This window comes from Cygnus atratus, chromosome 4, assembly GCF_013377495.2.
Source record: "Cygnus atratus isolate AKBS03 ecotype Queensland, Australia chromosome 4, CAtr_DNAZoo_HiC_assembly, whole genome shotgun sequence".
NCBI lineage: Eukaryota > Metazoa > Chordata > Aves > Anseriformes > Anatidae > Cygnus > Cygnus atratus.
Genome location: NC_066365.1, coordinates 59,103,882 through 59,248,060, shown reverse-complemented (window position 1 = coordinate 59,248,060; position 144,179 = coordinate 59,103,882). Strand labels below are relative to the sequence as shown.

General features: G+C 41.6%; 1 protein-coding gene across 1 annotated transcript; it reads right to left on the bottom strand.

The window, feature by feature from the left end:
- Positions 1 to 29,973: 29,973 nt before the first annotated feature.
- On the bottom strand, positions 29,974 to 94,805 carry PPARGC1A (PPARG coactivator 1 alpha). The gene is made up of 13 exons (XM_035552892.2): positions 94,758 to 94,805; positions 89,498 to 89,677; positions 61,347 to 61,541; positions 60,276 to 60,398; positions 59,189 to 59,393; positions 55,137 to 55,182; positions 54,955 to 55,028; positions 45,832 to 46,744; positions 45,167 to 45,271; positions 44,912 to 45,032; positions 35,793 to 35,914; positions 35,287 to 35,438; positions 29,974 to 32,392 (listed from the first exon to the last, which is right to left on the bottom strand). Exons 1-13 carry the CDS (start codon positions 94,803 to 94,805, stop codon positions 32,289 to 32,291), a joined length of 2,388 nt encoding a protein of 795 aa, XP_035408785.1. The 3' UTR covers positions 29,974 to 32,288.
- Between the last annotated feature and the right edge of the window lie 49,374 nt (positions 94,806 to 144,179).

Below are 144,179 nucleotides of genomic sequence, written 5' to 3'. Positions count from 1 at the left end.
GTTTGATTAGTTTTTGGGTTTTTTCTTTCCATTACCGTAATTGTATGATAATTAACTCCTCTAATTGTCCTTTTTTTGGAAAATGTACATAATTTGCAATTTTAGGATTAGCAATTTTTTTCCTGGGAAAAACTCTTAAATTACATGGCATTCCACCATGTCAATCAATTAGCTGTTTCTGCAGAGCTTATATTCCTCATTTTTCAGCCCAGAATAATGGGTACTTAAACTTTTCCACTAGTAGAAAGTACAACAGAATAGAGAGACAGTGCTTGATTGATTGGAATTGCCATGCAGCAATGAACATTTAATGCAATATAGCAATGGATGTTAACTTAAAAGAGAGGAATATAACTCCTTGAAAGAAAATCATATTTACTGAGACGTTAAGCATAAAAAAGACTGTGTGACAGAACTGGAAATATTGATAAATGCAAAAATAAATAAATACTTCAGTGTAAAATGTAGGGCATTATCTATGGTATCAATTCCCTTTGGTATTTTGGTAACATTTTGTACTGTCAAACACATATTGTACATTCCAGACGTTCAGTCACACTAAGTGTATCTCTGCACTTTAATCATTCTTCTTAGGAAGGGACAGAACATGAAACTTCACTGAGCAGTATGATCTCAGAGACAGAGCGGTGGTCTCCGGGTGAATAAGCCAGCCGAAATCACAAACTAACACAGAGCAATGCTCTACTGGAGGAATTCATGCATAAACTCCATTTGTCCCTTGGAAATAAAGGGGTCAAAAAAGAGAAGAAAAGGTCGTATCCAGTTTACTCAACATATATCCTTATGAGCTCACACTGAGATGTACTTAAGAACCGAAATCTAAAAACATGGTCTTATGACAAACTCAGAGAAATATAGTCAGAATTAGGAAAGCTTTCATGCCTTGCTCTTTTGTTTCCTATGTTGATAAGTTTCTGTTTGGGGTAAAAATTCTGTTCATACCATAGTTCTGGGAAATTGTCATCCAGAATGTTAGGTAAAGTTCTGGACACCCATGGCTGAGAGAATGAAGGCATATAACAAAACATGCAGGGAAGGGTGACTGGCATCATCAAGGAAGAGTGAGAAGACTGGGAGAGTTCATCCTCTTCAGCTTGCCAAAGTCAGGGCTTTATTTTGTGATAAAGCAATGGCAAATGCTATAAAATCACATGGAGTTATTAATTAAAAATATAAATGAAGCTTTAAACATATGCATTCATAAATGGCTGCATCAATCCATCAAGAAAAGAGTTAAAGATTTTAAGCAGTCTCTTTTATTCCACGAAGAGCAGTTTCACCTGCTGTTAGTAGGAGTCAAATTTACTACCATGGAAAGCATAAAGAGCAAGGCTGTGAGCAGAGGCTGATATTCATATTCATTTGGGGATTTTTAGTGCAAAATTCAGATAAAAAATATGAATAAATGCAAATTTCACCTGGTGTGCATTTATCCAGGGGTGAAATTTCACGCGTAAGACCCCTCCTCTTCTGCTCACTAAAAAATACATGAAGCTTTAGTCTGGCAGACCTAACATGCTTCTCCAGCTCAAGGATTTGAGCAGACATTGGAGTTTTTTTATAACAAGCTGCCTGCAAGTGATCGTAGCATGTGATGCTAAACTGCATGGGTCCAGGAGCAGCACCACCAGCTGTATCATCCGTGCACGGTGTGGTGCTAATCCCGACCACCCCAGCGCTCCTCTGAGAGGCAGAGCCAGCAAGCCACTTTCGCAAGCAGGCTATGAACTTGAACAAAAATACATGAGCAAGAAAATATTTCAAATTCTTGTTACGTAAGGATCACTGAGCCCCAGTTCTGGCCAGCTATGTTGGAGATATGGCAGTAGTTATGCTTTCGCAATACTGCAGATTACACAGGGTGCAGCTCATTGAAATAGGGTGAGATGATCTCACAGTTCACTACCAGCAGACCCATTCTTCTGTTTCAGTGCTCCTGGTTGTGTGTTCCCCCACCATTCACCATCAGAGCTTGTCTGAACTGACTCAGCTCACTGGCTCAAAAGAAAACTAAGTCAGCAAAAATGTAGGTAGCTGCTTGTTTAGGCAGTAGATAAATCAGCCCAGTAGAAGGGCCAAAAGATGTCTGAAATAGTGCAAGGAAGAGGGCAGAATGGAGGCAGAGTGCATGAGAGGGAAAAGGAGACACGAGAAGAAAGGGGAGAGCTCCTTTGCAGCACCAAGCTGTTAGGCTCTGTCTGTAAGTATCACTTGCAAACCATGCAATTGATTTACCTTAGACTATTAATTTCAGTATTGAAAGAAATGCCTGGTTCTCTGAAAATCTACCACAATATTAGGTGGAATTCAAACAATCTTTTGGTCCTTGGTTAAATTTTCAGGATTATTTTAAAACAGCCTATAAATTCTGCACATGTAAAGAGTTCGGGACTTCAAACTCAGCAGATCTGAAAGCTGGACAGCTGCAATACAGTTCATTGCTGTATACTACCAAGGGAGAAACAAATTCCACTTTTAGTTCACCTTGTGCAAGAAGTGAAGTCATTACAAAGATGAAAGAATTGGTCTTTACTAAAAATAGTATGTAAATGAGGCCATAGTTTCTACAAGCTTATCTTTTCCCTTCACACTCATAGCCATGGTCAGAACAAACACGTTGCCTGAAAATAGACATGGCATAGACACAACTGTCATTTGTGTTCTCTGCACTTGTGAGGAGAAAACAAACAAACAAACAAAAAACCCACAACCGAACAAAAAGATACAAATTATATAATTTGTACAAAAAATACAATTTACATACAAAAATTATTTAAATGGAAGATAAAACACATCTGCAGCTACAGAGAGTCTCTTACTTTGCAGAGCAAGGTCAAAATAAACATTCTGAAGACAAAAAATTATTTCAGCTATGACAAGAAATTCCCTGTCCTCCAGTGTTTTGTGTCAAAATACTCATGATAAATGTGTACATGGCATCTTATCCTTTCTTCTCCCCTTCTACTTGAGAAGGAATAGCCAGCAACACGGAGTTTTGCAACTTCAGCACATTTTAGCTTCTGATTGTCCATGTTTTAAAAATGATTGAGAAAATAAAGAATATTTTTAGAGGAAATCAGTGTCAGGATGGAGAATAATTGTATTTAACTTCATCTTGATTATACAAATTAGAATGGTCTTGTTACAAACATCTACTAATAAAACTGGGTTTGGCATAGAAATATTGACATACTGTTGTCTATAGTTCTGGTAGCAGCACCATTATAACAAGAGACTAGGACACAATGCAAAAATGAAAAAGAGCATTCAGCATAGAGAAAGTCTGTTGTGTTGGTTGGCTGCTGAATAGCTTCTTCAGAGATTGACAGAACAAGATGGGGCTTTTAAATGGGACAAAGACTTAATTCAATAGAGAAGTAATACAATACAAAAATGGAATTCTATTCATTTTCATGCAAGCTATTAAGTGGGTGAAAAATGATTCTTTTTAACTTTAATTTACAGCTTTACATAGAAATTTTGATTTTGCAGTGTTTATGCAATTTGCTACCATAATCTACTTTTTCTTTGAGATTCAGAATTTTACCTATTTCATTTAGAGAGCAAATAAACTGACTGAAATGGCGCTCTATTTTCTGCACTAGCTTTATCTATTCTCCTCCATTATTCTTCTTGAGCTCAGTTGAGTCAAGAAATGAGTCATGGTTGTGTCATATGGCTCAGCTACTTCTGAGCTACCTCATTTCCAGAAAGAAACACAAACTGCCCTTGACGTTCATAAGCCAAAGGGAATAGTGAAATATGGAGAAACCCTCTATCCCACCAATGTTTCACTGGGAATACCTCCTGAAAAAGCAGTATATGCCTAAACTGAAGAACTTCATTTTTCTCCAGGGTTTCCTATTCCTCATGGGACTTTTTTTTTAATTTGTTTTCCGATATCTTGGATCATTTCTTCCAACACTTTGTCCATTTCCATTCTCTGAATTCTGACTTTAATTATTTATAGCAGATTCTATATATACTAACGAAACCGTTGAATTTTGTCCCAATAACAACAGCAAAGTCAGATCTTCTGCAAAGCAAACCACTCTAAATTCACTTCCTTCAATTGTCAGCAGTGCCGATACATATAACGCTGAGCTAGATTAGGAGAAGGGATTGAATAAGTAGGAGGAAGAAATATACAGGAAATTATATATTTCTAGGACTGGGAAGCAGGCAATTTCAATTTTCAGTGAAAGCATTAGGACAGAAATGGATATTATCACTGGAATAAACGTAGTACATAGGCCCTCGCAAGGTTTCAGGTCTTTGTGAGACAGATCTGCATGATTAAATAGAGGACTTCAGTGATTTTCCAGGTGTAAACTTATGCCCTTCACACTTACATCCAAGCTTACATCATTATCAAAAGAGATAAAGCAGCTGCAAAGGAAACAGGATTAACCATGAAAGTCATTAGATTTTAAATTACTGAAGAAAATAAACATCCGCACAGTCACCCAGAATATCTGCCTTTTCTTTAAAAACTGTTAACACAGAAAACTTATCAGCAAGTTTAATACTTTCCTCCATCATGCCTGGAGTAAATACTAAGTACAAAACCTATGCCTATGGCTCTGATTCAGACACTCATGCATATATATGCACAGATGTCACCATGTCATTGCATTCAGTCTGGAGGAGAAGCCTGGGAGCCTGTTCCAGGGGAAAAAGGAGGTATGTCAGGTTGCCCTTGAGCTTAACGGAGCAGCAGTCACCAGCAACCCTTGCAGTGGTACGTTTCTCACCATCAGTCTTACCTCACCACCAGTACCTCACTGTATGACATGAGTCATGAAGATGCACATCCAACACATGTCTGTCCTGCACCCACACATCGAATAGCCTGATACATCTGAGTTCATCATTTGCATTATCTGATAGGCAGTCTCATGTCCCAGGATTCAAATTAAGAGGTATAAAAGAAGCACAAGTGAGAGAGTCCAGCATATTCCTGTGTCCACATAGCATATGAGGGTGCTCTCTTGTTTCTGATTTCAGGTGAGTCAGTCTTTTTCTGCATGGACGTTCCCTGAACTCAGGAGCATAACATTCATTCTTTCACAGCCACTCCTATATTAGTAAAATGTTACTATATTTCCACTTTTATTTCTGTCCCCTGTGGACTTTCAGTTCCCTGTAAGCATACGAAAACATTAAGAATAAAAAAGCTTAGTTCTTATATATCATTTTCCATGTTTAAGCACAGAAACTAATGATGCTCTAAGTCCCTACAACAGCTCTTTTTGGAGAGTAGTAAGGCGAGAACACCTTATTGGAGAACCAAGAAGGTGTGAAATGACATTTAGTTAAGAGACTGTATTGTACATTAAAGAGACATAAAATGCCAGTTTCCAGCTAAAAGCAGAACCTAAACCAAAATCCGAAGTTTTAGGGGAGCAAACAGCACTAATTTGATATGGGTAAGTGTAACTATAAAATTAATCTACAGGGTACTTTTATCAATAGTACAGTTAACTCACTAGTTGGAATATAGCAACAGACACACAAAAGACCCAACATTTATATTGTGGACTTTGCCAAGAAATAAACTCTAACATTTTCTATGAAGACCATCCAGTCACTTCATGAGATTCCACCAAGCTGCTGTGACCTACAAGTTGGGTCACTGCACTTTTAAGCTCTCCTTTGCACCAGGGCTGCCTCCAGCCATCATTTTCAGGTCTACTTCATTTAGTACTCTTGTTAAATATAACATTATGTGTTTCTTGTTTAACCCATAAATAGGAAACAGAGATCCTAAAAAGTTTAAAAACATCCTTTCCCAGACCTCCACTCTTGAGGGCAATTTCACTAGCAGTCTTGCTACTCAAAGCAAATAGACAGGACTCACTAAGTGATCTTTTTTTATTTCGCACAAAGAGATCTACATGAAACATCTCCATTTCCATTTTCTTCCCAGTATCCAAAAACTGTCACTGACTTTTTGAGTTCCAGGTCCCCCCTGCTCAGCTGCATTACCCAGCACATAATCTATTCCTGTGTGCCTACCTGCTTGGCAAACTTGTCTTTACTTAGCCCTGCATTTACACATTTCTTGGTCTTTTTGTTTTCTTCCAGGGGCTTTCCAGTCCTTAAAACTCCAGGTTTTCATCCACTGACAAGCTAGAGAAAGTTTATTTTCCCATGATTAATTCATTCCATAATTTTGGTTGGAGAAGACCAACTGTTTTTAATGACCCTCTTATTCAGACCCAGTATTCTGCCTCTCAAGGCTAAGGAGTAGGTAGACAGAGTATTTAAAGCAGCAGCATAAACATGTAGTGAGACCGCAGACCCGAGCAGAATTCCTAAATGGTGCACAGACAAATTCCTAGATGAACCTAACATTATTAATCAGAATGGTCATTCAGAAACCTGAACTGTTCTGCAGTCCTAGACATTCAATTGTTTTCTCTCACTGGATTTCTGTTCATTGACAACAATGATGATTAATGACAGCCTGGCCAATAGTGTATTTACACTCCAGAAAACGAAGTGCTACAGCATTTAGCAAAACAGAACAAAACAAAAACATGGACATATGGGTTGTTAAAATGGTATTTTATTCAACAATACTGAAACTTTAACAAGAAGTGCATCCTCTGATTGTAATGGATAGTCAGATGGTTGAAACAATTAATCTGGGTTTCCTGTATAAAAATGAAAGAGCTTGGTGCAGCAGAAATCATTAGGATTTACAATAAGTAGAACCTTCTCTGTTCCAGAATTCAAACGATGAAGGTTTTTCATGCTGCTAAAATAGCATGGGTTGTTAATACCTCTAAAGATAGTCATCAGCCTTCGCACTACATTCTGAGCTAAAACATGCATTTCCCGTTTAGTTTGAGACAAAGTTTCATGAGTTTCTATTTTTCTGGTAACTTAAGATAACTCTTCTGGAACTCAATTTAATTTTGACATCCTATTCATCTTCCTGCTTATTTCCCATCACTGACCCTGATCTTATTAAAAAACCTCTGAGAATGTCAGCAACTGCAGTTTTTTTTATTTTTGACAAGTTACTCTGGAATGTGTTTAATGCCTTAAAATTGTCATTGATTGAAACTAGCAATTCTAAATGAGCAATTGAAAACTAATTTCCCTCTTTTTTTTTTTTTCCTATTTCTCCCCAGCCGCATGTTTGGCACTCCTAGGCTGATTTCAAGATGGACAGACCAATGACCATTAAGAACATACTTTTCATCATCCTAGTGCCCGATTCAGCTTCTTTCAGGTTATAAAATCAATGGATTCCTTATAAACCACATGTGGGTAATTGGGACAAATGAAAAAAATGATCATTGCTTCTGTTGTACTGAATATGTTTGTGTAATACACAAACATATATGTTTGTAATACACAAACATATAGATGTTTGTGTGTGTGTGTGTGTGTGTGTCCTATATATATAATGTATGATATAAAGTCTAGTGAAGGGTGTTAGGACAGACTGAGCTGGAAGGACATATCGGATATATCTAGACAGTGCTATTTCCCTTGGTAAAGTCTTCCACATTCTAGTGATATGCAGCTTGAACTTGTCCTGAGTATCCTCGTAGTAATAATTCTGGATGTTTTTTTTCCATTAATTTTCCCGGTTGCTCTCCGAATACATGTAAAATTTGGCATATTCCACTGACCTCCTGTGACAATCAAGTGCACAGTTTAACTGTTCACATTTTTCTGAAATTCCTTCTCTTTTTGTGTTTGAGACATCTTACAGTTAGATTTGATGTTCTTCTGATGTATTGATGATGATACTCAGTGAATAATAACTTTCTATCTCTCTTCTTTCTGCTCATGTTTTCATCATGTCCCTCACATCTGTCCCTCAGTTATGTTTTTTCCAAGCTGAAGTGTTCTTCTCTAGTTAGTCATTTTTCATACAGAAGCTGGTCCTCTGATCATCCTTCCTCTTTCCAGCCTGTTTTAATATTACAATATACTTTTCAAGACTGAAGAGATAGAACAGCCTGTATTATTGAAGCTATGGTCAGAATAGGTTTAAATAATCATATATTGAAGTTTACTGCTGCTATTGTCTTCCTAGTGCTTCCTACCATTCATCTTATTTGCTTGACTCATCTTATTTGCTTGACCAGTACAGAGTGTGGAGCTAACATTATGAATATGACGTGTAGATCTTTTTTCTAAACACGTTAAATTGCATTTATCAACTTCAAATATATCTGCCTTTTTATTGTTTCGTACAATCCATTGGCAATAGTCTGCATACATTTGGGGCTTACTTAAGTTGAATAGCTTAGCATCCTCAGCAAATTCAAGAAAAATTTCTAGACCTTTTATGCTATCCTGCACTTCATAAACCTTAACTATTTTCCCTTTTTTTTTGCCATGTTCACCTGTGAATTCCCCTTGTTTCTTATTTTTCTTTGTTTCTCAGTCTCTGGAAGGACTTACGAAAGGCCTGTGCATATAAAGATGGTTTTAGGAAAGCCGAAGCTCACCTGGAGCTGCTGTTTACAGCAGACAACTACAGTAAAAAGAAGAGATTTTGCTGTCTTAGTTAAAATAGTAAAAGGCTAAATAAGAAAAAAAAAAGTTTCACTTTCTGAAATATTTTGGATTTAGATTTTGTTGTTCAAGCAAGGTTTTTGAATATAGGTACATCACAGACACTGTCAGACTTGCTTATCAATAACAACATTTTGAACTTGATTTTCTAGTAGTATAAAGAGCTGCTTTTCTCCTCTGGGACTCCTGGCTATCCGTTGCATTAAACAATCATTCATTACACCAAAAAAACTTAACCTTGGCATCATATTGTGTCTGAGACATCTTAATTTGCATCTTAATTTGCAGCTGAATTATCCTATCATGGTAGAGTCTTTGATCTTACTGTGTGTCACCATGAGGCATTAGAACTAATCTGAATAGGTGGCTGACAGCAACAGGCAACTCTGTCATTTCAGTTGGTAGGTATAGAATTACCATCTGTATAGAATCCTTGGTATCTGTTATACTTAAATCATTCATAAAATTTAATACTCAGAATACTGTTACATGTTGCACCATTACTCCCCCTCCAGGAAACGCTTTATCTTCCCAGAGTTTCTTCTCTAGTGTTGCATCTTACTGATGCATCTTTCTTCCATCAAGTCTATGATACAGCAAATCCTTGTTTAAATCCACTTACTCCTGTTTTCCTAACTTAATTTTTTAGACTTCCAGAGTTTCTAAAGCAGTACCAGTACTTAATCTAGTTGCCACTTTTCTGAGTTCTTCCTAAATAGGAACTATTTTGCTCACTCTGAATTTCCTTAAGTTTTGTCAGCTTCTGTTCTACCTTTTATAATACAGCATCTCTATGATTTCAGCTGAAAGGATATATCATCCTGAAACTTATGATCTTCTACAGATTTTAGCATTCCTTTAGTCTTTATTTTAAAAACTAAAAATTAGATGAATTTTAAATGCTATTTTCCTGTTTCCATTTTGTTTTTAATAATGTCATTATTGCTTCCAAAATCCTAGTTATTCAGTGGCTATGTGCAGAACGACAGTATCACTTAGTAAAGGTGAGCCCATATGCTAAAATGCTTCCCAACTAGAAAATAAGCAACAGCTAACTTAGAAAAACAGCTGCTGAGGAGCTGCCATGTAGTTTCTGTTTTCCCTCATGCAAAGAGTCATATGTTGCAAAAAGGAGGCTGTGGAGAAGAAATTTTCAAAATGGTGGAGAAAAAGAAAAAAAAAAAAAGAAAAAAGAAAGAAAAGAAAAATGAAGTAAATAGGTAATAAATAATGGTAAAGTTCAAACAACCTCCTTTTAAATAGTTAAAACTTTTCAAATTTACTTTTTTTCTTAGATATCTGGGAAGGGGGAGAGTGTTTCATCTGAAATGCTTGGAGAAATGTGATCTGGAGTATTGCAGTTTTCTGGTTCTCTTGCCTTACAGAAACCCAACTGAAAAAAAGACATGACTATATAATTCCTGAACTTCAATAAAGGTTTGATTCTAGTTTGCTTCTTACAATGTGCAAGAAATGCTTTTGTCTGGACTGCTGTTTTGTTGTTGTTGTTGTTGTTTTCTATTCCAGATATCCACCTTTGAACAGAGTATTTCAGATCTGCATGAATTCCTACATTCTCTTCATAATTTGTACAGACTTTTCACATCATATTAGGCAGCAAATGCAAAGCATCAGAGAGAAGATCTTATTAGGAGCTAAACTTTAATCCTTTGTAAAGAGTTAACTGCAGAGCTGTGTGTATTATTTTGACAGATACATGCACTATGCCTCAAAGCCACAGTTTCTTGAAAAGTAGCAACATAAATCCATCTATCTGCCTACTTCCCATATTATTTACAGCTTAATACAATAGCCAGATGCATTCTGTGAAGTTGGACCGTGCTGTAGGCAAGGTTTATTACTACAGACATAGCACACAGCCATAGCCTAAGCTATCTTTCAGCTAGGGAAGCTTCAGCAGAAAATACATGTGTGGGTTTCAAGAAAACAGAGAATCTGGGGATGTATTTTGGCAGTAAGCTGGCATTGATGCAACTAGACTGCAGCTAGATTGCTAGACAGACTCTGCAGTTAAAGCTAGACTGGATGGGTCATATCTTAGTGTCAGTGCAGATAAGCACTAAGAAATGAATAAAAAATATGGAGAAAGAAACATTAGCTTGTCTGGTACCTCTTAATCTACACTCTTTTCTCTCCTTTCCTTTCCTTTCCTTTCCTTTCCTTTCCTTTCCTTTCCTTTCCTTTCCTTTCCTTTCCTTTCCTTTCCTTTCCTTTCCTTTCCTTTTCCTTTTCCTTTTCCTTTTCCTTTTCCTTTTCCTTTTCCTTTTCCTTTTCCTTTTCCTTTTCCTTTTCCTTTTCCTTTTCCTTTTCCTTTTCCTTTCCTTTTTCCTTTCCTTTTTCCTTTCCTTTTTCCTTTCCTTTCCTTGCATTGATTTTCAGAAACAGCTAAGGACTGGCTTGTAGTCCACTAATAATATCTGCCAACAAGCACTGACAAAAATTGCTTGTACAGACCACTGGCTAAATAACAGTGTGCTAATGGTTTGCTCATTCAATCAGGAATTAGCCCAAGGTCTGTAGCTTCATCTTTAGACAACACTTTCCATTCTTTATGTTTATTTTTATGTATATCTTCTTCAAAGATGGTAAAGGCAGCTTTTCCAGCTATTTTATTTCCCCATTATCCTATTGGAATAAACCTTTCAGCACGGGCAGCAGATATCTATGTCCTTGGAGTGACACATAGCACCAGAAACTTCCTCAGTAATGGCACAAGATGCTAAAAGAAAACCATTCTCAAAGAGAAACATATCATATCACTAAATATATAAAAGGAGGGGCTGTGAAGACACATCACCTGAAATATATTAAATGTTGTCATATGATGAGCATTAAGGAGAGAAGGTGGGGGGGGGGGGGGGGAAGAACAGAATGCCTCCTCAGCTACCATGTACCAGCCATCCCAATGATTCAGTGCTTGGACCTTTCTTTTAAACATTTTGTATGTGAACAGATCAGTCCTTTGGTGTTTTGTTGTTCTGGTGGTGGTGGTGGTGTTTTGTTGTTGTTGTTGTTGTTTTTTTAGGTTTTTTTTTTTTGGTTGGTTGGTTTGGTTGGTTTGTTTCTTGTGAGTAAAGCCAAATGATGTTGCAGCTAAAAGAGTTGAATCATACGAAGACAATCGAGTGCAATCTTAGAAGAAAACTGGAATACTGAGGAGCTCAAAGCAGCTAAAAATTATTTATTTAATAACATATATATATTTTTTAAAATATTCACTTGTGCCCAAATGGGGTAATATTTTACGCAGATAAATTCTTTGTTGAGTGAATGCCTTAATAAAACTGAACCACCTGACTCTTGTGTTTCTTCCCAGGCTTGATTTATACCATTACTGTCAGTTGAAATGCTAACATCAAGGACTTTAAAGGTGGATGGACGACCAAGGCAGGGACCTCTCTAAGGATTGGTGACCTTTCCTCCAACCCTTCTCTTTTCCGGTATTACCAAGAGCACAGATAAGAGCATAACTCTGTTTTGTGCAAGAAAATTTTGTGAATCGTATCCAAAGCAAGTCTGATACTACTTGAGAGTAGCTATATAGCCAGAATTTATATAACCAGATCCAAGGCTAAAATCCATGGATGGGAAAGTGAGCACATACAAAATTCCTCAAAGGTCATCTGAAATGCTATTATGTGAAGTGGATGAGTGACAGAAGCTAGCTGCTCTGATTTTCATGCATTTTTCCAAATATGAATATTTATCCCTAAGTGTTCTATTCTAAGCCCATAAGGTCTCTTAGGTCATAAGTCATGACTTTACTTTTGGCAGGAGGGAGGAGAAAGGAAAAAAGAAATGCATGAAATACATTATAGGATCTATTAAAACATGTTTATGAACTCTAATTAATAATTTTTATTCTGAATGTTGGAAGTAAACACTTTTTAAAATGCCATTAAACCTGCCATTGCAGAACCTAATTCTGGTCTGAAGTCCTACCATTGGATTCCTGTTTAACACCATGAAGTTACTCTATAATTTACACCAGAGTGTGAGTGCAACTACCCCTTTATTCTTTATTCCTCCCCCTCCCTACAGGGACTGTTTCTTTTCTGATACTTGCATAATAAAGCAAATCAGTATGTCCATTTGCGTACGTATCATGGGTGACCTGTTTATCAAGAAATGAAAGCACATTTCCTTCCAATTTCTGTTTTTCTTGTGATTGATATTAATTAGGTTTTCTGCAAAGCATGGCTTATCTTGAACTGAACCCAAAGCAGATGAATATGTTGCTGTGCAGTAAGATTTTCTTTTCTTGAAATGAAGAATGGGATGAAGATGCTTATCTGAGATCAAACAGGCTTCAGGTAGAGTTTACATCAGCAGCACTTTGAAATTCATTGTTACAGTATAGTTGGTATCAATAAGGAATGAGAATGGTATACCCTGTATTGTGACTGCATTTATTAACTTATTTCCAGCAGCTAAAAAAGAAGAGCTGCTGTATACCCCCGATTGTAGTCTATTCTTCCTAAGATGAAAGAGGCTAGTATAGTTCATAATGAAAATTATTGAAATCCCTGAGAAGAGCTAAAAAAGCCACCATCAAAAATAAAAGCTTGCCAATTTCCTCTGAGGTCTAATGTTAGTATACAAAGTTGAACAGAAGTTTGCAGGGCAAGGTCTAGTCACCCCCCTCCAGCTGCCCACCATGCCCGTATGTCACAGTGGAGTGCCATGTGAGGATGTCCCATCCAGCTGAAGCTGCAGAGGCAGCCCACTTGCACCAGCTCAGGTTCAAAAAGCAGTGCAGCCCTGCCCATGCCGCCTTCTGCCAAGCTGCCGTGACCTGTTTCTCAAAGTGCAGCACCACTCTGAGTCTTCCAGTGCTTGACAGAGCCTGTTTATACCTAATAATATAGTAAAGACTTGCTCTGATCCTTACATTTTAGGAAATCGCTAGGTGCGGATGCTAAATCTCTCTTTTCCATAGTACTAGCCAATATCCTCTGCTGGTGTATTGTGAATGAGATCCAGTGACTCAATTTAATTCTATCTTTACACCACACTGATGTAGGCTCATTTTTTCCTTCGGCTTCCCTATAATCCCCTGCTTAGCAGCTCTGCAGCTCCCTTCGCCCCTTGCTGAGCTCTCTGCGGCTCGCACAGCCCATCCAACTATCACCCTCTCCTCCCCATGCTACCGTGCAAACCTTGATATTCTCAAATCGCCTCTCTGCTACAGCTTCACCACTAAGGCACTCATTCTACTGGCAAAAGAGTTTACACTACTCTGTTTTGTAGGAGTGCAGCTTATCCCAGTAGTGACATGTTTAAATCCCAGGACAGCTAAACCCTTCAACACTGTGGTCATGTATGACATGTAACTAGATAGATGCAGCAAGCGTTTCTCCTGCTCCAGAATTCAGAGGGGACACCTTTTGCCAGCTTCCAGCATCATTTCTCTTCTTCATCTTTTCTTTTTTTGTCCCTTTCCCTTTTTAGCAGTGTCCACTTGTTCCCTGTACCAGTACTTTCACCATCATTCTGCCAGTTATGGTAGTTACTTGCTCCCTAATACAAGAGAAAAAATGCAAATCAGGTCTGCCATCTTGTTTTTACTATAAGAGAACAAAGCTTTTCCTATCCCTTATTTTTCTTGTACTGGAGAAATCCTGAAATAAAGAAACAATATGGTGGTTTGGATTTTTTTCTGTTTGTTTGTTTGTTGTTTGTTGTTTTGTTTTGCCACAGAGTCCCAGAAAGGGCCATCCCACTTTACAGCTGAAAGAAGTGATTTAGTCTCCATGCTAAATCAGTCTCTAACTTCTAAGCAGAGACAGCCAATTGTGCCTAATTGTGTGTGGTAGTTCGACGATATGGACTACTGTTCATTGGAGATTGAGCTGCTCATTTCAGTTAGGACCACAAATTGAACTCAAACCAAGGTCCCAAAGAATAAAGCATGGTGTTTTATACATTAAGTCATTCCTCCTTTCTTACTTGGCCCGTGAAATGAATCAGGGAAAGATTATTTTCTGGGTAAATTGGTAGTAAAACCCTGATGCAGACAGTTCCATGATTTGATTGCAGCCTGACTTCCACTTATTGAATATCACATCAAGCAGTGGTTCAAGGGTTTCATATGACAGCTTTAAAATCCACAAAGTTTTTAAAGGTACTTACTACATTGTGATCAGGTCACAGATCTAAATGTCAGTATTGTATGCCTGATTTGCACATTTCAAAACGATTTAGTAATTTTTTCATTTTATCTGCATGCATGAAGTGATTTGGAATACAGAAACAATTTGGAATCATATTTAGTTTGTAACAGTTCAATTAACTTAAGTGCTGAAACATGCTTCTTTCTTAGTAACTAGTTTAATTGGTTACTATTGCAAGAACATGCTTTGAAAGAATGCCTAAAAGGCCAGGGGCAAACCAAAGCCCACTCTGAGGAATCCATGCTCCTGCATAGACATGTGTGAAAAAAAAAAATAAATAGCCAAGAACCTTTGGGTCACAGTATAGTGTATGACTGCCAGTGGAAAAAAGGACACGTATACTTAACAAGAAATAGACTGCACAACAACTGCTTTTCTGTGACTAGTGTAACCTCTAGTTCCCTTTGACTAAATTTTATTACCATTCATTAAGCAAGAATGTGAGAGCACAACAAGGTTAGAAAATCTTAATGATGCTTTATACACTTAAAGCTTGATCTGAGTGGTAGGTACAAAGATAAAGGGAAAAAAATATAGGAATGATTTAGAGGATATTGACATGTGACAATGGTAGAAATGTTTGTCTAATTAATTTAAGGAAGCACCTGCTTTTCTTTTGAAAGTGACTTTTATTTTTCTGGAGCCATTTTTTTTTGTTGATGTTTTATTTTATTATTTTATTTTATTTTATTTTAATTTTTCTAAACGCACTTGCACTTCGAGGCTTTTTTTTCTTAGGCTTAGAAATAAAAAGGATATGTCTCTTCAGAGATAGTAAATCATCATGCACAGTAATTCTGTTCTGTCACAGATGAATGAGGAAAAAATTTGCATGGATTTTTGAGCCTCTATATGACTGTAAAGGAGTGTTTGGGAATTTGGTGAGATCTTTTCATTTTAGTTAGCTTTCTTTCACAAATGCCTACCATAGCACAGTGCAATGACATAATTAAGGCCAATGCCAGATTCTGCACTGGAGAGGACTTGGGACTGTATTTATATAGTCTGAATACTCTAGGCCACTTTTTTTTTTTTTTTTTTTTCTGCAATATTGCAGCTGCAGTCTGGTCTAAGCACCGACACTGTGCCTACACTGCTGAATGCTGAAGGTATGAGGAAGAAGCCAAGACATTCGTCTCTGAGACACCAGGAAGGAAATTTGAGAAGAGCAGTATTTTCAGTGGTTCTCTGCTTATTGAAACTACATTCCTTTGCTTCTTTAGGAAGGAGCAAGCTATTGGGTCTAATTTATTCAGCACAAAGAGGGCTCGTACAAATATTTATGAAATAAATGAGCAAATGTTCTTCACCTCAGGTAACGATAAAAGTACCTACTGTTAGGGACTGAAGTGTGGTACAACCAAAGAGCAGGTCTCATTGCATCTAATTTCATCTGTCCAAATTTCAGGTCTTTAAATTAGCCTCTGTGTTCCCTACATAGTTAATGAAGAGAAATTGGCACCTCAAGAGGCAACCAATCGCTCCTAATGACTGTACAAGCTGCATGGGGTAAGGAGGTCGGGAAATGGCACAAGAAGTCCACTGACTGGGGGGGTGAGTCCAGGTATCCAGACTGGACTAAGTAACTAGTGCTTGAGCAGCTAAGGACGGGTAAAATGCAGCCAAATCCCTGGGAGTGTATAGCTGTTCATTCCTTCAAATGAGAAAGAAAATATACTTGGATAAATAAGGAAACAAGATTGTTCTCATAACCAGAAGTTTCGTATACCCCATGCTTTCAGATAGTATGTTAATAGATGACAATGATGTAATGTTATAAAGATATAATATATAATAATAAATGACACAGGGTAAACTCATATTTCTGGAAAATAGGCTTGGAAAAACAGGTTTATGTCAAATGTGTTCTTAATTCACTACTAAGACCAATAAATTTGATATATGGGAATTACAGTTGCTTAATTCTAGAAAATGAATGAAGTAACTTCATTTTGAACAGGTATTAACTGTAGCTGTTTTTACAGTCTTAACTGAAATTGCAGTAACATAACTTTAAATATTGCTTTAAAGATCATGCCACTTTTCACTCATTAAAGAAAAATGTTTCAAGATCATAGCTGATTTTCAATTTCCCTACTCCAGTTTTCCAGTTTTACCTCACCAAAAAAAAACAGAAAATTGTTGTCGTTGTTTTAATGAAAAAAGTTTTCACTGAGAAGAGACAGATTTAAGAAATCAGTTAATGGGCTGCCTTTACACATCCACTTTGTCCAGGAGACTGGGAGAAGCTGGGCTTCTTACGGAGAGATCTTCAGGTAACTGAAAGCCCAGATATAGCCAAATGCACAAACTCAGTGGAAATTCTTACCCATCAGAGGCATCAGTTCAATTTGAAGCTTAAGGCATGAAATGAATCCAGGAGTCTGATGCAGAAGCCGTGCCCTAAATTTGATGAGACTGCAAAATCTTCTGCATGTTCTTCGGGAGAAAGACCCATACCTGCTCAACCAGGGGTCTGCTTTATGGGATGAGTCAAAAGAGAAGAGTAAGGTGAGGGGTGAATAGATCTTAGGACACCAAAGAGGCAGATTGTCACGCAGGAAATAGAAGAATGAAGGAGAAAATGAAGAAGAAATGGCCAGAGGGAATGCTGCAGAAATTTTCAACCCATGGTCTGGGAACCCCTCAGATTATTGTCAAAGGACAATTAAGGAAAATAAGTGTACTTGTATGGGTTTGGCTTTAATGATATTGGTGTCCACAACGCCACTGAAGGGGAGGGACTTAGGGACCGAAAGTTGACTGAAAAACCTGGTATTAGTCAGCCGTGGTTCCAACAGCCTCTTTTCCCCCATAGCCAAACCCTAGTTTTGATTTTGCTCCTTGGCCTAATATTTGGCCCTTGTTTGCTTATGTAAATGAGATTGTTTAGTACAAATTAGCATTATTGAAAAACAATTGACATCCAAATTAGCTTGCTGCCTCTCATTTTACACCAAACCAGCTGGGCTTTTTTAGATAAACCCTGAATCAACTTAGCTGCAGTGTTTATGACTAAATGGCTTCATTTTTTTGGCAAAGTCACTTTCTTTCTCCAATTGCATAATGCCAGCAGCAATTCATATCTATCAGACCATCCTCAAGGGTCGACTGGGGTTGTTCCTGTGAACGCAGGAACAGCTTCTGAATGCAACTCCTTCCAGAGTTTGTTCTCCATGTTCAAGTTAAGAATATTTTCAGGGAACAGATATATAAATACATGCATACACACATGTGTATGCTGATATATACACGTGCATATATATATATATATATATCCCCCCTGTCTATACCATTAGAAAAGAGTAGTTTTATTTTTTAATTATTTAATTGTTAGTTGCCTCCATTTGTCTACCTACATTTTATCAAAATACTGTTGAAAGCGAACACAGTCTAATAAGGAGAAGTACAAAGGGAGGGAAAGGAAAACAATATACAACTGCAGAAGGATGCAAAAAATTAATCCACCAGAGAGTTTTAATTTCAGGTATCCAGCTGAATGGGCTGGATGGAGGCCCTACTCTGACCCATTACATGATTGCTACAAAGTTAAATGAGAAGGCAGGGAAAGCCCTTTGTTACATATACCCTAGGAAAGTAGGTAAAAATATATATATATAAAAATTATGTCATTTCTAAGTAATATGATGAAAATGGTGAAAATGTAACACTGAAGACTTCTGATGAACATTTTATCCTCAAAGAACACTTAATTCACAAAGAACATCTCTCTAACAAAGTAACCAAAGGCCTGGAGAAAGAATAAGAGCGTTTGCAAAGACTTTGTAGTATCACCAGACAAGTAAATATGAAGACTGTAAAGCATGAACATTTTGGAACAAACTTGTCTTTGGGATCTCAGATAAAGCACTTTCCAAGAGCCTGTTATTCCAGTGATTTCATCAAAAGCTAAAGGAAAGCTAGTGCAATGCTGAAGTGATAAAAACACAACAAAGAGATTGTAAAACCATTGAAGGATACAGCAGGGGTATCTCTGAATCTTTAAATACTTTTTTCCTTAATAACAGGCATTCAGCAGTACTGGACAACTATTTCCTTTTAGAGATCTGAATAGAAAAAAAATATTAAATGGGAGAGGTAGATAGATCTTAATAAACAAATAGGATAAAACTACATATTTTATAAACAAAGTAAAATATAATCAAAAGGAATGATGTTTTCTACTTACCCCTCAAGAGCCATGGTAGTAGCACTCAAAAAGAGAGCAGGTTTATTTAATGCTGAGCCTGTATGTACTACAAAACATAGACTTTACAGTCATTGTTGGTATGGGCGTCATGGGCACTCCTGCAGAAGCCAAAGTGCTGCCATCATTTTCTGCAAAGCTGTAGTGATTTGAGATGATCTGGGAAGGTTGTACTGAGAAACCACCTGGTGCTATTGTGTCTAACATAAACTATTTTGGTTTAGAGATGCTAGTGATAAGTACTAAAGAAGAGTGCTGCAATAAATAAACAAACAAATGCATTCTTAGATATAGGAGCTGGAAGAAATCCTTACAGTGTCATCACTGTGAACTGAATGTGTTGAAAGAGACTTTCCTGGTTTATGATCAGGGATAGGAAATGACACATAAAATACTGCAGCCAAGTATGAATTTAATCATAGAAAGAACATACGGAAACAGGAATAAAATTAAAATAAAATAAAATAAAAAGTAATAAAATAAATAAAACAAAATCCCTGTTCAATTGCCAGATATTGCCCCCCTGAAAGAAAAAAAAATGGAGGAAGGGGTTCATAGGAGTTCATTAGCTAAAAATATTTATTGCCAGTTATCATATCTTGGAGTGGTTGATACATCTTCCCAGATTTAAGGAAATGACAATTTCCATCAAGTTGAAGTGTTCCCTGATTGTACCTGCACACTGCCAGCCTTGGAGTCTTTGAATCTCCTGGCTTGTTCCCACACCTGCATTTTGGGAAGGAGCCAAGGCAGTGTGGAAGTACTCTGGTGCCTACAGTCTTGGGGACACAGGGTACGCAGGGTACCTGCAGAGCAATTTCAGTAGATGCTAATTCAGCATGAGTGAAATACAGGTACTGCTGCTTTCCATCTTTTAACTGTTTGTGGGCTAATCAGGTTTAACTCAAAGGGCCTGAGTTTGCTCATTACCAACAGCTTGTAGAGCACATAGATATAAATGACATAAAAACATTACATTACAAATTTATAAACAAGAGCTTAACAAATATTTATTTATTTTTAAAGCAGCCTTGAATTCACTTACTATGACTGCAAATATACAGAAAACAAGTTTGAGACAAATGATTAGAAACGCTGAAATTACCAGGAGTTATGCAGTTACTGCATATGTCCTGACCTAAACAATACTGTGAATGCTCACAGGCTGCCATGACTTCAAAGCAAAAGGCATTCCCTTTGATTCCATTTGTTATGGTGACCCAGGCAGGAAGACCCATCTCAACAATGTCAGCCAGGGTGCAGGTGGAATCAGGGTTCCTTGCTGGCCTGCAGAAGTAATTCTTCTGCTATGTATGGATGTAGACATAGCCTACAGCCTTGTTTGGATGGCGAGCTATAATTAGAGTTTATGTTTTATTGTATCTGATGAGTTTCTGAATGGCAAAGCTCAGATGAGGAGTCTACATGCATATGTGTATATATATATATAATATAATATTTATATATGTAATATCATATATATACATATATATATATAAGAGGTATTGATATCTATATATGCATATATAAACATGCTTAACTGGTATATATATGCAAGTGTATGCATATGCTGGCTGAAGAATAGGCATGCCGGCAAGTTAGTGAAGATTAAACATACCTTAAAAGGTTAAATGACAAACAACCCTAATGGCTCTGATAAAGGAACCAAAGATCCATATGACTTTCACTTGGACCAGAAGAATAGTTTCCGTGGCGTTACCTAAACCTGTGTCAGTAAAATGGAACAATGAAAAGATTGCACACTGTTTCTCTCTGCACACAGGAAATAAACAGTTCCAAGGGCCAGATACTGCCCTTGGCAGTATAAAGTAATAAAGGCAGACATAACCAGGAGAAAGAAAAAAACATTTCCTATTCATCCAAGAAAAGCCACTCTAACAAGACTTGACAATCCACTTTCCCATATTCAGAAGTACTTGAACTGACATAGGAGTTCTGTAGCAAAGGACATAAACTCCAGAACTGACCATACCCCCCCTTTTCACTATATTCTCATGATCATCAGAAGCTGTAACTGATCCTTCCAGAGATTCAATACTAACTAGCATAATAACAGAGAGATTTCCATGTTCCCTTTTACTCTATATTTTGCACAGATCATATTATTCCCCTCTCCAGTTAAACCTAATTTTCTTCTTGTCTATAGCATTTGGAGTACCGAATGCCCTCACTTCATGTCTTGAAGAGCTGTCCAAAGCATGATGTGGAATAGGAAAAAAAAACAAACAAACAAAAAACCCATCCTAAATCTAAATAAGAATAATGAAATCCCATAATTAACATTTCTATCAGAGACTGAGAATGGCATCTGTGTGTTAGATGCAATAAACACAAATAAGTCAGAATAATCTCCGGTCTTGTACTAAGATGCAAATCATCTATTTATTACTTTGAGTATAAATGTTCCATTTCTATTTGCACAATGATTAAGAGTAGCTTACAGAAAATAAATCTGTTTCTTAATAGTGCAAAGAATGAGAAGGATGGAGAATAAATGGGAGTTTAAGGGGATGCTAAAGTTCTCCCACGAGCCTGGGTGAGATTTATGTGCAATGTGAATAAAAAATGTATATGACAGCACAGGATTCACTTTATTGTTGGTTCCTATTCCATTTGTCTAGCCCAACTGTATTCGTTGCCTCCCAGACATGTACTGAGTCTGGCATTGTTGATCAAGCGAGGGAATAAACTGCCAGTCAGCAGCTATTTGTGGCAGCTTAACCTCGCCCGATCTCATCAGACCCAACATTGTAGAGCAAGACCAGTGCCATGAGATTCGGAGTAAAAGCATAAATAGCTATCTGCAAAGCTGCTTCTGCTAGGAAGAGGCATCCTAGAAGGCTCACTATGGAGTTGTCCTATTATTGCTATGCCTTTTCCATTGTTAGATGAACATGTAGGCTATTCAATTATACATCAGCTTTCATACAGTTTTTCAACAGCTTTTCAACAGCTTAGTAACATCACAAGCAAGAACTGATGGGATTGTGATCTGTGCCAGATAAGCCCCTCCATGCAGCCTCAGAGCTATGAGACTTCATGCTTGATGGTTCATGCCCATTCACTGTCCACTTCCATTAAGGCTCCCATAAAAATCTCACTACCATTGCCCAGCTCAAAATATGCAAAGGTCTGAATCTGAGTCTGCTGACGCCTTATTATTAGATGGACAACTTCTGGATGGGTGGGAAATAATACTAAAAATATTGAGCCATCAAAATGGAGGATTCCAGTGTTGTTTTTTCAGTTTCATTCCCCAAGGGCCTCCCGCCTGTGTTGTTTCTTCCATGCTTTCACTCTGTCCTCCTGGCTTCCCTTTCCCAGTAACTTCTGATCATCTTGGTCCATCTCAGCTAAATGTGAAAGAGGGGTAGAAGCCTTCAGCATATTGCAACCTAACATGCTTCATTTTATTTTGTGAAAAAATGGAAGAGACAGAGGCAGAGACACTCTCTGTTATTGCCGCTGCGGAGTGAAAGGCTGCAGAGCCACCTCAGCAAGATTATTACAAACCAGAGAAGCCACACGGGAGAGTGCTGCAGTAAATCAGCCCTGGTATGATCTACCATTCAAGGAACTATTTGTGGAAGAAAAATTATATTTGTTAGCTGTAGAATTATGCCAGCTGCTGGCTCAATGTACTACAGCCATTAGGCTAATGGTGTCCCCTGATGGTGTTATGGCCCCTGACTCCCCCCCCCCATGCCCACCCTCCCACCACGGTGCCTCCCTGGCTCTTGCAGGCCGCTGGCACCCCACAAAGTGTCTCATGGTTGCCTTGTGCTTGCTGAAAGGGCGCATAGCGCTCTGTCATGGTTTGCATAGCTGTCATGTATCAGAGGGCAAAGTGGTGGCTGAGGCCATGACATTACTAGCGGGCAAAGCTGAGGGCTTGGGGAAAGGTCAGGAGAAATATCTGCCACGCTGGTAGTAGGGTGGTGCCATTAGCTGGTCTTACCCCCAGCAGCCTTCTCTAGCTGTACATAATACTACTAATAATACTTCTCTAGCTAGTACATAATTAGAGGCTGGTGATGATCGTAGGAGGCAGTTTATTGCCTCATATGTAGAGTAGCAACCCATACCACATAAGCAAAGTCCACCTCATTTATAGGAAAATATGAAGTTTTACAGGGGACCAATCTTCTACCAGAGTTATGCTGACGTATAAATAGTACCAAAAAGTTTTGTCCTTAAGACAGTGAATAGTTTGAACAAAATATGTCAAGGAGTTCCCAGACAATGAGACAGGAAACAGTACCATAGGAGTGTCCAAAATGTGGTTCTCAAACTACACCTGTCCTCACCTGGTCAAATGGGGCTCCCGTGCCCAAACCATCTTACCAGACCGAATCAGCACAATCCTTTCATGGGGCTGCGAGGTCACAACATAAGGAAAGAAAACATTGGCTGCTGCAGCCAGCATTGACAGGTTGTTGTGGGATGTGGAGACTTGTCCAGGCCTTCCTGTCCTCTCCAGAGCAAGAGAAGGCCCGCTGTCTCCCAGGCCCCTTGACACATCTCCAGCAGCTCAAACTTCTGCAGCTCAGAGGTTGAACAGGTTGGCCATCAGGGTCTTAGTGGCACACAAGCAGGTTTAAAGCACTACACCGATCCTGCCTGGTGAGTCAGATGCCTCCTGCCGAGAACAGGCAGGCCTGGATATCGCTGCTCCACTATTAATACTGCCAGTGGTGGTCCCACCACTGCTGGGATAGTCTTGGCTTTTTTTTTTTTTTTTTGGGGGGGGGGGCAGGAATAAAGAATGACTAGATCTCTTTCCTCTGTTATGGCTCTGAAAAGTTATGGCTGTAGGTTTTAGAACGGTACTTCTAAATGCCCTTCTTCCTTTGACCACATAATGAAGTGCAAATGCGTTGTGGGAGCTGGATTCCCTGCTCACCCTTCCCAGGTCAGGTAGGTATGAGCACACGCAGGTATGGTCACCACATCCTGCAGGCAAACCCCTCCTCTCGCAGTAAGGAGTTGCCTCCCACCTTCCCACTAAGAGTTTGGACACGCTTCAGCAAAGTATCCCACTCACACAGCCATCACATGGTGGGAGCTGAGTCCCTCCCAGAGTTTGCCAGCACTCCGCAATGGGAAATGGTGCAAAGCCACATCTCAATGTTGCTAGAGCAGCCGTCATATTATTTTCATCCAAAATGTCAGCATTGCAGAAGGAGCAATGGCAGTACTGCAGCAATGCAGTGAAGTTTTGTACCCTCTGGCAAACAGGACACATAAATAAATGGGTTTCTATCTAAATTCCATTGTGTGCAGATTTGTACCAAAGAATTGTTGTGATGTGCATCATTATGTCTCATTATGTGATTGCAAGTAACCTTTTGTGTAGCAGACACAATCCACGTAACATGCTGTGTGACCAGTTTACAAAACCAGGCTCCTTCAGAAGGGCGAGTAATTAATCATTATTCAGCGATAGCACTCACCACTCCACTACTTGCTGGCAGGAGTGTATAACTGAGGGCACGCTTAGCTACTACAATACATTATTCATGCAATAGAAAACTACAGTTATCTGAGGTATTGTTACAATAAATGGTTAAAAAAAGAAAAGAAAGCACTCCATAAGTTTTCAAGTGTGTGGCAGGTTTTTTTTTTTTTTTAAATTTACTGCCAACACATTGCATGAATAAGCGTAGTCCTGAGTTGCAAATGCACTAGGAAAGAATTAGTGTAAGGCACCAATGTGCGTTTTTCATAATGCCAAAGTCAATAATCCGAGGACAACGAGAAGATCTCTCGAATGCCTTCCCTTGAAGGTATAGCACAGTAACTTTATGGCCGTAATAATTTTATTACTTTATCAAGCACTAATTTAATAGAGAATGAAATGCACATTGTCAAAAATAAATTGTAGCAAATATTTTATTCGATTAAGAGTTGTAATAGTAATTTACATATTGTGCTCGTTAGGACATGGTTTCCTCCATACTTAGTTTAGGCTTCCATTTACACTACATCTATCATGACGCAAATTAGGCACATGAGATTATTTACATTTGATCACTGTCCACTATTTACACACACCGGGGTTAATGCAAAAGGCTGATGAGGGTTTAGTTCAGCCTCTGATTTTAGAGAGGCTGGAATTTTACCCCAGCTTTCTGTTCAGCTGCCTTTATCACAGTGCTTTGCAGTTCCTCTCAACCAGCAAATACAGTAAGAAAACAGTCCGTATACACAAACACTTCTATCATATTGTACTTCACCGTGTATGCCTTCCAAAAAGATAAATTTCGTTTCAGGTCTCACCATGTACAAAAGCTGTGCATATAACTATTCTAACCAAAGACATGAGTGAAATTTTTTTTATAATTGTTTTTATGGTAGTCTTTTTTCCCCATTAATGGCTCTTGAATCTGGAAGGGTATCTTAACTCATCAGGTGCAGTCATGTCGTTAAGGTGATATATATATTTAAACACAGAATCAGAAATTTCTTTGTAAAACTCTGATTTCAGAATCATAGGTTCCTTTCATGTTGAAAGGAAGCTGCAATCATTCAAAGGACACTCAAAAGCTAACCATGCTTTGAGGAATATATTTCCCGCTTCAGAAGAAATATTTGTAACTTTACAAAAATTTGTCATTGGAAAAAAAAACAACCTTTCATTTTGTGTTGGGTTCATAGACTGCTATGATTTTGGGTTGAGGCTGTTTGACTGAAAAAGCATCGGTCTAGGGATAAATACTGATGAAGTGCAACATTTACAATTTATATATGTATTCGATTCAGATGCAGTTTTTATAATTGCATCATGCAGACACCAGCCATTCAGAAGAGCACATCATGCATCAAAAGATTAGTTTAATTTGTCCTTTTTTTTTTTTCCAGAACAGTCTGAGGAGAGAACAGTGACAGGAAGTGCAAAGAGTTTCCTCTTGCTGAGGATTTCATTTTCTCCTTTGCTGAGAAGCCTAGTTTCCTTTGTCCCAAAGTATTAGCAAATATACCAGTTCCCAATGAAGACAGGCTGCCCTATGTCTATCAATAGAATCTATATAGAATCTTTTCCCTTAGGGATTAATTCAACTTTTGATTCAATCTTTCTGAGCTTTAAATTATGATGTTACAAACCTCCAAGGAACTACTGTACTATTTGTGACCTTCTTTATTACTTTCTGCTGTTTGATAAAGTAGAGAAAATTGATTTATAGTTTAGTTTGCTTGTGAACATGGAATATCAATGGTGAGAGTGGGATTTGTGAAAAAGCAAGAGAAGTTATATTGGTTAAAGTTTAATGTAGCAGTTTATTAATTAATGGTGAAGGACAATAGAATAACTGCAGTTTAATCTTGAATGAGATTAAGGAAGTGGAATGTGAAATAATACTTAGGAAGTCATCTTGCTGGAGTTGTATTTAAATTTTTCAAAACTTTCTCTCCAAGGAAGAATTTTGTCCACAGTTTCCATTTTTCTTCTCTAAACCTTCACCCATTTATCACCTGTTGGGTGTTTTTTTGTTTTCTGAAAGCATTAAAGGTTAAAGGTTGTAGGCAAGGCTGAAGTTTTCCAAATAGAGCCTAAAATTAGGCTTTGGTGTCTGTTTTTGGATTCTTAGGCCCCAATCCAGGAGTCTATTTTTATTCAAAGCAGCAGAGCACTTGACTTCAATGGATCTAAAAACACTCATGCTTAAGTGCTTTGCTGAATCAGGATGGACTTAAGCACAAATGTAAATGCTGTGCTGAATTGGGGCTCTAAATATGTGGCTTGATTTTAAAAGTGCTGAGAGCTGGCAGGTCTAATTGAAGTCAATGGGAGCAGCGAGATTCTCAGCATTTTTGAAAATCAGGCCACTCACTGAGGTGCCTGAATTTGATTTCAGGTGTTCAGCTTGCAGTGTTCACTGTGGGAGAAAATGTTAACCCAGGGGAACAGGCAATGGAAGGGATGATTTCTTAATAAATGAGATCCTGATTTTATGCAATAAACCTTAATATAAAATGAGGGGATGGGGGGGGGGGGGGGAAGGGGAAGAAATATTTTTCTGGAAATCTAATTCAGTAGTTTTTGCAAGCATCAAAGTGCATTGCAAAAATATGAAATGAATAAACAAATCAAATTAAAAAGCTGAAAAATATAAGGCTGAATTCATGCCTTGTGTAACTGCAGCAACATTGATGAAGTGCATCAGGAATGGATGTGACCCACTTCATTTTGAGCATTAATTTGATCAGGAATAGTGAGGAAACAACACAAATCCCGTCTAGAAAAGAACTTCACTCTGAAAGCACTATGAGCACCAAGCATAAGATTTCAGATCTGTAAATAGTAAAAATGCAAACTGTAAGCATCACAGCTTCCCCTCACTGCTGTGGGAGTTAGTGAAGCTCATGCGAGTGCATGATAGATTTACTCCTTTTGTAGTCTTTGAGGAAGAGGCAGTTAAGAGAACATAGGAAAGAAAATGCAATGGAGGGGACAGGAAGAGCGGTGGGGAACGTTTAGGGTCAGCAGTAAATCATGGTGAGGAAGAGCCTGCTCTCCCCAAAGGCGCCTTGCTCCCAGCCTCGCACTCCAATGCAAGGGGCTGGTTTCATCAAGACCACAGCTAGGAGCTTCATGGCATGCTTTGCAAGTGAAAAGTACAGAGTATAAAATGAACAGCAATGTTAGGAACAGACATGAGGTGGAGGCTAGTCCTCTTGAGAAAGGCAATTTTTAGAAACGAATTTAGTGGTCCCAAAACCTAGAGAAAACCTCTAGCTAAAGACCACCAGCTGCGTAGGCTGTGCTAGCTGACATCATACTGTAGATGCCCCTCTGTGGCGCACTGTCAAGGTGGAGATACTCATGGCCAAAGTACAGCAGGGTCAGCTCTGTCATAGTGCGGTGTTGATACTAAAGGCCTACAGGGTATGCCGACAGCGATAAGTTGGCTACCTGTGAATAAGCCCGTGCAAAACTAACAAAAACAATTCCCCTTCCTTTTTATCCACATGTAAATGAAAGGGCTGTGAATACCATTTGTGCCTCTCCACAGAGCTCCTGCCAGCCCAGTGACAATGCCGGTGTGGAAGGCCGCCATGCCGCATGCTGTCCTGTCCAGGAAGGATACCCGACCTGTCTGATCCTCCCAGCCCGTCTGCTGAGACAGAGATGCTGCTGAATGTCATGATGGCATTTTTTCTTAGCAACGGTATTTAACATTTCAGGATGGAAGACACCAGCCATTTTGGACTTGTCAGTCCCTGACGGCACAGGTTGGACCCAAACATGGCCATGGAGAAACACCCTTGCATTCCCCACCCTCTGGTAACTCGAGCCAGTAACTCTTAACACACCACTGAGCATTTTTCAAAAGTTTTCCCACAAAGTTTCTGTTAGCCCCTCAACAGCCTCATGTACTCGTGGCCAAAAGGCAGGTAGCACCTTTCTACTATTAAATTATTAAAACTAGTGGGTCCGTCCCCTGCCCAAAGTGCAGTGATGCGGGCGTGACCTGGGCTATTTGAAATCAGCTTTGACCATTAGGAAGAGTACTAGAACACCCAGTCCACGACCAGTTGCAGGGGGGACTTTCACTTTTGATAAAAAAGAGAAACAGAAGTGGATTTGAAACATTCGTTTCCCTTTATTTGCTCAGTGAGGCTGATGTGTACTGCACATTAAAAAAAAAAATTATCACAGGAATTTTCATACAATGAATTAAACCACAAAATTACATGTAGAATTGGCAGGTGGAAAATAGCCCAGCGTGGGCTTAACTAATAGCTCGCTTTCCCTGTTCAGCATAGTCCAACCAATAGCTTTACACGTTCACCTACTGTACAGATTTTACAGTAGCTCCATCAGGTCAGTGGTTCACATTATTGAAAATGTCTGTCACATAGGTACAAATTTAGAATCATCACATCATATTACATGGCTATTCTAGGTCATTTATAGATCAGATCTTATACTACAGTGATTGAAGTTCTCATTACAGCTATCAAAAAGGACACATAATCATTACCTACTGTAAGCTTATATCTTAAGGGATCAGAAGAAGGTGTGTTTTCTTTTTTCCTTTTTTTTTTTTTTTCAACTGACCCAAGTATTATACCCCAGAGGCACAAACTTTCTTCTTGATGCTGCTTTTGGTGATGGCAGCCCAACTGCTTTTCAGAGCAGTTCAGCACAGATATTTTTCCTCAATTTTAGGCTCCCTCTGTTTGGATTTGGATCATTTTACCTTATGTAGGAATTACTTTGTTATAGCTCCAGAAAAGACCATAGTTTCTAAGTACCAGTTCTGTTACCTGTATTGCAGATGTGGTACTTACCACAGCATGAAAGCAACAGTACAATCTTCATCTAAAAGACATACAGAGCTATGCTGCAATTTGCCTCCAGTGACAATGTGGCACATGTGCTAATTTGAAATGTTCTGGGGGAGGAGAGAAAAGGAAACACTGAGTTTATATTTTGATGGGTTACCTACTACAGTGTCTACAAAGGATACAAATAGCTTTATTCAGCAATCCTAGCTCTACATTAATTTCATATGTAATCTGTAAATCCACAGAGGAAAGCCATCTTCAAGATAAGAATGCTTGCCAGGCCAGTGAAAAAAAAAAAAAAATGACTCATGACATTATGCCTGCTTGATGGAAAATAAACAGCCCACCCCCTCCTCCCACCCCAAAAAATCCCCACCAATTTATTCATGTCAGCAATGTAGGGCAAAAGAGAATGTATTTTAAATTTAATCACATAAATTTGAAGGCAAAATAGGTAATGCGTCTGGTCCTTGAACACATAATATGATATACTAAATATTGATTTCTTAAAAATAATTTATTGCTTTTAATATTTTTCTTTACAACAGAAGATACTCAAAATCCAGAAAGGAAAATTGTAAACTTTTAGTTTGGCATTCACACAAAGTTAAAATACCTGCATTTTTAACCTACAGAGCAACAACGAGAATTATGCAGATTAAAGAATGTTACAGTTGTAACACAGAACCTCTGAAAAAGTTCTTTTCTTTTTTTCTTTTTTCTTTTTTATTGCTATCTATCTACTGAGAAATAAGAAGCCAAAAAATCAAGCAAGCATCCGACAGGACAGACAGTGGAATCTCTCAGAACACAATATGCTGGTGATAAAATGAATGCAGCCATCAAAATCAACTGCACTGGCATGGGGGTGGAATCAGTTTTCTAAGATTGGGAGTGGGAAAGGAGATTAAATAGTTAGGTGTGCCATACCTTTAAGAGGAGTCATGAATGCCAAACAGTAATAGAATACCAAATCTATACATTCGCAAGCAAATTCCAAACTTTGCTGATTCAGTCTAGAGACTCCACGTTCAGATGAAATTCTGATGCTCAGAATAGTAGTAGTTTACTGTTGTGTTTTCTTTTTTTTTTCTTTCCTGAAGTTTATATTTAATTTAGCAGAAGCAATGTCATCAGCAACAATGTCATGGGCACATCTGAGGCCATGCTAGTGCATAGTAAAAAAGAAGAAGAAGAAGAAAAAAAAAAAAAAACAAAAAACCACTGCTTCTGCAAAAGCTGAATTTCCAGACAAAGCACTTACTCCAAACTGACAACCATCATGCATCCTAGGTATAAAATTTCCACTGGCCTTTTATTATTTTAGTCATCTCATAATTTATAATAAATAGGATAATCTTAACTGATAAATATGTCTCTTTAGTAAACAAAGGAATGAAGGATCAGTATTTATACAGGATGCATAACTGTAAAAAATATAGATAAATACCATCATTAAACTCTGCCAATGAAAAGATTACTGGCTTCGACAACAGTGTTTAGACACAGAATTACTGTAAAAATCATACTGTACTTAGTACCTCAGCATATTTTTATCAAATTAAAATCACAAAAATTAAAACAAAATAGCATTTTAAAAAGATTTTTGACCTCTAGTTCCAAAACTACTGTTGATACATAAAATAAAAACATTTCTTAACGATTACCCATTTGAGAGACTTTACATAAAATTATGGTATCTCCTAGAAAAATTTAGATGAGAAAATTTCATTTCCCTAACAAATTCAGTGTATAAAACTGCAAAAGAAAATCAAGCAATGAGAAAAATGTGGAAAAATACTGCAGAAGTGGTTAATACCTTTTGGGCTAGGATAAGTGTTGACAAAGTTCTTATATAAGCTCACCAAAGGAGGGATGAATGTGTGTAAAGCATTTTTGCACTCAGACACACGCACACACGCACACCCTCACCCACACGCTTTTCTCTTTTTTTTACAATCAAATATATATAAGCGTTAAGTTCAGCTTTCTACATATGTTAGTGTACAATAATTGTTTCACCTCATATAATTACATTTGAGTATTCTTGATTAAGAAAAATTCAGCAGTTTTTGAAAAGAAGGCTGCATTTACAGTGCATAGCTGTAACAAAAAAAACCATTGTCATACAGTATGTACATAAATAAAAATACTCCATTTAACATCTGTAAATACTCAACTACTTTAAAGAATGTAGCAAATAAACTATCTGTGCACACACCCAGATAGTTATATCCAACTCTCATTAATAATGTAACACCACGTCCGCTCATTAGAATAAATCGCTGAACAAGCTGCACATTTGACCATTAACAAGGCTTTGAAAACTTTGCTGTGGAAGATCAACGTTGTAGACATTTACATGGGTGTCAGAATTAAAAGATGAAACTTCAAAATGTTAGGGAAGCTTTAGCCTTTCATTTTCTCTTCTGCAAGGAAAAAAAAAGAAGAAAAAAACAGAAAAGAGAAGAAAAGAAAAATCTTAAAACAAAACTAAAACACATTGCAGACTTCTGGGACCTGTGGTTTCTTCTGGATTGTCATATTATCACTGTGTTGTGAGAAGAAGCTTCATTTAAAAAAAAAATGCAGTGTCTGATTCTCAGACATCAGCAGCCATAGTTCTCAAATTTGTTTTCTTCTAATTTGTTTTTTTTTGTTAAAATGCACTATGTACACATTTTGAAGTTCTATATTGTAAGTGTATCTCTGTGGAACTGCTGCCATGACATGTGGTTTGCCCTCAACTGCACGAGGACCGCTGGGCTCCCCCGCCACCGGTCACCCGCGAAAGCAAAGCTGACACCCATGGACATGCGTGTGCTTGCTGGATAGCCATTCCGCCTCCTCACTCCTCGAGCAGCTGTGTTCATGTAAACCATGGTTTTGAACAGAGAGTGTAAAGTAGGAGAAATTCCTAAGTATGACTTTTTAATTGTCCATTATTGAAGGACGTGATGTCCGTGAGGTATTCGCCATCCCTCCGTTTTCCTCTGGTGTGATGCATGTTACCTGCGCAGGCTCCGCTGTGCCTCTTTAAGTAAACTATCAAAATCCATGGAGTCATACTTGCTTTTAGTGGAAGCAGGATCAAAATCATCTGAGTTTGAATCTGAAACCAAAGAGATGCAAGTTCAGTTAAGAGGCATGAAACACTGGCAAGCACTTACATTATTTTTTTGTACGGCAGCACGAACAAAGCACTGCAGAAACCATCTATTTGCCATTAGACCTTTGTGGAAACAGGATGCTTAAAGACCAGAAACAGCCATCAGAGAAGCTTTAGGTATGGACAGAGCTTTCTGATAAGAATCAAGGCCTAAAAAAGTAGTACATCTCCTAAGCAGGGTGAGAGAACTATAAAGAGTTTCTTCAAGAACTGAACACTGCTACGCTGCTACTTAGAGGTCTCTCAGTAGTCTCAGAATGGTTGAGGTTGGAAGGGACCTCTGGAGATCATCAGTCCAAAACTAGTCCAGGTAATCTTGACAGGTGCTTTACCAAAAACTCCACCATGGTTTTGCAAGACGCAATACCCCTAACTTACTTCTCCCAAGAGAGATGATAGCAGTGGCTGTGCAGAAAGCCAGCACAGGCTGCGGGGTGGCACGCAAGGGACACTGCTGCTCCTGGCTGACCTGCTGCAGGGCCCAATGCATATCACTACACCTCCCTCAATCTCTTTTCACTTCTGCTCTGATTGTTTGGTTTGCTTGTTCAGCAAACCAAACAACTGAGGGCAAAGTCTCCACACTGCTGTACAAGCAATCTCAGGTGGCATCCTCAGATCTTTGTAACATGAGTGTAACAGCAAGCACAGTGGTTCAGACCCTGTGGAATGTGTGTTTTAGGTGGGATCTATAATACTTGCTCCAGTGTTGATAGTTGTTCAGACAGACATCAGTCTGTTTCTCGAGCAGAGGAGGGATGGTACCTTTGTGACCATATAGTTCCACTACAGCAATTATTGATGTGACTGCAAGCACTGAATTTCCTTTTGGAGTCATTCCCGCTCAACACTGGCTCTCCCTGGTACCTATGTCACAGTTCCTTTATGAGAGTGCCCTTTTCTTGCCATTTCTTGTGTTGAATTAATCAGAACTCCCCATCTACCACTATAGGACGCACTGTGAATTAAATGTTCATTACAAGTTCTGTTAAGACAATATCTTCTCACAGAGGAGAGGTGTTAAACTTCTGACTACTATTTTCAAGTGTTTTCTTTCTTCTATACTCAACCCAAGGCTGATTAATTCTCTCCATCCTCGTACTAGCTCATGAATTTTAAAGTTCATCCTGCCTATGTAGCTCCATCAGATACTCTGTGAAATACAGAGAATGCAGTCTGAAGTAGAGAAGCTCAAGCTGTCAGCAGGACAAAGTGAAAATACTCTGCTCAGAGATTCTCTGGGAATCCCGCTCACTCTGGAAAGATCTGCCAGGGAATACTCCCAGTGATGAATAATGTTCCAAAAGGGTTCCCTTCAGACAACTTATTTTAAACCCCAGATTTTCTGAGGTACAGAGACTACCCTGGCTTCCGCTACTGAAGATAAGTCAAATCAAGTCAAGACTTCAATCTGTTTTTACTGTTTTTATCAGCCTGCATTTTGACAAACGTCTTGCTACCTTTTATATTTTCAGCATCAACCTTGTATCTCTTCACTAGTCAATTGCCTTTTCTTAGCTTTACATTATCTGTTTAGCCACTGAAGTGAATTATAGCATATTCATTGTGAACAATGTGTATCATCTTTATCATTTATTCTGAAAAGACATCAATTGGTTTGAAAAAATATATTTGTATTCACTTCCTGCATTGCACAAAGCCAAGGGCAGCAGATACAAGATTTCATTAGTACTGTGTTACAGGGTTATGCAGAGATTTTAATGACTGTGGTCATTTATTCATAAAAAACACAGTATCTGATTAATATAGATTCAACGGCAAATTGTCCCTTGCTCTTTTCTGAATAAAATAGCATCTCCCACACTTTTAGACTATTTATATAGGTATCAGGAAAGCTTTAACATTTAATGAACACTTTACAAGGTAATTAAATAAGAAGTAAGTTTACAATATAATTTCACAGAGGATGTTTTGGAAGTCTGCATGGTCTCTTTGTGCACATACATAACAACAGTTTTCCTCTAAGAATCTGAACACCTCCAAATATCCTTTCAAGGGGAAGCATCACACCCAGAGCATAGGGCAGAACCATACATTTATGCCCAAACAGAACTGGGGAAGATCCAGATGAGTTATCACTGCTGGTGTGCACACTTGGGACTGGAGACTGGTGTGCACACTGCCCCCCACCAATGGGACACCAAACACCAAGGGACATGCCAAGCTCTCCACTGGCTGAACCCTCTCACATCATGACTGGAAGTCCCTGAAAAGAGACACATTCATAGATAGATGCTTATGGACAATGTGGGAGCCACCAGCTGAGATCTGTGGCCTTTGCTATACTATGGGTCAAATTTGGTCATGAACCCTTCAAGCTTTCAAACCTAAGGAACTATGAACCACGTTTAAGGAGTGTCTCTGGCAAACTCTACAGCACAATTCACAGCAAAGTTAAGAATCATAGTGAATTTTTGGGAGATGAGGCATCTACTTGATGCTGTTTAGGGTTCATTTAAATAAATCAAGTATTAGACCTAAGAAGCCATTGTACAGCAAAGGAACCAGCAAGTTTCTGCGGTGCTATCATTTCAGTTCAGCAAAGTACTATTGAATACCAGGCATTTGTTTTGATAATGATGGAAATGAGCTTTAAAAAAAATTTCACAGTCTGAAATATCTGGAAAAAGTCAACTCAACGTAGAGTTCAGACTAGTAAACTTTTAAACTTCTTGCAGGAACCAACAAAACCACCTGCTTTAAACTCCTCACACCATTTAAATACAAGCAGCAAACAAAAACCAAGCAAACCTTAATTTCTCCTGAACTACGAGGTACCAGTTATGTACTTTAATTCACTAGAACAAAATACCTACCTAGGTCTGCATAGTTAGACTTGCAAAATTGCTTGCGTCCGCAAAAGTACAGCTCAAAGTCAGGTTCATTTGACCTGCGTAAAGTGTATCCATTCTCAAGAGCAGCAAAGGCATCACAAGTGTAGCGGTAGGTGATGAAACCATAGCTGTCTCTGTAATTGAAAAATACAGTTGTGAACGAAAGCTAAGAAGAGTTAACACACATTAGCGTAACCCCTTCCTGAAAGCAAGAACTTGCAGGAGATCCAGCAATGGAAATGCCAGAAGTACAACATCCATTTATCAGCATGATTGTCCTGTCAGGCAGCTAAATACTTATTTCTGGGACAGGAAATCTCAACTAGCAAGATTAATAAATAAGGATGAAAGAAAATAAATAAGGTTTTGAACTCAGCATGTCATCTGTCACAGTACTTACACTGGTAACTCCCATACCAGTAATCTTACTGCCATAATTCTTTACATATGGCAGCTCCCAAACAAGAAGTAATCTCAAAAGTTCTTACCCATCATCCTGCAAATTTACTGTGCACTCCTCGATTTCACCAAAAACTTCAAACCGGTCCCTCAGTTCTGTTCGGGTTGTGTCAGGTCTGATTTTACTCACATAAATCACACGACGTTCTTCCTGTTGATAAAGAGCAACAGGGAACACATATTTTTACCGAATGTGTAATACAGATGAACCTATACATACATGCATACATATACACACATGAATGTGAAAAGGATGCATAATTATAGTAAAAGTCACTTGTGGAAGACCTACTGCATCCTGCTAGTGAGTGAAATAGTTCTCTCCTGGAAAGCATTTGAAGTATTTAAACGATGCCAGCTTTGCCAGGTGGCGCTCTCCTGACAGGTTTTGCTGTGTTCTGCTACACACCGATAGACCACTCCCTTCTTATTACATCTTCTTCCCTTCCAGTCTTCTCACCCCTTGCCCTTTAAGACTGCAAACTTCAGAACCAGGGACTCCCCTCCTCTTGCAATATGTACAACACTGGGCAAAATCCATCTTGGTTGTGGAGTACTATGAAGTAACACAATAACTGCATAAATGTCCCGTGAACATTGGCAAAATGGGTTATAAACATAACATTATAAACTTAGAGGACTCGTTAGCTGCCTCATCCTGCAATTGGCAGTTCCATACCTTAAATAGAGGGAAAACTGCTAGAGTCCAGAAGATGACTTTTATTAAAATAAATATTGGGGAGGAGAAGGGAGAAAAATAAAATGTGTCCTGTGGCCACCATTACCTTTCTTAGGAAAAAGAACATGACTGAATTCCCTGGTTTTACAGGTTTTCATGTTCCTTTGCATGTTCCTTTGACGCTGGGAGCAAAACAACACAGATACTTTCGAAACAATCAAGTTGTGATCGTATCGTTCCTTCTAGAGTGAAAATGCTCAGCAGAATGACAGAGACTAGGAAACCCTGGAAGAGTCACTTTGTCAATATTTGGATTAGCACTTTACCAAGGACAAAGCCATTCAGTGAGTTGCAAGAAAAAAAAAAAAGGAAAAGAAAAAAAAAGGCAAAAGGAGATCTTCAAACCACTGACCTTAAGGTAATCAGGGCAAAGAAGAATTGGCTACAGATGGGCTGGGTGCTCAGCCCTCCTTGTCTCTGATTGCCTCTGGCCTGAAGAACCCTGTCACTGTTGGCCTTCTGCTCATTCCCTGCACTCACCCACACGTTTGTCCCGTAAGTTGTTCCACCACCAAATTCTCAGCTGGTGTAAAGCTGTCAGTTAGTGGAGCAATGTCAGTTTAAACCATCAACTCAGGCACCTGAGACTTGCATAGAATTTAGGTGCCGAATTCCAAAGGAGCTATACTGACTGCTGAGTATTCAGGACTATCTTAACCTGGAGGTGCCTAAAGGCTAATGGCACCTCAACTCTGCAATGCTAAAGGCTCCAGGGACCTAAATTTAGACTTGCATTCCTGCTCAGAAACATCCTAGCCTGAAGAGAAAGGTAGCTTTCAGTGTTACAGTTCAGATATAGCACAAAATGTATGTTTTCCAAGAGTCCCCACAGAGGCATAAGGTACCAGTCATTCTTGGGAGACAGTTAATAGTCACACCTAAGACAGCAAGACAGGTCAGACCAAAATACATGTGGAAAGACATATGGTCCTGATGCCTCTTCTTTACTCGTTCGAACACACATTTGAGATAAAGGGACCATCGGAACTGTTCTTAGTTATGGGCATATGAAACCTTGGCTCCCTCTTCCCAGGACAGCACTCTTTACCCAGAACCTGTTTAATGCAAAATAAATAAATTTATGCAGCTGGAAGACGAAACTAATATACCTTCCTCTCAAGAGAAACTCCTCTCTAGCATACCAAGTCAACTATTTTTGCTTACTCTTTTCCTGGCCCCACAAATCTTAGGGGCCTGAATCCAGTCCATCTAAGCTCTGGTGAAATGAAAGATAAGGGATCAAAGCCCTAGCAAACAGATCCAAGAATGAAATGCATCCACTTCTTGGACAAAAGCCCTACCAACTAAGGTATGTCACAAAAAGTGACCACTGCAACCGTGTAGGTCTGTTATAGCTCCCTGATCAGCCCAGTGGAGACCCTGACTGCTCTACCAACGTATGTATATGCTCTCCTTAACCAGTGTGATCAGGGAAGTATCTGATTTGGGTGCTTGAAACTACAGCTTTTATTGAATATACAAGGAACCAAGGTGACAGGCTTAATAGTCCTCAATCGCCCTGCTGGGACAGACACTTCCATTTTAAAATGCTATGCCCTCTAAAGTTCATGGTCTAAAAGCTGCTCTTGCTCTTTGCCATAGCACTACAATCTGGAAAAGTTAGCATGGCTAAAAGAAGGGCAAGTGTGCTCACAGGTGACCATAAATTTATGAAGGAGGGGTACTTTACAGACGGCTGCTGCTTTTTAGCTCTGTCTGTACCCTGTCCAAGTCCAGAGCCCTGACTCTCCTGACAGGAGAATGAACTAGGGAATGCAGACAGCAAGCAACAGAAATGTGCATTTCTTCCATTTTCCCCACTCTAATTCTGCTTAGTTTCAGTATGGTTGGGTGCCATAAACTTCAAAACCAGGAAAATCTGCATATGCACAGTAATTACTTTTTCAGACTGTTTTACCAAATCAAGGATTTAACCGCATTGAAACACTTGATAAGAAACAATTCCATTGATACTTGCTATTGAACCTAAATGACTGACCAGATGGAGCAGAACATAACATAGCAGACTGTCTAATATACTTTAGCTGAGATAATACATCTCGACTGAAAAAACATAATGTTTCACTCACTGACATGGAGATTGTTATATTACAGTGTGATGGAAATAACTATTGCACGCTCTTCCATAAGACTGTGCATGCCTGTGCAATTTTTCCTTCTTGTATCCCTCTAATAACTTTTATATATCTAATATCCCTTTAAGACAACTGTAATAAAACAAAAGTGAACAATTAAAAAAAAAGCCTGTTAAACTATCATTAAGGGAATAAGTTAAACCCGCAAAATTAAGGAAATTCAAATTTAAAGCTGAAATGCACCATATGTTCTCCAGTGTGCACACATGAGGAGATGTTCGTTCAAGTATTTTTTTAAGCAGAGAGCCATGATGGTATAAGACATTGGAAAACACAGGCTCCGTACAGCACTGTCTTTGTCTTGGTTAATTTCAGTTTATTTAAAGCAATTATGAAAAAAAAAGTATTTGTATTCACAGAGACACCTGACTTTTATTCTCATTAATAATAAGAGCTATAGAAGCCTAACAAGATTACAACATACCTCTAAATGTTAAAGACCTTTATTTTATCATAAGTTACGTGTATACGTCTGTATGTGCATATTAAGTATGCTTTTTACTGCACTTGTTAGAGGAGATGATATATGACTTGGGAATCTAGAGGGCTGCAGAGAAAAGCTTTTGTTTTCAATTTAATGTGGGCAGAGGGAACCCGCAGGAAACTCCACATGACAGCGTTCATATTTCCCTCCCAAAAGTGCAGATGATTTATTTTGCGACATAAGCTTTAAGCGTATGTAGTTCCTGCAGTACCTGCTTTGCCAGATAAATAAAGTAAAAAAGAAGAGCCTGGCCAGCTCCCCCAAGCCCAATATGTCTGTCTTCTTCTGCTCTATCTAAAGCTCCTTCTTCTTAATTTTGCTCTTTCTTCCTGGCAGTAAGAACACTTGAATAGGCAGATGTGGCAGAGAGTCTCAGACTGAAACGCAGTGTTTCAAGTCTAAAATGAAAATACTGAAGCATTAGCATGCCTAAACTGGAGAAAACTACCAGGATATAGTAGTTTTAAGGATACAAATCCCCCAAAACATTCTCTGATGCTAAGGATCTTTTTGTCTTGCAAAAGCTTCCTCCAAAACTCTATTTTATTTTCCCTTCCTCATTCTTAATCTTTAATTTCACAAAAGCCCAGACCAACAGACGTATTAGTATTCACATGTTTTTTTATACCAGGCTTCTTCACCCAACATTTGTTTCCTTTGCATGCCTCTCCTTGCCGCACCCTGGGGTGCTGCTAAGCAGGCTCTGTGGGAACTGCAGGCAACCACTCCAGAGGTGACACCACACTGTGCTGCTGTCCTCGTTCTCCCTGCCACCTTTTGTCTGCACATTCCTGGTGCATACCAGGTTTTCCAAGAGCCAGATAACACTCTGTGTGAAGCTGAGAGAAAAAAATCTGGGGTTATTCTGAAGCTGAGGTCTGCCACAGGCTTGTCAAAGGCTCTGCTGCTTCCTCCAGCATGAGTGCCTGGCTGGGTGCAAGCCCCCTGCCCGTGTTGCCTTCCATGCCCGGTGCCTTGTCTCCTCTTTCAGTACAAAGCAATGAAGACGTTCATCCTTAGAGATGGAGGCCAAAAAACATTTTGAAAGTGCAATGGGAGTGGCTGGGCAGAGTTTAAAAAAGAAATGCTACGAATGGAAGAGCCAATAAAACTTTTGACATGCTAAGAAGAAAAAATTGCTTTAGATTACGTATTAAAGAAGAATTGAGGACTATGTATGACCTGTGTACAAGTATGAATGGCAAAAGGAGGACTCACAAAAAATTGGAAAAGAAAGAAAGAACACTGCACAATATTCTCAAATATTGCTGTGTGGCTGAGGACTGAAAAAGTTCAGCCACTCTCCATGGTGACTGCTCAAAAAATAGTGATAAATCAGTAAAACTCAAGATTTAGATAATTCATCTGATACATTTTCAGCAACTCATACAGCAAAGGTAGAATATCTGTGATCAGAGCCATCAAGATGAGCAACTACAAAAAGATCCAAACTAAATTACCAATGTGCATTGGCTCCTTCATTAGTGGGAACTGACTCCATTAGAGGCTGAGTCTGGTTTTAGACTTCAGAGAACCCATGCACTCATTTAGGAAACCACCTTTCTCCTGCTTTCCTGTTGTAGAGCAATTTATTTTCTTTGAAACCATGCGTTTCCTTCCACTGCAGTGGCCTCACAGAGCATTTATCTTCCTGCATCTGTAAGCTCTCTGGGACAGGGACTCTTGATACTTGCCTCCTGTAGGCTGTCAGCACTTAGAAATTAAAAACAGTAGTGCTAATAGTAATTTCCTATACAGGTATAAAAGTGGATTTTGTAATACCTCCTGGCAGCAGCCAGTCCCTGCAGTAAATAAAGCTATAGGGAGGATGGGACAGTAAGTCAGTAGCATGGCCATAGTGGCAGAGCAGCACAGATTCAACACGCCAGGCTGCTGGTCAGTCTAACCTTCCAGCCCTGATGCACCACTTCAATGTGGAACCAAAAACTCCTTTAACCAAAGGGCTTCAGTGCCCCAGGAGTACTCTGGGTGTGCTCCACCAGCCTTGCAGCTCTGCTGTGCTTTCAGGCTCACTGAGCTCTGCTCCCAGTGCTTGCAGACCCTACACCACTGAGCTGTTGCAGTCCTTTGGTGAGTTACAGCACTCACTGTAACCTCTCCCGAAACTGCTACTAACCCACTAACTCCACTCAAGCATCGCTGCCTGCTTGTCAGACTCCAGAATTGAAATGTGCTAACTGTATTTCTGAAGCCATGCCTTGGAAAATATTTGCTGCATGGTCTAATGAGCTGCTGCAGCAAAAGCCTGCATACCTCAGAAATGTCCTGGAGTATACAGGAAGAAAAAAGCAGTCCTCAGTCTTCTTGGCAAATCACTGTGATCTGCCTTGGATACGGGTTGGATCCCAATTTCTACAAAGCCCTGCGTAGCCTGTCCTGTCCCGCAGTTGTTTCTGGGGTTTCATGATGAATGAATGTGTCTCTGCCATGACCTGGTTAGCACTATTAAGTGAGTCTTGGTGGCAGACCAGCCTTCCCTTCAGTGAGCACCCGTTCCACAATGAAATGGGGATCCAAATGAATGGGGACCCAGTGAAACAAATGACATCAACATCAAACTAGATTATGCTAAAATCTGTTCCATTAGCATCACAACCAAAAATATAAATAAACGAATGAATGACAAAAGTATTCTGACTTTCTAACTCAGAAATCACTTGAGACATACTGAAGAAATGACATATTTTTCAGACGTGACTGCTCAAAATTAAGACCCTAGTCCACAGAAAAGACACTGAATCTCCAATCACTGGGAAAGGGAGGATAGAGAAGAAAAGAAAGAAGAGAAAAATATCACAGAACCTTTTGAAGTCATATAGCTGCAAGTCTAGATATGACTTCAGGAATCCAGTCAGGGAAATGGTAGCCCTGGCTTTCAGCTGATCTGAAGCGACTGCAGCAAATGTGTTGTGTGCACGACTGAACGGGCAGCCATTTAAACACGCCTTTGCCTGGTAGCACGAACACAGGCTTCTAAAACAAGCCTCTTCTGCAGTCTGCCAACATGCCTTCGCATCTGCCAAAATACAAGCTGCTTGCACAATCAGAGGGCACTGCTACACATATGGTTTTGACAGATTAAAATATGTGATTTTTTTTCTCATTTCTTTTTCCTCGGTTTCACACTCTTGTTGTCACATTGAGACTAATTCTAGATATTGAACCAATAAGACCTGATGGCTTTTAGTTCAGTCATGATTTCTGTTCCCTTCACTTTGCGCATCTTTTCTACAACTAACTCCTGAGATCTTAGCATGGTGCTTCCCATGAAGAAAAGCCACCTGCCCTGGGTAACAACACCTGAGGCATTAGTACTGACCAAACCTTGGGGTGCTCCATTAACAGTATTTGAAGGTATGTGGTCTTGAATCAGTTCTTGCAGCATGAGGATGAGCTAGAAAGAAAGGAAAAAAATCTCCAATGCAGAATTTATGGAAATCTGAACTTATCGAACTGTAGAAAGAGTTCAAGGAAAGAGAGAAGAGATTCTTGCAGCTGAACAGTAAATGAGATGAACACCTCAAGAAAGAAAAGAGTGGCACAGAAGAGACCCATTACCAAAAGGAGTAAGAAAGGGGACAGAGAATGCTAGACAAAAATATCACATTTGTTAAATTAGTACACATTTTATCACTGATTTCATGGGATCAAGTCTTCCCTTTCTCTGATGCCTCCTAACCCACACTTATTTGCACAGGGAATAAACTGGCATGATTCAATACAGATTTTCAAAGTAAAAGTGCTGATAGACTTTGGAGAAAGGAGTCAGTACAACTTCATCTCCATCTCATGCAGCTCTTACACAGCTGACTGGATTTCAAGTTTTTCCTGTGTTCTATTTATTGATATTTTATAAATATATGATTTGCCACCCCACTAGACCATTTCAGTTCTAATTTATTTATGTTTATTAATACACAATTTCATTAATGAAGTTAATTAACATGACAATGCTCACTTTAGAAGAGAAAATAAATTCATCCTTGGTTTAGAAGAGCCTAAAATTCTTGACATAGAGGAAGTTATGGTGCAGCATATCTATAGCTTTAAAGTTTCTTTTCTTTCCTACCTTTTTCTTGATTAGCTAATAGCCAAACATTTGCTGTTTTAAACTAAATCAAATTTTCTACTTTTCAGCATGATTCAGGTTTATTTATACCAGTAAGGTACAGTAATTGAAAAGTAGTGAGATACATCCATGACAGAGGTCTACTTGAATATCTAATTTGTCTTAGATCTAAGAGAGAACAGCCAGTGTAAGTTACTATTGCTGGGAGTTAGTGTTCATCTCTAAGCAGATGGAAGCTAGTTATTTTAAAAATAACAGCAACAATTGACTGAAATATAGCCCTTTCTGAAGCCATGCAAAATCCTTCCATTGCCTTCCCTGAGTTTTAGATCAGAACATGTTATGGCACTATATTTCATGCTTTACAAAATAAAGGTATCGCACACATTTTGTAGATAGGACACCTGATGCAGAGAAAAGCGAAATTTGATCAAGCGCACTAAGACCAACAGTAGCAGAGACAAAACTCACAAACTAAAGGTGCCTATTCCCTCCCAGAACTTCTTGTTGCCATAGACTACACCTGTCTCTGTCAACCTCTACATACTCCCAGCTCTGTTGGTGTATTCGGAGAAATGCTGCAGAGTGTGTGACATATCACCTTCTTACTACAAAGTCCACTAAAGGCATTGGAAAGAGACTATTCATTTTGGTGAGCTTTGGATAGAATACAAAGACGAAATGTGGAACCAAAGACGAAGTATCCCAGTCTGCACCAGTTCATGCAGGAGTAAGAGGATGGCAAGAGCAGCAGTGAAGAGAGCTCACCAAAAGGGCTTAACAAGGGGAATTCAGACTTACAGCAGCTCCCAATTTATCAAAACCATCATGCAGTTGCCAATAGGGAACTAAAAAGGGGCAAAATCCACCTGTCCATTTAGTAGCCTTTCTTCTGTCATACTGCTACAACAGCCATGGGAGTTGCTGATGCTCCCATGGGTATTTCCTTTGCCTCAGGTATTTTCAGTCATTTCGCATAGAACATTGATGAACAAAATAATTAACATATATTCATTATGAAAGGGCCAGTATTAAGTGACATTTTAAAATTGTGTCACGTATTCAGACTATTTATTTTGGTAAAAATAATTTAGAAATAACTGTGTCATAGACAGAAAAGAAAAATTAAATCATGCCTTTGGACCTCAGTTTCAAATTCTGTTATTTATACCCTCTGTATAGACAATTACAGCTACTACAAATGTTGAGCGATCAGTATGTAAGCTGACTGACTCTTTATATTGCTTCCACAAAGAACACAAAGAAACAGAAATCTAGAAACTAGACATTGACTACTGGCACTCTGGTAAGTGACATATAGTATAAGCTGCAGGTTCACTCATAGATCAGTATAAGGAATAGGCTGGGTCACATTTAATTCTTTGTTGTCTGGGATGAAACCTTTTTCTAGAAAATCCTTTTTTTTTCCTGATGAGTAACTTGGAGAGTTGCAATTTACAGAACCTGAAAAAATTAGTAGTGTACAAGCAAAACACAAACTGTTATGAAAACACATATTTGCCTAAAGTTCAGAATGCTAGGAAATACACATATGCATATTTTTGTATTTTGTTTCATTATAAAGAAGAAAGAAAATAAAGTCTCAGTTCTAGCTTTAGAAATCTACAAAAAGATACAGAAACCTATTTCAAAATGAAAGTTATCTTCACAGTGCTTACAATTGCTTTCTGCCTCTGTCTCTCTCTTTGTTTGGCCCTTTCAGATTCCCGTTTTTCATACTCTTTGCGGTATTCTTCCCTCTTCAGCTTTTCATGCTGATATTCCTCATAGCTGTCATATCTAGGAAACATAACTTAGTCATTAAATCAAGCACCTGCATTTGTTAATGTAAATTTAGTAATGCAATTTCTGGAATGCTTCATTATCTCTTGACAACACTGAAAAGCAAACAAAATGTGCACAAAATGCACTACCTGGGTCTGCGACTGTACGGTGATCTGGATCGCGATCTTGCACGTAAGGGAGAACTTCTGTATGCTCGGTGTCTGCAGTGGCTGGACTCATAACAGTGACAAGATCTGCAGGAAGAAAAACATTTACTTCTGTCATTCACTTTGAATCTATTTACACCATTTTCTCCTCAGCTACCTCTTACCTGAACTTACAATTTCTTCTATGCTACGAGTGAAAATTTCCAGTGACATTTTGTGATCTCCTAGTCAACTAAGGGGCCTCAAGTGATTTTGTCCCCTTCTGTAATGTTCCTTATTGAGGCTAACGCAGAGCAGAGTCAGCCACTGTCAACTTCATCTGATAGGGACTGCAGCTAGATTGCCACCGGGCAGCCTGCAGATAATGGGGAAGGTTAGTTGTGTACATCTCTCACCAATTGCTCTGCCTCTGACCTGACTGGCTCCACTCAGAAAGGGTAAATTTGGCAAATTCAAAGGATAATGGCAACAAGTGTTTCTGTAGCAATCCTGTAACCTTCAGAGTTAATCAGCTCAACGGCAATAAAAAGAGTTGCACTGGATTAAGTTATTTCTTTTTCTAAATTTCTTTCCTTCAAGTCACTCTGTTTTTGCTGTTTTCCTTCTTACTACCTACAATGATGATATATGAATTTGCTGCACCATACCTTGAAGAGGATCTACTACAGGGCGACCTTGATCTCGATCGGGAATATGGAGAACGGGAACAAGACCTGCGTTGAGGAAAGGACCTTGATCTAGAGTGTGTCCTTTGGGATCTTTGAGAAAATAAGGATTTGGGTGGAGACACTGAATCTCTGCATGGAGAGTTAAAAGAAGAGCAAGAAGGTGATACATCAAATAATGAATAGGCTTGTGTCCCATCCCAAGGGTAGCATAGTTTATCACTTTCATCTTCACTGTCATCAAAGAGACCATCCATTGCTAGTCCTGAATTTATAAACATAGGTAGTTTGGAAAATTGTTCATTACTGTAATCACTGTCCCTTAGTTCACTGGTCTTATCTGCTTCTTCATCAAAAACAGCTTGGCTGGGGTGACCAAAATGCTTATTCAGTTCAGCCCGAATTTCCTGGTCTTGGAGCTGTTTTCTGTTATTACCGAGGGATCCCTGCTTACTTGTCTGTAAAGTCTCTTTCTTGAAATACTGGTCTTGTTCTAAAGAAGAACAAATCTGACACTGCCACCCAGGTGAAGAACCCTTAAATTCTAGTTGTCTGGAGTCCTGAAGTTCCTGGGATATTTTAATGTGTATTTCCGACTTTGAATTCACAGATTGACAGTAGTCATGGTCACCAAACAGCCGCAAACTGGGCCGTTTTGTCTTTCTCTCCTCATGTCCACTGGACGGTACTGTAGTCTTGCTAAGCTGTGCATACAGCTCAGACTGTTCTGGACCCTTCTTGATCGGGTTGTTTCCTTGTGAACCGGAAGACTCACTGTAGCGGGGCTTTTTTGAAGGTGGTACAACAGTCTTGCATGATGACTTCGGCTTAGGTGAAGTCCTAAAAGGATTATCCTGGTTGGCTTTATGAGGAGGGGTTGTAGGTGGAGTTAGGCCTAAGGGAAAAAATAAAAAGGAAGAATGGAATATTTCTAAGCACACAAAGTTCATTAACAAGGCACACACATTACAATAGGTTAAAAAGCAAGACCCATTCTATGTCAACTTAATACAATACAACTATTACCGGGAGCAAGAGTATATATATAGGGTTTGAGACACCAAAGTTCTGTGACAACAATAGCAACAATACTAATGCATCGCCATTAATCTTCAACATTATTTCTGCCCCTCCCCTTCCTCCATTACATCCGCCTCTTTCTCTGTAGATTCTGACAGAAAAGATCAAGAGATAAATATCAAAAGACTTTTTTGATAAAAATCAAAACGATTTTGATATAAAAATGAAAAGTCAAAAGACTGGCACTGTCAAAAACCTACAGAAATTAGCAGACAAAAACCTGAATAAAAGGAAGTCCAAGAAAAATAAATGAGCGCTACCAAAGCAACCTCTGTGGTACACAGAACTCGAATGCAAGGAAGTACAGCAACTCTACAACTCGACTGCAATGACTCTTTGTCTCCACAGTTCATTAACTTAGTAAACCAATGCTAATGTATGTATAATACATTCTTGTAAGCATAACTAATACATTTTGCATGAAATGTGGTTCTGCAACTGAAACCGAAGTGAACAATAGGGCTACTACAACTGTAATGAACCATTGCACTTACAACTAAATATTAGTGAAAGTCACGAAGTAGGGAGTAGAAGTGAAACAGATAAGTATTTCAAGACTAACAACATCGCTAACTACCATGATTTTTCACATAACTACAGTACATTACTTCACTATGGTGAAATGAAATTGCAGGAAGGTCAACAGCCCACTCTAGTAAAACCTAGGAACCAAAGCAACATCTTCCAATTATTTTTCTAAGGGTAGAATATGTCTCAACATTTCCTGTAGAAATCATAAAAATTTTTTAGACTTTGTAAAGGATAACCCAGGACACCTGTGTAAAGTAACAGCTAACTCCAGCCACTGTTCAGGAAATTGTTATTACTCTTCAGAAAGGTACCTTTTGTGCTACATTTTAAAAACTTGCTTCTGTCTGATTGACAGAATTGCAATTCTGTCATTATATCTGTCCTAATGTAATTTAGAATTACATATGCTTAAAATTAAATGAATACATAAGTATTTTCCTGAGTTAGGAACTGAGATTAGGGAGTTGTCCTAGATTATCCAGTTCATCCTTAGACACTCCAGGGCACGGTGCTGTCCAAGATTTCTTTTTCTAAGCCAGGCAATGAGCTTTCCATACTTCCTTAGCAAGAATGAAAAGAGAGTGTAGACAATTCCAGGAAATGTGTATTTCAAACATGGCTACAGAGTTTTGTTTTGTATTTTTAACCATACAGTGGAGCTCAGCAGATCAATGCAAATGGAACATGTTTTATAGTATTTTGCAGTAAAGAAGAAAAGTGTCCATCAATGCATAGTGCTCCCTACGGATCATAAATGGAGACTGGGAGTCCCATTGCATCAGCTGCAATGAATTTGTTCCAGAAAAAAGAAGATAGGAGTACTAAGACATGAATACTTTATGTGAGAAAGAAGACTGATTTTGTCTGAACACTTGGAAAAAAGGGTTATGAGCCACCCATGGCTACGTGAAGACTAATGCCACCAAAGTCAGAGAAACTGAAGCAAAGATGCTGTAACTCTAGTTACTCCAAATGCAAGTTTGAAACTGAAAGTTTCATGCAAAGTCATCAACTATTTCCTCTAATTTGATTCCTCAGTTTTCATTTCCTTCCCAAAAATTCACTTGAGTCAGCAGTATAGATTCCACACCTTATCTACCTTATTAATAAATATTTTTTACTACCAAATTAATTTTTGGCAAAATGAGAACAGTCCTCTTCAAAATCCATCAAAAATCGCTCCTGGATTAAAAATTCAGGGTCATATTCAACAAAGATTTGAGTAAGCAAGGAATGTTTTCTAAATAAAAACCTAGAACTGGTACTTTTAGTTATGCAATTATACAGCCCATGAGAAGTCCTGGGGTTACTGACTGAATTTTCAGATGCAGTTTTAAAGAAAGAATGAAATAGGAGAATATTAATTCCAGCCCCTCTTTGTTGCTTTCTTACAAAATTCAACCACTCCACAGTGAACATCTGCACACTTAAAAATTTTGGGACAAGAAGCCCCAGAGATAATCCAATATCCAAAATAAAATATTGTTTCCATTCCCACTTCTTTAAAGCTAGCCCTGGCAGAAAGCAAGCTATACACAGAGCACAACGATCTCCAGAAGCCCAATGAGAGTCCAACAGTCTTTAGAGGGGGAAAAACAACAACAAAACCTTCCAAAAGTACAGAGTGAGCCAAATTTACTGGCACTTCTTTTGCTGGCAAAACTGTGCTGGGGACATCCTAAGAAAGGACTTCCTCGTGGCATTTTGGCTCTTTTCCTGGTTTTCAGCAGAAGCAGGAAGTGCCCAAGCAAGTATGAACAGCTAGAAGCTGGAAAAGGTTCATTTAACTTTTGAACGAACTTCCACAGGGGGATGGAGGGGGAAGTGAAGTTTTGAATTAGCCCTTGTTTAAGTCAGTGCTACAGAGCCTACCTTCAGCATGTCCCGTGATCAGTGTCCAAAATGTGAACTTTGAGCAAATGACGTGGCGGCACACTTGCTCATCAGTGTCACTTTTGCTCATCTGTACACTAATCACTGGTAATCTTCACTTCAGGCTGTGGTCCTAAATCAAGTGCTACAATATTCTATAACCTTTGGATTATTTCATACACGCTGATTTCTCCACGAAAGTGTGCATTGTAGTATTGACAGTACAAGGTATATTCTGTGCTCTCTCTTGAACTTAGCAGGTTTTGACAGATTTATGGAAGGACAGATGGCCATTACAGGCTGAAGGCTGACAAGAGGCAGTTCAGAGCATTGTTAACACACTTGCACAAACTCTCAGCAGTGCAGCACTGTGCAGAATGTAATTCAGACTATAGCTTTTTTATTGCTGCCTATTTTCTTTTGTCAAAAGAGCCTGCTGTGCACAGCAACAAATGGCTGCCATTACCCAGAATGTAATGGGTGTCAGACAAATCACGTAACACAAACAATCAAGAGTATGTAGGTCATATTTCAACACAGCACAACCTTAGCAATATTTATGATTACTGCATTGAAATGTGCTCTATAATAAACAAGTACCTCTACATCACTCACACTTATGTACTTCTGCACAGCAAATCTGTTAGAAGTGGTACATACTCTACAATCATCCCCCTTAAACAGTCTTTTTTCTTTTTAAAGTAAAAGGCAAGTATTTTTTCATGACATGCTATAAAACCATTTTCTTTGTAGGGACTTTTCTTTAATTGAATGGCTTCGGTAAATGGTACGTTTGCACTTTGCCTTGCTCTGTCTATATACGATGAACCCGCTCAGTGATTTTGTGCTTGAAAATAGCGTCTATCAATTTGTGAACACTGCTGCCAAACCAGCACCGTCCTCCCCGTGCCTGTACAACAAAAGTTGTTTGCACGTATGCCAACTCTGCCACCTTGGCCGAGCGACTTCTTTCACGAAAGTCTCAGGGGGAGTGCAAATACTTGTGATGCATACCAAAACCACGCTGAAAAAAAACACCTTACTAACTCATTTAGTTCAGCTAGGTCGATAATCAGAAATTAGGGGAGTGCATTTGCATAAAATGTGACATCTTGACTTTTTAGGACTCATTTGCAATACTGTTTTAGAAAGACACCAATCTTTCTACAACTCTACTGTAACTGTTAGCATTTAAACATTTGATGATGTTTGTTGTGCTTCGGTGGGGGGATGAGAATTAGTGTCTTCTGGGGAACGCAGCCATTCAACCTTTCTACATGTGCACTGGGCTTTTGCAAGGCATTGAAAATAAATTCTTTTATACCTTTAAAGTTTGAAAATGGATTGTCAAGGGAAGCGCTGTTTAAGGCCACTTAAAACACTGAACACAAGGTAACAGCTCAATTCAGTAAAAAAAAAAAAATCAGAGGAGCTTTTGTGTGGCACAAGATTGCAGAAGCTAGGAAAATATAATAAAATTAAATAGCCATCATATAATAAAAAACTACATGCTTGTTGAGTATTCAGTTTAATCTTGTTGTCAGTGCTGCAGAGAATAAATACAGACCCTTGAAAATATCTAATAATTTACTAGATTTTATTTCCCCAGACGAGTCTCTGCATCTCTCATTTCATCAGAAATCATTCTGAGGTCAAACAAGTTCTTATATGATAGATCTTAAGTATTTGTTCTGACAACTAAGAGGTAACAGATCTAGAGACACAGACACACAGATTTCTAGGTTGGAAGAGACCTCAAGATCATCGAGTCCAACCTCCGACCTAACACTAAGTACTCCACTAAACCATATCACTAAGCTCTACATCTAAACGTCTTTTAAAGACCTCCAGGGATGGCGACTCCACCACCTCCCTGGGCAGCCCGTTCCAATGCTTAATAACCCTTTCGGTAAAGAAGTACTTCCTAACATCCAACCTAAAACTCCCCTAGAGGTGGGCAAATAACAGGGTTTAAGTATCCACAAGGATGCTCATGAATTCCAAATCACTATTCAAGCTGATTGTGTTCATATAGCCTTTTCCACCATCTTTTTGGAGAGAAAAAAATTTGTACCCAAGAAAGACCAGAGTTTTATGTTCAGGTAAATTACAAGGATCTGTGTGCAAATGAGAGACTTCTCACTAAGTCACCTGTTGCTTAGTGAGAGGGTGGAAATAGCCTTCCAGTTATCGATTGCTGCTTGTATGGCATTAAAACCTTAAGCATGTAAACCCACCTCATGCATTTATATGATGGCTTTGAGTATTTAGGAGTGAAAGTTTAAAAAGGCATTGAGAGAACTGAGATGGCTGAACTTCAAACGCTTAGAAGACATGCCATCTAACTTCTGGCATTTAGAAGTTCAGTGGGCAGCCCCCATTTCTCAAGGGAAACACAGTCAACTCCGGAGGGTGAATCATCCTCCTAGTGCCTGTGTCTGCAGGTGCCCCCTCAACCTGACTGATACCAAAGAGAAAAGAGGTCCTCCAGTAACACTTAAATGTCCCATGTTCTGGGAAGACATCACAGAGGTTCCAGTCTCTTAGCAAAGTGTTTGCAATGCAGCTAGCTGTGGAAAAAAAAAGGGAGAAGAACCTCTCCTGAGCCTCTGACTCACAGTAAGGCTCACCATACACAGAAATTTTACCCACTACATTCTCATAATCTCCATGTCATGATGTTCTGATCCATTTTCCACAGAATAACACTAGAAACCAGCTGAAGGGGTTGTGATTTCAGATAGCAATGGACTTATTCCTCTATCATAGGCCATTTAAAGTGCATTCAAAGAATTCTTACATTCTTACACATGGTTTCTTTTGAAAGCACTAGGAAATATTTGTTCCCTGTAATTTGACAAATACATGTTTTGACAGTTTTAGGGAGGACAAAGTTACATTCACGAGTACTAACAAATCCATTCTAAAGCAAGATATAGCTCTGGCAAGAGAACAGCTTCAGTTTGACTTCAGATATGTGAATCCAAAATGTATGTGTGACGAAGATTGATGGCTTGTGCGGGAAATGTTTTTATTTATTTATTTTTCTACTCTATAGTTAATTCATCAGTGAGGGAACCAATGTTGTTTTCAGCAGAGAGATCAAGGGAGCTGCTATTTATATTAAAATACTTCGTGCTTCGATAGTGCGAGCAGCACTACTAATGGTCTTTTCAATTCGGCAGTGAGATCAAGGCAACTCCTATTTAAATTATAATAAATAGTGCTTGTACAGTGCAAGCTGCCCTGTATAAGGACAATGAGCAATGTGGTTATCTGGATATAATTTGGAGTTGCCAGGGTCTCACTAAAGAACTCCAAGGTATTATTAATCACTACTGCCACTGTTCTGTTTGTTTGTTTGTTTGTTGTTGTTGTTTTGGGTTGTTTTTTTTTTTTTTTTTTTTTTTTTACTGAAGTGGGTCCCAACTGTGCTGTGATTTACTCACACACACTGTCAGCTCTTCAGTACTAGAGCTTGTTTCTCTTATGTACTTGTCTGCTTCCAGCACAAGTAGACTCATGACACGAGACACTACCGCAATACAAATAAATGACTTAGAGAGTAAGACACTCACAACCACTCATCTTTTTATAGATTTATATACATATATGAATATAAAAATAAAATCTATGTATATGCGAAGGCAGACATTAATACAGCTGTCAAGTGATGAAATGCAATCTCCTGAAACTTCCTCACCAGGTATTGTGAAGAACAGAGGCAGTGCAACATGAAGTTCAACAGCCACTGTGCTCTATACTGCTTGTGAACACTACCCAAGCTCCCTGCCCACATGTGCTCCACCAGCTCTTGTTCTCCTTGACTATCATCAGTTAACTTTCTAGCTAGATTGTGTCTATTTCCAGAAGGAATAATTTCATATTTTCATAGTACAATGTTCCTGTTCACATACTCATCCAGTTGTGCTGTTTCACAGCTTCTGATGCATTTTTTAATGTGCTAGTTCTCCTGGTTGTATTATCTAAAACAGCCACAAAGTTGTTTCATTGCCTCCTCTGTGCGCAGCAGACAGAGTGGAATGAATTCACTAACACCAGGACCATTCCTGTTGCCGTTATTAAGCCAGTACTAGAGGACTGTCAAGGGGTCAGATTGGCTCTCAATTTCTGTCCAGTCAGGTGCGCAGGCTGCTGCCTTTCTGGCTGGAAGAAAGCACTGCTCCCTTCAGTGACTTGTGCCGCTGCATGAACCCTCGGCTGTCGCTACCTCATCTGCCCCTTCCACTTGGTAGCACTAAGCACTGACTCACCACTGTGCTTAGAAACAGGCATCCTCGTGCAGATTTGCTCTCCAGTAATGATAAAAGCAGCTTCTCCATGCTTCAGGCCTGTTGGCATTGAATGGGATTATCCTGCTGCATACAGTGAATTTTGCCATTTTTGTATCAGTTTTGCAAAAGGAAGGTGTGTTGTGAGGATGCTTTGGTTTTTCATGGGAGCAATGAGTAAGACTGCAGATTTACAGGACGCGTCAGAGGAAAATGTGCATATTTTAATGCTGAACTAATGAGAAAGTTTCTGAAAAAGTGACAATGGTTGTAGGGAGGTGAAAGCAACAGCCCAAAGTACATACACAAACCTAGAGCTTGGGCCTGCTCTTGTGTAAAGCTGCCACTAACTGAGGGGGGCCTCAAGCTGATGTACAGTACCTGAAGATCTATCTTGCAATGCCCCCCAAAATGTCAGAGGTCACATAATTTGCAATCCACTGTTACCCCTTGGCATGCTCCAGTGAGAAATGCACTCCTTTGCAGTATTATGAAACCGAGAAAGAAAACAATCTTGGCAGTAGCTCTGGTGGAGCTCAACATGTGCTCTTGTGCTCAGTTCTGGACACTTCAGGAAAACAGAGACAAAACAGGTCAGAGGAAAGCAATAAAACATATCTGAGGTCTGAGGGAATTGACGTTTGTGGTATGAGCAGATGAATTAAGTGAGTGTAACAGGTGAGGCATCAACTGAAGCTGTACATGATAAAAAGTCTACACATCTTCGAAAGACACAAACACCAAGGATATGAAAGGAAGAGGAGGATAGAAGAGAGGTGGTGTAAGGTGTGCTAATGGGAGATATAAAGAGAAATTAAGAACATAAAATGAGTATTAATTTTTTTAAAAAATTACCTTTAAGCTATGGAATAGTTTTTCAGTGGTAAAGGAGAAAGCTGTTATTTGTGACATTAATCTAGAATTGACAAAGCACTCAAACATGCAGTCACGTACAGCCCTAGACCGGCCTGGAGACAGACTGGATGACATAACTTTTCCATCTGTAACATCTATTACACTCTGCTGTGGGGTTTGTCTTTGAAAGATGGTGCTCGGCAGTACACAAATCTATGGGGAAATGGGGAAGTACAACAGATAAATGGTTTCATTCATATTTTTCCAGAAATTATGCTCTCTTGTGTGGGTTTAGAGCCATATTTTCAAATACATTCCTTCTCAGGTAACTGGATAAAAAGCCAATGCTAAACTGCATTGAAATTAATCTGCTGGAGACCTCTGTAAGATCTCAGTATACGTGTTGTATATTAAAAAGAACAAACACACAAACAAACCACGCTTAAAGGAAAAGCTAACCCTCCCCATTTCTCACCTGCAGTTCCAGAGAGTTCCACACTTAAGGTTTGTTCAATAGTCTTGTTCTCAAATGGGGAACCCTTGGGATCACTGGAAGACAGGGCACATTTATAAAAACAAGCTGAAATGGAGTTGCTGTAGCCAAAATGTATTAACACCCCCTCCCTTTTATAAATGTTTGCACTTTTTAGTACTTACTTTGGTGACTCGGGCGTCAACGGAAGTGATAAACTTGTTGGTTTGGCTAAAGGGAAAGAATAAAATGATTATGGAATATTTAAGCACTCTATAACATAAACTAAAAAAGATGTCTTTTATTTTGGTACTGAAATCCCCTATTAGTCAGTCAGGGCTGAGCTCTGATAGTTCAATAGCCATTTCTGTGTATCTTAGATAAGTAAAGAGACTCATCCTGATTCCTTATCACCCGTACCAAAAGGGCACCTAAATTTCAGCAATGATTTACATCAATTACTGTACCTTGGAAATACAGCACACAGCCCAAATGCCAAGAACCTTTCAGAAGGAGAGCAGTACACGTAAAAAATCATGAATAAATCTACAGGACGCACTATGAAAATGTTATTTTCTCTTAGATTTAATTTAGACTACAGTCCACTTTTTATTTGGAAACAAGAGCAGCAGAATAACTACAAAGTAACAGAATGTTATGAATATTCAGTTAATTTTACTTCTACTATGTACAATTTTATATATAGCACTGAGAATAGGTTGTTTCTGAGGCCAGAGTCCAACTTGCTATAGTCCAAATTACCCTGCAAACTATGACAGGCCATGGATACAGTCACAGATGGTTAAAAATGGGGCTGACGCTCTCAGCACTACAATCCCTATATAAGCAAAAGCAAAGCTCCAGCCATAAAAACACAAGTCTTTGTAGCTTTTATTCATGCAAGCTTGTATTTTCTCAAAGCAGGCCAAGAACCAGGATATTTTAATACAACTAAGATTCTTTTAATTGCCAGAAAAATGTTTAAAAATTGAAAATAATATTACTTGCAAATTTTACTTTTCAAAAGTTAGATTGATGCTTAAACACAGAGAGCATTGTACCAAGAAAAACAGCAGGGGATCTCTTCTGCAAATTAATTACTTAAGACAAAATGTTCCCCTTGAACACTCCTGCACTGCAGATCTTTTGTCCAGAGTGTCACTACTGCGTATTTCGTATTCATTCCAGGCTTGGAGCTCCCATCAACATTAAAGGATTTTATATGCAAATTGATTACTTTTATAAGCTCTAGAGCATTCCTGGAGTAATATTACATTTTTTAAAAATTAATTCAATTCTCAAGAGCTGCATATTGTTTCTCCTCCTCCCCTTATGAAAGTTAGAAATGGAAACTCAGGTGTTCACCTTAGGTTCACCTTCCTCAGAAGTCACTGCCAAAGTGAGGAAATGCACCAAAATGGGTTATTTGTCTGATCCAGCACCGCCACTGACTCATGCATAAAAAAGGATTCTAGAAGACTGAACGTAAGGTGACATATCTTAGTGTGTATTTTATATATACCTATGATTCTAATGTTTGTGACTGTTGCCAGTGGCTACCTAGAGGTAAAACTGGCTTAAAAAGCATAGATCTTGCTGTAAGGCTCAGGAAGAAAGTTTGTACAAACATTCCCACTGTGTTTTAGAGGATAAAATCTACATACATTTACCCAGCTTAGGCTTTCTAAGCAAGTTGAATGTTTAAGAGCTATTTAAGCCTTTAAAAAGTAACGCTAGCTCTCATATAGAGAGGCAAATCAGAATGCATATACATATAAAATCTGAAGCACTGAGGCACAGTATCAAGGCATTATCTCACACTCCAATGTATTTATTTAAGGCAGAGATCATTGAGCCTTCCCACTGAGAAATTCATATACCAAAACACCCTTAATTTTTCTTATTGCTAGGTAAGGGCTTGACCAAACCCTGCTCCTGCAAAGGATTCATCCTCACTTACAGCCACTGATAAATATTTAGCCAAGACAATATTGTTTTCCATGGTGCCTGTTTATTAGAGTTTCCAGTTCTATTGTGGTATTTTATTGTATTAAAAAGTGTTTACGTGAAGTTGCTTGTCCCTGTAAATTGAAAACATTCAGGTTCAAAAGAACTAAATTTCCTCATGGGCAAATTTCAATGCAAAACCACAAATGATCTTTAGCATGAATGGGTTTGTGGACATTCCTGTGGGTTTGCAATATGTTTGCAACAGTAACCCTTAAAGGAAAATATTGTTTGACTTTTGTGAGCTTTCACCAACTTTGAAAGAAAATATCAGACCCTGATTATTTTTTAAAATGAAGCCAATTTTTTTGTAGTTTTGATTAAACGTATGAACAAATGATTGCATGTCTGTGAATACCAGTTAAATTTGCAAGGTCAATTCTGCATGAATTGACTGTCCAAGCTGAAAGCATTATATTCTTATATTTATATTAAATGCAGATCCATTGATATTGAAGTCATATATTGGTGTATGAGACAAATTTGATGCAAAAAACATTTCAGAAGCCTGTAAATTAAACTGCAGGAATTAAAGAGAGTTATTCCTCTCTGCCTGTAATTTCATCTGCAGTACCACTAAAGTCAGAGTCATCTGTTAAACACTGGCAAGGTGGCTACATTAGTTCCTGTCAGAACTTTCCTAACTTCTCCCTCCACACTGTTGTGGGCTCACCTTGCCTTGTTTCTTTGCATGAATTCTGCACAACTGCCCCAGCTGGGGAAAAATGCAGCTCCGATCTGAACAGGAAGATTTTATAATCAGTATTTATGTACATGTGCACACAAATCTACGTACACCATACATGTGTGTATAGGATACCTTATATATGATATGTCTTATTGCACCCAGCAGTGTTAATAAAGCCTTGTGTAACCTCTGGCAGGTCTGTGCATGGTTCCAATACCATCACAGTATGAGACCCAGGTTTGAGATGTACAGTTCAGTCTGGATTTTCTTCTGAAGCAGTCTGCTGAAACTAGCCAGAACGAGTGGCAGTTGGCATCCGAGAAGCTCTAAGGGCAGTTGGACTTCTTTCTTACAAGAAATATTGTTCAGAGAATTTGAAACCATAATGGGGAAAACTGTACTTTGGATGTCAGAACACACAGCAGCAAGAAGGGTAATTAATGATGGGAAGGGAAGATTATTTTATTAAGCTTGCTTATACCTCCTGATTAAGAATGAAAGAATAGATCAGATGGAGGCTGAAAAAGCAGGGGAAATGAGTGAGAGGAAGAGGAGAAAAAAAAAACATATGCAGTTTACAATTACCACTTTAAAAATCCCAGAACAACACATATTGGGTCATATCCTGATCTCTGTTGCAGCTGGATAACTTCCACTGATTTCAGGGGAGTCATCCAGGATTTGCACCGATGTGGCTGAGATAGGTATCTGGCCTTCTAGATGGCCAGTATATCCACAGATGTATTTTAAAGTAAGAGTAACTTTAAATAAGCTCTCTTTAGGCTCATAAGCTTTTACAGCTTTCCTTTATCTTGGGAAAACAGGCAGGGAAGGAAGGGAGAGAAAGCAGTAGAGGGGTCTTTAAGTTCTTGCATCTCTGCCATAGAAGCTACTTGTAATATATCCCAGTTCTTTATGCATCACAGGGTACTAAAAGTCAACACAAGTGTTTAGTTTGGGCCATAAAGAATCTAAAAAGAGAGAGGGAAAGATCAGGATGGCAGCTAAACTTCCAACTATTTACAAAATAAAATTACAAACCAGCATTCCACCTTTAACAGGAATGACACATTTATTGCTTATTCTGTAGCAGTGAGAGCACTATTTATTGTCTCTTAAGGACGATGTGGCAGGTTAACAATGCCTTCAGTTTTACGCTGGCAAAAAGAAAGAAGCTCGCTAATGAACTGACCTGCCCAGCTTGTTTAGGGGTATAATGATTTCTTAGTGGTATAGTACTCTGTGAATAAATATCTCCAGCTAGCTCGGTATATTAATACATAGGATTTGTAAAACTTATTTTTTCTGAGGTTCCTTTTCTGGGGTTGGAGGCAATAGAGGCAGGATTACAACCGTTTGAAAGTTAAATGCATCTAACCAATTTTAACTTCATTATACTGTTCTAAAACTGTCTCTAAACAGAAGAGATGCTGGATTTACAAAACTAATCCAAAGAACAGAAAGTGTATTGAGGGTATTCACAAGCACTGCATGTCAGCTTCCCTCCAATACCAAAGCTGTGTTCTGCGCTCCAACACCTACCTTGCAGGTGATTTGTCTGAGACTGCAGATGGGGCTTCCTTTTGGAGGTGCATTTCTCTTTGCTGCTGTTCCTGTTCTCTGCTGGTTTGGTCTGAGGAGGGTCATCATTTGTAGTCAGATATTTGAGAAGTTCAGAGCAGGGACGTCTTTGTGGCTTTTGCTGTTGACAAATGCTCTTTGCTTTATTGCTCCATGAATTCTCAGTCTTAAAAACAGGGCATAATAAAAAAAAAAAAAGCAAAAATTAGTGAACTGAACCTTATCAGAATGGATATAGGTTTTCTGAAGAGATGAGATTTTCAATGAAGTGTTCAGTCTAAGTGTACTAGATCTATGAGCTGTGAATAATTGTTTGCAGAACAAGAAAAGAAAATTACATTTAAAATTCCTAAATGACATTTATACAGCTTTTTATTTCATTTCTCCAACATTTCAATGTTCCTACTCAGCAACATGTAACTAACAAGACCCTACAGCGCCTTTACTGTGAACAAAAAAATAAGTTGGTTTAAACCTTAATTTGCTGCTGATTGCTTGAGCCCAGTATTCACAACTCTCTTAAGTATCCCTAAACGCTCCGTTTTCAGTTACAGTGAATGGCAAGACAAACATTGTTTAATACTGCCTGCTAACAGAATTATGTCAGAGCCACCATTCTAGCCAATTAATGGCTGATATACATCTTTTGCCAAGAATCCAGTGCAATTTTTCTTAGCTCAGACAGCTGGTAAAATGGCAGTCCCGCATCCTGGAGTCACTCATAAACAACACCAGCCCATCAGCAAATTTTATCGTACCCCCTGCTACTCTGTGTGCCAATAAAGTAGGCAAGAGTAACAGACGGTGGGACTACAGCTGAACTCTGCCAGAAGAAAAAGCACAAATGAAATATTCAGAGCATAAAGGAGCTCAGGTGATTTTCCAGAACCCAGTCTATAATCTGTTCACGTTTTTGAAACAGTTGCAGGATAGTAGGCAGATTAATACCGCACATACAGATCTATTGCTTACTTGGTTGCTGAAAGCATAAAAGACCTTGTTACAGTTTTTTTTTTTTTTTCTCTTATTATAAAGATTAAGTTTGTACCTTAACAACCACAGGGCTTGTTCTGATCCTGTGATTTGTGTTTGCATGGTTTTGTGTGCTGAGACCACTGCATTCATTGTAATTTAGCTGAGTGTTGGCTGGAGCCAGCAAGAGCTTCTTAAGCTACAAACACATCAGGGAAAGGGAGGAGGAAGGAAAAGAGTAAAGTTATGCATCTTCATGGATTAAAATGACTTATCTACATTTTTGCTTAGTTACTTAAAATTAGCTATATCAACTTCAGCAAGCAAAGTACATTAAAACAGAAAGAAGGGCTCAATATTCCCCAGAGCAAACAGATTTCATTTTCTTGTGAGGCTTGGCAGCAAATTTTTGTTCCCTTTACTGCAGTATACTGCAGGGCAAGCAGAAATGGCAGAGGCCTTGGATTGCTAAATCCAAGGCAAAGCAAAATTCTCGGTGATCTGTTTGACAGAAGAGGTCTCTCTGATCTAAACACAGAAGTTAACTTTAACAGAATAATGGATGCTTGTATCTGACTGCTCCTGCGGAAGTCAGGGATAAGGGGCTTTCACCAGAAATAGAATCACATCTCAAACTGTCTTTACAAAGCAAAAAGCATATAAGGTTTCACCCACATCCTCACCCAAGACTCGGTTTTGCCCTGATTAGCACTAAGCTGGTGCTTACTGGTCAAATCAACATTAAAGGCACAAAATTAGCCCCACATCGCACCAGACTCAATGCGCATTTCTCTACAGATCACCCAAAGTGAAGTCTAAACATACGTAGAAAAGAGCCCCAAGAAATGTAACATGAATTAAAAACCATTACCCTGACTTATTTGAACAGAATAATAAGCAAAAGTGTCAGTCATTAGCACAAGAAACTCAAAAACAATCTCTTCAATCCACTTTTTAATTGATTCCCTTATTAGTCATCCTACCACTGTTTTGTGTTTTTTTTCCCCACTTAAGTTTCAGTTCTTTACTTGATTTTCCTTTTCAGTCTATATGAAAAGTCCAGACCTTACTGTGACTACATCATACCCATGCAGCGGGTAGCCAGAGGCACATCCAATTCCTGTTAAACAGTAGGAAGGGTTCTTACTAGAGACGGCTCTTCTGCCTCCTGGGTTGGAGGGGTGCCGTCGGGCATTGGGGAAGGGCTAGCGTCATTTTCATTGGTCACATCTCCATCTGTCAGTGCATCAAACGAAGGCAATCCATCCTCATCCACGGGGATGCTGTCCAGTGTCTCAGTGAGAACCGCTAGCAAGTTCGCCTCATTCTCTTCATCTATTTTCTGTGTGAGGAGACAGAAAAAAAAACACAAAAAAAGTGGAACCAGATGAGAAGACAAAAGGAATGAAACAATGACTCTGTATGTGAACAAGCAGTCAAAACATCGTTAAACTAGCTTTTGAAACAGTAACCTGCAACAGCATCTCAGAAGATGTAATTAAGTGCAATAAAATTATCCGTCTTTGCATTCAAGAGAAATCTCTTTGCATTTGCAGTATATTGCTCTGGTTTACCCTTCTTCCACAATTCTTCCTCCTACCCAGCGTTAACAGCGATAAATAATCACACCGGGATTGCATTACAGAACGCGCCGAAGCTGCTGACACCGAACGATGGTGTCAGCCCAGGCTGTCTCCTTCTTTCTCTCTTCAACACTGCGCACCAGCTAATTGACCTGACAAAATTACAAGAATCACAGAGTAAGACAGCTAATCAGAAGACCAAAATGAATTACCAGAGAAACCTGGCAAACCTTGCTCACGCATGTAGCCCGGTGTAAGAGAGGAAGGGTTTCCCTTCAACACGTCAGGAAATACTTGCTCCAAAAAACAAGCGAAAAACTTCTCGTTCCTTAGCATTTTTGCATAAGACAAGCAATCAGGACTCATATTGTAAATGGCAGATTCTTTGGGTTTCTTTTAAATGAATGTATTAAGCAGGTTGCCTTTGAAGTTCTCCTTTCGAGTTACATAGTTTGAGTGCTCAATGCAACTATTGTATGCATTTATCTAATTCCAGCTGCAATTATAAAAAGTAGATTAATTCCTAATCAGATGAGGCTTTAATGTTAATTTATATTGGATATCTTCTTTCAGAAACAAGACTTCTTTTTGTCAAATTGAGTAAATTTAAATACCTTCCAATTTTTTAATGAAATGTAGTCCCTGCTGTAAATTAAGGTACATATTTTTGGAGTACTAAGAGTTCTGAGGAATAGAATTGTGTAAAAATCATTACATTTATTCTTCAGAAAGAGTGGAAATTGATCTGGACAGATCAATTATCTAGGATTTTTAGGCTGATCCTGGTGCTATTAAAATAAATGAAAAGCCTTTCCCTGGTTCCAGGGATCCGATCCAAACTCAAGGATATCAGCTGGGAGTTTTTCCACCCACTTCATAGTGGCTCATCGCACTCCAGTTCACACTATGACAATGATTTCAGCTAAGTTCAAATCTCACATTTGAGAAGGGAACTAGCAAAGAATACAGACGTAAGTCAAATAAAAGCTCACCTTATAATAAATAGTGTTAGAAAAGTCAACATCAAAACATTGACAGTAACACCTCAGAAGAGAAAAAAAAATCAAGTGAACCTGGGTGTCCCCTCAGCATGACTTTTTCCTGCAATGCTGCATTTACCAGGCTCTAAAGAGAGATGACCATAAACCACACAGATAATTCCTCCTGTCAGGCTCCTCTGACAAATCAGCCTCGCAGGTTCTTGCAGACAAGCGTCGTCTTCTTGTTAGAAAGCCACAAATTGCTCTGGTGCTTACAGCACCATCTCCCAGGAATGAATAAACACTCTTGCAAAGCTAATGCTAAGGAGAAGCACTCAATTAAAGGGCCAAAAGGGGCTTGACCACTGAGGAAAAGAGTCGAAGTCTATGCATCTAGTAATTTCCACCATACCATGTAGAAATATGCATAGTGCCATGATAATTCAGATGCTTTACTCCACTGCAGGTGTAGAGGGTATGGAAATAAGCAGAGGGAGGCCACCTTGTGAATAAAATCGTGCTCCAAATACAGCTTTTCACAGTCGCTATTTGGGAAGAAAAGAGGAAAATTAACAGTGTCACTTTCAGAAAAAAGTATAAAAAGAGGGTATTAGGCAAAGAAGCACTTTGCATCGTAATGAGGCGGAATGGCATAGACTTCAGGCTCTGGCCTGAAATCACTGCCCCAGGTGATTTGAGGGGATTCTGGCTGCCCCCCTGCCTCCGCAACGGGAACGTCCCCAGCGAGTCCAGCTGGTAGGGTGCCCCTCCACCCTGCGCCACTGAGCACTTCAGCACATAGAGCTGACAACAAGGCTCCAAGTGTTACTATTTCTAACTGGGAATGCCTCCTTTAATAATAGCATGCCAGAAGAAACCCTGATATTTGCTGTTAGCTGCTTAGCTCTCATGCTTTAAACAGACATTCAAGTGCGCTGACATTCAAGAACAGAAAGTTGAGTGGACACTGGTCCTCATCACAGCAATTTCAATTAGTTTTGTACAAGTTTCAACATTCAAACACCCCAGAGAAAGCAAAGGATGTGACAAAGAGGACTCTGTTAAACAATTAATGTCACTTTCCATTATTGCTTCAGTCCCAATTTACAGAGCAAATAAATCAAAGTCACCACAGATGAAGCACACTAGCTGGCTAACACATGTCTATTCACAAATGACATGGCAGCAGGAACACATTAGTCAGGAAAATGACATTGCAAGATAACCTTTTAAAGGTTTAACTATGCTATTGCTCCTAATTGTCCTAAATTACTATTTATAAAGAAACACATTTATTAGATACAGCAGAAACGGGGCTGAGGAGAGATGCAGAGAGAGAGATGGTCGGGCACATCACCGTCTGAGTAATAATCACTGAAGCAGCAACTTTCTGCTTTGCTATCACAGCCTGAGTCGTGGTGTTGACAGCACTGGGGAGAAGCAATGCCGTGGCCAAATGCAGGATATTTCACGGTTTCAGTGCTGTCACGGTGCAGAGCAGCCTCCAACCTGCTCACCAAACGGACTCAGATTTAGAAGGACCATGAGCACCTTCAGCATCTGCTGAGGGCAGTGGAAGTGAAGGGTGCTCGGTGCCTGAGTACGGCACTCAGAAATCCACTCAGCTGAGTTCTGAGCTTTCAAGTTGGAAATTATTTGCTTCCGTCTAAAGAAGTAGCTGTGAATTTTTTAGACCACCTGAAGGAAATGCAGAATGTAACAAAAAGGGGTGGAAGACTATCTCACATGTAAAGCCATATGGCAAACACGTGGGATTTTTAAGCTCACGAAAACACTTCATAATGACTGTATTTTGCTAACGAATGGAACTTTTTAATGCAGAAGCAGTTATGCATCACTTCTCAGCCATGTCACATGAACTTCTGAAAATCCTTCGTTGCTGGTTTAACATAAAGACAGCGGGGCCACAGGGTTTCTTGCTCCCTGTAAATTTCCACCTGCCTGAAGGAGGCAGGGAACCTGAGCGTGGCACTGCATGCATGTGCTTGCATGTATCTGAGTGCTAGAGTTTCTAGCATATCTAGAATGATACTTGCTCTGAAGAAAATAAGATTTGGCACTGATGTCACTGTGTACCAAAAAACAAAACAGGGAAAGCTGCCTACTACTGTAAATGGCCGGAACACCAACTGATCCTCCAAAATGGCACCTAAGCACCAGGAGAAGTTTCTAACTGTGCTCTTCTGTGTTTTCAAAAGTTTTGCTTTAATCTTTAATGTTTCTACAGCACTAAAAATAATTCTCTGTCTGAAAACACTTTATTAGTTGTGTAACAATCTTATTCTAATTGGTTTCTGCCTTCAGTAAAATGTCTCCAGAGATATTGTCTCTTTGGCCAGTGAAAAGATCTAAGAAATTAGGTGACAATTTACCCACACAAAGGTATTTAAATCCTCTACCCTTGGTAATTCCTTCTCCTTTGCTTATTCTGCCTATTGATGGAACTGGGTTCACCTGGTGGTTAGTGCTTCACATCTGCAATACAAGTTATTTGTCAGCAATCCCATTACAGAGGCACACCCCTGGGGCAGGCATATTGAGCAACGTTGTGGTTCTTCCTTAGATTTTTCTTCCTTAAAACAATTGTGCAAAATTTTAAAACGACCATCCTTACCATCACCAATCCCTTCCTGAAAACCCCAAAGCCAGCGTTCAGAGGTCCTGACCCAGGACTCTGCTGTGGTTCTTCCGCAGTCAGCGTGGGTATGCCGATTCACTCCAGAAGAGGGTCTAGCCCATTACACATAAAACTTTTTTTTCAAAATGTTAATAGCATCTGCAACATTTTCCCTCTTGTTGATTCCCCTCCGCCTTTCGTTTGTGGTTATCGCATGCACAGCTTTTGCTTACGATACCTCAAGGAGGGAAATTCTGTGATTCTGTGAAATCAGTTAGCGAATGATGATGATGCTCTGAAATTTCTCCACTGATGACTTGAATGATGCAGAAGCCCTTCTTGATTCACACGGAAAGATTAGGGCCTGAACTGCGGTATTAATCCAGAGCCCTGGGCTGGGAGCAGTGGCAGCTTGCCACATCTTCATGAAAAAAACAGGAAACTTTGGGACAGATCCGCAGCTGGCAGAAGCTGTCACAGCTCCAGCAGGCCAGCTCTGTGAGCAATTCGGAGCAGCCAGGTGGGTACCTGAAGTCACAAGGGATCACTGTTTCAACAGATCGACTCATTTCTCCTCGGTAGCCTAAGATCTATTCATAGCATAATTAACAAAGAAAATAAAAGATTTTCCTCCAGCTGAAAATATCTGAGTGATCTAAAAATACTAATACATTATGGCACTACTTGCGAAAGCACAAAAAATGACTTGGGAGCACATCTGGGGCTTCCAACAGGATTTAATTCCTTAATTTTGGAATAAGCTTGTCCTGAAGACTCACAACACTAGGAGAAATGAGAGGTTTTGCCCCTTTTTATACATAAGGATGCAGAGGCATTGAAAAGTTCACCACCACCACCACCCCAGCCCCAAAGTGCAGGGGTAGGGGCAGATTGTTTCTCAGCCCTGGCCCCACAAATCAACCTCTGCCACCCAAGGATGAAGAGCCACAGGCTGGGCAAAAGCCCAGGAAAGGCAGGAGGGAAGGGATCAGGAGGCAGAGTTGGACTTCTTGTCCCAGCCAGAGGAAAATGAGGGCTGAGGCCAGGGGTTGCTGATGGGAAGAATCCTACCCCAACTTTTCCATCTTCTAGCAGACGGAGGCAACCTGCTACGCCACCGGCACAGACGGTGCAGTGATGGAGATTTGGCTGCCTTCACAATGTCCTGTCCCAGGCACATCGACTTTGCCTTGACATAAGAGCTGGCCGCCCCCAGCAGTATTGCTCCACTCTACCTGTTCATGTTCAGTCCCATGCCATTATATATTTTGAAAAGTATTTTAACTTTGCTTTTACTGTTCAGCTGCTTTGCAAATCCTTAGGCGTCCTGCACTGTCTTACAGAAAAAACCCACATGATGCATTTGCATTAGAACGGTTTTCCAAGGTCTGTTAGTCTGGTCCCCAAGAGACGTTCCCATAATTGAAATGCTTAAGTCCAGAGCTATCAATTATCTTTAAAAACAAAATGGAGTCCCACTAGGAGAAAATTACAGCCAGGTTTCTTTATATGTAGTAGAAATGTGGGGATTAATTATCACCACCCCTGTGAAAATGCCTTTAGGGTATGGGAAGGAAATGAGAGATCTCTTCTTCTTCTTGAAGGAGACAGATACACTCACGCGCCGCACATGCACCTGCAGGCAAAAGACAACTTGAACTGAGAGATCACATTCTGAATTCAGCAGTCCCACTGCCCAATGTATGGACCAGGTATGTACCTCATCTGATGGACACACCACGTCCTAGTATTTATGCAGTAGCCTCAGTCCTGCTGGGTTTCTGGAGATGTATACTGACCTGAAGAAATGTACCTCTGCGCAGGTACAGAGCGCGCTCGGTGAAATGCTGCTCCGCTTGTTTTCAAGGAGCAGGCGTTTTCTGAGCAGAAGGCAGTATTTACACAACTCAAAGTAACAACATAAAAGCAACTATATTTATTATTATCCATATACTCCATACGGTGTGTATCTGTGGTCTCAGACACTTCTCATGTTTATTCTTGGTATTTGAACCCGGGTTATTTTCTCTCCAAAAGAGAGAGGCGCTGACCTGACATTGTAAGATGTCTGTCAAGTACCTGGGATTAAAGCAGCACCACTTAAAGCCATGGCACGCGCCATTTGCCAATAGGGTTTTCTTTAAGATTTTGCCCTTGATCACCTGAAGTGATGCCGCCACAGCTCCTGGGAGACAGACAATCTTTTCAGGTGAAAAATCTAACCTTTTTGCTACAAACTAAACATGTCAGTTTAAAAGAGCCTACTAAATATTCTTCTAGCACAAAGTCGCTTGTTTTATTGCTTCTAACGAGTTGTTGCAGTTCAGAAGTTTCCATTACAGCCTGGCAATTAAGTTTCTAATAAACTGAAGAGCTACTAATTGACTTATTCATCTCCCAAACTGAGGATCCAGCCAGCAACCTGTAACACGTTTTACATCTTCTGACCAAAATTCATTCACATTTTGCAAGCCATTTCGATTTCATTTGTGTAAACTGCGTCTTTCCCCTCTCTGATAGTAATCTTTGATTCTGGGGAAAAGGCAAAACAAAAATTCATCCAAGAGCAAGCTATCGTGCGCTGCTGGCTGCGTTAGCGGGACCAATGATAAGATATTGCTGTGCTTGAATCACTGCACTGGTGGTAGACCCAATATCAAAAATTTATGGTAATTGAAACCACAGAATCTTTGGAAACGCAGTCAATTTGACTCAGTATCAAAAGGTCACTCTATTCAATTTATACTCAATGCTGAGCACTATATTGAGAAAACACCTGAAAGCAAATGATCTTATCAGCAGTTTGTGCCTCAACATTTACTGACAACATAGGCTAATTTGCTGATTACTAAATAAATGCCTTACCTGTGTTTTGCACTGGTCTAGCTCACCAGAGGGGCTCTTTACCTTGGGCAGAACTTGACCAGGAAAGCACTCCCTGCTCTGAGCATTAACCCCACCTCTGTCACGCTCGGACGTGTAGGATTTGTATGGCAGCCTGCTGTACGGAGGCCTTCCCCGTGCTGTGCTACCTGACCCAGCCCCTGCTCTCTGTGCCCCGTGTGCTTCATTTTCACGACAGAGAACTGCAGAGGGAGGAGAAGGCCTAGCGCGTCGTCGCCAGCTCCAGTGTGAGAGTTTGGGCAGGCTGAAGCACAAAACTCTGCCTACATCTCCGGTGGGGGGAAAAAAACAAGAGCAGGGGAATTGCAGGAGTGTAAAGGGAAGAAAGAGTTGGATGAGGAGACAGAGAAAAAAAAAAGAAAGGCCGGGAGTTTCCCCTCCCTGGAGTGACGGGGAGCTGAACCTCGCTGCCTCCCCCCGCTGATGGGGATGCAGGGCTGAGCAGGGGACACGGCGAGCGGGCACCGGGGGTGGCACAGCACGGAAAGACAGACAGATGGACCTGTATTAGCCGTTCCCCCTGTGGGAGCAAGAGGTCAGGCAGGCTGACTGCCAGGCTTGAGCGGCACACGGTGCCTGTCACACATGCCTCCGTCCCCGTGCAGTCACTCGTGCACGTGACAAGATCCTGAGCAACAACCCACACGGAGATTTTTAATTATTATTCCAATCCTAAAATGTACGGCAGGGTAGGGAGTCACAGCTGCTGGCTGAGGGACCCCATCCAACAAGCTCTGATAAGAAATGAGCACTGCAAGAAGAGGCAAGGGGAAAAAGAAAGGTACAGGTTACTGCGGGAGGTTAGAAGACGTTTGGGACTCTCCTCATTGCAGAGTTTTCACTGACAAAGTCAGCAGTATTTCAGTCCAAACATTCAAGCACTGCTTGCTCAGATATATTTATTTACTTGATTTATGGTACATGCCTACACTAATCTCTCTATGCACTCACGTAAAATTTTTCAACATTTATGTACCTTTGTTAGGTTGCATGGCATGTTCGGGGGAAAAAAGGAGCTACATATATTTTGCATCGATTATTTCACACACGTAATTGATGTAAAAACTACTTTTTCCTCTTGATAATGACAGACCTCTCTAAAAAATGCACTTGAGTGTTAGTACATACCCTTCCTTTGAAAACTATGAAGTGTAATCCTGTCGCTTTTGTCCATTCTCTATTTCAGTGTTGCATTTGCTCTAGTTTTAATTATATTGGATGCGTCAGGACGTCTATCATAAACCCTACTTCTTTCTAGAGATTTATGACTACATACAAATATAAATTTCAGGGGAAAATTATATACAACACACCAGATAAAAGTTTAAATATATTTTTAACTTCTCCTCAATTACACGGAGACTCTGTTTTGTGCAAAGAGAACACACACACATACAAAAGTTTCTTTTTAAATAGCAAAATAAGAGAGACACTTACATCTGGTGCTTTTTTTTTTCCAGAACACTGGAATTTAATTTGGCTGGGAAATTAGCATTTGTGAAGTATCAACGTCATTAAAATTTTATGATGTTTTAATTTATTAGTGTGTTAAGCTTCATCAAACCTTCCCACCACACCTGTTGAGCAGGCACTACAAACATGAGGACTTCAGTCATGTCTCACAGGAGAAAAACACAGGTTTTGCTTAGACCTGCAGCATGAAAGGATCACTACATTGTTAATACGCCTGGGCTTCCCATACATTTTTATTGTGATCTAACTGGATGGCTGCCATATGGTCTCGTTTCCTACATGCTTCTGAGCTGGCTGAAGAGAGTCTATTCAGGCTCAACACAAAAACTTGTTTACAAGGCTAAAGTCGCATTTACTGTATATCTATTACGTATGCAGCTATACTCTGGTCTTTAAATATCACAGCAATGTCCCCAACATCCTCCTGGTATGTCCCAGCAGAAGTGACGAGTGACACATGCACCATTGTAGAGGTGGCTTAGCTAGATAAACAAAGATAAGAAAAATGAGCCTTAAAAAAAATGAGGAAATCACCATGAAGAGGAAAAAAATTTGTCTTTAGATATGTGCACTCTACTCTTATCAGACTAAAATAGCTTCAGATAGACTCAGAAACTTTGCTGCAGCCACTGTCGATACTTTGTCATTATGAAGAGATGTGTCTGAATTTTCAGCTGGTTAAGCATTTGGACTAGGTTAGATGTCTCATAATAGCCTTAACTACATATTTCCTTGATTGTCACTATGTGCTAAGGCTTTAATGTTCTTTTAACGCAATTTTGTGTATGTGAATAGAATCATAAACTAGAAATGGTGATTTTAACACAGAAAACATCAAAAACATATAAAGATCACAGTAAAGCTATCTGTTGCAAAACCTCCTATATAGAAAGTCAGTCGTTGGCTCATTTCTAAGTTTGCTGGAACTCGCTAGTCTTCAGAGATAATATTGATAAAATCTGGAAATGTAAAATAAACGTAGAATAAATGGTACGTAAATTGCAAAATAAAATGTAAAACTACCTTGGTAGTTTATGCTCAAACCACCTTGCTCATCTACCCTCAACCACCCTAGCAGAGTTACGTAGTGCATACACACTGGGGTGCACGCTATAGTTCCTACAGCAGTTGCCTCTCTTCTATTTATTTCCTAGTCAAAATTGAATACATTGCTCCTGCTCTGATAGCCTTTTAAAACTGCAAGTTCTTGGCCACCGGTCTGCTGTCTGAATGAGGTAAAAAGTTGTATTTTCCTCTAGAAGACACTGATGCTAACAAACTCTTCAACATCAGAAATGGTGAAAATGAGCCTGGGCATTATTTTTTTTTGTGCTGCCTCTTTAAAAATGACCCCTAACAGGCAATCAAGTCCAGCTGTAGCTATCAATGCACTAAATATCATATTAATTAGGCTGTAGGTTCCTTTAGGCAGGGACTGTCTTTTTGTTATGTGCTCACATGGTCCCTTTCACACTGGTGTCCTGATTTACAATCGAGCTTTGAGATGCTGCCATGGCACCTACAACAAATAATTTTGCATACTTCTTTTTAATCCTGCTAGTAACCGAAAGAAAGAGAACTTGGGCCCAGATGTTCAGCTGCTGTAAATTAGGGCCTCTCCACAGGTTTTAATGGAGCTGTGCAGATTTACGCTAGCTGAGGATCTGGTCCTCTGCTCTTTGGGTTTGTCAATGAGAAGCTCAGAGCAGCACCTCCCGCCTGCTGTACCAGTACCAGCCTGACACTGGGACCAGCAGCAGCCCAGCCAGGGTAGCCCAGAGCCCACTGAGGGCTAATTCATCCTGCTTACCACGTGAGTTGTGCAGCTGAGCTCTGCGCTGCTATGACTAAGAGCAGTTTAAGCATAGCTTGGGTGTACCTAGCCTATGATGTAGCAGACCCTGTGCTCACATTCACTGCTAGAAATACACTGATGTATCTGCTTGCGGCAAGCGCTTCCTCAATTTAAAAGTTATCCCTGCTGAAGTTTACACAAGTTATAGTTCGAGCCTACCTAACTGCCAGATGCACAGCAAAGAGTTTTTTAGCACAGCATATGCCTAACCCTAGGAAGGAAAAGTAAATTGCAGCCATGTGAATACTACAACGGAGGTGGAGCCCTGCACGTGACTGGTTTCAGTTCCAGCCCAGTGCCACAAACCTTACCGTGCCCTGGGAAAGGAGAACATGTTTAATTTCATTTCTGGAGGCAGAAGGCTGGAGCCACCTACCACAGCAGCGCGACCTCTGCTCCCGTGGATGGGACGCTGCCAGCACGCCTGGCACAGCCTGCTGAGGGTGAGCAGTGGTACCGCTCCTGTTTAGGCAGCAATAAAACCCTGTTTTGTAAACTGATGTAGGGATTACACGCACACTCACACCACCAGTGGTGGTGGTGGTGGGGGGAAGCAGAGAGAGAAGAAAGTAAGTATGGTACACTTCATCCTATAAACTAGAGAGGGGAAAAAAAAAGCCCTGTGGTATTTCCAGTAAAAAGAAGCTATCTGTAAGTGAATAATATTGCACGGTTTTATATGCCACAAGCACTCCAAGCTGCCAGCTTAGTATTTCACAACAGCCGAGGGCCTTGCTCCCCGTTTCGGCAGCGAAGGGAGCCCCAGGCCTGCAGAAATGCTGCTTGGTGAGCGTAGCACAGATGTGGCATTAGGTTCTCCTTTGGATTACAACGCCACAAACCAAACGCAACCCGCCAAAGTCAACGGCTTTAAACCAGGGCAGATTACGCTCGTAAGTGAGAAGCAAATCGGGCCCTTTGTGTCCGCCCTCCTTTCCCCAAGAAAAACGAAACCCACTCCCTCTCCCTCAAACACATCAACAGCAAGAGCCCAAGCTGCGAAAGTTCAGCTTCACCACTGGCATGATGTTCATTTCCATTAGGCTGGGTCTATAAAACCCTCCTCCTATTTCTGCCCTTCCACAGTTTCGGAACAGCGAAGCCTGACATGCTGTTCTCTTGCAAAGCCACGCCGAATATTGGGATGTTCGAAAAATCTATACGGAGAAAGCTCTTAAGACAAGACAGGCTGAACGTTTTCGCCACAAATGGTTTGTTTCAGCTATCTCCCTTCCTCATGTACGGCGGAAATCAGACAGCTTATTGGCTTAACTTGTTAGGCCAGGTTAAAGGGATGCGATGCTGAAAGGCTCTTACAGAAGCTTACCCTCGGACTAAAAATAGCGGGCACTAGAGAATTATCTTAAATACTACCAAACTTGTTCTGCACTGTGAATGCAGATAACTGTAATATGTTTCCATTTTTGGTAGTTTTACAGCTTTTTAAAGTTATGCTTGCTTTAGCTGACTATTTAATTAGTTTCTGATTCTATTTGCCACTTTTTCTCTCAGAGATATAGCCTGAGGGGTACTTTGCCTATGAATCCTTTGTATTTAGCAGTGTTGCTATTGTTAAAATCTAATGAGCTGTTGGATTTGCCAAACACTCGGTATAGGTACAAACGCCTCTTTGAAATATAAATGTTTAGCACATAGCAAATAGCAAATCAAAAGATACTCTAACGCTGCACCCGTGCTCTCTCATTGCATATCTCATCAAAAGAGAATAAAAATAAAAATCTGCTTTATTACATTTAAATTCTGAAATTCCAAACTGCATGTCTGAATGAGACATTTTTAGCTCAGTGCCCGGGCCTTTAGAAGAAAACTAAATGATTTTTGGTACTGTAAGAGGACTCGCATATCAGCAAGGCTCCGTAGCCTAACGCGTTACCCTGCCAGTCAAACTGTGGGGCTCTCAGTACTTTATCTGGGGCAAGACCCTTTAGTCCCTAATGAAGCCATCTCATTTTTAAACATAGAGTCTTTAAAAAAAAAAAAAAAAGCTACAAGCAGTTCTCTTTAAGTGGTCTTAAGCGGAAAACCTATTAATCTCACTGAAAGCCATGATAAGATATCAAAATAGTAACGCCAAAGCAAAGCAGAAATGTTCTCAGACTGTATATAAATGCTACTCCTACTACAGCCAGTCTGAAATATATCAGTCCTATTGCTGTTGCCTCAACTCTCGGCACTTCTGCACGCCCCACCATCGCTGGGACTTGCTGCCCAAGCACAGATCAGGAACTTTACAGGAATCCCGCAGCAAGTGCCTCTGCATACCAGTTCCCACCCGCAGCCCTCCACGTGAGGTCTCAGGTGCTACAGCGGTCTGGGCACCAGAACGAGTGCCGCAGCAGGAGCACTACATGGAAACTGATTCAGGCACATATTTTGGCATGTTTTCCAGTATTTGTTCCTTCCCATCAAGACTGGTTTTACCACAACTTTTTAGTACACATCATTTCTAATATAATTCAGAAATGTAAAAAAAAAACAACAACTTGGGTAAGGCCAAGTTCTAGAAACAGATGTCGGGCAAGGTCAAGCTAAAACCCAGCTCTGTAGCTGAACCAAAGTTTCTTCCCTATTGGGCAGACATCTCATCTGACTCCTGTAGAGCTGGCAGAGCCTGTCCTCTTAGACACAATTTTTCGTTGACTCTCTTGCAGGGTGAGAAATGTTTCTGTTCTTAAGTAGTAGTGGTATCCACAGATATATGCCCCTGCCTTTATAAGCTGAAGCATAGTGGCATAACCTAGCCACAAGTCTTGCAGTTGGCATTAGAACCATCCATATGTCTTCATTTGGGAAGCAAGTTTTCATTTTTGAGTCAAGAGTTAAGTTCACAGCCTCTCTGTCAAATAAACGACGTGTCTGTTGTCACCGGGCTGCTGAGCAAGCCCTGCCTTGAAAATATGCACTCAGTGATTTTAGCCGCCTATTGCTTAGCCTTCCCTTCCACAGTCAGGCAGCAAAAATAATACTCTGTCTTCGTTATTATGATTAACATTACTATCCATCTCCCACAATTTCAGTTTCTACTGGTTTTGTGTGACATTGGCACTACCAAGACAACAGCCCTGTTGCACTAAATGATCTCCAGTCACGTTGTAAGGGAAAGGATCCGCACACAGAACTTGCAGTTTAAGCAGACAAGATGAAGAAAGGAGGATTTGAATCCTCGCTATACAGCAGGGGATTTGATGCACCGAGATTACTCAATTCCTCCAGGTCAGGGAAAGCCGACGGGTGCAGGCCAGCGCTCCGACCAGCAGCAGCCTCCCCTTCAAAGCAGTGAGCACATCTCACCAACACCAACAGTACACGTAGTCCCTGGTCCACAGCACTCGGAGCCAAGCTTCCAGCTGACAGAAGAAGACCAAAACATGGTTGTCTAGAGCACTGAAGTCACAGCAATGTGACTAAGGGGACGCTCATTTTGTGCCTTCATGGAGCCTGGCGATTCCGATGGTTTTGGTACAACAAAGTCCCTGTAATATGTGCCCACGTTACCGTCGTTCCTGAATGGGGTTTTCCAATGAAAGTTAGCAAAGAGGTGGTAGTGAGCAGACACAACAGAACAAGGGCAGTGTGCCGTGTGTGTTGCCTATACCGGAAAGTCACAGAGACACCAGGGTGAAGTGGTGCACGTTCAGCACTGCAGCACGCTGCAGCAAAGGAGGGAAGTTTGGACCAGAGGGAAGGAACACAGTCACGGCTGAGTTCAGAAGCAAGCATTGAGACTGTATAGCTTATCCTCATCAGCTGGACCCAACCCTCAAAAGGTCGGAAGAGGCTGTAATAAAACACAGGAGGAAGAGGCTGTAATAAACCAGCAATTCAGCAAGTGTCTTGGAGGAACGAAGGGTTCACAAAACATATTGTCCTCAGTTTTCTCTTTGCATAAATTCCTTTGGGAAGATGAAAACCAGAAAATATCAAAAGCAGATTGGATAAGTCATTACTTGTCCAGATAGACAAGGAGAAGGGTTTGCCCCAAGAAAAAATAAACAGGAGAGAGTGAACAGAGCATTCAGCAGAGCTTCATCTCAAAGATTTCCAAATTACTATATACCAAGTAGGAAAATACTTTACTTAAGAATTTGGGTGGTGTTTAGAAGGCAAAGTATTCACGAAAGCAACCCCTCTTCATTCCCATCAACCTGCCTGTGGGCCCCAAGGAGCTGAGCCCTGCAAGAGGACAACGCATTGAGCATCTGCAATGTCTGACCACATTCCGGGAAGAAAAACAGAAGAAAAGCCCTGTTGCATTGCTTTTTGCTGAATACTTTATTTAATTATTTTCTTTTGCTAGTGAAGAGACTATACTTCTGCTCCTTCTGGATACAGTTTTAATAGCTCAAGATCAGAGTTCTGCAGTTAGGAACCTGCTGAGCTGAAGTAGCAGACTGCGGTGTGGCACTCGTTTGTGGACTTGGTGTGTAAGGCCGTCACCCACCACAGCCTGCAAAGGTCGTTACAAAGTCTGTAGGAAGTCAGACAGCAGCAACAGAGGGAGAAAGTGTCTTTGGCACAGGATCAGGGATAAAATACTTTCACAAAGGTATTAGTGGGATATCAGACAGAGTGAATTGGAATTAGTATGAGGAATTGTGCCATTAGCACCAGCAACAGATTAAGTCCTGATGATTTTCCTTGTATATAAGGTAGAAGAAGACAGGGTAGATATTGTGTGCTTATTGAAGCGAGAAGGTTAGAGATAAGATATAATCTAACCAAATCATGGAATACAATTTGGGAAGATACTCAAGAGTTACGGAGTCTGAATTAGCAGGTTTGTCTAATACCTATTGGCACAATTATGTCCTGATGCGAAACAATTATTGGATTCTAGAGAGGGAGAACATCAGGTGAAGTGGCCCTAATCCTTCATGAGCTGAGTAGCATTTGGGACCAGGAAGGACACCTGCACATACCCAAAGGCACAAGTATTCAAGAAGTAGGAGGCAGGCATCTACAAGAACTCTGCAGTGTACAAACTTGGCACTGGGAGATACATTTTCTTTGCACACAATCCAGATGGACTTGAACATTTAAATAGCAGTCAGCAATATTTTGTAGGTTTTCTTTCCAATTCTATGAACCTCTTGACTCCTTTGCTATTGAAAAAAAAAAAAAACCAAACATATTATGGCACACTATTGTTCTTACATCTTCCTCACACAGTTATTTTGCTACGGTCTTTTCCATGAGAATGGTTTATCAGCTGCAAAGTTAAAAAAAAAAAATCATTTTAGAACTGCACAGAGCATTTGTAATGAAAATTGAAGATGTGCAAAATTTGTCCGAGATCTCATCTTAAGGCCTCTCAAGAGAACCTCAGCTAATTCATGCACGGTTGCTCTGTGAAATGCAGTTGTTTGCAAGGAAACCTGCTTTTATTTTTTTGATGTCAGCCAAACTCATTCTGATTTGACTCTCTGGGATTAACAGTGATGAGGACTAATGTGGACTGTCTCCAAATTTCTACCACTTTGATTTTCAAAAAGATTTTTTTTTAAAGTTGGGAATTCTAAAGACATAATAGCAGATGATGAGTCTTGGTCAGAAATGACTACAGAGTATGATGCACTTCTGGACAATACATTGAAGGGATTTCTTTATAAGAAGAAAGACTGATTTTAGGAAGGAACTGGGACAACCTAACCACTCTGTTGAAAGGGATGGAAGGGCAATGAGTTCTACGGTAGGATCTCTTCTTTTGCTGACTCAGTGAAGACACATTTGTCATTCAAAGACAAATTAGAAAAGGGCATGGATCATGCTACATAGATGCTCAGTCTCAGTTATCAGCCAGGTACAGGCAGCTTCCAACGCATCTACCTCCAAGTGCATTTAAAAAAAGGCAATCTCTTTTGGTGGATGTGGACAGAATGTCTTTGTCAAAATTTCAGTTTGAGCAAATACTGCAAAGCGGTTTAACACGGGGAGGATTTGTTCCCACAGAAATTGACACAAATTCCTTTAGGACAGGGGCAGCCACCCCAACTGCATAGCCTGGATTGCCAGGAGATAGAATTAGGGAAACTGGAAGATAACACTGTGGCCTAATGTAAACTCTTAAATCTGCTGTAAACAGAGCAGTAACATTGGCACATAACAAAACTGGTATCTGTCATTGCACTCCCAGAAGCAGGTGTAGGAAAGGACAAGAGACATGACTGATTTTTTGCTCATCCCTGTGCATTCTAGCCGGGAAAAAAAGGTATGCTGACAAGCTGTGGTACATAACCAACGTTACATTAATGGAGGGCAAGCTGAGATGGTTGTGTAGAGGAGAATAATGTGAGATCAAGTGCAAGTGTCCCATTTTAGGCTCCTGCTAAATGAGCAGCACAACTTGGAAACAAGAGACTTGAGACTACAACATTCCTGGACTTTACAGGCTGGACTGACAGAAAAGCCCAGGACATACACACACAACTCTTAAAAGCTCCTGGCATTCCTGTTGTGCCAAGACACATCTTCAAGAATATTTATATACACTTATTTTCAAAAACACATCTTATGTTGAAGTTTAGGGATAGGCCAGCATCTTTTTATGGCTTTGGGTTCAAAAATCTAAGTCTCACAAGTCTAATCTTGTGGGAGATCCAGAAACAGAACAACCACCCTCATGCAGCATGGGGCTCCCCCGACAAACCTTCTTGGGCCTGGACAGGGTCCCCAAAGAGGCAGTTCAGGTGTATCTGAACTGTGCTCACCAAGCAAGTGCCAGGAATGGGGTATAAGGCCATTTTGATGATTCGGTGGAGAATTAGCCCTCCGCAGCCTTTGAGTTCTAACCATCAGCTTTACTGCAAGGTTCCCGCATTGTTTTCCCTGTGTTGCTACAGGAAAGGTGTGCTCCTTCTCCGAACAGAGCCTAGGTGAAACACCAATATTGAGGAAGAGCTAATAAATCCACCCCGAGCACCAGTCAGCACTATGCAGAGACATGCTTTTGGCCCTGCAAGAGCTAATCCTGATTTAGCTGTAGGAGCACTTTGTCAGTGCTAACAAGCTGTGTCTGACTAGTATAAAAGGGAGTATGGCATCTTTCAAATGCCAGTATTTCTTAGCTTACTAGGCCCAGTCCTTTTTTTTTTTTCTCCTTCTTCCCATTAAGTCTGGAGATAAACAAGTCTCCACGTTGGGATGTACTAGTTAAGGCAGCTTCTCTCCACGTTTGGCAGTCCTAAATCATGATGCCATAACTGCAGCTTCAAGCCAGCATCTGCTAGCTGGGTTGCAGGTCAGAACTTTGTTCCCTGGGCTGGGCAATACCAGGAGCTGGCTGCGAGGAAAAGGAGCCCTGTTACACAGCAGTGCTCTCAGGCCTCTAAAAGAAGAACAACTTGAGTAAAACCTCACCTGCACGCCCTGAGAATTTATCTGAGCTCTTATCTTCTTTCACTACTTTTGCTCTTCTACGTGCACACCATTAAACAGAGGTAGGCTGGTCACTAGTACATACAAAGAAACTATCCTGCTACTACAGGGTTTTTAGGTATTGCTATGAGACAAATAAATAAGGACTGTGTTTAGCAACTGAAAAAAAAAAAGAAAGGAAAAAAGAGTGTGGTCCAGCTCACAATCAAGGAACCTGGCATGTCAGCTACTGAATGACCATATGAAAGCAGTGCAATTAATCTTAATTTGTGAGATGAGATTTTCAGGAAGGTTAGGTATCTATGACTAGTTTAAAAAGTAAATGCACAAAGAAGTAATGTGCCACCAGAATTGTAACAAAAAGATTGCACGGAAAGTTATACATTATGGATGATTTAGCAATATCATAGATAGCACAGGCTCCAGCAAAAAGAGTGAAATCATCCCTATCTTCCCATTTGTTGGCAGAATTTTAACAAGGGGCTCCTGGGAGCTCTTGGGGGCTCCTCCATGGCTCAACAGACAAATTAACTCATCAAAGGGAAGGTAGGGATGATTAACTAACAAGAGCCCCCTCCAGCCCATCACTGGCACATGGTTATTTCACCCAGATGGTGTTCACCTATGTGAAACTGGTAATGACAGTTTCAGATCAGATTTACAGAAAAACATAGATAATAAGGTGATGCAAGAGTGACATGATAAGCGTTATTGGTCTGTGATGCTCTAGACTGTGCCAGAGGCAGCAGAACTGTTTTGTAATGTTAGCCTCTGTTTTGTAATGCTATCCTCTCCACCCGAGAGATTTCCTGCTGCAAATGGGAGACTCAGTCTCCAGAGAGGCATTTGACCTGACCCTTCCTATATGAGAGTGGGATCAACAGCAAGGAAAATGACAAGAGATGGCAACACTCCCATTGCATACAGGCAGAAGCAGTTTGACACCCTTTTGCTGGAAATGGACGAATGCCTCTGTAGTGTTAAGGACTGGGAGATATTTTCTTATGCACTAGAAAAAAAAAAAAGTTTTTTTTGGCTTTTCACCAGATGCAATTGAGGTGACAATTGGTAACATTTTGCTTAGTATCTTTATACAAGTGTGAAGAGTGCTTGCTGGGCGTTTAAAGACAGTCACTATAGCCAATAAAATCCACACCAGTCCTGGTGGGGGAAAAAAAAAAAAAAGCATAGCAAACACAAAACCAGAAAAAGAATTCCAAAAATGCATAAATTTCCCCCAGATAGGCAGAGATAAATGCCTACTGCTCCTTTTGTGGGTGCCCGGAGGGTCAAATGCCTTACAGAGCACATCCAACCAGATGTCAGTAAGCATACACTAAAGTTTTTGTTTATTAAAATAATTGCATCTTTATTGCAAAAATAATTGCATTTTTATGGATTACGACAAATGCCCTCCTGAAGTGGAGAGAAGAGGCCCAAGGTCCTCTTCGTTCAAACTCAGGCCTGGCAGAGTGGATCACATGATAACTAGATGCAGGTAGTTAATTGATGTATATCGGGGGGGGGAAAAAATCATGGATACTAGAAGACTTTTAAAACTCACATCATCCTTGCTTTCCTCTGAGGGTCAATGGCTGCTCTGTGGAAATGCACAAACCTACAACATTCTCACCAAAATCGAAATCCCAGTGGGAAGTCTCACTTTCGTAGCATTAATTACCTGCTCTCTCCAAAGCAGTTCCTCAATCGCTGTCACTGCTTAAACAGCAACCTGGGAGAACAGCGATTTTTTTTTTTCACTAAGGTTTAGGAGTACTTTCAAAAGCAATTTAGAGTTCTCTCCAGGAGAAACTACCATTCCAGGAGAAAACTCCCATTATTTCTTCTAGCGGCTCATAGGGAAGCAGAATATTCTTCAGACCAAACCAATCCTCTAGATACCTGTTATCACCACCTCCTTGCAAGGAATCTCTTGGGTCAGAAACACATTTTTCACCCAATCCCTCTATTTTCAGGCAACCATATCTCCTACAGGAGAGATTTGCAGTCCACCAAACTACTTGATGGACTGCCCCTCTGAACCCCTATAAAGATTTAATATCGCTGAGCCCTCGAGGAGCACTTGTGACAATAGGCAGAAGTAAAGACCTGTAGGAAGCTCTCCCTGCCCATTTGACACCTCTAACCCTGTAATGTGCTCGGGAGGGCTGATCCTCCTAAACTTCACATGACGAGCTAGATGGCTGTGAGCAGCTCAGGCAACTCGAAGCTGTCATAAATCAACAAGCCAACAACAGGAGCCCAAGGAGCTCCTCACAGAAAACACTCCGTTCTCCTGACATCGTCTTAGTAATCAGAAGTACCCATTACGGACCAGCACCCCATTGTGTTACTCACAGTAAAGCACAAAAGCACAGATGTGAGTGAGGAAATGAAAGTGCTATTTCACTGCACCACACAGCTAAGACTTCATGACAACACCAAAATCTCAATAGGTTTTGGGTTTGTGCTTTCATAAACAAAACCCAGTGGTTACTGCATGTGGTAAAGAGCAACCTCCAATCATGGCCCTTCAGACTCATCACGGAGTGCTAATTAATTTCTCAATCGTTATGAAGCAAGGCTGTTGCTGTGTGGTGTCAGAACGGAAAATCCAGCCAAAACCACCAACTACGTGTCCCAAAGTGGCTGATTTCCACCAAAAACATGAAACCAGCCCCCAGGGCTGAGCATCCACATACACACAGTCAGGTCTCTGTGCATGCCGACGCTGCAACTTGTCACTTGCACACTTAGGCATCGGGATCCCTTATGTACCTGCATAAAACTACCGGAATAAAAAACAGACACTAGAGAAAAAAAATCCCAAAATGCTGACAGGTGACAACCCGCCAGAAAGGTTGCCGGTTTTTGGTGCATCTGAGTATTAACCACAGTACTTTAACAGGAGCAACAAGTGGATAAGATCTCACAGGCACACACAGACACAAGTAGTTCCTTGTATTTTTTCCCATTCATGTGGAAAAAAAAAGTTATACATGATTCAATACCAAATCTTTCTCCCCAAAACAAATTTACTCCATGTGATTTCCTCTTTCTGACCTCCATGTATGCAATAGGTTAGCGGCACTAAGAGAAAAGAATCCTAAATTAAGCTTCACTATGATTTTATCCTTCTGTAATGGCATGGGCCTGAGTTAATGTTAAGTGGGATGGGGCAGCAGGAAAAGAGCATGCCAGGGTTAAGATGGAGCGTTTAGCAGCAATTAGCAATGATGCACAGTATAAAAATAGAAACAAATAAAAAAAAAAGAAAGAAAAGAGGTTACACTAGAAATAAAACCATTAAGGGAAATAAATTTAACAGTTTGGCCAATTAGCATTTCTCTAAGAAAGGCAAACTTTCTGCTGCTGTTGTTAAGTAAATGGGGAGGCAAAAAACAGAGAAGTCTTATCAGAAATATTTACTTCACACTAGCAGTGACTCAGTGAGTGTTTTTCCAACAAAAGGCAGAACCACCGTCCCACTTTTTTGTGACCCTCTCTGCAGTTCTAGGGAGAAAATATTTAGTTGAACATTATCGTAAGCTAGAATATGGCTCTATTTATGTGACAAGTTGACAACATACAATTTCATGCTTGTTGAACTGATCTGTGTTATATATTCACTGCGAATATTATGAAGCCTCACCATTATAAATATGAAACAGTATACATTTATTCAAAATAACTCCTGCAGTAGCAATTTATAGCTCGGTTGTTTGCGTGCTTATGAAGTCCAAATGCCACCTTAAGAAGCTGCATCTCACTAAAACAGATGTGGAGTGTGACTGTGACCAAAGTGGATTTAAGATGACCTCTGTGAAAGGAGGCTATTACATTTTTGTCTGTATGGCAGCTGACACCAGTTTGTATTTAGATATGTAGCCAGTGGGAACACAGTGTAACACAGTGTCCTGAAGGGCTCATTTTAACATGGGCCAAGACATTCGTCTAATGACCTAATTAGCTTACTACTGTTCTGCTGAGTGCTATTCCTCCCTCCTGCAAAAAGGACAGGTACTCAGCTGAGTAGCAACACAGTGAGCATCTTAAGCCTTGGCTGCTGCAGGTGAAATCCTGGCAGAGGAGTGAAATATCTCCTTAATGGGACTGTGAAGCAGATCAGTTGCATTTTCTTGATCACACGCCTGGGGAATGGTGTTGGTGGCCTCATACATCAAACAATAAGCTCTCAAAGCAATTGTTTTTTTGTTCATTTGGGAGCTCTTTCCTGCCTGAAGGTTTCAACCAATGTGCGAGGTTCTTGCATCAAAACGGAGGCGAGTTTAGCCAGTCTCCAGTGTGTCGAACTGGGAAAGGAAACGGAGAAGCAGCACACCTCACTCACACTCAATACAGGGCATTTGCATAAATTCTTCCCAATTACACAGCAGCTGGTTTGAGTAAAATAAATTCCACTTACTGCTTGAGCGTTTTTAAATGTCAGCATAGCCAGCCATGGACTACAGTTTACATACGCCTTCTACACAGATGTAATGCTATTCGGCTGGGCTCCTATTTAGAAGGTGCAGAAATGTGAGTCAGGGCAGAAGCATCTGAAAAGGTACCGCAGTCAAATGTGTAAGAAACTCGACACGGCTCTATTAGGAATATAAACATTCTTGTTCTTTAGCCCAGTCTCTGATATTTTCTTCCATCGGAATTGAAGGTCTTTCTCCCGGTCACAAAAAGGGGTTTTATGATGCATTGTTACCTTTTATTGTTCTTATAAAGTTTCCTATCCCAAATCTGCATCTTTTGCCTTTACGTTTATTGCTGTGTTAAACCTACAGTGTTGTCTGTTTCCCTACTAAATCTATCCTGTAACCACATACTGTACATTCATTTCTCTAGGACCTCGGTAGCTCTTATCTGTTTGCTTTTATGATCTCTTATGAACTGCTAGGAATAGCAATTTGCAGCGCTGTTTGTAAAGTCATCTCGGTCTGAACTCAGCCTTCCCCTTTTCTGTCATACAGCGGTACTCTCTGCAGTGAAATCCCATTTGCCAGAGAAGAATTTCATTACAGGATGCACTTCAGAGGGACACGAGTTCCCAAGTATCCTGTATGTGCTTATCATGTAAAACATTTAACGTGCGTTAATCGGAATTGCAAAAAGCTGCTCATTAGAGCAGCAGCCCACATGTTGATCCGGTCCTGTGTTACCTTCCGACTCGCTGATACGTTGCCTGCTCCACGGTACTGCCCAGAGCTATTCGGTTTCTGCTCTCTAAGGCCTCAGACATGCTGCTATGCTGTTCACACAATCTCAGTTCTTTTAAGCACTTTGATAAGCTTTATTCTGCCATTATACCATCTAGAACATTAAACACAATGTTTAAGTTCTATGTTAAATCACAATCAGTTCCTATTAACTGTTCCGAGCTCCTCATTTTTATCAACAGTTACTTTATTAAATCCTTAATAATATAGATGGAATAGTTAGTTAATTTGTGTGTTGAGCCATGGATGTTAATTTGTAAACATAATAACATACTGCAATCATTTGCATAATAGCATTTTAATCTTTTTAGTAAAAGCTGTAATTCCCTACAAAGTACGCTGCAGTAGAAACTAAGTGACTATTGGTAATAATAAAAAAGGCCTTAAAATTCTGATCCTATTATAGTGTTGGAACATACCCAAACTGCTACCATAATCTCTGAAATGTTACTGTTCTCTGATTTAGGTGTCTGTGTCAAGAATAAAAATGAAGTATAACTGGTAGCAGTAGACTATTTCCTAAATGTAATTTAGTATTCACTAAGCACCAGCACTTTGCAAATAGCTCTGAGGCTTTCCTTCAAAGTTCAGAGCTCTAGTTATGCATATTGTGTGAGGTACACCATGCAGCTCACCTCTAGACTTTGTTGTGCTGAATAGATGGCTATGATAAATCATGCTGATTTGGCACTGAAGGGCATCAGCCATCAAGGATTTGACTACTATGTCTTTTTTTCCCTGAGATTATATCTCCTTGAACTGCCTGCCCTGGGCTACTAGTTTTGGAGAAAATTAAAAAGTGGAAAAAATGCTAGGAGAGGCCAGTGCAGAAAATCTATATGGGCTCAGTTCTCTGGAAACCCATTAACACCAGTCACAAGACTGGCAAAGAAAACATTGGTGGTTGTTTAAAAGTCAGGCCAAGTCATTTTACGCAAGATCTGGTAATTCATTAATCAATCTGGCTGCAAACCTTGAATGAATAACCTGAAATAGTAAAAGAGACTGGCAGCACCACAGAATATTAGAGAGTCTACGATCTGAACCAATGCAAATTACCCCGGTGGAGTTTAAGGCTCCCCTCTACCCTCATTATCTTCCTGATGCAAACCCTTCCAAATATATAAGAAATCATTTATCTCCATGAATTTCCCTGCTGCCAGGAGTAAGAGAGTATACATTTCATTGTGAATCTCCTTCTCCCCCCACATTCTCATTGCTTGCAATACAGCATCTTTTGGCAGCCTACAATAAAGCATAGTAGCCCATGTAGGCTTTCCAAAAACGCAGCACATAGCATGGTCTTGAAAAGTAACCTGGGCTACACCTATGCAAAACAATTAAAAATAAAGTCATCAAATATGTTGAGCATCTCTCTGGAATAGAGAATCATGTAAATAACTGAAATCCACAGACAGGCAGGCAATTCAGGTTTTCTGAAGTCTCCTTAAAGGCTAAAAAAGTGTTTTTTCAACTATGAGAATACCACCCTTACAAATCGGTATGATTTTAGGCAAGTTCATTATACTTTAATAGGCTGTTGCCTATCTATAGGCTGCCTTTTCTCTCTACCTTAATTGAGCTTTTTATAAGTAAGGCCAACAAAGCGATGTATCCACTGTAGATACCTTCTCTCTCCATAATGCTCGGCACGGTTCATAAATAATTTTAAATATGACTAACCTTCCATAACAGGGTATGGTATATTTGAAGAAGCCTCAGGGGACAACAGTTTTTGTAACCAAAAAGCCTTCTTATTCATGTCACGTCAAGTTCTACAGTTATTCACGTGTTCACATAGCATTGGCTTGGAGAATGGAAACCTCATTATTTTGATTTTCTAAAAGAAACTAGATCAATTTTTTACAAATACAATTTTTTAAAGGCCGGTTCTTTGTAAAAGCAAATAATGGAAGTGAACGATGCAGTGAAACATCTAAATAACTGATCTTAGGTGACTTGTTAACTATTTAGTTGCACAAACTTGTGTCAATAGACAGTAGCCTTAGGGATAAGAACTTATGCATTTTATCTTTCCAGTAGTCAGAACAACAGTCAAAGAAAACCAGGTGAAAAACAGAAGCTATCAAGCTGTGAACAGAAGGAAATCAACTAATTGATAATATGCATACATACAGACATTGGTAAGAAACGGACAGGCTTGGTTCAGGATTTGTTACACTGCCATGTGAGCAGAATAATGCAGCAATGAATTAGGTACTTCTGCAAGATACTGGTGTGCTTTAGTACTAGAGTGAAGGCCAATATCTCATCACACCTAAGCTGATGGGAGCAGGGACTTATACTCAACAGTTACACGCTATCTAGACTAATTGAACCTTTATCTCATTTGGCTCCTAGTTGCTACCATAACTATTAATAATTCGTCATCCATGAGACTTCCAGCGCTACTGGAATTGCCTAAGCTTGTGGGTGCTCAGCTCAGGCGAGCTTCCAGGAACATGATTTGCAGAAAGCCTGAAAATTCACTTTCTGAAATAAAATATTAAAAAAAAAAAAAAGTTAAAAAAAGTGCACCAGCTTGAGACAGCCAGGAACTTTGTAAAATGATTTTTCAACATAGGCCCTGACCTAGTCAAAGGCAGATGTAATGCATTCGTAACTTAAAGGACAGTGCACTTCATTCAAGGTTAGATTTTGCAATTAACACTACGTGGCTTGTGCAATTAACACCGTACTTGTGCTTTTCAATATTGTTTGCCATTCCTGTTCTTTCCCTTCCAGTCTGAAGAGACTGTATTTCTATTTTGATATGACTAGGCCTCATCTGGAAGCTTAACTTATATAAAACTTATTACTCCCATGATGATATGAGGGTCAAAAAAAAAAAAAGTTTTTTTCTTTAAAAAGAAAAGCCAATGTGGATCAATATGGAAAAATCCAGAGATTACCAAATGGGAAACTGCGTAAAACTTCCATTCTCTGAGCTAAAACAAATAGTTCCTCACAGAGTATCTGAGATAATCTCTGGAGAAAGAACACATCTTCTTCTGTTCTTGAGCACCCCCAGTCGTCACATTACAGAGCGGCAGAGAGGAGAAATAGTGCTATGTATCCAGCTGCACAATGGAGACTGGGGACAGGGTTAATGGATGGGAAGAGAGAATAACTGTTTCCTTCCCATTTTCCTAGGCCAAGCGACCAAGAAATGGAAATAAAACACACTACGAAAAAGAAAATAGTGTCCTAGCACTGCAGCATTGCAAGATGCTATTAGAGAACAGTTTGTCCCTACAGGTAAGCTTGGGCCCATCTGTGCTGTCAGAGACAGCAGTGCATCCTCTAGCTGAAGTCGATGAGTGCTAGGGAAGCCAGGCATTTACATAGAGGACAGCAGAATTTGTCCAAAAAGGAAAGAAGTAGCATATTTCACTTCCAAACTAGATGCATCCCCCCAGCTGCATGCCTCTGATTTCTTCACACTGGGTCTTCAGACGCATGCAGGCCCACAAGGCTCCCATAAGGACCAGTACCTCCGTGTCACCATGTCCCAACAAGGTTACATACCAACTCGTATGCCTGTCTCACTGTTTCCAACACGCTTTGATTTCAGAACTGGAACTGCCTGATTTAGGAAGTGACAACTGCTATCCAATTGCTAACCTTACATTTTGAAAGTCTGTATCTTTCCCTGATTCTTCCAAAAGAAAAATGCCTCTTCACGTGGCTTCTGATAAATAAGGAAAAATACATATATGTTATTAAAAAAGCAAACCCGCTCTCATCCGGTGTTAATTCTGATATCAGCTGCAAGCGTGTTACCTGCCCCCTGCCTCCCTGCTATTGATACCAAAAATTTACAAACAGACCAGCTGTACTTCGTGCGAGGGGTGCAACTGAAATCCAAGCACAAGACACAGCTATGAAACTCTGCAAAATGTGTCATGGGACATTACAAAACTACTGAAAAAATGAGGGTCTAAGAACAGGGTTAATTTCATTCTGATTTGAATAAAATTAATTCCAAACGGCTTGGATGTAAATGACAGAAAGATTGAATAGAGAGGGCCAGCTTCTGCTATCAGTTACGCTGATAAATATAAATCCTGAGTAACCTTATCAGCATCAGGGAGATCACCATGCATTTATAGCTGTACACAAAAAAGAAGAATTTCATTCAGGACATCTTAGGCAAGCTATATTTTACCTTCAAAAGCATTTTGCTATACTGTGGCAGTTAATCTTTTCCAGCTATTAAGCTCCAGAGTGATCATTCAGGGCTTCCCCCGGCAAGCGGGGCCGGCCGTAGTTCCTGGAGCTGCTGAGGCCACGTGAGAGGCGGCACCAACAGCTTACTGTTGCACAAGGTCTTCCTGCCAGCTAATCAATTTATTGTCCAATTTCCCGGTCCGTGGACGATCTATTGCATTTTCTATCATTGCAGAGGGAAGGTGGCTAGGGTTCGGGGGGGCACAGCAGCCCCATCACTATGGGGTGGAGAATCATGAAGGTTTTACACAACAAAAGGAAGAAGACTGGAGACAGAGATAAAGAGACCGCAGCCCTCCTCTTGTACAGCTTGAACCCCAAGGCAGTATTTTAAAGAAAACATTTAAATCTCTCCTACCACCCTTCAAGGTTTACTTTCAGACCGCTCTCTGCCAGGAGATCTACGAAACATCCCAAACGATGAGCTGGTTCCTGAGCGATAACGCGACCATCAGCCCTCGCTGCCTTGCCTGCTATTCCACCCATTTCCCCTCTTATGCTCAACCTATGGGGACCTCTCAATCTGTGTGCAAAGTGCTCTGAGAGGGACCTTCTGATACAGTAAAGCCCTTTACAAAACAGGCACCAGCTCCAGCTCTCCATCGGCTGGCTCCTGTGCTGCACTCCGTTCCTTTCCAGGGACTGCAAGAGGAAGACAGCAAACAGGTTTCAACTTTTGTTTTTCCTCATAGCTGACAATTGTGCAACTCCTCGTCGTTACACCACAGCACAGCGTACTCAAGGCACTCTTCAGCCGTTTCCTTTCAGAAATCAAAACTTCCATTTAATTCTTTTCAAGGCTTTTTTTCCCCCTCTCTCCAGATCACAGGCCTGCTTTTGATCATGAGGATTAAAGGCACCAGGCAGAACCTGTAACGCACATCATCACGTTTGCTGTCCCTCAACGGGGGAAAAATAGTAAATCCATTGTCCACCAGGCTTAAGAAAAAGAAAGAAAGGAAAAAAAGCAAGCAAATGCCTTGCAGCGTGCACTTGAATCGCTTTGCCTTACCTCGAATATATTGGCGGGTTCATTGCTGTACTGGTTGGAGATGATCTCTGACTGGTCACTGTACCACTTGAGCCCCCCCAGAAAGCTGTCCGTGTCCAGGTCGTTCACGTCTAGTTCGGAGAGGTCAAGTTCTGGGAGATCTGGGCAAAGAGGCTGGTCTTCGCCAACCAGAGCAGCACACTGCAGGAAACAGCAATGCAGAAAGAGTTTCATTAATTGCCAGGAATCTATTAACTTTAATATCATGTGATAAGAACTAAGCCTCGATTAAGCTATGGCACAGGGTCACTAGAATTGTTTTCTGAAAAAAGACAACAAACCACTAACTATTGGATCCTTGTTAGCCCCGCACAGCTATTCAAAGAAGAGGGGGAAATAGGAGGACGTAAGCTGCCTTGTCTAACATGTCTCTGTACAGGAGCAGTCACTTTCCTTCTCCCTATCCTCTTTGACAACAATAGTGTCCAAATGTTTATAAAAGCACGGCCTTATTCTTCTGCTGCTTCAGAGAGAACCGGTGCAGGTACAAGTCACAGCTGAATACCTCTGGGCAAGGTCTTCCCTGCATTTCCTGATGCATTCAGGTTAAAGATGCACAGCCTGTTCCAGCCTCCAGCCCTGGAGGCGAGCTCAAGCTGGACATACTCGCACTCTCGCTTCTGCAGATCTTACCATAGTCCTCGAGGTCAGCTGTGATGATGGCCACCGTATGGGCATAACAAAGTATGGGGCAGAGATGCCGCTGCACTGCTTCCCCAGCAGGCTAAAAGATGCACAGAGCACGACTACCAGTTACGCAGCAGGGTCCTGGCCACTGAAGTGTGCTCTGAAACATCCCTGTATTCACTTCAGGGTGACAGGCACAGTCAGTTCATGGAGCCTTTCACCTGCTTTGCACGCTACCTTTTCACCATATGGCAAGTACGTGCATTGTCCCAGGCCAAGAGCTTCCACCCAGTCCCTTAATTGTCCCCAGACAGTGGCTGCTGTAAGGGAACCGGATGGTTTCCTTTCCTCTGGCAGCCCAGTAGCATGCTACTGCTGACTCAGTAACCCTAATGGAGAGCGTCCACGAAACACTTTGATTTAGGTAGGAAACAAAGTCTGATCTGCACAGAGACTCTTCAGCAGTGCTACATGTTTTTGTCTCCATGACTTGTGAACAGAGCAGTGATAAATACAAATAAACCTGGAATAAGTATCCTTTTAGATGCTAGTACGAAGCTGATAAGAGTACTGACTTACCTACTAAGCAAGAAAACCATCAATACCGCCCACTTTAGCATGGCAATTGAAACCACCCAAACCCAACTCTCAGTTACGGAACACGCACAGTACCAGCTTGGCAAGTAACGGGGCCCCGTACGTCAATGTGGCTGGATGAAGCAACTCCTCCTGCGCTGTACCATGTACCCTTGGGACCCATCCCCAAACACCTACATGGGCACGGTGCAAAACATCCTTACATTCCTTAAAGCTGCCAAAGCGCCAGGCGCTGAATGGTTAAAGCATAAATCTGCCGTGTCTCAGGGCTTCCACACTGAGTATTTATCCCCCTGTGTTTAGGGTGGCCAAGAGCCTACCCAGACAGCAGGTCCTCCTCCACACCCGTCAGCCGACTGGGTGGCTTGAGCGATTTCCCAACTTGTGTTTGGACTGAAGTCGACCCAGAAAACGCCACTTTCTGGAGAGGCAGTAACACAGTGTCCACCGATGCAAATTGCTCAATACTGGGTTATGTCACTCTCTGAAGGACCGCCTTTCACAAGCACGCAAGCGGGAGCTGCTGAAGGTGAATTTCATTGAGGTTTTGTCTCCGGGAGCCTCGGTGCGCCCGCAGTGCACGGGCTGCGTGCAGCGGCGGAGCCACCAGCGACGATTTTGTCTGCTGGCACACAGGCTCGGTGCAGCTGGCGCGAGCTTTTATTCAGTGGACAACTTTTACGTCTACCAGGACGCTATGAGATAGTCATGTAACAGGCCAAGGGGCAAGGCAGGTTGCAAAACGAGGCTCTGAAATAGCACTTGCTCCAATTTCCATTACTTAAGGGGCTGCAGAACTTTACGAAGTCAAAACCTCACTTAGGTCATTTTTACTGCACACCATTTTTTTTTAAGTATTATTTTGGTCATAGAAGAAAACAAAGAAAAAATTAAAGAATTCCCTCTTCTTTAGTGCTAGACATAACCTTCCAGAAGCAATCTTATAATGCAGAGATGACCTTTTTTGATGCTTGGCTGAAATCTCTGATCTCATTAAAGGATAATCTAGTTTTTGACTGAAAAGGTAGACTCTCAGCATCATTCTCAGGTTTGTGTTGTGGAGGTCAGTAGCTTATAACTGATGCTGTAGACTTGTAAAGTATCCTGCTGATCTGTTTCTGCTTTCGTTTGTAAAAATAGCTTCAGTCTGTGAACCACCTACTTAAAGATGTTAACTCCTGGTAATATGCATTTTCAAATTCCTACGATGGGCTTTTGAAGGAACATAAACGATTGTATTTAAAAATAAATAAATCCTGCTCATCACAGCTTTCTTTTTCCTATAATGACTGCAATGTCACTTAAAAAATATAATTGCTGAAATGAAGTATATATGCTCTTGCCGATGTTGACATGATAATAAAATCAATGTTTCTGAATATGACATTACGCTTCTAATCCGAGACACATTAGTAGCAAGTGTTCCTGTTATTAATTTATATTTGGCCTTTGGATGATGCCAGGTTTAACACTCCAAGTCCTAAAACTGTCCTCATCTGACATGCTGATATTTACTGTTTGCCTATACATCTGTAACAGGTGCACCTGCATTGCTATGACACATTTTACCGTCTTCCCACTGTTATTTGATATAATAGTTACTCCATAACTGTGGCCTTAATTTCATAGTATCGTTCAGAAAGATAAAGCAGTCACTAAACACAAAAGGCTAATTACTGTGCGTTTTTTCACTCCAACAGACTTTTTTTTTCTCTTAGTTCAGGCGCAAACAATAAATTAGCTTAACTGCACTGATAATGAATCATTATAATTAAGTATAATTCTCCATTAACCTTTTGAATGTTTTTGTGCCTATGAAGGTAAATCAAAAGAAAAAAAAAAGAAGAAGACTGGACTTGTGCCACATTAATTATACTAATGAAAAAATAATCTTTGTTTTATTTTTAACAAGTTTTTCAAAGAGCCGAGGGGGCGAACCCAGGAAAGAAAGACAGACCTGACAGAATGTGTGTCATGTGGGTTCTCTCCATCAATCCTCGCAACCTTACTGTACATCACCTTCATTAAACTGTGAAACTCTGGGGACGCTGATCAGCTACAGTGATGCAGGCCTTTATTAAGCAACACGCCATCCTGTCATTATGTGAGCGAGAGTCTAATACATTTTAAGTTGACAGCAAACATTAATGATTCAAAAAATGAAGGCTGCCTCCGGTACCTGCCGCCTGCAATATTTGAGATCGGTAAAGGTGATCCCCAGAGCCAGCACAGCAGGCAGGCACTCCTGTGCTGCTCCAGAAAGTGCAGTGCAGGAGCACGTTGGTAAAATCCTACCAACAGTTAATCCATCCACCGCACAATTAATATTAAGATCAACCCTTTTTTTTCCCTTTTTTTTTTTTTTTTCCCTCCGCACTATGAAGAAGTCATTGACATAAATTGTCCATTCTGTTTCTAGCTTGAAATTACTGCAGGAACTCTCGTGATTAAAATAAATCTTCAATATTTCCATATAACTGGTTCCTCAATCAGCTCCTAGCAGCATTAGGAATAGTACATGATGGAAAAATGAAGCTCCAGCAGCTGAGACCCATGCTACAAGCCAGACAACAACCCACAGGATACTCCAGCTACTCAGAAACAATTAGGACTTTGGAGCCAGAAAGTCATCCACTTACAGCCTTGACTCATAATAGCTACAGAACATATGAATTATCCATATCTATTCCACTTTACCAAGGAATCAAAACAAGATAAGAGCAATTACAATATGCAAACAGAAATCAACGGATACAATGGCAAGCTGCAAATATTTAAAACTCGACAAAAAGACTTAAGGACCCGCATGCATGCTCCGCCAGATAGGGAAACCGCACTGGAGAACGCTGCAACATTTTTACTTTAGATGGGTATCTCTGCGTGGCGTGGACATCTCATTTAAAAGGCATCATGCGTAACCTTTTTCTCCCTCCCCTGTTGCCTGAGGGGAGCGTTTTAAGCACTTATTCCAAGCTCGCAGCCAGGGGGTTAGCTCCTTCCAGCAGGTCTGTGCGCTGGCTTCCTCTCGCCGGGCTCCACAGAAAGTTTGCCTCGCTGCCCAAGTTGCCCGAACTTTGAGGTAAGGCTCCCTTCTGCCGAATGCAAACGCGCAGAAATCCTCACGCCTCACTTTATACTCCAGAGATTACCAGGGAGCTGCTTGCCTTTTTTTTTTTTTTTTCCTTCTTTCCTCCTTTATGAATTGCAGCCAGCAGAAGCTGTGGGTTTGATGTATTGCCGTCTATTTTTACACAAGCAGCAGCGGCGGCGGTGGCAGCAGCAGCAGCAGCAGTTCGCACAGTCCTGCATAAACTCTATTCTCACGGTTCATCCTCTTGTCTCTGTCGTGCAGTGGCATTTAACCGTTTGTTGGCCTACTTGGGCCGACCGAGAGCCCTGCTCTACAGGACATTAGCTACGGGATAATCATTCCAAGACAAAAGAAGCAGGGCAGCGTCTACTTCCAGAAATCTCTCTTAAAAGCATCTACAGCAAAACCCCAGGGTGTTCGTTCCTGGGGGGGGGGGGGGGGGGGGGGGGGTTGAATTCTGCAGCTGACAAACGAGGAAACCTGCCACAGAGCAGAGTGAAACGAGCAAGGAAAATAGGAAGCCACTGGTTAATTTAACTTCTTCTTCCTCTTTTTTTTTGGAAAAAGAAACGTTAATCTTATTCTAAATAAACATGGCATTTTTCCAACCAGGCCACTAAACGCCACTGGAAAGACTTCAGACACTGATTCATATCAATATCTTGGAGCATAAATATTGCATATGACGGGGGAGAGCGAGCCAGAGGCACATGCAAATAGTTTCCAACTGCAGGAGATACCGATGACAGGAGCTAAGCTTTGATTTGCTCAAGGCACCGCCGAGTAACCTTAAAATAGCAAACTTACAGGAGTTGAGATAAGGCTCGGACTCGCTCGCAAAGTCCGCCGGCCGGCCCGTTTCGCCGGCTCCCCCCCCGAGGGGAGCCCCCCGCGCCCCCCGCTCACCTCGATGTCACTCCATGCAGAGTCCTGGCTGCACATGTCCCACGCCATCCAGCTCCCGGACCGCAGCGGCGCCGCTCGCGAACTACAACCCCGAGCCGGGCAGGGAGCACAGGCGCATGCAGGCGACGAGCCCCTCTCTGAGCGTGAACCGAAGGCACCTGTCTTACTACTGCTCCCCGTCACATGACAAAGCTATTAAAAAGTAGGCTGGGCTGTCACTCATCCTGCCTTCTTGTGCCGCCGCTCCAGCCGTGACGTCGCGCAGAGGCAGACCCAGGCGGAGGCGAAGTAAATCTTCCTAAAAGCCACTCAGACCTTTGAGGCTCCAGCACCACGCCGTGATTAAAATCGCATCGCCGCGCCACACCCCCGGAGTTGTGCCGCTGCCTGCCATGCAACTGCTCCCGTCCCTCGCCATCCGCCTTTTTTTAAATTTCTTCCCCCCCCCCTCCTTTTTTTTTTTCTTTTTTCTTTCGGCCGAAGCAAACGATGGGCAGAGCCGTATTTACGATAAAGAAAAAGTAAAGAAACTCGGAGGCGAGCTGCAGCACGTGCGCCCTGAACAGCCTCCAGCCTCTCCGGGCGGCCACCGCGGCGCGCTTCAATCCGGAGAGGCGAGCCAGGAGTTGGGCAAAAGTTACAGCATGGGATGGCGTTTTTTTTGCACTCGGGGATTTTACACCTGGCAAAGTTAATTCCTCATTGACAACTGCAACCTGAGTTACTTCTTCCACCAGCACACACACTGGCAAAAAAAAAAATAAACCTATTTCCCACGGATGGAGTAAGTGTCGATAAAAGCCAGTCCTGCAGTTACCTCACCTGCGACGGCAAGGGAGCCAGATCCCGTTTTCCAGCTAAATTACAGCATTTCTCAGCTGCTCTTTAGTCATTTCTGTGTCTCAGTGCACAAAAGCAGTGTTATGACATGCAACCACCCCCGTCCTGCCCAGGACCACGTGGATTCCTGCCTGCATTTTCCTATGAGCACCAGTGCATCTGCCTCGCCTCCGGGTGCGTTTCTGTATATACACCACGCACCCACCCCTCTGACCTGGGCCGAGCATTTTCTCTTTGGGAACACATAAAAAAAGCCCTTATCACGTGAAAACACCGACCTGCCATTAACAGGAGGGCTTCTCGGTTTGAGCAGCTCGTTTGCTGAGACAACAGGGGCTGCTGCTGCAGGTGCAACTGGTTTATGGTGGCACTATCCACTGAATACATAACAAACCCAAGGTACCAAATATACCTGAAAAACACTTCCCACATCAGGAAAAACAAATAAATAAAGGTCTTGTTTAACTAGCCCCACCTGCCTCCTTGTTTTCTGGAGTTGTATTTTTTTAATTAGCTGGGTTCAAAAGTCTTGTAAAAATGTAAGCACTGGATCCATCACGCTGGGCTCCCAGTCAAAGTCACCAAACTATAATTGATCATCCTCCTTGTCATGAAATATTCATTTGCATTGTTATTTGCAAACTTAAGCATTCTAAAGGCTAAATGAATTCAATTATTATACCAGGCGATGACGATTTCGCTGAGAGAAAAAATAAATAAAAAGAAGAACAGTTCTTGAAATAGCCTTTTTCCCAAAGATATTAAAAACTTCAGAAATTGTTGTAAGTCTCAGATATATTCTCGGCTTATTTGTGTTCCCTTGTAATTCATTATTGCCAGTTTTCCCCGCTTGTGCTTAAGTTGCAAATCACATCACACTGTCATATTTTCACCAAGCACAGATGACAAAAATGGCATTGTTTTTACTTTACTTAATTAAAAAAAGCCACAGCAAAATACCGAACGACTACAGAAAGCCTTTCCTACGAATGATTAAATTAACGGCATTGCTTCGCTCCTGCGACTAAAAAAACCTAATTTCCTTCCCAATTATATGCTGATTTAATGATAAAACTGCAGTAAATTATTAAGATCTGGGGCAAAGGTGAGTACCTCTACCCTCCGAACAGTCAGCTGTGAAATAATGCTGGGCACCTGCCCGCCTGAAGTGCAGTCGGTTCTTATTAATTATTATCTGTGGATCCATGGCTGGTGGAATATTCTCCTTCAATACCTACTTATAATTGTGTTCATTGACTGTGCCGAATCCATCATCTTTTTTTTTTTTTTTCTTGAAGTTTCATTCACACCTTTTATAGAAATGTATTTACACTGGAACATTTTATATTGCTGTTTTGGATATTTTGACCTGCTCATGTTGTTTCTATTTTCTACATTTCCACTTCACTGCTTTCCCTTCAAATTAGCAAGTTAACTGATAAATATAAACTGTAACCTTAGCGGTGCTCTCACCGTGCAAGCGTTAGAGGTTGGAGAACTTTCTTGGTACATGGCAGGCAGAGCAAGCCATCTGTAATAACAACCGAGTCCTCCAGAGCTGTCCTACAGCCCCGGCCACGCCGCGGCTTGGACTTTGCTGGCAGCCCCAGTGCCACCTGGCAGGGATGCCAAGCACGATTCAGACTACAAAAGACCACGAGGTTTACACAAGGGTTCCCCACAGCTCGGGAGGAATTCATTTATTTTTAACCAACCTGTCCGACCCAGGCCATATATATAAATTTACTCGCTAGGACCTTTTTTCACGCTTTAATGTGGTGGGTTTTTTGAGCGCAGTGCATCTAGGAGGAGAAAAGAGGGGAAGGCAGTTGCAATGGGCTCGTAGCTTGGGAACTGCGCAGCCTCAGCACATGTAAATGAAGCCCGTGAAACACAGCCAGCACCTAAGCTCCCCTCCTCAAAGAAACCTTGTCTTCTGAAAAGTCCCCAGCAGCTTTAGCAGTACTCTTGCCCAGTGTTTTGACAACATGAAAGAATTGCACAAACGTCTTTTCTGGGGCAATATCTGAGTACGCACACACGATTTTGTTCCGTAACAAACACAAAGAGAACTCTCTTGCGGCTGGTGAAGTCTGTGGGTCCAGTTGACCCAACCTGTTCTGTCGAAACGCCTGCTGTAAAATCCCCCTCTTTCACCATATTTTCCTCTTTCCAGGTTACTCCATACCTAGTCTCAGCAATTCACCACTTTTTCCTCTTCTTCTTCAAGGGACATAATTCACGAATGCACTGGTGAGCCTTCCAGCTGCACTGGGGCACAGATTCCCAAATCCTGATCCATATTTTAACAGGATTGCAAGGTATGACTCCTGGCAATGACGGGGAAGAGGATTCAAGGACCAAAGTCTTTAAGCTCTCTGTCCTTGCCTTTTTCCTGGATTCAGCATTCATTCTGTCTCTTATTCTTTCACCCACTTTTTTTTTTTCTTTTTTCCAATTGTGGTCATTTTTGTTCCCTGTAACTTAGGTATCTCAGAGAACCTTGCAGCCCCTGATTTTGAAATCCAAAACTGAGCCCCTTCATCACAACACCGACCAAGTTTCCTCCTTTGCTTCCAGACTACGGTGCTTGCTGATTTTCAGCAAAGTTGGCTAATATCCAGTGGAGTAAGGGCAATCAAACTTGAAATTAAAAAACAGTGTTGAAGTTCAACAGGCAGAGGTTTGCAAACCAGCTCCCCCACCAGTGAAACCCCTTCCCCTCAACCCTCCACTTGCGAGCGTCCTTATAGCAGAAGGTAAGCCAACTGTGTATATATAAAAGATCAAACCGCACTCCAAAGGTGTGTTAGTGTGAATGGTGTTCTATATAAAGTATATGTACCCTATTAATTTTTTATGAGAAATCTTCCTTCTGTGCAACTTTATTCTTATTTTTCCCACAGTCCTTCTGTATTTGTTTTCCATTCTGTTCTCTCTGTTCCACTTCTATCCTATTTGTTTTTTGCCTTGTTTTTTTTTTTTTCTTGTCAGTTTCTTTTCCTTATTTATCCAGCCCATCTTCCCAGAATATGCAGCCAGTAGTGTAGACCAGCATAAAAACTCCTTGAACTTCTGGGCTCACTGGTGCAGTCCGTTTACAATGGAATAAGGCAGTGTGCCCTCTCCAACTTTGCTAGGGCAGTTATTATTATTATTATTATTATTATTTTTTTTTTTTTTTACAGAGAGAAACCACGACGGTGCTCGGTACCAGCTCTCTGAAAGGCTCCAGAGATCAGGGCCAAATTAATTTCTGGCTGAGCTCTGGGCCACGGGCCGCTGTCTGAGTAGCGGTATACTACCGAGTCCGAAATAACTTTCTCCGAACAGTGATGCGTTACTGACATTAGTGACACCAGGGTGAATTTTGCCACATCTGCCTCCACATACTGAGGGCTCAAATAAACAGTGCTGGATGCCAATGGAAATTGCTCGCCTGTTCCCATGCGGGTGGGCCTGACTGTGAATATTCACTACTCCTGCAGATCAGCTGATTATCAGCGGTAACCAGGCTTGCACACACGCAACCCCTTGTAACTCAGTGCTTGTAAAACCTTCAGGAGTGCTGAAGTGCAGGAACATAGGTACCGGCTGAAAGAAATCTTCCTAAATCTTCTCATACCTCCCTGAGCATTTCCCTCTTCACGAGCATATTTCACTTACTCATTACTAAAACAAGAAAGGCAAAGGCACTCCAGCTGATTACATAAAAAGTACATTTATCACTTGTTTCCCCCAACATTTGGAGCATATGTTCTCCAGGACCCACATTTTGTATGATTTGCAGGAAAATCCAGCTTGTCAGGCCTGTTAAAAGCAGCATGAACAATGTCTTTCACTCGGGTGTTACTGTTTCCCGGAGAGACTAATCTATAAAAGAGAATCTACATGTAAATTTATTGCCCCTATATGTTTGAGAAACGGAGCCATGAGAACCCATCAGTTTCCTGGGGAGGCTTTGGTGCAGTCTGAGGGCAGACACCCGGCCAAGCAAAGGAGACAGATGCCTCTTTTGCAGCTCCTTGCACATTGGCACGTCCTGCTCCTGCAGGCAGGACCACACCAAAATTACAGACCGGTGCAGGTTTTGGTCACCTCTCCTTTACTCACCTCACTGCTGAGATTTCCTTGAAAAAGAGAAATCAAAGTTCTTTTTTTTTCCTCTTTTGAGTCCTGGAAAGAGACCAGAAGCCGTCCCTGTCTACCTTGGATGCTCACACAGCCCGTCAGGGGATGGGCAATTGTCTTCTCCAGCTCCAGCCACCAAGGGCAGAGCTTGTAAAAGCTTCAGGTATAAAGCCTGTATTTGTAAGTTTCCATAAGGCCCTGGAAAACCCCACCTGGATTCTTCCTGTTAACCCTATTACCATCCACCTTGCATCATTTCCCTTGGGGCATCCAAAGTATTGCCCTGGAGCTCGTTTCCCAACTTGTTCATTGTTAAAACCGATCTCATTTTTTACTAACTTTTTCTGAGAGGGATCTGCAGGACAATCCCAGGAACAATCACTGGGGACTCGATACCCTAGTGAAAGATTCCCCGGAGCGATTTGCTGGGAGCCAAGGCTGCTCCAAAGATACCATCTAAACTGCTCTCTGAAGTGACTTGTGAGGCTGCCATCCCGCTGAGATGTCCCAGCTGGAAGGGGAGCCGTGGTGTCCTGACTGCCGTGGTACAGGAGAGCACGCTCCTGGCCAGCTCCACTTCGTGGTGGGCTTGAAGGAAAAACGGAAGAAGAAATTCACCCACTTTCGTAACATCTCCGATCCGTTCTCTAAAATGGCTGGGGAAGCGACTGCAGTGGAGCGCACACAAGTCTGCAGCACAGCACTGGAGAGACGCTAACCTTTAAATACTTTGAAATCAAAACTTGTTTTACACAAAACTGCTATGGTAAAGTCGATGTGAATGAAGCACCTTTGAGTGAAGGAACAGAGGGAAAGGCAGTGGACAGCTTTAGTGCCTCCTAGCAATTTTTTTTTAATAAACTGGAGATGACAGACAGCCTTACCAACACATCTCTCATCTTCAAATAAGACTTTCTTCAGACAGAGCTCAGTGGAACTGAGTCAGCCTTTTTTCTTGGGCCTAGCTCTTGGCATTTTTCATATTAAAACAAAGTATAATGCGGAAATAATTCTGAATGGTAGTCATCTGATCGGGTTTTAGTAACGCAGGCCAAAGACACACTCTGCTACAATCTCAGGCAAACAAAATAAAATGAAGACATTAGTCAGAACAAAAGGAAAAAAAAAACCCACAAAAGAAAAATCTGTGCTCATGAGCCAAGTAACCCTTTAAGTAACCCTTTCTCTGGGTCATGCTGGACTGCAAAGGAAGGTGAGCTCCCAGGGAGCAGGCTGTGGGTGGGTACGAGCGCTTGGCACCGTGGTGGGCACCAGGCTGCTTGGCCTCGGGCAGCCCCGCAGCACAGCAAATGTTGCTGCCTCAGCTTCCCACAGCCCCTGCGCCCCGTTTTCCCAAGTCAGTCAAGGACAGGCCAAGAGGAGACGGGGTCACCTCACTGCAACAGCCAATGCTCCTGAAGGATCAGCTTCCCTTGACCTCTTAACTAGTGGTTCCTGCCAGCCAACACTGAGCCCAGGGGTTATTTTTAGCCAGAAGTCTTCATGAATTGCAGTTAACTTGCAATATGCAAACTAGTGACTAGTGCTAGCGGAATCCCTATAGGTTTCATGGTTCCACTCTGTGCTCAAAAGTCCAATTATTCATTTTTCTTGGAGCTGCAATATTAATCTAAAAAAGTTGCACAAATGGCAAGGGATGTCATGCTGCCTCCATCCCCAATTCAGAGAAGTGAAATAAAGGCAGATAAGCCCAGGGGTTATTAGCTGTACCAAATGCAGCTGTAAACCTTCGGAGGCTGACCCTCTCCTAGCAATGCTTTTGACGAGAAATTTGTCTGTTCTTCCACCTTTGAGTCAGGGCCAAACAAACCAGTAAGGAAACAGAATGGGAGAAATGCTAACAATAAAAAGGTTTGGTCTGAATTACTATTTTATTTTAATTTAATTTAGTTTAGTTTAATTATTTTATCCAGATCACTTGTCTACCTACCTGCACAACAAAACTCAGTAAAATATGAGGGTTGAAGGGGCTGGAACTGGTCACTGCTCCAAATCCCTTGGAAGGGAACGGGAATTCTTAAACGGGTTTAGGGAGGCTTTGAATCAGACCTTATCAGAGAAGATGAGGCCAGGACAGTTAAAAGCAGAAACTCCTCCACACATTTCCTCTGGTTTTCCTTTTGATACTGCTCAGGCTTCCCCAGCTTTTCGCTGTGAATGGAGCAGGAATGAAATGCTGAGATTGCATCTGCTATCGCCGTTTTGGATATCTTTGCTCCCGAGAAATTTAGTATTTGCCAAACATCATTTGCCCTGGGGCACTGGTTAGTCTCATCATTATTTTATAAGTGGGTACCAGCGAAGATTCATACCTCTTCCCCAAAAGAGCTATGGCTGTACTTTCATTACTTTATGCCAATCAACAGATAAGGCAAGTTTGCTACTTTCATGTTTATCCCTGATGGATCTCTACCGTCGTAAAATTCCCCGACAATCTGACACAATTAAACATTATTTGTGGTCTCTGCTCTGTCGAACTCCACATGCAGAATGGCAAGGCAAGGCAATGTATTTAAGCAAAGGCATTAGTGCAGCACTCCCACTAAAACAGAGACCTCCCCGCAGCGTACCTTTTCCCTTCTGTCCATTCCAGGCTTACCCGTCTTCTCTGAGGAACAATGAACTAAGCAAAAATAGGAAACTGTCTGAATGGAAGATTATTTTATGTTAAGAGTTGCTAAGCAAAAAAACCTTTGAAAAACCAGCAAACCAACACCAAAGAGCACTCCATCATCATATTATTACCAATTTATTAAACCAAGATTACATACAATGGAGAAATGACTGTGACACCTCCCCTGGGGTTTTTGGGAGGTAGACCTCCAGCTGTTTCATTCTCACATGCAGTCCTGCTTACAAAGACATGGAAAAATGTTTGCGCTTCAGCTCACTACAATACAATATCACATTGTTTGCAGATTTTCTTTAAGGCAGCGTAGGCATTTGCAAAGCAAACCACAGACATACGCTTTGGGGAGACTGGGCTGCCACATTTAAAGTAGAGTGGGGCAACACATGGCAGTAGTTAATTCGTGTGTTGTTAATTTGTATCCCGGACAATGCTATAAATCGAAGCCTTGCTGACAATTCCTGCCCAGTAAACATGTTCAATCTCATCTCCCGTAAAAGGAGAGCAGGCGCTAAATAGCAACGCGTTTTGATTTTCATTTAGCCACTTTAATGATAGGTGATGTTAGCGGAAAAGATCATTTATCTTCAAATTTATTTTATATGAGATAAAAGGCCTTGCCAATTTTTTAAAATTCATTTACACAAGTGAATAAATCTTCCCAAACAATAAGTGGGAAAGTCATATTTCTTCAACTTTGCTAAAATCTGAAAATGCTGATCTGAGAGTGAAATAGACGGTACTGGCATTTTAATCAGAAATATAAAGGCTCCTCTTCTAAATAAGAGGCACAGCTTTACTTCAGAAAAAAATCTCTCTGATTTAGAGAACGATCTTTTTAATGCCTTTTTTCAAAAATCTCTGACAAATCAGGAGAGACACGTGCAATTTTTATATCACCTTCATTTTTAGATCAGTCCCAACGTGAAGGCTACCTAAAAATAGACAGAACCTAACCTTTCAAATATCTATACTGCTGCATACCAGAAATGCAAGCTTTCAGTGCCTCTCATGGCTTTCAGAGCCTTGTGCTGTGCTTGCCTCCTCCTCGAGCACGTTGCCCCATGTTGCATGCTACACCAAGGTACGAGAGGAGCCGCTAGTCACAACGCACAGCGCGTTGCGGTATGCGATTCGCGTTCATGCAGGACGGGCAGCAAGATCATCAAAAGCAGCTTTCCCGTTTTGCAGTGCTGTTTGAGTTTACCACAAACACTGGCGATACCAAACTTCACAAGGGAGGACGCGAAAATGCAGCTGTGCTGGCTGGCCCAGGAGCTCCGCTCAGAAAAGCGAGCTGTCTATTTACAACGTACCCCTCCTAAAATATGAAGGGGAACAATGCGCTCTTTTGTCTTATTGTTTGCTACAGTGCTGGCGGACACACTTCTAACCATTTAAAGATGAGGCTCTCCAACAGTGCCCCGAGCCCTGATTGACGGGTGTAGAGTTACAACCCGGCGGAATACGCGGTAGCTATTTCTTTGCATTGCACTTTCTAAATTGTGATTCTGCTTGGCCTTAACAGCATAGGTCAAATTCATCCCGAGCACAATCCACGCAACTTCAGGTCAGTGGTACCTGAAAAATCAATAGCATTTAAGCTGATGAAGTTGTAACAAGGGTGATTCTGGCCCAGGCCATACGAACACTCGCTTGCTTTTATGGTATGTATTCTTCCCTGGGTATTATGCTCCAAAGAATATATTTTCATGTTTGCTGCTGCTAAACACTCTACTTATCGGGTTCTGAAGCCACACCAGGAGTGGGTACAGGAGAAATCTGTACTAAACCAGGCTGTGGGCTGCCCTGGAGGCTTGTAGCGACTGTGACTTTTGCTTACATGCAATAGAAAATCACCCTTGTACCCGTTGTTAGCCAGCTACTCCCGGCAACAAGCTCGAAAGGACTTGTTCTTGTTTACTGTCGAGCTCCGCTCCAACAGAGTCAAAAGTTTATCAAGGCTTTTTGCTCTGTCAAAAAATGAACAAAATAACTTGCGCTGATCAAACAATGAAACAAAGAAGCAACAGACTAAATGAGTTCTTTCAAAGAATTTTGTATGGAAAATGTCTTACCTGCTGACAGGGAGGCAAGAATAGCAAACAAAGGCACAGGAATAAAAACTATTCAATAAAATATCGATTTCATTATCACCACCTATTCAACTTAATTTTCTTGGCATCCATATCCCTAATGCAGGTTCGTGATAGATCGTACAATCACTTTTTAATTAAGCCCTACTGTGCTTTGTATTAAGAACAAGGCAGTAGACATTATGGCACAATATATCTACCAAAATATTTAATGCTTATCCTTTTCATTTTGGTATTTAAAAGTTGTTCTCTTAGGAGGTGGTATCAGTATTTAACAACATTCTTGACAGCAAGTATAAAAAATAAAAAGCTTCATACTTAATCTAGCCATGTCAAAACTGAAACCCCTTAAAATAATTGCTTTCTGAATATATGGTATTTCCATTGAATTATTTTATTATTACCCAGCTTTCAACATCTTAAGATGCAAAACGTGTTCCATCTCTTACATACTGATGAGATACACGTAGCACGAGGCTGGAAAAGTGACGTTTGACCAATACAGTTGAATGGTATATGAACCAGATGTTATCGTTTTACAAGAGAGATTTAACAAGAAGCTGTGGAAGACTAGAAGCTTCCCGAGGTGGTAGGATTTTCTCTCTCTCCCTCCCCCTTTTTTTTTAAGCTCTCTTTCAGTATATTGCAGCTCTGCTGCTTATGGTGGGGCAGATCCTGTACAAGAATCACAGAATTCTTCCAGTAGAGCGCTGGCACTTTTCAGAGGGCAACATTCACTTTAATTACTAAAATGTACCCACCTTCTTCTTCCAAGGAAGAAAAGACTGTTGTTGCATATATAATGTGGCTTTAGATTTTAATGCCAGAAATGAATCAGTAAACATAGCTACATTATGGTATACTATTTCTTATTCTGTACCCATAGTAACCAAATTAATCTCAAGGCACTGCTGGCATTAATTCAATCTGAAGCTCATACTTTGGATTTCACATAGGTGCCTTCATCCTATTCTTCTTCGCAACTAATAAAATGTAAATATATGGCAATATATTTATTTCTGGTTCAGTTCAAGTTGAGGAGTGCAATACTTTGCAGAAACCTAATTAATATCAATCATACATTACAACACTGAGTGGTTTAGTATACAAAAAAATGGTGCTAGCACATGAGGATGAAATAGATGACCCAAGAATTCCTTTCTAGTTGTAACTTCTCTGTTTCCAGGATAGGGATGACCAGCTTTTCCTTATCCTTCAATGTCCATTTCAAATATCTGTCATGTACAGCCAAGAGCTGCTCTAAAAATATCACAATCCCCGCAGAAACAAGAGGAAGGAGACCTTGGATCTGGAGATCCTGATGGTTCCCCCCGTCCCACCGTGAGATGGGAGTGCACTGGCAAAAAGCGGAGTCCCATGGTGCCCCAGGAGTGCTGTCTTCAGCATCCCCCACTGGTATGTTTTTTCCACTGCAACCTATCAGCTCCCAGCCCTCCACAAAATCCACTTGCTCGTGAGAAGGCATCGCCACAACCCAGCAATTACACCTGAACTGCTCAGAGATGTAAGCAGCTCAACAGCCGTGTCATGGCCATCCTGCTCTAGACCACGACAAAAGGAAACACAGTTCATTCTCGGGGCTGAATTAAGGAAACCTGAGACCTCAGGCACGTTACTAACCCAAAGTTTCAAAACCTGCTGCACCTCCCATAGTTCGGAAGGTCCCACAGCAAGTTTCGGGGGCAGTTTGAAGTTCTTGGAGTCTTCTTTATCCAGCTGCTTGCAGCCCTGTTGACTCTCATGCCCACTAGTGTCCCTGAACATTTTGCCGCTTTCACAGTTCCCACCTTCAATAAACCACTGCAGTGAGCCAGGCCCAGGCTGACCCAACCACTGCCACAGCGACAGGGCTGGGTTCTGTCATCCTTATTCATCACAAGCAGCAAGCAGCCCCAAAAAAACAGTGAGCGGAGGAGATACTTCTGGCTGAGCAGAGCGAAATGCACAGCCTTGAGGAGTAGCACCCACTGCTCTGCTCTGGGTTAAAGCTCAGGCCCCAGCCGTGGGGCACACGGCTGTGGCAAAGCTCAACTTTGGCTTATGGAGGTGTTCAAACACCACAGGGACACCTGAGCAAGCCTGCAGCCTGTCTGCGCTGCCGCCCCCAGGCCCTTCCGTGCCCCTGGGCATTCCCACAGGGCTGCCCCCGGCCTTGAGCCACGGCTGTCTATTTATTGCACCCAAAGGCACGGTACAGTCCTTCGTTTCCACAAACCGCTAGAGAGTAAGAATTCCTAGAATGGCTCAAACACAGACTTGCTCAAAACTGGGTACTTTCAGACTTCTTCTGTTCTATTCGAAATTACGTGCTTTGCCAGCTTCAAAAAAGCAGATGGAAAATACATCCCTAAATGTGCACCCTTGTGATCACTCCAAAAGGAAAGCAGCACCAAGTAGCTTAAAACGTTTGCTAGAAAAAGTCTTTTCCATATCATGCAAATAGCAGACGAAAATAACTGCTAGGCAATTGATATACATACAAATATTGGTTATTTTAAACAGTAATTTGTTATTGAGGACATCTCACTGAAATATTATAATATTCAATTTCCTCTGCATTTGCATGGAAAAGGAGCTGGATAGCACATGATCATTCATTTAACTATTACATAAATATGTCTGTCATAAGATCACACGGCTTTCAAGCCAGAGTTCAAACACATGTTTAATGCATGAGAGTATGATGAAGAAACTTGTGAACTCACGGGTCTCGTAGCCCAATCTCAATCAGACAGGGGCTTGGTGTAAATATGTACAGTATCATGTGCCTTCCAACAGCCCTGAGTCTCAAGGGAGCAGCCTGACACCAGCAAAGGAGACAGGTGGTTCCCTTTCCAACCGAAGAGGGGGGGGAAAAAAAAAGGAGTTAAGACGCCGTATAAATATAGCAATATTTTTTGCTCGGTGTTTTGCTATGGTTTTCATCCCTTAACGAAACTTCAGTGCATGAACAATTCTCATAACTTCTTTGCTACAAATCAGTGAGTGGATGTCATGTCCTAAGATATTTATAACCCTAAAGGTAGGGGTAAGTGATACTGTTTGCCAGCGTTGGTTCAGAAGTGCTGGACGTTTTTTTTTTGCCTTTTGGTTTGCTGAGAAAGGAGTGCCAAGAAGCCGCAAAACCCAAGTTTCCTTGCTTTAAATGTATCCCTTAACCTATAGCAGGTCGCTGTTAAAAATAATGCCCGTAAGAATGAAAGAATGACAAACAAGTCAATCACATGCACCGAGCAGGTCACAACCGATTTTAGCTAGCTTGACTTTGTAAACTCTAACAGTGTGAGATATACTATACCCTCCACAACCCACAGTTGCTTGATTTTGAAGCTCACATTGCTAGAATTCACACATATACTAACCCGTGTATAAAGTAACCCACCTCAGCCTTACTTTCCTATCTGTACACAGATGCCTTTTTTTTTTTTTTTTTACACAGTGAGAGCCACTGCCTCTTAAACCATTTTCTTTTGTTGCATTTCCTTAGAAACACAAATCTTGTTCCTTGGCAGCAGTTGCTGTAAGTGCTGTACCACATGCCCAAACTAGTTCTCACTCACAGCTTTAATTCACAGTAAGTGGCACGAAAGGAGGTCAACACTTCTCAGAAACCACTTTCAGTTCTTTGCTGCTTCAGTATCTATTCTATAAAGCCATCCTCCCTAACAGAAAGTTGTTTCTCATATTGCGTCCCTTGCTTTTTTTATTATTGTCACCTTTACGGAATGGGCTGCAGGATATATGATGGAATAAAGGAAGATTATTCATGGAATCACATTTCTCGTCTCCCCTTTGCAAGGCCCTAACAATATAAGCAAACAAATAAATAAATAACGTTTCCCCCAACAGAAACAAAATGCCCCTCAATTGTTTTTTTCTTCTCACGCAGAAAGACTCCATATAAATGGCAGCTTGCAATTCCGTGTCAATCATTATGTCTTACTTTCAGTTCAGTTCGCTTGCTTATGGAAAGATTATTTTTTTATCCACCCTCCTAACCCATCATGAAAGTGGAAAATCAAGCAGCCTTCTTTCTGCCATGATGCATCACTGGCAAGAGGAATGGCCTTGCTGACAATATTTTGCTGTCACATTTGCCTCTACAGCTTCACTGCCTTCTCTGTGATCAATGAAAACAGATTTTGACCTCATCTATTTCGTTTCAGACCATATTCTGCCCTGAGACACACGAGTACAACCTATCATAGTTATAGAGGCAATTGGGGCAGAATTTGTTCCTTTCCTGACAATTCAATACGTGATTCATGAACCAGAACTGAATCCAGCTCTCCTTTCCTAGAGCTCCTCTGGTTCTTTGGCATTAGCATCAGTAAAAGAGCAGCAGAGATGAATTTACGATGGTCGTATCAGCAGAACTGGCTGGGCAGTCAATAATCAGACTGCTCAGTGAGATGCTACCAGACCGAAAGTTAGTTATTGTATCTTATTTACACAGCTTCTCCTGTAGCCTGTTTTCTTTCTGCACTTATCCCTCCATTGTTTAACTAATGGGATCATAAGACCTGAAAAAACGCCTCCTAGTCTAGAACATTTCTAATTGGCTTAATAAAGCAAACAGAAAAATAAGATAATCCTCCCCACCACCATCACCTTCAACAGCACAAACCCACACCGCTGGATGCGGAATACTCGGGGCATTCACAGGGTATACGGTTGCAGACAGTAACCGGCTGATCAAGTTTCACATTAATCCCCAAGACAATGGATCGCTTTTGAAAATACAGACTTGGTTCATCTGCACACACACGTCTGGGGGCCAACACCTACGTGCAGCATTCCCCACCGCTCGCTGCACGGCGGAGTCCGCGACGGGCGGCGATCCGCTGGCCAGGGCATGCGTGTTGTAGGGTGCTCTACGCCTCGCCTACAGAAGGGGACGGTCTGTTCAATACCGGGGCTTGGAGCCAGCCCCAAGAGCTCGTGTTTTGAACTCTGGAGGTCCCCAGAGTCTCTCTCACTCAAGACGACGGACATCACATGCATGCACTGTACCGTGATCTGCGGGACTCAGTGCTCAAGTAGAGGCAAGGTTGACATCACTTTGAAAACCTCATCCAAGACATCTAATGAACTGCATGCAGGAGACTGATCTGCAGCAGGTTTGGCGTACGGTAAAAATAAACTCCTTAATATAACAAAAGCAGTAATCAACATATTGCATATTAGGCCTGCAAAGCGCCAATTATCTGATGAAGAGGAGCAATACTAGATGGTTCCAGTTCCTTCCGTTATTTAACTCTTTAAATCGATGCAAGTTAAGGAAAACAATGCCTACAGAACCACTTAGGAAAACACACAAAGGATTTGAGCAGAGACTTGAGCTCAGATCTGAATATAAACAGAGAAAAAGCCACAGTTCAGGACCTGAGTCTTGCTGTGTATCGCTATGGTTCTGGTTATGAGAAATCTTCTCTTTTGGAAGCAAACTATTTTAATTTCTGTTCCTATTTAACAAAAATGCATTCAAAGCAAAACGCAGAGCCTGATCCTGCCGTTCCCAACCCTATCAACAACAGTCTTACCACAGATTCCAGTGGGAGCAGGACTTAGCCTTTCCTGTGGGCCACGCTGTGAGCCTTTAATTCAATAACACCTTATTCACCAAACAGCTCAATGAGATTAGTTGTGCTTTCCAGTATTATTCATTCCACGTAGAGGGTCTACAAACACCCCCTCGCTCTGCATTGCCACACCAGGGAAGATATAAATAATTTGAGGGAGATTTCCAAAGGCACAGGAAGAAACTGAGCAGCTTCCAGGGGGGTTACCCGGAGCGAGAGGCCTTTCTGGTTTTGAAAATCTCCCCTGCGATGAAATAAACACAAGAAATCTATTCTCTCCCTTTCTTTTCCAGGTAACATGACCTACAAAAGGATTTGCAAACAAGCTGGGAGAGGGGAGACAGCCCATGTTTATAGGAGTCTTGTGGGTTTTTTTTGCAGTTACTTTAGAGACGTTTACAAAATTTGCAAAGATCGGTGAATGCATGTGCAGCATGTCTGGTTTATATTTCTTTTACTCCTCAGTGCATTCATTGCACCTATTATTATAAACTAGCCGAATGCCCACACGGTGCTGGAAATGAGGCTGCAAATATCTCCTGCCTCGCTGCCAGCGAAAAGCCTCCCCGACCAAACGAAGCCAAAGCCAGCGCGACTTTCGGATCCGCTCTTCCCTATTTCGAAAAACTGCCAGAAAAGTCCTGCCTCGAGGGCCGCGTCCCCGCTCGGGGGCAGCGAGCAGTGGTCCGGGCGCCGCAGCACGCAGGACGAGGCTGCCAGAAGTGCTGATTCACTGCGTGACTGGGGGCTTCAGCAGCCCAGAGACAGCCCAGAGAGGGGGGCATCCCTGTCGGTGTGCAGGCAGAAACAGGAGGGAGGGAGCGGCAAGGTTTGCCCGGGGACTGGGTCCCCGAAACCTCTGCTCGATACACGCGTGTTGGTTCGTTTGTCAGAGCAAAACGGGTTGATATGGCTCTAGCCATAGGGGGAAAAATAGTTGCAAATGCGCAGAAGTCACGTAAATCACAACTGCTGCTCTATTTTGCAAGAGAATTTCTCCATTAATTAATTTCATGACTTAGAGCAAATGTGCATGGCTGGAAACAGGGGATCCCGCTGATACCAATCTCGCAGCACAGGACACTTTCGTTTTTCTCTTCGAGATACAGAGCAGATGTACTGCCTGGCTCCAATCCAGGCGCGGACTAGGTGGTTTTGTGGCTAAAGCCCTGCCTTATAACCTGCTTAAGTCTACCAGCAACTTTTCTGTTCTGGAGTTGCAGCATATCGCATGAAAAAAAAAACAAACAAACAACAGGATTTTAAAATTCTCAGAGCTGTCACATTTATAATTAGAACGATCTGATACGACTGGCATTAGTGCGAGGTAGGAACATATCGCTGAGGGCCAAGCAGACAAACTGAACTATTTCTCGCCCTTAAAAAGGGGATTCTTCCAAGTAGAAATGTCAGGAGAGTCACAAGGGCTCTGTGCAAAAGTAGCACCTCTTCATCCCCATACCTACTCTTAGAAAGTCCCGCGCCGCTGCCTAACTTAGCCCAGCAGACCATGCCACAGCCCCGAGCCCTGACAACAGCCCCGGCACCCCGTGCCAAAGCCAGATCCTCTTCCAAGTGAACAAGGCCTTTTCCAAAGACGCAGGGTGTTTTGGAGCTACGTGCAGCATCCAGAAACCCCGCAGAAAGAGAGCATCTCTGCTGGTATTACACATAAAATGCCCCACATAGATAAAAATGAGTTTTGATACAAGAGTTTGTCGCTGAACCACTACGTGCAGAGCTGGTTGCCTTTTCATGTGCTGGTGAAACTATTTTTCAGGTTGTCTGCCCCCATTTTAGAGAAAGAGAAGAAGGAAGGAGAGAGGGAAGGGAAGGGAAGAGAAGGCAAGGGGCAAGGAGGGAGGGAAGGGATGTTACTGTAGCTACCGAATCAGCACACGAACCAGCAGCAGACAAAACGAGAACGGCTGCAAGGAACCTGGCAGCACCAGCATGTTCAGTGAAACAACAAAATAAGAGTCTGGAAGACAGGAGAAACCCAGAATGCAGATACTAACTTTTTTTTTTTTTTCTTTTTTTTTTCCTGGAAGAGGATTTATCATGCCAGATTTTGGCTGTCTCTTAATACCCACACCTGGCTAAATACAAATGAAATTAATTTTCCAGCTGCAATCTTTCCACATTTTGCGCACGGTGATTTGCTGAAAGAAACCTTATCGCAGGGTGTCAAAAAGGAACGTAAAACACAACACGTAATATTTTCTGCGAGACATCAACCGTAATTACATGAAACCTAACGAAGCTACTCCAGGGAGAAGTGGATGGAGCTGCAGAGCGAAGCGCATGCCCTCTGTGCCCAGGGCACGCATCGAAGGCTTCCCTGCAAAGCCGTCCGCACTTGACCCAGTCAAGTATAGTGGGAAGACTACAGGAAATCACATGTATATATAATAAAAGTATGTATAAGAATAAGAATAGTAATATGCCTGCCATCCAGCCAGTGGAATCAGTTTGAAAACTGCATGGAGATGACGATGCTGTGCTCATGGATTAGGCTAGGGCTTCCTACATGACCTGAAACGGCCGCCTTTTCCTCCTCCCTCTTCCTTCTGTCCTAAACTAAATCACTGTTCTTAAACGTTTTACATCTAGCACCACATGGCCAGGCCTTCTTCCAATGTATTTAGTTTTTACTGAAAATCAGTAGAAGCTGTTTGTAACCTGACCTGGTGTTAACGCAGACAGGTGGTTAGCACCATGGAAGCGGTGTGTGAAAAGAAGAGCTGGTGACGTACCTGCAGCACAAATAGGAAAATTATTTCTTTGAAGCTAGGGTAGGATTAGCTTCCCAGCTCACAGTCACTGTCATCTAGAGCCCACGTCCAGACTCTCTCAAAGTCTCCTGTTTTAGGGCTTAGGAGAGTGAAAAACGGTGCTGTCCTTTAGTCCCTGTCTCCGTGCTGCACCTATAAATGACATCTGCAGGATAGTAGCAGTATACTTTCTGTGAGGGAGGGTCATACTAGAAATGCATTTGGCTTTCTTTCTTGGAGCCAGGCATGCCCACAACAGGCAGGGACCCCTCCAAAGCGGTCAGAGCATTGGGTCTTTTACAGTAAAAAATCCACAATTTCGTGAGCAAGTCAGTGCTGAAGAAAAATCCCCTTTCTTGGTATTAAAAGGGCAACTTTCTTTCTGGTATTTTACCTGGCCCCATATTATCAAAAGCATGATAAATTAATGGCTATAACTATGTTATGGCACCTAAAGGTCCCAATTTTTTAGATTTTGCCCTTCTTTGAAATTATTAGACTGCACATTGGCAATAACCCTTCGAAAGATATTGCCCCTTGGAGAAAGCAAACTAGCACGCTGCCTTTCCCGAGTAAACTAGAGGACACCGAATGCGAGGTGTGAACAGAGCCCTTTCCAAGTATGACAAATGACAACCAATATTTACAAATGCGCTGAAGAAAACTTTGTAAGGTTTTTTGCTTTAGTTTTCAGTATTAACACTTGGGCTTGCACCCAATGTTAATCCCTCCCATATTTCTCAGCTCTTGTGTAGAAAACACATCACGGTCGTACAGCTGCGGCATTTTGAAGTCTGAACAACATGCTGTACGTGCCACCATTTGACATTTCATTGACAACAAAGGCCCTAAGCACGGGAGCGTTTTTAGAGATGGGATTAACATAATGAACTCCATCTCTATGGGCTTTTCATGGCATTTCTTTATATATAGAAGTGCAAAAAAAGACCCAAACCAGAAATAAATGGTTTTTTTCTACTCTTTTAGGGCACAGTCCCCTCTGAAATAATGGGATTGTACTGTCCTAAAGCAGAGAACAGTCTGTAAGTGCAGGAGTACATTCTTACTTGGAAGGACAATATAATTAGTAAAAAAAAAGAAAAAAGAAAGAAAAAAAAAAAGAAAAGATACTGACATTTCTGTGAGGCAAGTATGGGACGTGCACTACCACGACGTTATAGCTGGTAGCATAAGCTCCATCATGAGCCAGCGAAATGAACACCAGTACCAGCGAGCTTTCCAGCTGGAACTTCCTACCACCTCAGAACTGAAATCATCCATTCGCAACAATGCAGAACATCAAAGTTTCAAAACTCCTAAAAACACAACAACAAAACTCAACAGATTTTGCTGAATATCAGTTCCAAGTCAACTGGTCCCTGCGTGCAGGCAGCACTCACAGCCACTGAACTCAGCCTGGCTTTCCCAGAAGCCCAGCCCACATTGCAGGACGGTCCTAAACACAGGGAAAAGAGTAGTGCCTTGAGGAGGAATCAGCAATTTTGTCTGCAATGCTCTGATCTTCCCTTCCTAAAACTTCAAGAAAACTCTTCATTGAAAAAGGGCTTGGCAGAGTTTCCATCTCTTCTTGGCTGGGCTCACTAGCCAAGTCTGAAGTACACAGAGCTCTGCTTTATGTTTTCATTTGCACATAAGTAAAACTCCACAATATTCATGTTTGTTTCTCAATGAAATGGAGTAATCATACAGCTATCACTCCAGCCTAAATGGAGCTGCTAAAAAAGCAGCGTTTAGATAATTAGGAAGTACAAATTCCGCTTTTTGTGAATTTTCTCCCTCCTTCTGGTCTGTCCCTTCCTAAAGTCCTGCATCCCAGTATGCCTTATTGTAGCCTTTTACAATCACATTAGAATTACCTAGGCATCTATATCAGTAACTTATTCAGACCCTTTTGAGGATGACAATAGATAAACATGGCAATTTAGTCAGACCTCAAAAAACAACCTAAAAAAATTAATGTCGCAAAGAAGCCTTACTAAGAGTTCAAAGAAGAACTGGCAAAAATCCCAAAGGCCACCAATTGCAGGACTAACCTGTTTGCAGCTGAAATGCTGGCTTTAAATTAACACATTCAATCCATTTAGAAATAAAAGACGCAAACTCAATATGCCAATCACTTACCAAAAAAAATGGGGGAAATGTCCCTAGTTACTGTAAAAATTGAGGGTATTTAGCAGCTTTCCTAAAAGTGCTGGCAACAAGCAGAATTGCAACTCGGTTTCTCTGGGAAGCCCTACGGTGCTTTCTGAAAACAGATGCATTTATAGCCCTAGTCCAAATCCCTCCATCCTGGTTCACAACCTTTGCTTATGGAAGACAAGTATTCTGCATAGCAGAAGGAGGCAGCACTCATTTCCTATTGTACTTCTCTGTGACCTGAACCCGCAGTTATACAAGAGTGGGAAGCATGGACAATTCATTCTTAATGCTAGCTCAGTCCTGGCCTCTCCTGGGCACTGGCTGAAAATAATACTAAACCATGCTGAATCATTTACAGTAGCTTTATGACGTGGATTATCATTCAGAGAGGACTGACCAGACCCATTCACACTTTTTTCATACAACAACGTAGACTGGACTCCAACCGGGCTGTAACCAACGGCACCCATATTGGCATCAACACAGAAATCATGTAGGAGGCTCACACGTGAGATAAACTTGCTTTAAATTTATCCTTGTATTAAACCTTCAGTAATTGCCATGCCCTTGTCTCTCCTGTCTGCATAGGCAGTGCTTTAAAACTATAAGCTACTCAGACATACATGCAGTTTTTTACTTCAAGCAGCTTCCCCACTCCTATTTTCAGAAGGATGCTAGCCATTATGAGAAAATATTTTGTTAATTAATGCATCCAGCAGTTGCACAGGTTTCTAATGCCTTTGCTAAAATAATGGCCCTTTATTCTGTTTCTTCCTTCAGACAGAGTCTGGTCACAAGGCATGGGAACAATATACCTCCTCCTGGATACACGAGGTGCTGTGCTACAGCACAATGCAAAAATGGGAGCTTCTCAGTCATGCAGGACCTGGTCATATGGCTGCCCACTGAATTCCTGCTCTTTCCACCATCATAAAAGGGAGTACAAGATGCTGTTGCCATTTATATTCCGCTGATTACACAAGCTATTTTCATGGCAGGACTATGCTGCTGCATTCTTTCTCACATGCTGGACAGATTGAGCGTTTTTAGTGGATTCTGGTAAAATGGATGTTGGTTCTGATAGTACAAATCCATCAGGTAGGGAGCTTTTACAATGAGTCATTTTAAGGTAATCTTTGTACACATCCTTTTCAAATAGCTTGAACCCTTTGAGCAATAAAAGAGCACAAAAACAATAGTGGCTGTGAGTGGCAAAGAAATGTGTAAAAAGCTGTTTTTGTTAAATGTTCACTCAGAAAACTAACCTCTGTCTGATTTTAGATTGGATTTTTCTAAGTGTGTTCCTATTCTTACAGCTGTGTTTTTAAACTACGGGAAATAAAGGTTTTCATCGCAGGGCACTTTCACTTTTACTAACGATTATCAAGCATTTATGTTTTCTAGTGAACTCCTACACTAAATAAAAAGAGAATATAAGAATAAATCTTTAAAAAAGAATCAATTTGCTGCACATCAATCCCTGCAGGCCATGTGCTCATAAGTCAATAGTTTAAAATGAAAACATCTGATCAAGGTAATACACCTGTTAAAGGAGCATAAAACTCCAAACTCAATGGTAAAATATAAAGATTATGAAACCTCTTAAAGGAGCCATCAAAGTAAACTACTAAACAGATACATCTGCTTCACACCAGAACACATTCCATCAGTGCCACTCATGATAAATGAGCATTAGGACAAACATTTCATGAACCCTCTGCAGAAAATAGGTTTTTCAGAACACGAGTAATTCAGCTCAAGAAAAGAAGAAAGTAATGTTTTAGCCTTCTGTACACTTTCTAATCAAGGATCTCCAAGCAATGCAAAATATTAATGATCTAAGCTCATCACAGATCTGCACATTAGCAATTTATCATTCATGTTTTACAGATGGAGCAGCGATGATACACATATGCAGGTTGAATTGACTACAGTTACTGAGTGCATTGAGAACCGAGTTCAAGTGCCCACCAAAACTCACAATGAATCACTACAATTACTATTACTACTACTATTATGCAGTTGGACTAGCACTTCTCCTTTCCTACCCCTGTGGTTTTGCCTTTTGCAGCTTTGCTGGAAGAGGAATTAAAGTCCCACCTCAGCAGGGACATCCTTGCAGTCTCACAGCCTTCCCCCCAGGAAGTGATACCAATCTCACAAGGCTGCTTTTTTCCAAGACACTCACTTGCACGTATGCTGTTGCTATTGTAGAACCAAGGTTTCTTTTTTTTTGTTTCTCTATTGTTTCCTTTTTTTTTTTTTTTTTTTTTAATAATTTGAACAAAGAGTCCTAAGGCCCCTTCTGAGGGATTTATGAGCCCCTTTCCAAAACCTTCCGGGCCTTTTGAGTCTCACTTGTAATTAGTCTCAACCATATTTTGTAGTCCTTAATCCTTCCGATTGCAGGGTTGGCCAGGAGTTTAAAATGGAGGGAGGAGTTAATATATTAACTGCAGGTTTCTTGCTCCAGACTTCCTTTCTCAACCTTTCTCCCTTTTCTTTCTCTTTCTTTCTTTCTTGCTTGCTTTCTTTGTTTGTTTTTTTTTTTTTTTTTTTTTTTTTTTTTGAGACTGAGGTTTTGCAGCCATAAGAGGAAGAGAAATACAGTAGCACAGAAAGGGTCAGGGAAGGGGCAGGAATTCTCCATCATATAACATCTTTCTTTTGGGCTTTTTTCCACTTCCCAACACACCAGTGGCACAACATCCACCGGCTTCAGCCACCCAGGGAAAGGCTTTAACACGCCTGATAATGTTGATTTCACACTCCAGCATTTCCCAGTTGCACACAGGAAAGCTGATCCGAGTGCCTAAACTTTCTCAAGGCCTCCAGTGCTTCTTGCAGGCTCTTCCCCCCTCCCTCCCGATACAAAATCCCTCATGTTTAGCCTCAGACCCAGCCGGTCCGGGTGTTGGCAGGAGATGAAATCACGCTGCAGACACACTCAGCCGAGGGGAGGGGATGCTTCAAACCGCCCGGCACAGGCGAGACTAAAGGTATGCCAGTTTATTCACCCTGCGTGGCCTGTTCCTGCCAGACACCCTACGCACACACCTCCCCACGCGGCCACACGTGCTTTGGGGAAGCGAGCCGGCCCTTACCCTGCAAGCGCTTCACCTTTAGCTGCGGTGGTGCCGGGGGTAACGTGAGCCCCGGGCGCCTTTGCCAGCGGCCCCGGGAGCAGCGAGCAGGATTACTCACACGAGTAAAGTTACTCATGTGACGCGTTTCCAGGAGAGGAGCTTAAATTCCTCACACCTCTGAAGTTACCTGACGGATACCCCACAGGCAGATACCACCACCATGCGCCGGCTGCTCAGGCCGCTGCCCGCTGCCGCGGCGCGCTGCGTTTCACACATCTGCCGGAACAGTCCAACAGCCACCGCCGCTATCGCGCTTTACATAACGCCGCATTTTTGGCATTGTTTTTTGAAATGCCCTGTGCAGGTGTCAGCCTGTTTAAAGGGTACAATATGTGTGCTCGCCTTACATTCCTGTTCAATGTGTAAATCGTTACCTCTTGGAAAGTATCGCCTTCTCGCTTCTGACATTTATGCAGAACAGTGAAGTCTATTTTGCCAGCTATGACTTCAGTGCCGCTCTCAATAACTTTAAAGATCAACCATAACAAAACAAAAAGGCTTCTGAATTTTATTGGCACGTGCTGCCACAAGAAATACAAAATATGTGCAGCTGTCACCACTGATACTTTAATACTTTTTTTTAAAAAAAAAAAGGAGAAAGGAAATCTAGGAGAATAAAAGAGCAGTCATAGCCCACAAATCTGCTCTGACCTGTAGGGCCAGGTTAAAACAGCTGAATGATTAAAAAAATGGTCTTGTCTGAAACGTGGAAAGCAAGGTAAGCTCAGCCCTCAGCAGGGCACCTTCCGCGGGCGTCGTTTACAAACCCAGTCAGCCCAGGCCGAAGGGGTTAATGTCAGACGCACGTTATACCCAGTGATGCCTTAAATAATCATCACATGGCTCCTGTAATCTGTTCCATGCTGTCAGCACTGGGTTAGTCATAATAATATCAGATAAGAGCTGTTCAAAGTGACATACTAACCAACATGAGAGCCACATGACTTTCTGGCTACGCTGCTGCCCTTCACCTGAACTTTGGCTTAGATAGCTTTACCCCGGGACAGCTCGTGCGGCTGTTATGGGGCGCTTGCCTGGAGCTGCCAGGGGTCCCCTCGGGTTTTTTTTTTTAACACCAGGCAGCCCTTGGGGTGAAGGAAACACTTCTGCTGGTGGGGGCATTCGGGGTGACTCTCGATTTTTGTGCAGCATTTGCTGCCAGGCCCTGCTCGGTGGGCATGTGCGAGTTAGGCCGGGCAAGGCCGGCGAGTGAGGAGAGGGGCGAGGGGCGAAGAGGCCGCTGGCTGTGGGGCACCCTGAGGGGAATGAAACTGGGGCCGAGCACAAGGACTGCAAAGCCTTTCAGCAGCGAGAGCAAACACTGGGCCGGAGAGAAAGCACGGGGTCAAAAGGAGGAATGATTAAAAGGGAAACAGAGAAACGGGTGTGTGAAATCAAAACTTAAAAAAAAGGAGACAGAGATGGTTGGTATGTGCATTGAAAGACAGCAAAAGAGTGAAAGCATAAGAAAAAACAAGAGCTCCAAGCACAGATCTCTGAACCCTCTCACAAAGTGCCTTATAGCCGTTTCCAGAGACAGGGATCCATCTCCTTCGTCTCCTGTGCCCAGAGGCCAGGCCGGCCGAGGGGGAGCCACTAAAACCTCGTGGAACAGCCCTCTGCTGTTTCAGACTGCGTTTTTTTAGACAAGGGACCGGTCTGCTTAATTTGTGGGTGCAAAGTTTCACACGCAGTGGTGCCCTGGGGCGGCAGGATGTTAAAAAAACAAACAAACAAAAACCCCCAAATAATTAATAACACCAAACAAAGCCCAGCAACTGGCCATGAACTAACTGGGAAAATGGTAAAAATGTCCTGCTCAAACATGAGGTGAAGGGAAATCTGTTGCAGAGCTCCAATAGATGTGAAGGCATCCTTCTTGACAGGGATGCATCCTTCCTGAGCTGCAGCAGGACAAGACTGCGACGGGGACAGCGGGACCACCAAGGAACAAGGAGGGCTGTGCAAGGTATTGCAGGGTATCGGCTTGGGCAGAGGGCAGGGAGAGGAAAAGGAAATGTAGAAAGGGACTGTTGTGTGAAGGAAGGGGGTTAAAGGGAAAAAAGTAAAACAAGCAAATCAAAGGCAAAAAAAAAAGAAAGAGAAAGCATTAGAGAGAATTTAAAAGAAAATGGAAAACCAATGACAACAAATATTTTGCTTTTTACTCCTGAATTACTTCTGTCCTTATGAACTGCAGCACACTCCACGTCTACCTTCTAAAACAGCACATTTTGCACCCTCAGGAAGAGATTTGGATTTTGAATCTCATTACGTGCCCAGCTAACGTTCATCTCTGCAATGTCGAACTGCCATTCTGCACCGAACACATCCCTGTATTAGCCCCCCGTTAAGCCAAAAAGGACAGGGTCAAACAAGCTGGGTGCAGCTAGGGCATTCACAACAAAAGGGAGAGAAGGGGCAAGCGTTTGGTGCTTATCTGCCGCCGGCCAGCTGGGACCGGCTGCCCAGGCTGCTCACCCAGAGCTGGCCTGAAGAGGCTGGAGAGGCTCCTGCCGCCTTCAGGGGATGGCTCAGGCTCTGGTGTGCCAAGAACGATAATCTGTTTCTCACAAAGATGTTCCTTCTCCGGCACTTGCAGGTCTCTTGGGTATTATATTAATACCTGCTCTGGGTATCGCATTAAACTCAGAGAGGAAAGGAGTGAACACACCAAGACTGACATAAAGAAGCTGGGTTGTCTGCAGTCAGTGGATGTAAATAAATGCCTCTTGCCTCAATTAAAACTTGAATCACTCTATGGAAGGATCTGTATCCTTCCCTGTACTGCATAGGGAAACGAAAACAACTATGTTCTTGAGTCCTTAATTTAAGTGGGATAAATCTTGGAGCATAAATTTGGTTCATAAAATTGGATAGCCTACGTTCCTGCATTGTTCTTGTGAAGAATTACCTCTAGTATATAACTTGGATATGGTGGGAAGACTACCTAGTGTCATCTCAGCATCCAGCACCCTATTTTCCTACCTAACTGCAATATGAGAGTATTTTCTCTTCCCTTGTCAAAAATGGCATTATGTAACAGTTAGATGGATGGAAACCACTCCCTGCTTTTTTAAGACCTCTAGCCCTAGACAGGGCTCTAGAATGCACTCACATCTTCCTCTATGAGATGCTGAAGGTATGATGTTAGCCCTCTTCTCTTACTGACCTGTGCAGAATTTTGTTCCAAACTATGCCATTTATTATTCATTATTATTTAATGGGACCAAAGAATGCAATATGTGTAACCAAGAAATATGCCAAGTAATGTTCTTTCCTTTAATGGCTGGATCAAAGGGAAGTTTATGAGGCTGGTGCTGGCTCAGCCAGTAGTGGCATTTGCCCCAGATCCTCCGCGTCAGAGTCGAGCTCTACTGCAGCGCACCTTGCTAAAGCACACTGTTTGAAAATCTGGGACCAAAAGGTGTGTCAGGCATCTGAAGTTCACTTGCCTTCGCGAGCTGTTTTTCCCTTTCCAAATAAATGCTTTTGGAAGACATTCCTCTAAGCCAACTTGCAGTAAGTGCTTAACATAGCATCTTGGGTACTCAAAAAGCAAACAGTCCTTGGAGACCACTCTTCCTTCTCACGCTGTACATGCAGGCACTGGGTGATGGAAAGGCTCTGAGACGTGCCAGAAAAGGGACGATTTTCTGATTTCTCTCTTTTCTCCTTCAGTCACCAGCTGCTTTATCAACAACCAGATCCCACCCACCCCCCTCCTCCCCGTAAGATTTGTAAACGTCTCTGGAAAAGTTGTAAAACTAGCTCTAGCAGGATATGCATTCACACTAATGCTGAAGACTCTCAACTGTGATAATTTAGCAGATCATTAATCCCACTCTCTAAAGGAGCCTGTAAAGCAGAACTAAATATGCAAATCCTCTTGTGCTTTAAACTTGCATCTGTCTGTCCGTCCATCCAACTATCTATCTATTGTGGCGGAATTCTCCGAAGATCATACTGTATTCTAATCCACTAATGTAGCTCAACTGGAGCATACAAGATGAAATTAGAAAAAAAAAAAAAACAAAAGAAGATGTAAAAATAACGTGAAGTCTCAGGCTACCAGAGGCCTCAGTACCGTGGGTAATCTTACAGACAATGATCTCCACCACACGTGCAGAAAGAGGGTGCGCGCAGCATGGGGGGGTTCGTAAATTAGCCTTTTATCACCACGCACTGACATTCAAGCACCGATTACTGTAAGTCGCAAGTGCAAATGAGGTGGGTGGCCTCTTTCTAGTCCACTTCACTGCACTGCAACACAATCTGGCTTGACCTCCAATTCCTATTCAGGACAGTGAATGCTGTGGTACCAGGGGGTTTGGGTATGCTGGCATGGCTGCAGGTGGCATGCTTGTGCAGTAACTACCCGCACTGTGCCTGGGGCTAGACATTTTGCTCACATGAGCAATAAACTCTCTCAATCAAATGTAACTAAATGTATGATTTACTATTTGCAGCTATTCTAGCATGGAACTATTCCTGCTTTAACTCAGATTCTTTTTTTTTTTTTCCCCTTTTTTTTTTCTGGCTTTAAATCAGAATCCTAAATGAACATTTAAAAATGTAATGATCTTTGCTCCTTAAAAATTGCAGTATCAACGTCTATGGGGCACCTTCACAGCCAGCACTGCAGTGATTTTTAAGATGCAGCACAAATGATAGAGTGCTAACAAATGCGAAGTAACATTGCGGGTGAAAGCTCAACAAACAATCCTGGACCCTACTCTATGTACATCAAGTCCAGGTGGAAGAAATGTCCCCCATCTCCTCTGCAATTCTGCAGAGCAGAGTATGGTAAAAAGAATATGCAAAGCTCACAGAACCTAATCCAATGGAAAATACCAGCTCCTGCCTGAACCATAGGAGCTCTGGAAGGCGAGAGACACCTTATTTCTGTTCAGGGGAAAAAGGGGCACTGTGCAGATGGGGAAGACCCAACTTCAGCAGTTTGTGTCAGGGAATAACAGATTTATTCATGGCTGGAAAGCCCTGTGGGGAGCTTCAGCAGTCTTAAGGCTGGAACTAACACTATCTCTCCAGCAGCCACAGGACTCTGCTCCTGTCTGGAAGTGCAGCTGATGCTCCCATATGGGATTTAGCTGCTGGCAGAGAAACTCTCTGATTTGCTACAGAAACCTCCATTCTCCTCCCTCAGCCACTTCAGTGCACTGTGAGGAGAGCTACTCATCTAGGGAGACCTAACGGGCTGTGTCTGCATCTTCCACCTTTAAAATCTTCCTGTTTCCTCACCGAAAAACTCATGCCTAGAGTATTCCTCCAAGAGACTTGTGGTCTAAGGGACTACCTGGGCTTAAAGAAGGTTCCTGTCTAAGGACCATCTCTGGCTTCTCATTGCCCCGAGTAGGAACTGGTATGGGCCTATACGGAGCTTGCCACTGGACTTGAAACATCAGAATCCAACAGGATGTTGGCTGTGACCTGTGGCTATACCATGGTCTCTTGAGCACTGTGGAAATCACCAAAAAAACACCATGGGGTACTTGTGTGTCTGTTTAGGCTCACGCAAACTTGTACATTTACTGTATATACTCAGAAACCTGCAAGCATTCCAGTAACCAAGCAACATCATCCAAAATCCCATTTAGACTTTTTCCTTCTTCACAGCCTGCTACAGCCAATTTCCTCTTCTCATTGTCCATGCCAAATCCTCTGGGTCCAGCTCAGTGGTTTGGGCCTCACTTTGGAGCCCAGTGTCCATTGGAAGATGGGAGTAGAGCAACGTTTGAATCTTTTTATGTCAGACATACAAGACAAGACAACACAGAATCACAGAATCGTCTAGGTTGGAAGAGACCTCCAAGATCACCGAGTCCAACCTCTGCCCTAACACTAACAAGTCCTCCACTAAACCATATCACTAAGGGCTATATCTAAACGTCTTTTAAAGACCTCCAGGGATGGCGACTCAACCACCTCCCTGGGCAGCCCATTCCAATGCCTAACAACCCTTTCGGTAAAGAAGTTCTTCCTAATATCCAACCTAAACCTCCCCTGGTGCAACTTTCGCCCATTCCCCCTCGTCCTGTCACCAGGCACGTGGGAGAACAGACCAACCCCCACCTCTCTACAGCCTCCTTTAAGGTACCTATAGAGAGCGATGAGGTCTCCCCTGAGCCTCCTCTTCTCCAGGCTGAACAATCCCAGCTCCCTCAGCCGCTCCTTGTAAGACTTGTTCTCCAGACCCCTCACCAGCTTCGTTGCCCTTCTCTGGACTCTCTCGAGCACCTCCATGTCCTTCTTGTAGCGAGGGGCCCAAACCTGAACAGAGTACTCGAGGTGCGGCCTCACCAGAGCTGAGTACAGGGGGACAATCACCTCCCTAGACCTGCTGGCCACGCTGCTTCTTATACAAGCCAGGATGCTGTTGGCCTTCTTGGCCACCTGAGCACACTGCTGGCTCATATTCAGCCGACTATCAACCAATACTCCCAGGTCCTTCTCGGCCAGGCAGCTTTCCAACCACTCATCTCCCAGCCTGTAGCGCTGCTTGGGGTTGTTGCGCCCCAGGTGCAGGACCCGACACTTGGCCTTGTTGAACTTCATACAGTTGACCTCAGCCCATCGCTCCAGCCTATCCAGATCTTCCTGCAGAGCCTTCTTTCCCTCGAGCAGATAGACACACGCACCTAACTTGGTGTCATCTGCAAACTTACTGAGGGTGCACTCGATCCCCTCATCCAGGTCATCGATAAAGATATTAAAGAGGACCGGCCCCAGCACTGAGCCCTGGGGGACTGCAAGCAAAAGCAAACACAAGCAAATGCTTTACAAAGGCATATAAAGTTACACAGGCAAATGTGAATAGCTACTGTTTCTGCTCCTGAAACCAGAGATGCGAGTGGTACACAAGTGTCATCAGGGCTTTGGCATACTGACACTCCCACCTCGTGCAGGGGACTTGGCTTTTGGTGGAGGTGTTTGGTGGGATAGGAAAAAGAAAAATGCATACATCAATGTATATATATCTATAAACACACAAAAGATACGCAGTTAGATTCGTGAGTGAGGAAACGAATAGTAGAAGCAAGCACTATAATTAGTTCTGCAATTAATTTCAAGATAGAGCATGACGACAATGCTAAACCAGCTCCTTAACCTCCACTCCTAACAATAAGGCTATTCTCTTCTGGTAATCCTATGTCTCACAGGTCAGGAAGCACTGTGTTTTGTCACTCAACACATACGTGTTAACTCACACAGGGATGTGTATCTTTATGCAGTTGTATCTACATTTACGCACAGAAAAAAATGTGACCTGGTTATGAGTATTTGTTTACTAAATTCTTCACACCTCAAGCACTTCAAACCCAAGGAAGAAAAAGAGAAAGTCAAAGAAAGGAGAGAGAGAAGGAAAGAATGAGAGGAAAGAATGAGAGGAAGGAAGGAAGGAAGGAAGGAAGGAAGGAAGGAAGGAAGGAAGGAAGGAAGGAAGGAAAAAGAAAAAGAAAGAAAAGCACAATCTGATACTTATGTACGCGTATCTTTTTGTCTGCCAACTGAATTGAACTGGCAATAGAAATTAAACCAAAGTTACAAATATTCAGTGCCTAGATATTATTACAGTGTCCCATGTGCCTGGGTCTATTCCAATAGGAAACAGCTCAGAAATTAAAAATAGGAACAACAGGGACTTTTAAAAATGAAATCCTCACTCACAATGCACACGCAGACACATTAAGATATTTACTTTTATGATGTGTGTCAGCTCTACACCCAGAGACTTTTACAAGTACCCTGAATGTGTCCCATGCTGTATTGCAAGTACTGGGTATTCAGAACAACATGAGTTTTCTAACTGGACACCGTTGAAACCACAAGAAATTATAGGTATTTTTTTTCCACAACATTTTAACAAGACTTTCATTATCTATAAAGAAGAATTAGAATAATTAGCTTTATAAAAAATGCCATTTGCTTTAGTAAGTGCTTAGCTCTTTTCCGTAGTAAATGAATCACATCCATCCAAATTTCAGGCTCACAACAATGAGCTGCTCAAGCACACAATACAGCCTACTCTAAAAGCATCTTCTCATTGCCGAAGACAATGAGTTTACAGAGGGAACGGCAAAAGTAGCCAAGCAGTCTTACTCTGTCTGCGTTCTACAGGATTATCCCCAAATTCAGCTTCCTGCCATTTGGGAACCACAAGCATTGTTTGAGGAGGCATTTTACCGACTACTACAGCATACTGCAGAATGCTGTATGCGGTATCGCTGAAAGGGAGCTAGGTAGAAGAGCTAGTAATTCTGCTCTTACACCACCACCATAAAATGTACCGCTGCAAAGGGAAAGCTTAGCATTAATTGCTTGTTGTCAAATTCATCATTTTTCCCAATTTATTAGAAGTTTTGTGCATTGCAGCACCACCAGAATAAGTTTGTGAGTACTGCAATACACCAATCTTTACTCTGCCTTTGGCAAATTAATGCAGATATTTTGCCTTATGATAATTCCTAATTAATAAGAGGTTTAGGAAAAAGTTCCCATCATTTGGAACTCCAGTGGTACTATTATTCATTTGAAATTCAACTCTAAGGTTGTTGTATTTTTTTATTTTATTTTTTTAAAGAAAGATGTGCAGCTCACTCTTTACCACATCCCATTTATTGCAAGAATACTTAATATTAGTAAATTGGTCCCTTTGGGAATCTAAATGTAGGCACATATAATAATACACGTTGAAAACCATAATTCTATCATAATCACTTCTCATTTCAGGCCGTTGGTTTTAGTTGTTTTTTTTGGGCGGGGGTCAATTCAAAAAGGAGGTTTCCTCACTGAAGATTTACAGTAAGATTTGAGTATTTACATAAACAATTTACGTTTGGATCGCAAGCTTATTCATGCACAAATAACCCTTTCATATATGAAATTCTTAAAAGTAAAGCTACACAGTTAAAGAAACTTGTGCGCCACAGCTTCACTTCAGGTAATCTGTACAATTTTCTGCATAAAAGACCAGCGGGTCAGCCTGAAAACCACTTATGAATGATTTAAAATATAGGAAAAATAATACAGGCCTGTACATCAAAGCCCAGGGCTACATTTTTAAAGGGTACTTAGTGCAGGTGACTCATGTGTACAGCGTGTTCTTACATCCTTACGGTTTTTTTGAGCAGTGCGAGGGAGAGGCAATTTTAACTCATTCTGAGTTTGTAACTTCAGTAAGGGAAAAAAAAATGACGAGGCTGGCTCCACAGTCAGCAAAAGCTCCCCACGTCGCTCACTTGAGCGAGCAGAGGAAGAAGGGTATGCGCAGGGGAAGGGAAACCAGGGAGAGGCTTAACCTGATTTCCACGTTTGCGTTTCCAGCTGTGCCGACGCGCTCCCCAGGAGCTCGCCCACACAGCGGGGTCCACACATGGCCGGCAGCCCCGGTCCTGCGTCCTTTGGGGCATCATGGAGCATCTCCCCGTGTCCTCGCTCCCATCGCCACCGACGGCTCTGCAGGTAAAGGGCTCCAGATGCCAGAGCCGAGGGGCAGGATCCGGCCTGTCGCGAGGAGGTTTTCTTCAGAGGCACTTTGCATTTCCATTTTAAAATATGCAGGTTTTCCCCAAGAGAGCCGGAGGAGAGGGGAGCGTATTGTCTTTCTTTAAAAGGATGGTGCATTAGTGACTATATTTTTCTGTTAGATCCCGGTTTGTCTAGTTGGGGAATTTATGGACTTTTAAAAATAGATTTTGCCAAACAATTGTGTGGGCAACTGCTGACTTGCAGTCTGCGCGGTATCTTTCCGTCAGCCTCAGGAAGATTAAAGCAGGTTCTATTTTCATCATGAGGGAGCTAAGGATGTAGGCACAAAGGAGAAATTCACTTTTTGTCCACATCAAGCTGAGCCTCTTGCCAGACGATGCAGCGTTCGCTGCAACAATTGCCAATATAATGTGTTGCCTTCTATAGTCCCTTCAGGTTGAAGAATAGCCTTGTACTGCTACACGTAGAGAGCAGGAGTATTTCCCAGTCCCTGGGTCTCTACTTTAATGCTAGGACAATTTCTTTCCTAATTTTGCATGCCAAAAAGCTGGCAGAAAATAACATTGGCGTACAAAGGAGCAAAATCTCCCTGCATCATACACGTGAGGAAGGAAATACGGACAAAAATAAAACATCCTCTGAAAGATCACAGAATTATTTATTCCTGGATCTTCTTTTAAGTCCTGATTCTAATTCTGCAGTGTGAGGCTCAGAAAGAAAAGCAAGCCACAGCCTGGTATCTACCCCTCCTAGATGGAAGAGAGGGACAGGAGCCCTGCCAGCCTATCTGTACAAGACAAACCTTGCACTGAACAGGACTAGAGGGACTCAGGAATGGAAATGATCTTCTCAGCCATCGAATGCAGGCCCCTGGTGTCACAGGCTTCAATGTGGTGCACTCTCTTTTATAAAGCGATCACTGGCCACTGGGAGGTATTTTCCCCTGCTACGCTCAGCCACAGGCTCTCCCTTTTTGTGGTCAAAACTCCTTCCTCTAATTTTCAGCCTAGCTTTGCTGGTGGCTAGTTTACACCTATTTATTCTTGTGTCAACACTGTCTTGTAGCTTGAACAGCCCTTTCCTTCCCTGGTGTTTATCCCTCTGAAGTCTTTATGGCAAGCACTCATATCCTCTCTCTGCCTTTGTTTTGCTAGGCTGCCCAAGCCAAGCTCTTTTAGTCCCTTCTCACGAGATAGGCTCTCCAGCCCTCTCATCTTCTCAGCAGCCACTCTCTGCACCTGCTCCAAACTGAATTTGTCATTGTGCATACGGCTGACCTGAACTGTACACAGTATTTCTGATAGGGTCTCACCACCAAATATGCCACAGAAATACCACAAGCAGAAGAGATATGGGACATATTCATAGGATGCTGCTGTTACTCTTAGATACATAGAACGATAAATATACTTGGCAATTGTTGACCCAAATGAAAGACATAGATATATCAAAATGTAGGTCTTTAGACAAAGACAGGAAGCTAGAACACTGTATTGCATAGTCAAAAGTATTTCTTAATTTAGGAAGAAAAAGGAAGAGAGGAAGAAAATAATCTTCCCCCGAACCTAAACGTAACTTCAGATGAAAAAGTTCACTATGCAACTGCATGCAGTTAAACCACAGCTGCACTTCCCATAAATACCGCCCTCCTGTGCATACCACAGGAAGGGCCCCGTGCCACAGCTCCTCCTTCAAACCCCAAAAAACACCTGCATGAAATGCAAAACGTCAGGGAACTTGGGGAACAGACCAGCATCCCCGCGTGAGCTGCTGTATCCGAGTCAGCTTCTCGTGGCCACTTCTGCTGCTGCCAGATGAGCAGACCCAGACCACAAGCGGAGCAGCTCACTGCCTTCCTGATGAGCCAGCTGAACCTCCCACATGCAAGGAGACACAGCGACCCCTAAGAAATGACTGAATATAATAGCACTTGCAGCGATTCCTCCTCCAACCCCATTGGTAACGGCCCACAGCACAAGGCTAAGGTAAACCAACGTGCTGCAGCCCAGGTAGAGGTTGCCTCCAGGCATGCCAGCAGTCAGCAGGCTCTCAGCAACATCCCACAGAAGGCTACGAACACTTGTGCCAGTTAATTAGCAATGGCATTAAACAAGAAAAGGGACACTGACCAGGACATCGGGGTTAACCTTAGTCTATGTGAGCTGTGCCGTGTGATCTTTTATTCCATCTGTTATCAACATACCTCAAGAGATTAACCCAATATTCACCATTTTGAACAAGCCGATGCCATTTTGTTACTCCGTATCATACTTCACGAGTCTCAAATGTTCAGTCTATGACTGACAGCTCGAAGAGGTGCCACGAGGTTAAAGGACAGCCTATCCATTTTTCAAGGGCAAGAAATCCTTTACGAGAGACGTTCCGAGATTTTGATTTTAGCATTTTTCCATTGTTTGCCTAACCTAAATCTCAAGCATACACCGGAGTTTAAAAGCTGGTGTAACAGGAACCATCAGTAAGAAATGAAAAAAATCTCAGAGAAATGCACCATATGCCAATCCTAAAAACACACATAAATTATGGTACTCATACATGATATCATTGCAAGGTGCAGTACTCAAGCAATAACCCTCCCGGCAGTACTAAATGGTACTTACTGCAGCAGGCATCACTAGCCACAAAGACACCTTGTTTCTATAACCCTGGTATAAAGTTTTATACCAGATCAAGGACAGCGCGAGAAAACTGATAGCTTTAATAGCCACAGCTATGGAAGGGGAAGATGAAGCCGTGGAAACCCTTACACCGCTCTATGGGAACACAGCACCATGCACGAGGGCAGCCCAACAACGACGTGCAGCGACGACCACACAGCGCTACTTCTCCTCGTGGGGGGAGACAAGTGATTTCCTGGTGTATGTGCAAATGCCTCAGAAAGTGCTGATAGCACAGAAATGTTGCCTGGTAGCTGGCAAAGCATGTGCTCCCCAGTACAAGAGAGACATGGACATACTGGAGAGAGCCCAGGGAAAGGTCACTGAGTGACGGAGGGGAGCACCTCTCCTAAAAGGCTGCGGGAGCTGGGACTGCTCAGCCTGGAGGGGGCTTGGGGGGGTCTTACCAATGCGTATAAAGACCTGAATGGTGCAAAGAGGACGGAGCCAGGCTCTTTCCAGTGGTACCCAGTGATGGCATAAGGGGCGATGGTCACAAACTGTCACACAGGAGGCTCCATCTGATCACCAGGCCGCACTTCTGTGCTGTGTGGGTGACGGAGCCCTGGCACGGGCTGCCCAGAGGCCGTGGGGCCTCCTCCTTGGAGACCTTCAGAGGCCGCCTGGACGTGGGCCTGGGCAGCCTGCGCTGGGTGGTCCTGCGTGAGCAGGCGTTGGGGCAGGTGGACCCAGAGGGCCCTGCCAGCCTCAACCATCCTGTGACTGCCATTCGGCATGTGTGGGACCGCTGCCTGCAGCTGGACAGTGCCTTCATCCACCCGAGCGAGGAGCAGCAGTGCTGCGGCCCCCTGGCAGGCACGCTCCTTGCCTCACCAGGCACCCACAAACAAACATCAAGAGCAGCTTTTTATCAGCCACTGGATATAGGGCGAGTTAGTATCAGCTAGTCATTAATCTGGTATTACGCTGTAGGTCAAAGTGCCCTTCTGTTTAGACCTTATTGTCAACGTCTTCCGCTTTCTCAGCATCATGATTTACTGTTTGGAGCGATGTAACTTCATGTCACTGTCACTTTCACTGCATGCGTTCTGCTCTTTGCCTCTGAGACGTCTTGACACCTTGGTATACAAACCAGAGGCTCTAAGACGGTTGTAAATACTGCACTAAGATCCATTCCTGCAAAGTTGGAGAGAATGTAACGCAACTAATTGCATACGTATAGGTAAGAGATTGACTTGAGAAATTCATAAAGCAAAAATATTGCATTAATAAATTAAGAGCTGCAACCTGTCTAAAGTTCAGCTGTATCGACTGCTGGAACATTTGAATGATTGCTATAATTATTGTAGATACCAGTGCCAGTTAACAATATGGCCTCTTGTGCTTGTATTGTCTTTCCCATCTTTGCAGCAGCATTATAGCTCCAAATGCAACTGTTGCTGAATTTAAGCAGGAGTGCCTGGAAGGCAACGCTGTATTTTATACCTCTATGCTTTTGGTGCTTAATTGGGTCCTAAACTAAATATGCTGAATATATACTTAATTAAATGTGCTAAAGAAATATTCTAGGTGCATTTAGAAAAGATTTGTTTGGTCAACTAAGATGTTTTGCAACTGTAATTGCATTATTGTTATTGGCATTTCTAAATCACTCTCTGCATTTCCTTTGGAATAAATGTCTCCGTAGCTCACCAGTATAATGTATTACTATGCTACAAAACTGGAGGAACACATTATATATTCATGTACACTTGGCTTTAACCACTTACAGTATAACAATGAAGTAAAGATTATTATGCAGTAAGTTTGCTGAATCATCATTCTTTTAAACCATAAATATACTCAGCATATACCACAACATCCACCCAGTAAGAAATTCAGTAAACACAACTCGCTTATATTTTGAAATTGAATGGACAGTTAAAACTGAATTAAGTAGTCAAAACCCAGCATTTTCCAAAACAGAAGCTCTAGTCCATAAACTGTGGTATAACAGAGCATATTTCTCTTGCAGTACAGGCAAGAGAGAAAAGGAGGTAGTATCATGTGTGCTCGTGACACCTAGGCACTCATTCAAAAACAGGTTCTGATAGTGGTCTTAAATAGCTAAAATTATAAAAAGAGAGAAAATCCCTTTATATTACATTTTCTGGAGCATCATCAACACTGCAGCAGAGCAAGGGAAATCCGTATCCCTTTTATCGGCTTCTAACTGTGATGTATATTATCTATTTGACAATATCCTTTGTCAAACTGTAGCAAGGGCATTTGCTTTTGCAAAAATCACAACCAAAACCAAAACCAAGGCACATACAACATCACAACAAAAGTAGGATGGTCCTTAGATCAAACTGACTATGCTGTACGTGGAGAGAGAAAAATCGTGTTTAATTTTTCCACTCTAGCAGTTTAGTAACGTACAGGGATTTTCAGTGTTTCTGCGTATTGCAGTTTTGTTAGTAGGCTAGTCCCAGGCATATGCTTGTGTAACACAAAACATACTTGGTTTTAGCATTAATAGTTTCTTTAATTACTTTTCTATAACGGCATCATATTTGCAGTTTTCACTTAGTGCGTCTTTCACATTTTATAGTTTTTAACCTCAGGAATCTCCCTTTCCATATTTCGGCATATTTAATGCAGCAGGAGGTGTGGTACAAATTAGCTGACCAAGTTCAAGCTCAAGAGGCATCGGAGGCAACCCCCCTTGCTGCAGCCCTTCTCTCCACCACGGAAGTGACGATGTGGTGGTGTTGGGAGGAGGGGGACAGGCTGCACCTCAGCCTAGGGAAGCCTTCAAGCACACACTTAACTGGAAGCACACGATTACTTTAAATTACTTCAGTGGGATTATTTACACGCTTGAATTAAATGTTGTTCTGGATTTGAGCCCCTATGTATAGGGCTAAGTCTGTCTCCACAGTAGCTACCAAAACGCAGAGGGGCTGTGAAGGTGAGGCACCCCTATATGTTTCCAGGACCTTACACAGCACCCCAGGGAGACTAAAAAAATCTCTCTTTTAATGTCAGTTGGAAACCTCAGCTGCTTTGCAGTGCTGAGATGGGTGTCTCTTACAGAACAGTGTTTATTACTAAAGCCAGGTAACAAATGTATAGAAAGTCATCATTTTTGAGAAATACTTATTGATAAGAAATCTCTTTTCAACTATTTTGTTCACATTTTCTCCAGAAAAAGAAATAAATCATTATTTTCTAAGAGCTCCTCCCTTTTTTGTCTGGTACCTGATGCTTTTTCATAATTTTGGGATGGGGAAGTGGTACTTTGCCAAGGAAAGGCAAAAAAAAAGATCATCTGCTCTTGAGAGGAAAATCTTGCTCATGATCTGATTTTCAGGATGTAAAGAGCATTAAAAAATAATAATATATATATATATTTTTTTTTCTTAAGACAAAATAACAACCCTAAACTATTTCCTGACCAGCTTTTGTTTCCTGATCCCACACATTCGCTCTGTTCTGCAGCTCCACTTGTGCAGACCTCCACAGCCCAGGCAGGCTGGATGGAGCCGAGGAGAGGAACTGCCCTTTAAATAGACAGCACAGCTGCACGTAGGCTGCTCGGGGATTTCAGTGTCAGCCCCTCTAACTGTATTAATGGGAATTTAAGGGGACTAAAACCCACAGATACAGAGGAAAAAAAGACAAACATTTCTTTGATCTGGCATTTCTTCAGCATCAGAACCTATTTAAAACAGCATGTACTTTGTAGTTTTCAGAGATAAAGTGCAACGTAAGAACCTTTATCTTAACATACTTCATTTACAATCACAAGAATTATAATTTTGAGAATGGTCCTGAAAAGCAAAGAAAGACACGACACCAATGCTACGCAAGGTATTTTAAAATCAGGCCTTCTCTGTTTGTGTCAGGAGTTTAAAGCAGAGGGCGTGAAGGTTCTTGCTAATTTTTACTAATAGAGAACCCAGAAGCCTGCAACTTCAGTACGCTTCTTCAGTATTTAGGTAGCGTGCCAAAAGAGCACACGTATTCCCAACAATGAGGCATAGGCATATAGTTTTGCTGCAGTCTTGCTACTTTCACTATGTGTCACTGTGTATCAGTGTTAGCTGAATAAATGAGAGCAGCACTAACGAGAGAGAGAGGGAGGGAAAAAAGTAGGAACGGTGACATATGATTTTTCCTGAAACATCGCTTCTCTCTTTCCAATATATTAGGAAAAGGTTATGCTCCTTTTGCTCGTAATTATAAAACAAGAATGTTAATACCACAAAGGTTCGGCATAAATCAATTTCAAACTGCTAAATTTATTAGAGAGTGCTTGTAATATATTATCTGAAATGGGAAACAAATCCAAGGCTAGGATATTTTATACTGATGCTTTCTAATTATATCTAAAGCACTAGATAACATTTAAGTTTCTATTAAGAACTGCTATTTTTTTACACCTGAAAACCTTTAGAAATACATTTTATCTGCAATGAATACTAACCCAAACTGATTTATACAACAAGAAATGTGTTTACAATGAGTAAAAACTACTAATGATGGCATAAAAATATCAAACTAAATTATACTTAGCATTTTTTAATGGCCAAGGGAGTTAAAGTATACCCTAGATTAACAGTTGTGATTAATATTATTATTGTTACTATTATTAATACTATATAAAAACTAGTGAGAAAAAAACAAACCAACAACAGAAACCTTTGAAGTTGCCTCCTTTAGGGTCTGAAGTAATACATACTGAAGTTAAAGGGTCTCAGCAAATATTTCAGATGCAGTATTAAGAAAGAACCAAAAGATCGAGGTGATTTAGTTTCAATTTTATAACGGTGTTTTTAAGAGTAGTGGTACTTCCATTGCATGAAAATCTATGTGAATTTCTAGTTCAGAGTCAAATCTGGAATGCAGCAGTCTAAACATAATCCCTGTAATTGATAGATAGTCCAGCATGCTGGCTGGGCTTTCCCCTCCGAAGCAGATAAAGTCATTTATAAGAAAGAGAGAAAGACAAGGAGGGAGAAAATATATTTTTCTATCTGATGCTATCTTTTATTCCAACAGCTTCATTCACACATGGATATTTAAAAATATGGTTTAGAAGATAGCCGATATTTCTGTTGCATAGCTGATATTTCTGTTGCAATGCAAACCTGAAGGTATTTTTATCTCAATGCACATGGCTTGTGCAGAAATCTCAGGAACTCTAATGAGAATATACCTCACCAGTCTGTTAGGGAGATTTGTCCAAAACACAAAATTGCTGTACCACATGGCACAATATTGGCAGTGTCTGCTCAGCAGAGTTAATGGAAGGAAAACAGGATTCTTTTCAACATGAAGAAGTCCTCCTTCGACGTCTGATCCAAGGAAATGTAAACGCTGTTGCATCGATTTGAAGGGGAGGTACCAGACATGGCGTGGTCATTCAGAGGAAACTCCGCGGTGAGTGAGATGCTCCTTTTTGGACAAAGAATGAGGCAGGCAACCGAGTGGACACCTGGTCATTTAAAATGCACCAGGATTTGAATGGTGTGCCCATTCGCCAAATTGCTGCTGCTTTGCTGAGCCAGAATAAGTAAAATGTGTTTCCCTTACACATTTCAGCTGTTGTGCTGTGTCAGAAGGCGCTCTGGGCTGGAACGTGCAAACAAGCCCAAATCATCTTCCTGGGTTGTTTTCCCACAATTCCTGACAGCTTTCGCACTGCAAAAATGCATCTGACAAACACTGCCATTAGCGCATTACTCTCAAATTAGGACTAATAAAGTCTTGTCCCAGGCTGATATAAAATAAGACGTATTTTGTTTTTATCTCGTAAGGTTTAAACCCAGCAATGGCATGGTTAGTCCTGCAGGCAAATGACAGCCTTCACGGGTATATCATCCGACCTCTAACTAAAGCCCAGTATGTTTCTATAGCGGAGAAAAGCTTTTTCTTGGCCTGCCCCAACTCACACCAACAGTATGCATCACCTGTACACGGTACTGTTTTTTTTTAGCAATTCTCTGGCTGGTTCCTAGTGCTGCCTACACTAGGAGTGCCTGCCAGAGGTCTCCCCATCGCCATTGCACGTAACAACCTTCTCAGGGCTCTCTCCTTATCCTCCTGCTCAGAACCAGAGCGGGACATCTTGGTGCCCTCACCATCTTCCACCCCACGCTTGGCCTCCCAGGGCTGCTGCCGTCTCCTGCAGCACCTCCAGCCAAGCTATGGGGGCTTGGTGGCACTGTGTGCTCTTGGTGCTCCGCTCAACCCACGCCTGATGTGCCTCTGCCTCTGCCCATCACCAAGTTTGTCTCAGGAAAGCTCACAAAGTCCCGGTTAAGCCTTTTTCCACTCACAGACACTGCTGCGCTCTGAGTAGAGAGCTCGTTATTATTCAGCTTCATGTCCTGCAAGCGAATACCCAAATGCTGTTGCATTCATCAGAGGGAGTTACTGGAAACATTTACGCTAATTACGCTCCTGTCTAAATTGGTTACTAATCTTATATTATAGTTAAACCCAGAAGGGTTTCTAAAACAATAGATTTTTTTTTTGTTAGTTAGTGGATTTTATCAGACAGATAATGGCAGAGAAGGAATAAATAAACGCAGGAGGTACAATTACATCATCTTACCATTTCAGCATGATAAACAAAATGGTATTCACTTCCCTCCCCAGAGTGTTGTGAGGCTTATTCCATTAAGGTTTGTCAAGTGCTTGGATGGAAGGCCCTGTAAGTGCATGGTGTTATTAGTAAATATTAAATAGAAAAACAGACTCTAACTATCAGGATAAACAGGCTAACTTCTGCTTGGCAGATGCAGCCAGTACCACCAGCGTGCCACAGCACTGGGCATCCCCATCAGCCCTGACACCTCCTAGCCTCCAAAAGATCGGATTTGCTCAGGTTCAAACCTACTAGAGCTAAAATTCATCATCCCTACTCCTTCCCCACACCCAGACAAAAATTTTACTCCCACTGGAGTGCACACCCTGGACAGAAGACAATGCAGAGCAGACTGATGCGTTTTATTTTCCAGGCGTCCCCGAATCCGCTCATCATCCTGCACAGCAGAGACCAAAACCCAGCAGGCAAGGGGGTGCATCGAGCGCACACAGTCCCCTCTGTCACCACCCTCGTCCCCTAAATCCTGGCACCAGAAGGAATTTCCGCTGTCACGGTCTTTCTGCCTTTCCCAACAATAGAGAGGGTGGAAAAATCACCCTATAAATGTTTCACCAGAGATAAAAGAAGGAGACATTTAAAGCATTTGTGTAACGCTGCGCTGATCAATCAGAGTTAAGAGATAAAACTGCCCTTAATATCATGTGTGAGTAAAGGTCTAAAATAATTCTGCATTGATCATTCATGACTAAAACTAATGTCATCTGGTACCTTTGGTGTTGTGTTTTTTTTTTTAAACTTTGCTGTTAAGTCCAGCCTGTGCCGGGCACAGCCATCTGGGGCTTTACATCCTCCCAAGCCTGCTGTGCAGTCTGATGGCATCTCTTGCGTAAAAGGCACAGACTGACGGGGCTTCAAAGGAGACGCAGTCGCTGCAGAGAAGCAGCTCCTTTCACACCAGGGAAAAAGGTGGGGACAGATAACGCTGTGGAAAATGGCATTTCTGGTGGGTAGAACTGGAACCCTAGTGCCAACAGAAGGATCTCCACATCCAGGGTCTTCTGTTTTGGGGAGCGGTGTCTTTGCCAGCTCTAAATTTCCTGCAGAAGGAGGTGAGCGTCTCTCGCCTTCAGAGCTGCCTCCCCAGCACCATGTGCAGAGAGCAGCCCCGAGGGTCAGGTGTTTTTTGGAAAGGAAAACCTCCTCTGCTGTGCTCAGCATTACCAGCCTCAACGCTACAATGGCAGCTAGCCTCTCTTTTCGGAAGTGAGCTCCGAGGTGGTTTGGAAACACAAAATTTTGAATTACAGCGGCTTCTTGCTAGCGGGGACTACTTACTGAAAAGCAACATTTGCAAGGATAATTTTTTGGTCTTACATACAAAAAAAAACCCCAACAAACAATAATTAGAAACCAGGTTTTAAAACACCAGTCAAACAATGAGAAGCAAAAGCAGTAAGCATGATAGAAGCAACCTTCCTACCACTCTTCCCCTCAACCCAAAACAACAGGCTGAGTTACAAAACAAAAGAACAAGCCAGAAATGACTCTGCAGAGATGTCACTCCAGCTCCTTTAATAGTTCCTGCAGCGTGATTGTTGGGCAGGGTGGCCTTTGGCTGCACTGCTACCTGACCGGGATGGAGGGAGGCTGGATGGAGCACATTTCAGAGGGAAGTCCACTTTGGGAACCCACAGGTTGGGCTGTCGGCAATTCGAGAAGCCGTGCACCTCCCCTTCAGTTTACGTATGGCCATTGGTTCAGCACCAATATTACCAGCAAGCCAAGCTACTTGGATAGCTGGGTTTTATGAGGGAAATCTCCAATTATGCCCACCTATGATGTTATCTATTCATATAATAGCTTCAGATTCAATACAGCCCTCATTCTGCCGCTGTCATGGGGTTGGGCAGGCACTGGGAATGGTCTGAGGCATCCTGAAACGGTGTCACATCTCCTGCTTCTCAGAAACCTCCTTCCAGCACTACACAGCCTGAATTGGGAGTATGGACTGAATTGGAACCATGCAATTTTTAATGCGTCTACTTATTGAATTTTTAATTTGCAGATTATTGACTGTATGGACTGTAATGGCTTTGAACAACAGGGTGAGTGTGTATGCCAGACATCTGAAGTAATTCCATGTGAAAAGAGATAGCAAATTGCTGGAGCCTTTAATTACACTATTATTTAATAGTATTAAGGAAGGGCCTGAAAAAAACAGCATAGTCTCCCCCTGCACATTCATCTACATCTCAATAAAATTAAATGCCATTTGTGTGAGGGGAAAGGAAAGGAAGGATGGGTCTGAATATATATACTTGTGTGCAACATCTCGGAAGGGCGTTGGTATAAAGGGCAGGCCATAAAGAACTGACGGGTTCAGTCCATGGGATTTTAACACTTCTTGCTTCTATGATCCTATGAGCCCCAGACATCAAGAAGCCGTTAAATGAGAAGCAATTAGTTTTCTGCCCTGCCTTTTTCTATGCGTATGAAGACTGTAAAGAGAATAACTGTCACCAATCCCCCACCTCTGTCTGCAGGTAGGCAGGTATCACAGATACAGGTCCTGCTGCCACAGAAACGGGGACTCCCTCAGCCTTTTCTTTCCCCGCAGGCTCTCGACAGCAAGTTCAGCCCCAAAAGCAAGTTCCCTACAAGCCAGCAGCAGACACCCGCTGGCCTCTTTGCCACAGCTTGTCCAGGTCACGCCAGACGCTCTCTCCCTCTCTGGCAGCAGGGTACCTCTTCTTTCCTTTCCTCTTAATTTTATTTGGAAACAAAAAGAAACAACATCCTGTCATCAAACACGAGGAAAGGGTAATTATCATAGCTACGTTTTACCTACCACAGTGAATGTTATTACTATGTGAAGATTACAAATATAAAGCCTCCAGGAATGTCAAAAGAGAATGTCATAACTAAGCCTACCTCTAAAATAGATGCTTGGGAAAACCCTTATCAGAATCACTTTGTCTACGTGCATGCAAATGCACATTACTAAGGGCTGTTCCTGAAAAGATCTGGGAGATGATTTGTGCAAGAAGAAGGCTGGCTTGTTATTCCAGGGGAAAAACAGCAGCTACACACAGAGCCAGGATTTTGTCACGACTTCTCTCAGGCTGGGGTAGTCGGAAGGAGCCCCGACTACCAGCAGACCACAGCTGCTATCAGAAACAAGCTGAGCAAACCCAAGGCCCGTCTCTTCCCTCTTTCCCACCACCAGCTATGCATTTCTTCCTTTTGCTTGCTTTTCTATTCCTTCCTTTTTTTTTTTTGGGGGGGGGGGGGGGGGGGGGGGGGGGGGGCAACCGCCACATCTCAGGCAACAGCACCCGAAGCTCTGCGCTGAAAAGCACCACAGCTAAAATTCACTGTGCCCAGCGAATTAATTGAGGACAGGCAGGTGTCAGTGACTGCTTTCCTGTGGCCACTGACACGTTTCTACGCTGGCCAGTCTGTGCACTGAGGTCTAACAGTGCTGAAGAAGCGCCGGCCAAGGCGCACTTCATTTGCAACTGAAACGGCGCACAGTAGGGCAGAGCGGGGCCGGGGAAGGGAATTTTACAAATTCCTTTCAATGTCAGGTCCTTAACTTTGCAGTGGCAGTTCTGTATACTGAAGTTTTGTTTCATGCCCTATATATTTTCCACTTTCATACAGAGAGCGCTTGGAACTGTGCTTACTATTCTTGGCGTGCTGGAGAGGACGGGTGGAATACTAAGAGAACTGCATCTGAAAACGTACATTCACGACGGCTTATCAGTATTGGACATACATAGTTTTGTCTTGCAAAGTTTTTGCTATGAAATTGGTTGTCACACAAATTCGCGTGCTTCTCCTTGCTCATTTTTTTTTCAAGCCGCTACATTACTCTATTATTTGATGTCCATTTTAATGTTCCTTAAAGATAAAGCAAACACTCTATAGCGAAATTTCATGCACCCTTCTCTTTGGTTGAACGAAACTGAATTCTCACCACACAGTAAAATTTCACATACATTTTAATAACTCAGTAAACTCCACCCAGATGAAAATACCCACCTGTAAGCATGAAACATTTCGGTCTTAATTGAATGTAAATGCAACCTCCCCCAACACACACTCTGTCAGGCGAAATAAAGTGCGTGCTCCGTCTATGTAAAGCGCTCCCGTCTCGTTTGGTGCTTGGGGAATAAGGATGCTTCAGCTGCAATAACTGAAAAACTGGCCCTCGCTTCGGCCTACCCTTGGAAAATTGAAATCTAAGTTTGAAGAATGTTTCCCTCAGCCCAAGCTTTTTGCCCCTCTGGCACTTATCTGCTTGATACTGAGCCTTCAGGGAATACTTGACAGGAACAAAATTCATGGAAGCTGGGATTGTTGACCACTGGCACAAGCTGGTGACTAGCGCTGGTAGTCCATCAAGCAAACTATTCTTTTAATAATCTCCATTTCCCCGCCGAGGCGTAATTCACTGCAAAATTTCCACAGCCTATTAAAGATGAGACAATGGCAGTATTGCTTTGCAGTTTTGTTTGAAAACAAGAGCCATTATTGATTGCACATGGAAAGGCTGAGCCAATGATTTCCATTGATAGAATTTTAATCTCTTGAGCAATGCACTCAGTCAAGCCTTGGCGTGCCCTTTGCAAGAAGTGAGATGGAGTGAGTGGGGCACTGAAGTGCTGGTAGCAGAGATCTAGAGGAAGGGATGCAGGAGTAACCACAGAAAATTCCATATTTAGTGTCCCGAAGGTCTCAAAATTAGGATTGTTTCAAACACTTTGGGGATGAAAGCTCTGTGTGGAGGCTGGCTGGGATTATGCCAGCTTTGATAAAGATTAAGTAGGGCTTAGAAAAGACATACCAGCCTGCGAGTCAGAGAGTACGATGAGCTTCAGCCACCAAAGAGGAAAATAGAGATGCTTCACAGAAAAGCTCCAAGGTTTGCTTGCAACAGAGCTGGCCACCAACAGAATGCAAATAATAATAGCAATAGCCAAGAATTAATTCTTTAATACAGAATACATGCTAAAGAAACCAGAGCCATCTAACATGTAAGGGATGGTTGTTTTCTATGTGAAGAAGGGGAGAGATATCCCTGCCTGCGTCAAGAAATAACTATTTTGATTTCAGAAAACGGGCACATTGGACACAGCACCACGCAAAGCAGCTGACAGGAACCAAAGAATTAAGACAGCCAACGTACAATGAAAAGACACAGCGTGCTATTAATAATGCTCACCTTTAAAGAATCATGGCATTTAGTATCAGTGCTTATCAGAAGCATCTCAAGAGATTTCAGCTCTTTTAATGTACATCTCACAAAAGAAACACCACTAAGGAGTGCTGACTTCAATGTTTTCCTACCACTAACAGCTGCCTTTCAAGGAAGATCCTGTGAAGCTTTCCTCTTCCACATTTAACTGACTCTGGATTTCCACGTTTAATTGAATGGGATTCAATAGCAAGAGCAGAAAGAGTTCAAATTGTCCCTTTGGGGATTCGTTCACCAGAAATTACTCATTCATGCCATGACATTTTGAGGGAATATCATAATGTCGTTTTGGACACAATGTCATAACTTCGAGGAACAGAAGAATAAGATGGAAACATCAATTATGATAAAAGAAAGGGTGTAAAAATCACATTTTGCCCTGTGTCCTTATCACGGGAAGGTTCCAGTTCTGTAGGTCTGCAGTCACTACGTACTTCCATGACCGGGTCAGTACCATTACCCTTGACAGGGCCACCTGCGGGGGACATCCCGCTGACCTTGTTTATGCCAGCTCGTCCAAAATCCTGCATGCAGTCTGGAGGACAGCAGTGGTACTTAGAGAGGTGTAATGTAGGAGGGCGGTGTAGGAAAGTGGTATGGGCAGGATCTGGCCCTTTCTCACAGCACAAGGTGGTAACGAAGGACTGACACAGGTCTGCTTGTCTGATGGTGCTACAGGATTAGACCAGAATGAAAAACCTTATATACATTTAAATGCACATAAACATGTGTACATACACATGTATGCATATACATCCATGTATATGTGTACGTAGGTATGTAAGAGCATCCAGAAAACTATTTTGGTAGCTCTATATCATGCTGTGATACTGAATTACTTCAGCAATACCACTATATAGCATAACGTTATTTTTTAAAACTGTGAAAAACAAGTGGGAAAAATCAGGCAGATGCTGAGCTCTAGCTGGAAGGCTGGGTGGTTGAGGCATTTAATGTGGGAATAAAACCTTTCACCCAACAACCCACCAGGTCATACACATCCTGCGCAACAGCAATGGCTCAAAATCCCTACCAACATCCCCTTGCACAGATGATGAGAAATGAGCTGGGAAGTAAATACAGTTGCTACGGTCCAGATGCTTCTATCACAAAAATCAGCCCAGCAGCTGTCAGCAGCCAGCCCTCCAGTAAGCAGCCAGGAACAGACTGGAGAAAGGGAATGCAGGAACCTGCACTGATAATGCTCGTCCTGGTTCGGGCAGATCGACAAACTGAATGCCTCCCCTTGCAGTCTGGTCTCCAGGACTCACTAACTTCACTCAGGTTTTGCTATCCTCAAGAAAAAAAAAAATTGTACTGCTGTTTAAAAAGGGGGGAAAGGTTGTAGTGGGTATAGCTTGAGGAAAAGTGACACCATCCCAGCCTGCATGCACAGAAAGCCTGAATGGCAATCCTCCCTCTCTGTCTTCAAACTGCTGACTTATATTAATTAAATATAAATGCAATTAAGAATGAGTTATTTTCATCAAGATTAAATATGTTAAAATGAATCCATCTGTTTTTGTGGTAATCAAACTTCAAGAAACAAGACTCTAAGTTTGCAAAAATATAAACCAGTGCTAAATGACACCTTTATGGTCTATGCCTGATTTTAAATTACTTATTATTCTTTATATATTATTTCACCTACCGTGTAAATTTTCACTTTTCATGTATTACAGCTGCTATGCCAACATTAAAAAGGCACTAAACATTTTACAACGGTGCACTGAATGGCATCAGAGTAACCACATTTGCAGCAAATATTTGCAGAGAGAATCGTTTCAGCCCGGCTGGGCTGCCCAGCCCCAGCTCTGCCCGCACCACCACAAACGGAGCAACTCCTTGCAAAGACTTAGCTTTGAAAGGAAACTCACACATCAGGCTTTTGTCACTGTGATATTATAATCATTTTGTTTTTCACCTATCGCTGCAGCTTCAATTCATTTAGCAGTAGGCTTTTTAGATTGCAGCCAATTTATTATAAACATTTTCTTTTTTTTGCATAGGAGGTTATG

What these genes read in the sequence shown, in the direction of transcription:
- PPARGC1A (XM_035552892.2), bottom strand. Translation starts at nt 94,805, where the DNA reads ATGGCGTGGGACATGTGCAGCCAGGACTCTGCATGGAGTGACATCGAG. An exon ending in TCAGACAAATCACCTGCAAG is followed by an intron (nt 55,183 to 59,188) that starts GTAGGTGTTGGA and finishes CTTTCCCTTTAG; the next exon opens with CCAAACCAACAAGTTTATCA. An exon ending in GTAAATTTGCAGGATGATGG is followed by an intron (nt 35,439 to 35,792) that starts GTAAGAACTTTT and finishes TTTCAATTACAG; the next exon opens with AGACAGCTATGGTTTCATCA.